Source organism: Zootoca vivipara, chromosome 3 (assembly GCF_963506605.1).
Source record: "Zootoca vivipara chromosome 3, rZooViv1.1, whole genome shotgun sequence".
NCBI classification, from domain to species: Eukaryota; Metazoa; Chordata; class Lepidosauria; order Squamata; family Lacertidae; genus Zootoca; species Zootoca vivipara.
Window position 1 is genome coordinate 119,427,529 of NC_083278.1, and position 109,640 is coordinate 119,537,168.

A 109,640-nucleotide genomic window follows, 5' to 3' on the forward strand; every position below is an offset into this window, starting at 1 on the left:
CAAAACAAAAACAGAGTCCTTTTTGTTGGGGGATAATTCAGAGGGAAATTCCCAGGTGACAAAAAAAGACTACGGTATTTATGTATGCTACTACTGCAGCCTGTGTCTTGTTAGCCCCAAAACGGAAAACGAGCAAGGTCCCAACCAAAGAAGAATGGCAACTTAAACGATGGAACAGGTACGTGCAACTTGCAGATTTAACATATGGAATAAGAGAACAAAAAGAATATACTTTTAAAGAAGACTGGGAAACGTTTACTGAATAGATGGGTGCAAATTGTGTTTATTTAAAAATGCTGGTAGCATTAAGATAAATCCAGCAGTGTAAATAAGTTTTGATGGATGCAACAATGGTTTCCTGAATGGTTTAGTTCATGTAAAATGGGCAGGGATGTGTGGTATGCAAAATGAACCACGGAAAGAGAAGGAGGGAAATCATTGACTTAAGGTTGTTTAAATGAATGTTTTTAAATGTAAATTAGAAAATGTAATAAAAGTTATATATATAGGGACCTGCCTTTCCTTTCCCCACACGGCTCTGCACTCCTTCACTACAGCTACTTCTAGCTCCTTTCTAGATGCGCAATTGCTGAAGCCCACCCACCCCCGCCATTCCTCCCCCCCCACAGCCCCCTCCAGATGTTCACTGCCTGTTTGGCCAGGTGTCTGTCCTAGTGCAGGGAGGGGGGGCAGGCTGGTGCAGAGAAGCCTGTGCTAAAATTAGGCCCTGTGCAGCGAAGATGCAGAGCCAGCCCAGCGCATCTGCTAAAAGCGTTACTGGAAGGAATCTATCCCTGGCGGGGAGCCACCCTGGGCAGGATGCAGAGAGCGGAGTCAGATAGTGTTGCTTCCGGGCGAGGGGGGCACACCAAGGCCCCCGGGGTCGGTTTACAAAAGGGCAGGCAGGCCGCTTTGCAGCACAGGGGGAAGAGCCACGAAGGGCAGCTGCCTTCAGAAAAACGTGAACCTCCAAAAACGCTGGCCTGGCCATGTGGGGATAATTCTTCTTCATCTGTTACATCTCCTGACTCCCCTCCACCCCTTCCCCCAAGCCTTGATCCTGGCCCCCCGTTTCCCAGGTGCAAATGAGAGCGCCGGAAGTCCTGCAGCAGCTGGATCCGAACAAAGGAGCCCTAGATGATCCTGGCAGCAGCTGACCAGATGAAATAAGCAACCCTAGAGTTCTGCTTGGCTATAGCTCAGAGGCAGAACCCCTGGCGCCACCCCCAGTCCAGCCCTTGGAGGTGCCAGGGTGTTCTGGCTCTGAGCTATAGCCCAGCAGAACTCTAGGGAGCAGGAAAAACGTTTCCTCCATTTTGTGTGTGTAAGGAAATGGCTTGTTGTTTTCGTCCATGGAGTTTTCTTGGCAGGGATACTGGAGTGGCTTGCCGGTTCCTTCTCCAGGTGCATCACATTTAGTCAAAACTCTCCCCTATGACCTGTCCATCTTGGGTGGCCCTGCATGGCATAGCTCATAGCTTCTTTGAGTTATTCAAGCCACTTCGCCACGACAAGGCATTGATCCATTGCAAGAAGATCAAACCTATCCATTCTGAAGGAGATCAGCCCTGAGCGCTCACTGGAAGGACAGATCGTGAAGCTGAGGCTCCAATACTTTGGCCACCTCATGAGAAGAGAAGACTCCCTGGAAAAGACCCTGATGTTGGGAAAGATGGAGGGCACTAGGAGAAGGGGACGACAGAGGACGAGATGGTTGGACAGTGTTCTCGAAGCTACGAACATGAGTTTGACCAAACTGCGGGAGGCAGTGCAAGACAGGAGTGCTTGGCGTGCTATGGTCCATGGGGTCACGAAGAGTCGGACACGAATAAATGACTCAACAACAACAACAAAGTAAATGGCTTGTATGTGGAATCAAACAGAATATTATAATCTCAGGGTCGTGGGTTTGACCCTCCATGTTGGGTGAAAGATTCCCAAATGGCAGGGGGTTGGACTAGATGACCCTCATGGTTCTTTCTGACTCTATGATTCTCTTAATCCTCACGGGTGCACAAAAACACCTCACACCAATTCAAAATTTCATCTTCATTATTGACATTTTTGGCTGCAGTGTAGCAGCCCCGGTGGCCTTTCAATCAGTTGCCTGGTAGCCAAGCAGGAGAGGTGGTATCTGTTCCTATACCCAGGACCCCTACATGTCAGGATGGGTGGGACAAAGAGGGAACCCCTAAGGGAATCCCCAGAGGAAGAAGGCCCAGAGCCAAGGGTGGGGGGTGGGACATCGAGGAGAGGTCAAAGGGAGAAGATTGGGAGGAGAGGAGGGGATGGGTGCCAATGGGGCAACGGGGTTTAGTGAGCAGGAAGAGCCGGCGATAGGGAGCAGTACAGACTGTAATAATAATAATAATAATAATAATAATAATAATAATAATAATAATAATTTATTATTTGTACCCCGCCCATCTGGCTGGGTTTTCCCAGACACTCTGGGCGGCTTACAACAAAAATACAAAATACACAAAAATGTCACACATTGAAAACTTCCCTGAACAGGGCTGCCTCCAGATATCTTCTAAATGTCAGGTAAAATAAAAAAAATTCCTTCAGTAGCACCTTAAAGACCAACTAAGTTTATATTTTGGTATGAGCTTTCATGTGCATGCACGCTTCTTCAGATACACAGGTAGTTATTTATCTCTTTGACATCTGATGGGAGGGCATTCCACCAAGAAGGCCCTCTGCCTGGTTCCCTGTAGCTTTGCTTCTCGCAGTGAGGGAACCACCAGAAGGCCCTTGGTACTGCATACTCCAAGGGTGAAAGGGGGGGGGGTCAAGAGGCTGATGGAGAATCCTGGGAGTCCTTGAACACCTCCTCCTGGCTGGTGGCACATGACTTTTTGCAAACACCTTTGAGGTGTGTGTGTGTGTGTGTGTGTGTGTGAAATTTTTATTTATTTATTCCACAGGGCAGGCGCCACCACCAAGAAGGCCCTCTGCCTGTTTCCCTGTAACCTCACTTCTCGCAGGCAGGGAACCGCCAGAAGGTCCTCAGTGCTCGATCTCAGTGTCCGGGCAGAACGATGGGGGTGGAGACGCTCCTTCAGGTATACAGGGCCAAGGCCAGGGGTCAGCAAACTTTTTCAGCAGGGGGCCAGTCCACTGTCCCTCAGACCTTGTGGGGGCCAGACTATATTTTGGGGGAAAATATGAACGAATTCCTATGCCCCACAAATAACCCAGAGATGCATTTTAAATAAAAGAAGATTCCACCTAAACATTAGGAAGAACTTCCTGACAGTAAGAGCTGTTCGGCAGTGGAATTTGCTGCCAAGGAGTGTGGTGGAGTCTCCTTCTTTGGAGGTCTTTAAGCAGAGGCTTGACAGCCATATGTCAAGAATGCTTTGATGGTGTTTCCTGCTTGGCAGGGGGTTGGACTGGATGGCCCTTGTGGTCTCTTCCAACTCTATGATTCTATGATTCTATAAAAGGACACATTCTACACATGTAAAAACATGCTGATTCCGGGACCATCTGTGGGACGGATTTAGAAGGCGATTGGGCCGCATCTGGCCCCCGGGCCTTAGTTTGGGAACCCCTGGCCAAGGCCGTTTAGGGCTAGTACCCACCCATAGCCCTTTCATCCTCCATGAATTTGTCCAATCCTTTTTTCAAGCCACCCACCTTGGGAGCCATCACTGCCTCCTCCTGTGGCAGGGAGTTCCACAGTCCTGCTTGCCGGTTTCTCACAGGCGTCTAAATTGGTTTCTGGGAGGGTCCATTAATGCTCTTCTTCCTTATGGCACCGGGACAAGCTGGCTTCATGCTCACTCCCATTCCAGCACATGGCAGGGGTGGCTGTGGGTAGCAGGAGCACGGAAGCTGCGCTGCTCCTGCCAGGTGATCTGGGCTTGGTCTTCCTGCCAGTCTGCGCTGGACCACCCACAGAGCCTCGCTGATCCCTCCCCCCCACCCCTGCCCTTCCCCTTTATAACTCCCACATTTGGCCCCAGTCCCAGAAGGCAGAGTCAACTGAGGACGCCATTCCCCCACCCCACCCTAGCCCTCCTGCTCCCCTCGTGGGCCCCTGGTCATGCCATCGGACTTTGCCCACAGCCCTCTGGGCATCATTGCGGCTCCCATCCAGGGCTCCGCTGAGCCATCCCCAGTTTACATTGCAGCACATTTCTGGAGGAATGCAGCGGTTAGCAAAATATACCTCTTCCCTCCCCCCCCCCCCACTTCCACTCCCCAAATAATTAATTAATTGATTAACGGAGAGGATAATCTCTTCTGAGGAAGCACACAGGGGGGTGACTGAGACTTGGCTAGGTTTAATCCCAACTGCAAGGCTGTTTGCCAAGCAACCCCGCCCCCACCCCCTTGGCAGCAGGGCCAGAGGCCATTCCCACCCTGGAGGAGAAGCCCCCTCCCCACCCAGGGCTGGAATGATGCTCAGCAAGGTCTGGTGCAGAGAGGCCTCCCCCTGGATGGACCAGGCGGGGAGAGGAGCGACTGAATGAATGAAGGCCCTAGCAGAACGACCAGCAGAAGGGCCCAGGTTTATTTCCTGGCATTTATTTCATGAAATTTATATACTACCTGATTATATATATAGCTGTGTATCAGCTCCATCTGGTACGCAGACTGAGACCCTCCCTGCCTGCAGACTGTCTCGCTAGAGTGGTGCATGCTCTGGTTATCTCCCGCTTGGACTACTGCAATGTTCTCTACGTGGGGCTACCTTTGAAGGTGACCCGGAAACTACAACTAATCCAGAATGCGGCAGCAAGAGTGGTGACTGGGAGCAGCCACCGAGACCACATAACACTGGTCCTGAAAGACCTACATTGGCTCCCAGTACGTTTCCGAGCACAATTCAAAGTGTTGGTGTTGACCTTTAAAGCCCTAAACGGCCTCGGATCAGTATACCTGAAGGAGCGTCTCCACCCCCATCGTTCTGCCCGGACACTGAGGTCCAGCGCCGAGGGCCTTCTGTCGGTTCCCTCGCTGCGAGAAGCCAAGTTACAAGGAACCAGGCAGAGGGGCCTTCTCGGTGGTGGCGCCCGCCGTGTGGAACACCCTCCCATCAGACGTCAAGGAAATAAACAACTATCTGACTTTTACAAGACATCTGAAGGCAGTCCCTGTTTAGGGAAGTTTTTAAATGTTTGATTCTATTTTTAATATCCTGTTGGGAGCCGACCAGAGTGGCTGGGGAAACCCAGCCAGATGGGAGGGGTATAAATAAATAAATAAATAAATAAATAAATAAATAAATTGTTGTTGTTGTTGCCGCCACATACCCTCCGAGTGCCCCTATTTTCCAGGGACAGTCCCGGAATTACAGAAGCCACCCCGGTTTCTCAGCTGATTCCAGAATGACCCCCCCCCTTTCCTTCGTTTCTCCCATCCATGTCTCGGAGAACATGGGTGGGTGGGTGAAAAAGGGGAGTCCTGTTTGTACTGAAAATAAAATCCCCGCACCCAGTGAAGGAGGTGGTGAAGCTGGCAGACAAAGACCTCCCTCTAATCTTGAAGGAAAAGGTCACCCATCGCCTGGCGATGGAAGCGGGAGGGACTGCCCCTTCCCCTCCCTTCCCAATGTGCTGACTTGGTAGCAGGAGGGGGGGCTGGGTGAGGGAGTGGGAACGCAGCCTCTCCCTGGCTTAACTGTGCCTGGCAAAGCTGCCAGGGCCTGGCGGGCGGAGGGGGTGGGGAGGTGGCCCCCTGACACTCTTCTCCTGGGATTCAGGCTTCCACAGGCCGGCTCCATCCCTCGCTCAGGTCTGCCCGCCGACACTTGCCTTTTTATGGGTGGCTGCAAATGTCTTGCTGGGGGCTGGCTCAGCAGCTCTCCCTGAAGCTGATGAAATTCTCTCTGAAAAGGCAGGATTTTTTGCTTTCCACAAACCCAAAGCGGAGAGTGTGCCAAACTCCAGTTTCCCAGAAGGCTCAGCAGCTGGCGCAGTGCGCTGGGTGTCTCAAGGGAGCTTTTTCTCCAAGGCTAGACCACTGGGCGACCATGGGGCTCTCACCTTTGCCGCTCGCCTCTCCTGTCTTTGACCTTTGAATGTACTGTGGGATTCTTGCAGTACCATTTTTTGGGGGGGCTGTTTTTAGGATGATTCTGTCCCCCTCCTGCTTTAGTTGATGTTGTTTGGCATGGGTAGGGCTGTAGCTCAGTGGGCAGGCAATCCACTCTTCATGAAGAGGGGCCTGGGTTCAAGTCCAGCTGGCATCTCCAGGTAGAGCCATTGCTGCCAGTCAGTGTAGGCAACACTGAACTACCGGTAGGTGGATTGGCAGTGCTCAATGTTCCTATGTTTGTTTTTATCAGTGATATATACAGTACAGTAAATGTGTGTGTGTGATATTTATTGTTCAAAGATATACAAAAGTTCATGCCCAATGCAAAGTATTTTTATAATACACTGAAATAAAAGAAATGTTTGAATCTAAAAGGGAATGGAGTTGGAAAGAAAAAATAAAAGGGGAAAGAAGAATCATTAATATAATATTATTATAACAGTGGTATATTATGACGATGACAATGATGGTATACTATAAACCACGCCGAACATTTCTGCTGAAGGATGGTGTGTTTGTGTGTGCTTAATAAACAAATAAATAAGAAAAGCTAGCTTTTCAAAAGCTCTGCAACCTCTGAGCATCTTCCCCCCATGTGCCTTGCCTCCGCTGCTACAGAGAAGGCCTGAGATATATGTGGATGAAACCTGCTGTGGGAAATGCAAAGGGCAAATCTTCTGGCATCTTCCTCCCGCCTTACTTAATGCTCCACTGGTAAACTTCACCTGCCCTTTGAACTTGTGCAGGAGAAATTCATGAGAACACAAGGGGAGCCTGGCGGCAGGATCCGACCCAAGGCCTTCCTGGTGGTTCATGCCTTGTGAGTGACATCTGCTTGTCCTTTCCTCTGCTGCAGCACCCAGATCAAGCCATCCCCTGTCCAGGCCATGCCTCATGATAAGGCTGCCAGCCTGAGCTCAGTGTTCACTTAGCCTGGAGAAGAGAAGGTTAAGGGGTGATATGATAGCCATGTTCAAATATATGAAAGGATGTCATATGGAGGAGGGAGAAAGATTGTTTTCTGCTGCTCCAGAGAAGCGGACACGGAGCAATGGATTCAAACTTCAAGAAAGAAGATTCCACCTAAACATTAGGAAGAACTTCCTGACAGTAAGAGCTGTTCGGCAGTGGAATTTGCTACCAAGGAGTGTGGTGGAGTCTCTTTCTTTGGAGGTCTTTAAGCAGAGGCTTGACAGGCATATGTCAAGAATGCTTTGATGGTGTTTCCTGCTTGGCAGGGGGTTGGACTGGATGGCCCTTGTGGTCTCTTCCAACTCTGTGATTCTATGATTCACAACCCCCAACTTGCCAGCCAAGCGAGACCCATAAATCATAGAATCATAGAATCGTAGAGTTGGAAGAGACCACAAGGGCCATCCAGTCCAACCCCCTGCCGAGCAGGAAACACCATCAAAGCATTCTTGACATATGCCTGTCAAGCCTCTGCTTAAAGACCTCCAAAGAAGGAGACTCCACTACACTCCTTGGTAGCAAATTCCACTGCCGAACAGCTCTTACTGATGGTAACAGCTCTTAATGATGATGGTGTTTTAAAGGGTCACCCAGAGGAGAGGCCGTATACACAGAATGTGCTCAAAATATGCCCAGAGACCATCATTCAGTCCCTCCAACAACCCTGCGAGGCAGATGAAGAACCTAAGCCCAGGTGGGAACTGGCCCCAGGTCACTCCCAGGTCACTTCATGGCCGAGGGACGGCATACGAAACCCGGTCTCTTCCAGGTCCAAGGAAGAGCACTCCAGCCAGCAGCACTCTAACCACTACACCCCGCTGCCGGCTCCCACTACCCTTCTCAGCCCCTGCTGCCTCGAGCAGCCGGGAGTCTTCCCGCTGCAGAGCGCTGCCCACCCTCGCCCTGGCAGCAGAAGCCAGCCTGCTTTGCTCTGCGGCAGCAGCGGCCTTGGGTACCAGCCGCCGCGCATCCCTCTCTCTCCGCCGCTGCATCCCTCCCTCCCGCGCGCAGCCTGCAACAAAGGCGGGACTCCAGCCCCCGGCGTGCTTTGCGAGGCATGGGTGGGGCCAAGGAAGGGAAGGAGGGGCTGCTGGTGGGCTGGGTCTGGGGACAAGAGGGAGCCCTCCCCCCCTCCCCCTCCCCCCCCCACCGCTCGGCAGCATCAGCATCTCGCCCCTCCCTCGCGCCCTCCCTCCTGTTTTGCTCCTTCATTCTCTCGCATCCGCGGAGGCAGCAGCTGCTTCTGCTGAGCTGCAATGAATGAGGCTCCCGCCCGGGGAGCCCGGAGCCTTGCCCGGCCGCGCCGCCGCCTGGAACCGCCGGTGGGTCCCCTCGGGAGGAGGCGCGGGCACTAGGCGGGCAGCCAGCTAGCCCCGCGCCGAGGTAGGAAGCGAGGCCAACCAGCCAGCCTGCTAGCCAGACCCCCCCCCAGCTCCAAAACAAGAGGGGAGGGCTGAAGACCTCTCCCTCCAGCCCAGCCCAGCCCTGCCTTGCCCAGCGGCGGGATGCGGCAGGATGCGTGGCCCGGGGCGCTCCAGGGCTGCGGCGGGATGCCCGGAGCGGGTGACGCCTAGCCGCATCCATTGTGCCCAGCGAGGGGACCGCTAGCCGCCAGCGCAGCCTCTTGCTGTCAGCAGCGGTGCCAGTGTCGCAGCAACAGCAGCCCGAGGGAGGAGACGCCCCCATGCCCAGCCGGCCCCCCTGACAGCCACAGGTCGAGGGGGAGCCCGCCAGGGGCAGGGGTGCCGCCATGGCCACCCGGCCGCCCAAGAGCAGCGAGGCCCTGAAGGTGGTGGTGCGCTGCCGGCCCATGCACCGGAAGGAGGAGGCGGCAGGCTACGAGCGGATCCTGGACCTGGACGTCAAGCTGGGGCAGGTGACCATCCGGAACCCCAAGGCCTCCCCGGGGGAGCTGGCCAAGACCTTCACCTTCGACGCCGTCTACGACGCCAGCTCCAAGCAGGCCGACCTGTACGACGAGACCGTGCGCCCGCTGATTGACTCGGTGCTGCAGGGCTTCAACGGGACCATCTTCGCCTACGGGCAGACGGGCACGGGCAAGACCTACACCATGCAAGGCGCCTGGGCCGAGCCGGAGAAGAGGGGCGTCATCCCCATCTCCTTCGAGCACATCTTCACCCACATCTCCCGCTCGCAGAACCAGCAGTACCTGGTGAGGGCCTCGTACCTGGAGATCTACCAGGAGGAGATCCGGGATCTGCTGGCAAAGGACCAGAGCAAGAAGCTGGAGCTGAAGGAGAACCCGGAGAGCGGCGTCTACATCAAGGACCTGTCCTCCTTCGTGACCAAGAATGTCAAGGAGATCGAGCACGTCATGAACCTGGGCAACCAGGCGCGCTCAGTCGGCAGCACCAACATGAACGAGTACAGCTCCCGCTCGCACGCCATCTTCGTCATCACGGTGGAGTGCAGCGAGGAGGGGCCCGACGGGGAGGACCACATCCGCGTGGGGAAGCTGAACCTGGTGGATCTGGCCGGGAGCGAGCGCCAGAGCAAGATGGGCACCCAGGGGGAGCGCCCCAAGGAGGCCTCCAAGATCAACCTGTCCCTCTCCGCCCTGGGCAACGTCATCTCGGCCCTGGTGGACGGCAAGAGCACCCACATCCCCTACCGGGACTCCAAGCTCACCCGGCTGCTGCAGGACTCCCTGGGCGGGAACGCCAAGACCATCATGGTGGCCACGCTGGGCCCGGCCTCGCACAGCTACGACGAGAGCCTGTCCACGCTGCGCTTCGCCAACAGGGCCAAGAACATCAAGAACAAGCCGCGGGTCAACGAGGACCCCAAGGACACTCTCCTGCGGGAGTTCCAGGAGGAGATCACCCGGCTGAAGGCTCAGCTGGAGAAGAGGGGGATGCTCAGCAAGAAGAGGAGGAGGAACAGCCGGAGGAAGAAGTCGGCCGGAGGGGAAGGGACCCCCGAGGCAGAGGACGGAGAGGAGGACGGGGGCCTAGAGAAGGACATGAAGAACTACTTGAAGGAGCAGGAGGAGAGGCTGGAGGAGGAGAAGGCAGCCATCCAGGACGACCACAGCCTGGTGAGCGAGGAGAAGCAGAAGCTGCTGCAGGAGAAGGAGAAGATGATCGAGGAGCTGCGGAAGGAGCAGGAGGCCACGCAACTCCTGGCCACAAAGTATAAGGTAAGGCTCGGCCGTTTCTAAGTGGCACTTTGCACATGCACATAGCATGGGCTGGGCCTTGTATTCATGGAATCGTAGAATGGTAGAGATGGAAGGGACCTTGAGGGTCCTCTTGTCCAACCCCCTGCAATGCAGGAACCATATCTAAAGAACCCCTGAGAGATGGCCATCCAACCTCTGTATAAGACCACCTTTCGAGGGAGACCGTTCTACTGCTGAACATCTCTTATTGTCAGAAGGTTCTTCCTCATGTTGAGTCGGAATCCCCTCCATTGTCCTTTGAACCCATTGGTTGGGGTCCTTCCCTCCAGGACAGGAGAAAACAAGCTTGCTCTGTCTTCCATGGGGGCAGCCCTTCAGATCTCTGAAGGTGGCTCTCATTTCATCTTTCAGCCTCCTCTTTTCCAGGCTAAACAGACACAGCTCCCTCAACTGTATCCAGGCCCATTACTCAGGGGAGCGAGCAGGGGGGTGGGGAGGGGGACAAAGACTCTGCAAAGGACACCCAGGCTGTCTTCAAGGCCACATGCACGATGGTTGAAGGCAGGCCTTTGGCAGCCCTGCCCACTTCCCCTCCCAGCTCTCTCCCTTCCATCGGAGGTGAAGCTGGCCTTCTGGTTCTCAGTGCTGACTGCCAGTGGTCCTGGGGATGTTAGCTATCTGAGGAATGGTGGGATCCTGCGAGCGGCGGCTCCAGGGATCCACAGCTCACATTCCGCCTGCTGGGCCGCGATGCATCTGGGCGCACCTGGGTGTCCGGCTTGCGCTGGCCGCAGTGGCGGCTGGGCCTGCTGCCTCGGTTTCTGCGCTGTCATGTCTCAGATTCCTTTGCAGGGGCTGTCAGAGGCCGCTCCATCTGGCCTCGCCATGGGAGTGGCTGAGCCGAGGGGGCAACAAAGCCCAGGAGGGGGTCCGGGGCTAATCAGCTCCCGCCACACAACAAAAGCAGCCGTGCAGAAACCGCCACATCCCTCCCAGTGCGGAGCTGACCTCCTGCACGCGCATTGGCCAGCCCGAGGCAGGGAGGGGGCTGGCTAAGAGGACCCTCCTGCCCCTCCAAGGGGGTCTCCTTTTGTCTCTCCAAGTGGCTGTTGACAGAAGCCGCTGCCGCTGCCTCCCTACCTATGGCATCTTCAGGGAAACCTTCCTTTCCCGCAGCATGGAAATGGGTCTGGGGGTGCAACTGAGGGCTTCTCTCCCCTGGCCCTGCCTTTGGCTGTGGACAAGCACAGTGTGTGCACCCTGGGGGGCGGGGAGGAGCACCCTGTGGACCAGGATGTGTCTCAGGACTCCCAGCGCCGCCCTCCCCCAGCCCAAGACTTGGCCTCCAGCCCACTCTGGGGAGAGATGCCTGCCATGGGGTGCTGGCCACTGTGAGTCAGGCTCCGTGCTGTCCTCTCTGGGGTGGCGCTGGGGGCACAAGCCCAAGTTTACAGGGAGGTCCAGGAGAGAAGGCCGGGGTCTTGGCGCCCAGACTCCACTCTCGGAGAGCCCTGCTCTGACCCACTGAGGTGCCCCCCCCCAGAGAATCCAAGGATCCAGTTCTGCAGAAACCCCACACAATTTCATGCTGATGGCAGCAGAGACGCGTCCCAGGCTGGCCTGCTCCCCCACCCAAAATAAACGCAGCATTTTAAAAGTTGCTCAATCAGGGAGACCCAGGCGGAGACACTTACCCTTAAGGAGGCTCACTACGTGACCTTGCGCCACTTGTTCTCGCTCAGGCTGGCCTACCTCAGGAGGCCGTTGTGAGGGTAAAGTGTGTGTGTGTGTGTGTGTGTGCGTGCGTGTGTGTGTGTGTGTGAGAGAGAGAGAGAGAGAGAGAGAGAGAGAGAGAGAGAGAGAGACCCTTCCAGCCTTCCCCCATGCCTCATTGGAGGGAGAGCAGCAATAAACGAAAGATGAAAGTAGATCGCATTCTCCTTAAAGAAATCGTATTCCACACACCCTGCTCTCTCTTTCTCTTCTCTCTCTTCTCTCTCTTCTCTCTCTTCTCTCTCTCTCTCTCTCTCTCTCTCTCTCTCTCTCTCTCTCTCATCTGTGGAGGCCAAGGCTTAATTGGATCACGTGAGGAGGGCCGTCTTTAGCCTATGTGCCGCCGGGGTGCAAAGATCCACCAAGCACCCCAAATTTAGTTAATTTTGCATGCACGGCGCTGTTGAGAATGACAAGCGCCGCTGCTGGCACAGCGCGTCTTTGGTAAATAAATGCACAAAGTCAAAAGTCCTTTAGTGAAACAGTAGGTATACATTTTGGTAATAACTAACAGGTGGATAGTTAAGAGCTTAGGAGGCTTCAGCAGCGGGCGCCTGGCGCTCCCCAGAATTCGGCCCCCGGGTGCCCTGCACCCCTTGCACCCCCAGGTAAAGACAGCCCTGCATGTGAGAGCCTCATAACAAAGAGGGTATCTCTGAGCATGGCCAGAGTGCTTCCCCCTGGACCCCCTTTGAGCTCTGTCTCTGCCAGGTGTGTCCTCCCCTGTCCCCCCCCCACGACTCCCAGGGGCTTGCCTGGGGGGCTCAGCCTGAACCAGAACAGAGCAGGAACTGCACCCTGTACTCAACCTGCACCCAGTATTCAAAGCGTATTTTATATATATATATATATATATATATATATATATAATAAACACAAAAGAGAAAAGAAAAAGCAGGAAAATCAACAACAACTTAAAGAACAATAAGACACATTAAAATACAATAACATAACAATAAAGAAAACAAACAAACATCTAAATCCAAATCCAAATTTCTTTAACATTGTATATAGGGACCTCCTCGAGTTCCCTCCATCTGCGCTTCATTTCATTTTTATCTTTTGGCAATTTCCAATGCATTTTCATATAAATTTCTTAGAATTTCAAATCTATCCTTTCTATATACTTCACTTAGACTCTAAATCCTCAGCTTCTATACAATTCTAAATCTAATCTGAATATACAATTTTTGCATATTTTTTCAAATAGGTTTTAAAACCTATTTCAAAGCGTATTCTCAGTCCCGGGGCCTAGGAGGCGAAATCATGCACCAACCACTGGCCCATCTTGGTCAAGGAACCACCACCACTGACCCAGGCACACTTCTCTCTTCACGCTCTCAGAAGCCCTACAGGATGAGGGTGAATTAAAGCATCTACCCATTGCCCACAGCCTTAGGCAGGGAGGGTCACAATCCTGCTTCTCTCTCCCCCCCTCCCCTGTTTCTGACTGTGCAAAAGGGTCTGTTGCATGACAGAAAAGAATCCCCTTGAATGTGTCGCTTTGACCAGAGAGGGCTGGAGAAACTTCCCTGAACTCTTGGTGGAGAGGGATTTCCTTTGACTCTGCTCACTGGTGTGGGAACAGTCCTCTCTGCACATGCCCAGAGGCACTCTCTTCTAGGTTCTCTGGGAGTCTTCTTGACACTGAAAGCTGAGCCGTGGAGATCCTTGAGACAGAATCCAGGGCCCCTCTGTGGATTTGCGAGGGGAGAAGGCAGTGTGGCATGTCTGGTGAGGTAGAGATCAGAGGACTCAGAGCATGTGCAGAGTGCAAAAACTGGCCCTTGAGTAGGTCTCCCCTTGGGACCTTGGAGGAGGGGCTAATGAGCCACAGCAAATTGGGGAGAGAGTGAGTTCCGTGGCCAGAGCATTTCTCAGGTAGTAGGGGGGTGGAAATTTTCATTGGGACTGCGGCATTTGCATATTTCCAATATGAGTTTGAAGAAGGATATTTAGCCTGCAGAGGAGGAGACTGAGAAGGGACCGGAGAGCCACCTTCAACTGTCTGAAGGGCTGCCCCATGGAAGAGGGAACAAGCTTGTTTCTGCCTGCTTCAGAGGGTAGGACTTGAACTCATGGCTTCAGGTTACAAGAAGGGAGATTCCTGCTGAACATCAGGGAGACCTTTCTGAGGGCAAGAGCTGTCCAGCAGTGGAACGCTCTCCCCTGGGAGGTGATGACCTCTCCTTCCTTGGAGGTTGGGTGGCCGCCTGTCAGGGATTCTTCGGCTGTGATTTCTGCATTTCATGGGGTTGGACTAGATGTCCCTTGGGGGTCCCTTGCAACGCCATGCTTCTGAGAGAGGCAGGGTTTGGGTGGGATACAGAGTGGGGCCTTCCTTGCCACCAGCATTTTACCTCGCAACATCCCCAGATCTCTTGCCCCACCCACCTCCTTCCACTATAATGATATCCTGGAACCCGTTCGCTGCCATCTCTAGATCCTGGCTGCAGTTGCTCAGTGGTGAGAGACACGCCCTCTGCGCATGCCCAGGGGCATTCTCTTGCTTGTTGTTTCTGGGCTCAGCCAGGCTCATCCTTGCTTGAGCTTCCAGAGGGTGCCTGCTGCATCCGGCCGACCCCTCGCAGCTGCACAGGAAAGGGGGCAGCGCCTGCATGAATGGCCCCCTCTGTCCGGCACGGTCGCTCCCCCCCCCCAGTGAACAAGGACAATGCCATTAGCGAGGGGCAGGCGTGGGCCGAGGGCAGCCTTGGGAATCAAGGGCCCCCTTGTCTTTGGATGGCGATTGAGGTGGCTTTGCCAAGAGAGGGGTGGGAAGGGGGTCACACAGGGAATCCCTCCCTTCCTGCCCCCCCAGGGGGGCTCCAGCAGCTGTCAAGCTTCCCAGTCCCCAATCTGGGCTGGTCGGGTGTGTCATCTCCACTCCCCCCTGCCATGGGAGTCCTGGGGAAGCTGCCCTCTCTCAGCCCCCACGGTGTGGGGAGAAGGAGAGCAAGTGTGGTCAGAGTGCTGGACATGAAGGACCAGGGTTCGAATCCCCACTCAGCCATGGAGTTTACTGGGCGTGACCTTGGGCTAGTCACTCGCTTTCGGCCTTGCCTACCTCGCAGGGTGGTTGTGGGGATTAGGTGAGGAAGGGGGGGACCAGGGGCTTCTTGGAGGAAAACGTGAGATAGAAACGCCCTGAATGAATTGAATTAGGGAACTGGGTATGTTTAGCCTGGAGAAGAGAGGTGATATGATAGCCATGTTCAAATATATAAAAGGATGTCATATAGAGGAGGGAGAAAGGTTGTTTTCTGCTGCTCCAGAGAAGCGGACACGGAGCAATGGATTCAAACTACAAGAAGGAAGATTCCACCTAAACATTAGGAAGAACTTCCTGACAGTAAGAGCTGTTCGGCAGTGGAATTTGCTGCCAAGGAGTGTGGTGGAGTCTCCTTCTTTGGAGGTCTTTAAGCAGAGGCTTGACAGGCATATGTCAAGAATGCTTTGATGGTGTTTCCTGCTTGGCAGGGGGTTGGACTGGATGGCCCTTGTGGTCTCTTCCAACTCTATGATTCTATGATTCTATGAATGAATACCTGGATACTCTGGGCTTTTCATGGCAGGGGGAGATGGGGAGGGCTCATCTGCCCCCGCCCTTTGAACAGGAGGGTGACGGGGCTGCCAGGAGCCCCGTGTGACCAGCTGCAAATATAGTTTATTGACTCACAGAATTGTAGAGTCAGAAGGGACCCATGGGGTCATCTAGTCCAGCCCCCCTGCAATGCATGTTTAGGAAGTCCAAGATCCAGTGTCAGAGTCAAGCCAATGCCCCAAGCATTTCCAAGTCAGGTGTGTGTCCCCCTCAAGAAAACGTGTGTTTCCTCCTCCTCCAACTTCCTTCCTCCAAATTGATAATCATAATCATTACTATTAATTGCCCCCCCTTCAAGCTAAGGACCTAGGCGAAGCCCCCAGGTCCAATGCTTGGCACAGCCAATCCAGAGGCTCCTTCGGGAGAAAGGGGGGGGTGTACATTTCACAAAGTAAAGAAAGGGAGAGCCGCCCCTGCCCAGAGGATGGGACTCAGAGTAGGGCCAGCCTGGGGAGGGGAGGGAGGGAGGACAGCAATCCTGGTGCCTGATAGCTTCTTGAAGGGGCTCCCTGGCTGGAGGGATGTGAATGGCAGGAGGAGGAGGGGGCAGGCTCCCCTGCTGCTCCCCTGGCGATGCTTGCTGCTCGCCTTAGGTGAGCCAATGAGAAGCCAGCGGGCAGCCTCTGCTGGTGGCCAAAGTGGCCTCTGCAAAAGGCCGCCTTTCACAGGGGGGGATCTTCAGGGGCAAAAGGGAGCAAGCACAATGCATTCCGCCAACCTCCATGGCGTTGAGGACTCTGAAGGGCCAAGCGGTCAGGCGCTTGGAGCGACGAAGGTCCTTGCTGGGCCAAAGCAGGCCAAAAATCCCATTAGCCTGTCTGTTGCCACCGGCGGCTGCGCTCCAGGGTTCTAGGCCAGTGGCTAAGTGGGATGGAGGCCAAAGGGAATGAACCCGGGTCCTTAGAATCATAGCGTTGGAAGGGACCCCCAGGGGTCATCTAGTCCAACCCCCTGCAATGCAGGAGCCTCGGCTACAGCATCCATGACAGATGGCCACCCAACCTCTGCTTCAAAACCTCCCCTCCACACAGAGCAGGTTCTCTACCACCGAACAACAACCTGGAATAGCAGGAGATGGTCAGCAAAGAGTTTGAAAAATCAACAAATACTTTCTCTTTCCCATAGCCCTCCCCCCCCCAATCTGTGGCTCAGGTATTAAAACACCTTTGCGTTTGGTTTCCATTTGCAGGATTTGTAGCACTGATAACAATGGTGTGCTTTTTATAAAATGTGTGTGTGTGTATTACTACCATGTTACGAAGAAATCATTTCTGAGCAGGGATCTTGAGAAGCGCAATTGTGAGAGGAGCCTGACCTAATTTTGACAGCAAATGGGGCGAGAGTCGTACTGAGTAACCAGGTTTCCTCCGGGAATGACTCTGTGTGCAGGCAGAGATGTGATTCTTCCTGGCAGAACAGTCTGGTGGAGGAGGCAGCGGCAGCATCCTGATAATGGGGGCGGCGGGGGGGGGGGAACAGTGCTGGGCAACAAAGCCCGGCTCCTCTCCCTCCCCCCTCCGTTTCGCTGGCATTCAAACGGAAGGCTGTTGCTGGACAGCTTTCAGCTCTGCTCATATTTTGCTCTCTCCTTCCTGCAAGGCCGTGCGGGAGCGTTGCAGTTGTGGAGGAGCAGGGCGGAAGCGCAGGAGGCTGTGGAGGGCATCTTCTCCCAGCCAGGCCTCTTGAGAAGGTCAGCTTCCCTTTGGTGGCCAAGTGGGCCTTGAGAGCCTAGAGCTGGTGTCAGGAAGCCAGAGGAGGGAGGGATCTCAGGTGGCAGAGGCCGTTCCCTGCCATCAGCAATGCTGGGATGCTGGGAAGGAATAAGATAAGAACTGCAGAGCAATTTTTTTTTTGCCCAAGTACTACACTTGGGCAAAAAAAATGAAAGGCACAAATACAGGATGGGGGACACCTGGCTTGAGAGCAGTACATGTGAAAAGGATCGAGGAGTCTTGGTAGACCACAAACTTGACATGAGTCAGCAGTGTGATGCAGCAGCTAAAAAAGCCAATGCAATTCTGGGCTGCATCAATAGGAGTATAGCATCTAGATCTAGGGAGGTAATAGTACCATTGTATTCTGCTCTGGTCAGACCTCACCTGGAGTACTGTGTCCAGTTCTGGGCACCACAGTTCAAGAAGGATACTGACAAGCTGGAACGTGTCCAGAAGAGGGCAACCAAAATGGTCAAAGGCCTGGAAACGATGCCTTATGAGGAACGGCTTAGGGAGCTGGGTATGTTTAGCCTGGAGAAGAGAAGGTTAAGGGGTGATATGATAGCCATGTTCAAATATATGAAAGGATGTCATATGGAGGAGGGAGAAAGATTGTTTTCTGCTACTCCAGAGAAGCGGACACGGAGCAATGGATTTAAGCTACAAGAAAGAAGATTCCACCTAAACATTAGGAAGAACTTCCTGACAGTAAGAGCTGTTTGGCAGTGGAATTTGCTGCCAAGGAGTGTGGTGGAGTCTCCTTCTTTGGAGGTCTATAAGCAGAGGCTTGACAGGCATATGTCAAGAATGCTTTGATGGTGTTTCCTGCTTGGCAGGGGGTTGGACTGGATGGCCCTTGTGGTCTCTTCCAACTCTACGATTCTATGAAATAGCGCAAGGTAGCAGGGGTGGTTCAGGTTGCAGAATTCACATTTCCCTTGCTCTGTTTTGTTTTGTACACGCAGCCCCATGCAAGGGGCATCCTGAGAGGCCCATCGGTCAGGCCCAAGATGCCTGGCCTGGCCAGCTGCTTCACGGAATCATAGAGTTGGAAGAGACCCCTGAGGGTCATCTAGTCCAACCCCGGCAATGCAGGAATCACAACTAAAGAATCCCCTGACAGATGGTCCTCCCACCTCCTCTCTCTCTCCCCTGAACCTTCCTCTCTGGCCCCCGGTGGCTGCTCTTACCCCAATTTGCTCTTTGAAAACACATTTGCAGGGCGGGGGTCCATCCCGTGGGTCTAAGATACACATCTGCTGCAGTGTGGGTACACGATGGGCAGGGAGTGGGGAAGGAGGACCTGTGCCCCTGCCTTGCAGTCCGTCCAGGCTGTTGGCACCATACGAGTACAGAGACCAACATCAATACAGGCAGATCTTGGAGGCTGGAGAGTAGGAAGAAGCATTTGCCAACACGAGAGATCTTTGAGCAGAGCATCTCCGGAGGGAAAAGGTGGGAGGAGAACCTGTTGCCTGGCAACCGACTCCGCTGAGCATCGTTGCAGGGAATTCTCTTCTCCAGAGCAAAGATCTGTAAGGCACCTCCTTTGGTGGCATTTAGGCAGGATCCGTTACCATAGCTCCCCATGTTCATCTTCGCCCCACAAAAGTCGAGCGGTGGTGGTTGCTTTTTTGGCTTAAAGGTAAAGGTAAAGGGACCCCTGACCATTAGGTCTAGTCGTGACCGACTCTGGGGTTGCGGTGCTCATCTCGCATTATTGGCCGAGGGAGCCGGCGTATAGCTTCCAGGTCATGTGGCCAGCAGGACTAAGCTGCTTCTGGCAAACCAGAGCAGCACATGGAAACACCGTTTACCTTCCCGCTGTAGTGGTACCTATTTATCTACTTGCACTTTGAGGTGCTTTCGAACTGCTAGGTTGGCAGGAGCTGGGACTGAGCAACGGGAGCTCACCCCATCATGGGGATTCGAACCGCCAACCTTCTGGTCGGCAAGCCCTAGGCTCTGTGGTTTAACCCACAGCGCCACCCACGCTGTCCTGGACTGGCTGGATGGTGAGGTGTGGTAGGAGATACCAGTTAGGGAACCCCCAAGAAAACCCTCAAAGGAAGAAGGCTCAGAGCCAGGGAATGGCGGTGGGATGATGATGCCTGGTCAGAGGGAGCAGACTGGGGGTAGGAGGTGCCGGAAGCAGAAGAGGCAACAGGGTTTAGTGAGCAGGAAGAGTCTGTGGCAGAGAGCAGTACAGATCCAGAGGCAGCAGTTAAAGCAGGAGGCCAAGAGGCAGGAATCAGTCAGGGGGTCTCCCCCTCCTGCTGCAACAAGCTCTCCTCCCAACTGGTCTCCCAAGACCAGGAGAGATATGAAGCAGGAGGAGCAAAGGCAGAGACACCGGCATAGTCTCAGATTGCTTGGGAAGGACTGGGGGGGGGGGAAGAGATTTAGGCAGCTGTGGGAAGGCAGGAAACCTCAGTCCCCACAGCTGCCCTATAGGGGGCAAGATCTCCTGGGATGAACTGCTGTGCTCACTAGCGGCAGGTAGACTGGTGACTGGGAGCGGCCCCCGAGACCACATAACACCAGTCTTGAAAGATCTACATTGGCTCCCAGTACGTTTCCGAGCACAATTCAAAGTGTTGGTGCTGACCTTTAAAGCCCTAAACGGCCTCGGTCCAATATACCTGAAGGAGCATCTCCTCCCCCCCCCATCGTTCTGCCCGGACACTGAGGTCCAGCGCCGAGGGCCTTCTGGCGGTTCCCTCGCTGCGAGAAGCCAAGCTGTAGGGAACCAGGCAGAGGGCCTTCTCGGTGGTGGCGCCCCCACTGTGGCACGCCCTCCCATCAGATGTCAAGGAAATAAACAACCATCTGATGTTTAGAAGACATCTGAAGGCAGCCCTGTTTAGGGAAGCTTTTAATGTTTAACAGACCATTGTATTTTAATATTTTGTTGGAAGCCACCCAGAGTGGCTGGGGAAACCCAGCCAGATGGGGCGGGGTATAAATAACAACAACAACAACAACAACAACAACAACAACAACAACAACAACAACTAGGCCTGGCCTCCTGAGTAGACCTTGTTTCCATTAATAAAGAGTTAACTGCACTTACACCGTGTGATTTATTGCTGACCTGCTCCTTGGCGTGGCTGTCCAGACTGATAGCTGCTTTGCATGCAGAAGGTCCTGGGCTCAGCCCCCACGGTGTCTCTGGGTAAGGCTGGCCACCACCACCCCCGCCCTGTCCAAAACCCTTGAGAGCTTCTGCCGACCAGCGTCCTAAGCGCTGCTGAGCCGGGTGCACCCAGAACGGTCTGACCTGGCGCCTAAGGCAGCTCCCTGCGTTGCGGTGCCGATCGCCTGCCCTGCACGGGTCTGGGGAGGTGATGCCAATCAAAGGAGCTCTCGGGCAGCCTCAGCTGCGAGGAAAAAAATGTTGCCAGCGCTTGTTTGCCTTGTCAGAGTAGCCGAGCTGATGTTGAGCTCAGACCCGGGGTCGTTTCTGCCTGAAAGCAGGGAGTGCCCTTTTAAAGGCCGGAAGTAATTTCCCACAATGTTATCAGCATGATATGAAGAGGAGCTGGCGGAATAGGCAGAGAGCGACACGAGGGCCTGTAATATCTGGGAAATTAATTCCATGCCGTCTCAGTTACGGCCGCGTCCTTTCGAGGGTGGGCTGCTTTGCAAGCATGCAGCCACTCTCCCCTTTTTGCACACGGGCAAACCGTGCGGCAAGCTCAGCCGTGTCGTAAGTTGCCGAAGGATGCTGCGAAATCTCAAGGAAGGGCTGGCTGGCAGGAGAGTCTTCTGCAGCTCTCCACCATCCTCCCTAATGATCCTAGTTTGCTTTAGGGAAGAGAAGTGTTCCCAAATGGCTTTAGGTCCCTCTCTTGGTTCCCTAAACTCATCCCCAGGGCCTGCCCTGCAGGAAGCATCACTCAGAATAGCAGCATGCACCAAGGCAGACAGCAACACCATAACATTCAGAACGATGAATTCCACATTGATTCAAAATCCTATCAAAACTATTTAGTTGAGTTAATTCAACAAAACTGATGAACTTGATCCCATGAAACCAGCTTTCCAAAGTCATTTCCCCCGTTGCCTCCTAGCACCCCCCGAGGTATTTCCATCACACATGCACCCCTAGATATTTGGAAGACCAGGTGACCTCAGAAGGTGGTGGACTCTCCTTCAGGGGAGGTTTTTAAACAGGTTGGATGGCTGTGATCCCTGCATTGCAGGGGGTTGGACTAGATGAGCCTTGGGGGTCCCTTCTAACTCTTAAAATTCTGTGATTCTATGGGTGGTCTGGCTGAGAAGGCTTCTTTCAAGGGTGCTTCCTCCAGCCAGTGGTGTCGCAACGGGGGCGGGGGGAGGCGGGGGGCCCTGGGTCCCATGAAAGCGGGGGTGACAAGAAGTCACCCCGCAGGGGCTTACGGTGGCACGAGCAGCCATCGCGCCACCACAGCCACATGTGGAGGATCCTCTGTTCACGGCTGCAGCCGCGAGCAGAGGATCACGGCACCGTCCATACGGGCACTGGAGCGCCGTCGCCGGCAAACCGCTATGTACAGCGCATGTGCGCCATCGCTATGTAAGGCGCATGCATCATACGTAGCGACTCCCACCCCGGGTGTCACAACGCCTTCCTTTGCCCCTGCCTCCAGCATATTCCAGGGAGAGAAGTGGGAATGGAAACAAAGCATGAGATAATGTTTAAAAAAGACAGAAAGGGGAGGGGGGCAATTTATTGGTCCCTGTTTGACGGATGAAAAGCTTTCTTGTGTAATGAAAGACAAAGATGAGTTCCTGGCGGGGGCTGTTCGTCATCCCTCCCAGATGATCCCCAGACTACCAACCACATGGCATCATTTAGCATTTAATATTGTCTGAGTCTCTCAATCTAGGAGGGAGGGGGGAAGGAAGAGAGATGAGGAGATGAGAAATAGTCAGCCCTCCGTTGAACTGAGAAGCATTTTTTTTAAAGCCCAGGATGCCCTGCCACATCACAGAGAATGCTGAAATATGACCCCTGGATTGCACAAGATGCCTCTCAGAGTGGGGAAGGGCCATGTGGTTCAGTGGGTGGAGCACACGCTTTGCATGCAGAGAGGTCCCAGGTTTAACCCCCCCCCACACACACACCCTGCCCCACACCCATCTCTCTAGGGAGGGCTGGGAAAAGACTCTTGCCGGAAATCCTGGAGAGCTCTTGAAATTCAGCGCAGACGGTCAGGGCAGGGAAGAAATCCTGTTCCATTTGCATTCCTGACTCCTTGGCAGCTGGCCTTTGAAATTCTCACTTCTCCAGATTCTGTGATGTGGCTCCCCGACCAGATAAGACAAAACCACACAGAAATGAGGCTGTGTAAAATGCACATGGTGGTGACAATAACTGTAGAAACATGGGTGGTATTAGCAGGCGTTGCTTGCGAAAGCAAAAATGTGTCTGTCAGGGAAAATAGCACACAAACTGTTGCAGAATGTGGAGGATTTAAGCTTGGAGAAATGAGAAATAGAGAGGAAAAGAAACGGAACCATCCACTTTGCTTTTGACTTGTTCTTAAATCTCCTTTTGAACTCTTTGAAGGATTGTTCTTCTCTGACCAATCCAAGAGAACCTTTTATTAAAAAAGAAGAAGAAGAAAGGAAATATAGATATCTCTCCCCATTGCAATAAGCCTCCCCACACCAGCGCTCATCCCAAACTGCTCTCTGGGCCTTGATAATAATCAGAAGCAGCTTCCCCCTCCCACAACTGCATCGCCCAAAGATCGCGTCTGTTCACTGGAAAAGAGGGATGCTCACATACAGAGACATCCCAGCTTGTTCCAATTATGACAGCAGCAGTTATCTTTTGTTCCAAAAGCACAACACAGTCGCTTCATGCAGCCTGGCAATGCCTGAACCTCCTGCCAGGGAGAGAGGGAAAGTGTTTGTGTGACTTTCACCATTAGACAAATTCATGGGGGAGGAGAGGGCTAGGATGGCTCTGCTCTGCCTCCACGGGAGGGGAGAGTCGCAGGGTTAGAAACTCAAATATATAACTGAATTGCCAAATGGCACCCTAAACTTAGGTTATGGTCGCCAAAATAGAATCAGAACCTCCAAGTGTCCCTATTTTCCAGGGACATCCCTGATTTAGAGAAGCCGTCCCAGTTTCTGATTTGATCCCGGAATGTCCCGCTTTTCCTTAGAACGTCCTTATTTTCATTGGAGAAATGTTGGAGGATATGGAGTTATCCGACCCCCGAGCCGTCTGAAGGCAGCTCGGTATGTTGTTGTTGTTGTTGTTTAGTCGTTTAGTCGTGTCCGACTCTTCGTGACCCCATGGACCAGAGCACGCCAGGCACTCCTGTTTTCCACTGCCTGCTGCTGTTTGGTTAGACTCATGTTCGTAGCTTCGAGAACACTGTCCAACCATCTTGTCCTCTGTCGTCCCCTTCTCCTAGTGCCCTCCATCTTTCCCAACATCAGGGTCTTTTCCAGGGAGTCTTCTCTTCTCGTGAGGTGGCCAAAGTACTGGAGCCTCAGCTTCAGGATCTGTCCTTCCAGTGAGCACTCAGGGCTGATTTCCTTCAGAATGGATAGGTTTGATCTTCTTGCAGTCCAGGGGACTCTCAAGAGTCTCCTCCAGCACCACAATTCAAAAGCATCAATTCTTCGGCGATCAGCCTTCTTGATGGTCCAGCTCTCACTTCCATACATCACTAGTGGGAAAACCATAGCTTTAACTATACGGACCTTTGTCGGCAAGGTGATGTCTCTGCTTTTTAAGACGTTGTCTAGGTTCGTCATTGCTTTTCTCCCAGCTCGGTATAGGGAAGTTTTTTTATGTTTCATAATTGTTACGTTTTTATATATTTTGAAAGCTGCCCAGAGTGGCTGGGGCAACCCAGTAAGATATGTGGGGTATAAATAGTAAAATTATCGTTGTGGAGTGGAACGTTCCTATTTTCAACAGGGAAACATTGGAGGGGATGTCGAATGCCTAGGTGCCTTTGTTTTTTGTTGCTGTTTTCATTTCTATACTGCATTATATTTTAAAGAACAAGTCTCAAGGCAGTTTACAAGCACATTAAAACATCAAATAAAACAATCCAGAATAAAACAAAATCAAGCTTCAAGGAAATTATTTCGGGTCCATCTCTGAGAGACTCTTTGCTTTCCCCAGTTGCCAACCTGGCACCCAGAGATCTCCGTGCGGTTGCCATTGGACCTGCGCCTGGCGCAAAAGGCGCCTGGCTGATTTCTAACATTGGAGAGATGGCATGGTGCTTGAATCCTCGCAGGTGTCCTCTCTGGAGCACCTTGTTGAACAGGATGCTGGACTCGATGGGCCCCTGGCCTGATGATGATGATGATGTTATTCTTCTCCTTGCAATGCATCCTTGTGAAACTGAAGAAGGTTGTCACGGAACGGTGTGTGACGTGTTAGCCCTCCGAGATGGATTCCTCTGGGTCTCCTCCAGAGCAGATGGCGCACGTGCTCGGTCTGTTAGTGCCAGGCTTCCTCCGAAGGCGCAGCGAGTGTGCCTCTTAAGTGCAAATAAGTGTGTCATTGGCAGAGGTGTGTTTACGGCGCCGGCGGTTTCCAGTTTCACTCTTTAATCTATTTCGTTAGCCTGCTCCTGACGCAAGGGCCTCCCCAGAGCCAGATGCGGGTGAAATTGCAACGCAGGCAAGGAGAAGAAGCAGGCAGAAACCCTTTCGAGCCACCCCCACAACACCCGCCTGCCCTGGGAAGCACCCCCTGGGAAGGAGGGAGGCTTCGAAGCATAGAATAGCTTGAGGGGGGGGGAGGAGAAATAGTTACAGCCATGCCAACGGAAGTGCATTGGCTGCTTGTAGTGACCTATATAAGCGTGCTAGAAGCAGGGTATGTGGAGCAGTAGACCCCCTGAGCTTGCAGCCAGTGAGCAGCGAAAGGTGGTCAGGAGGCCTCCTTGCTACCTTCCCCCCAGTGCCCCCCCCCGAGACCATCCCTTCCACGCCCCTTTGCCTTCACCCATCCATCCATCGCCTCCTTGCGCGTATCTTCCTTTACGCAAAAGAACGAGCCTCAAAAGACATAACAAAACGTGAATATAGGTAGAGAGCAGAAGAAAACCCCAAACCAGAAATCTTAGAAGGGAAAGATAAAAAGAGAGAGGAGAAAAAGAAATAAGGACTACCGATTGTCCATCGGCCGATGATGTATATAAAGATTATTCGAAATGTTCAATCCAGGATCATGTCCAGCTGTTCTTCAATCTGCCAGGCGGTGTTTCAAGTGAAACAGTTTTTTTAAAAAATAAGCAAGTAAATAAATACACCGATGAGTAGCACTCCAAACCCTCCCTCCCGGAATTTATCCCCAGAGACCAGTGGGACTTTTTGTTCTCTCCCTTCCTTGAGTGGCCGTGTCTGGAAGTGTCTGTCTTGCAAGGGCTGCACAAGCAGCTGTTTCATCCAAGGTGGGCAATTTCCAAAGAAAGCTTACCGGTATTTTGCTGGTGAGCTGAGTTGCAGCAATAATCCCACAGATTACAATATACAGAAATTGGCTTACCTCCAAGGGCTCAGTTTAATGGGATTGTGCATCAGTTGGATGGAAAGTTTGCCCTAATGGATCGCCAAAATCTACTGTACCTTGTTGCAATTTAAACTCACTGATGCACATCTTTTCTCCGGGAGAGGAGATGAACAGCAATTCCCTACTTCCTCATCCTTTTATTTGAAAATTGTCAGCATATCTGCACACAGACACTCCTTCTCTGAAGGCAAAACATTCTCCTGCTCCCTTGGTGCAAGAACTCGCTAGAGTCAGCAAATGAAACAGGGAGCTCCTCCGGACGACCTCCTTATTCAGCATTCATCCTGATTTGTTTGTGGAGTGGTTATATGAAATGAGCATCCCTTCTCATTTGGTTTGGGGATGTTATAAGAAAAAAATACTGCTCCTTTCCCCTTATGGGGTATTCCGGAGCCCATATCGAGCTCTTCCCCTATCGGTAGGAGAAAATAACAGAGGCCAAGCAGAGAATATTGAGAAGCAAAGCAGCTAGGAAGCCTGATCTTTATTCAACTGTTGCAACAGGGTCCTCACCCCATGCAGGAGGGAGGAGAGGAACCCAGAACAATGGTGTGCAAGCTCTTATATAGACTTTTGAAATTGTCCATTCTGTTGTCCAGGACCACTTCCAAAACCATCATACATACATCACAGAAGGAAGCGGTCTACAGCAGAAATCCTGCCTGCCAGGATACCTGATAATGGTCACTGATTGCATTACCTGGGCAGCCTGGCCATTCTTTTGCATAGCTGCCAAGTTTTCCCTTTTCTCACGAGGAAGCCTATTCAGCATAAGGGAATTTCCCTTGAAAAAAAGGGATAACTTGGCAGCTATGTTCTTTTGTGATGGTCAATACTTCAGTTCCTGAATCCAGGTCACAGCCTCACCCTATTCATACACAAATACTCCCTTAAGACAGTATTTGTAAGCAAAAAGACAATGAGAAGGCTTTCTCCATTTCCTCCCTCCTGGCAGAGAAATATATTGAGGTCAATTTGTGAGAGTCAAAATGGCTCCAGGATTGCTCTCCTGTACCATTTCAGACTATGGTTCATTCAGACTAAGCTATGGTTTTCCCAGTAGAGATGTATGGAAGTGAGAGCTGGACCATAAAGAAGGCTGATCGCCGAAGAATTGATGCTTTTGAATTATGGTGCTGGAGGAGACTCTTGAGAGTCCCATGGACTGCAAGAAGATCAAACCGATCCATTCTGAAGGAAATCAGCCCTGAGTGCTCCCTGGAAGGACAGATCCTGAAGCTGAGGCTCCAATACTTTGGCCACCTCATGAGAAGAGAAGAATCCTTGGAAAAGACCCTGATGTTGGGAAAGATTGAGGGCACTAGGAGAAGGGGACGACAGAGGACGAGATGGTTGGACAGTGTTCTCGAAGCTACGAACATGAGTTTGACCAAACTGCGGGAGGCAGTGCAAGACAGGAGTGCCTGGCGTGCTATGGTCCATGGGGTCACGAAGAGTCGGACACGACTAAACGACTAAACAACAACAACAACCATTTCAGACACGTGGTTTATAGATGTACAGTGGTGCCTCGGGTTACAAATGCTTCAGGTTACAAACTCCACTAACCCAGAAATAGTACCTCAGGTTAAGAACTTTGCTTCAGGATGAGAACAGAAATTGTGCTCCGGCGGCCCAGCGGCACCAGGAGGCCCCATTAGCTAAAGTGGTGCTTCAGGTTAAGAACAGTTTCAGGTTAAGAACGGACCTCCGGAACAAATTAAGTTCTTAACCAGAGGTGCCACTGTATGTGTTTGCCTTGTACATTCATGAACATTTATTTTATATTTGGGAATTTATAATAATTCTTATAAAAGAGGTGTTCTGATGTCTTCTCATTACTCGTTTGCTCATCCAACATTTTGCAGTGCATTCCCCCCTCATTTTCCAAACTGCAATCCTATTTGTTTCTTCTTTAAAGTGGATTTGTTAGGCTAAGGCAACAGAGTGCTTTTAATTCAATTGCACAAACCTGTCTTTCTCAGTATGGGCTTGGACCTCCGCCCCCTGTGAAATACTGACACTCTGCCAGTGTCCTGACTCTGTTCCTTCATACCAGTCTGAACTGGTGGTGACCAAGAATGAGACCTTGGGGTTGTAGCAGATTGCTCAGTGAAGCTGTTCCTAGTCTCTGCTTCATGTTTCTTAACCACTTACTGATGCACTAGACTAGAGGATCTCTCTTCTCCTATAGCTGTTGTTGTTGTTTAGTCGTTTAGTCTTGTCCGACTCTTCGTGACCCCATGGACCAGAGCACACCAGGCACTCCTGTCTTCTACTGCCTCCCGCAGTTTGGTCAAACTCATGTTCGTAGCTTCGAGAACACTGTCCAACCATCTCATCCTCTGTCGTCCCCTTCTCCTAGTGCCCTCCATCTTTCCCAACATCAGGGTCTTTTCCAAGGATTCTTCTCTTCTCATGAGGTGGCCAAAGTATTGGAGCCTCAGCTTCATGATCTGTCCTTCCAGGGAGCACTCAGGGCTGATTTCCTTCAGAATGGATAGGTTTGATCTTCTTGCAGTCCATGGTACTCTCAAGAGTCTCCTCCAGCACCATAATTCAAAAGCACAATTCTTCGGCGATCAGCCTTCTTTATGGTCCAGCTCTCACTTCCATACATCACTACTGGGAAAACCATAGCTTTAACTATGCAGACCTTTGTCGGCAAGGTGATGTCTCTGCTTTTTAAGATGCTGTCTAGGTTTGTCATTGCTTTTCTCCCAAGAAGCAGGCGTCTTTTAATTTCGTGACTGCTGTCCCCATCTGCAGTGATCAAGGAGCCCAAGAAAGTAAAATCTCTCACTGCCTCCATTTCTTCCCCTTCTATTTGCCAGGAGGTGATGGGACCAGTGGCCATGATCTTGGTTTTTTTGATGTTGAGCTTCAGACCATATTTTGCGCTCTCCTCTTTCACCCTCATTAAAAGGTTCTTTAATTCCTCCTCGCTTTCTGCCATCAAGGTTGTGTCATCTGCATATCGGAGGTTGTTGATATTTCTTCCGGCAATCTATAGCTGTTAAGCTTACTCAATCTTTGGTGAAGTACTTTGTCAAAAGCTTTTTGAAAGGCTAAGGCTAAGGCCAACTGCATCACCTTCCACCTATTTGCTTGTTGACGCTCTCAAAGACGCGGTTTACTTACCCTTGCAGAAGCCATGTTGGTTCTGCTTTGGCGAGCCTTGTTCTTCGATATGCTTCATAATTCTACCTTTAAGAAAGTCTTCCACCCTGGCTGGGGCTGCTGGGAGTTGGACTCCAACAACCTTATGGAATATAGGAAGCTGCTTAGACGAAGGGAGCCTCCAGATTGTCTGTCTTTTGTGGGAGGGATTCGGGAGCATCCCAGAACTTTACATGCATGCATTTACAGTGGAGTAAAAGCACTCTGTCTGGCAGTAAGAGCCGTTTGGCAACGGAAGGGACCTCCTGTCTTGGACTCTCCTTCCCTGGAGGTTTTTAAACAGAGGTTGGATGCCCACCTGCCAGGGCTTCTTCAGCTGAGATTCCAGCATTGCAGGAGGTTGGCCTAGATGACCCTCAGGGTCCCCTCGAGCTTTACAATCCTGTGATTCTGCGATCCCCAGCAACTGGGCTTCTGAGGCAGCCTGGCTCTAAATATAGCCACCCGTGTGGGAAGCAGCCGAGCCCGTTGACAAAGGCCAGGGTGAGGGGACCAAGAAGGGGGGGGCAGGCTTTGCCCTTCCTGTATGTGCCTGAAAGGGTGGGGGCGATGGTGGCCAGGCTTACCCTCTGCGGTGGCGGGGGGGGGCTTGTTGATGTGCATGGGGAGAGCATGTTTGCTTTCCCAAGGCCCCTGAGATGTTATGAGAGCTGACAGGGACCTCCTGTGGGAGAGGAGGGAGGGAGGCGGAGGTTTTGAGAGGAAGCTGGTGGCTGCATCCCCCTGGGAGCTTGGCAGTCTCCGACAAGGACTCTGTCCGATTGTGTGGGTGAGCTGCGGTGCCTTTGCCTTTTTTTGCTCCTCTTTTTTCCTCCATTTGGGGAAAATCCTGGAGTGGAATCCAATGGCGATGATTTTTCAGGATGCCAAATTATTTGGGGCCAGGCTATTTTGGCACCTGAAGAATTCATGGCCGTTACCTGTTCATTACACCTGTGCCCTGCCTTTTTCCTCAAAGAGTTCGAGGTGGCAAGGGCGTACCCACCATGCGGCAAGTTAGGGCAGCTGCCCTACTCTAGAAGCAGGGCTGGTGGGCAGAGGCGGAGCACAGCCCGGCGGAGCGCGAGTTCGCCATTCCCGCTGCACCGCGCCGCACCCTCCCTCCAGCTCCCCGGCGCGCCCTCAGGCAAGGCCAAGCGCGGCGGGGAACCAGGGAGCGCGGCGGGTGGGCGGGAACGCCAAACTCGCGCTCCGCTGGGCTGGGCTCCGCCTCCGCCCACCAGCCCTGCTGCTAGGGAGGGGCACAGCCCGGCAGAGCGCGAGTTCGCCGTTCCCGCCCGCCGCGCTGCGCCCTCCCTCCAGCTCCCCGTCGCGCCCTCTGGCAAGGCCAAGCGCGGCGGGGAACCAGAGAGCGCGGCGCGGCGGGCAGGAACGCTGAACTCGCGCTCCGCTGGGCTGGGCTCCGCCTCCGCCCACCAGCCCTGCTGCTAGGGAGGGGCACAGCCCGGTGGAGCGCGAGTTCGCTGTTCCCGCCCACTTTGTGGCCCCTCCCCTTCCGTGCCTTGGCCCCTCCCCTTGCCCCCCCCTAGTTTTGATCCTGGGTACGCCCATGCGAGGTGGCGTAACATAGCTGCCTCCCTTATTTTACCCCAACCACCCCAATGATTAAGTGGGCCCAAGATCTCGGATATAACATCAATACAGTATAGAACAATGGGAGAGATTGTGGGAGAAAGATCTAAAATTTACAGCATGTTATAACCTAAGAGAGAATTGTATGAAAATGATATACCGTTGGCATTTAACACCATGTAAACTGGCTAAAATGTATGGGGGTATAAATCCGAGGTGCTGGAGGTGCAAGAAAGAAGACGGCACGTACTACCACATGTGGTGGTCCTGCAAAAATATAAAAGAATATTGGAACAAGATATACGAAGAACTAAAGAAAATGTTTAAAATAATATTTAAAAAAATACCCGAAATGTTCCTTTTAAATATCTTACCACCAGAAATAAATAAGGAAATAAGATCTATATGTTTATACGGTGTGACCCCTGCTAGAATTTTGGTAGCTAAAAATTGGAAGAGCGAGACGCTGCCCACGGTAATAGACTGGCAAACACAAATGTTAAATTATATAAGGATGGCAAGGTTGACAGACTCAAGGAGAGATATACCCGTACAAAAGACAGCGAAAGAGTGGAGTGTGTATAAGAATTATCTCAAAACATGTTACCCAAACAGTCCTCTACTCACGGATATTGAATGATGCTTGAGAAAAATAGAAATGATTAAAATGATAATGAGGAGGAAAAAGGGATACCGTTAACATAAGCCTGTGAAACATAAGATATTGAAAAGTGTGAAACAAAAGGGACAGGAAGTATCTATATGTAGTGTATCTGTTTTGTATTTATATTTGTTTTGTAAATTTGTGAGGATAAGTTTCGATGAAATATTGTGAGACAAGGTTTTTTTTCTTTTTTTCTTTCTTTTTTTCTTTCTTCCTCTGTACTTTATTGTTGATTTACTGCTTTTTATCTTTATTTATTTTTTCTTACCCTATTATCCCTTTTTATGTATATGTGTATTTGTTGCTTCTGTGGTTTTTAAACAATAAAAATTATTTTAAAAATTTTAAAAAAAACCAACGACCACCCTGCGAGGTAGGTTATGCCGAGAGGCAGTGACTGGTTCCCGCCCCCCCGCCAGGTCAGCCGGTGAGCTTCATGGCCGAGTGGGGGATTTGAAACCAGGTCCTAGTCCAACACGGCCAGCTCCCCACATGGTTAGCATAGCAGGGGCACAGATTGGCTGGGGGTCCTCAGGGTCCTAGCCCCCTTCAGATGGGAAGGAGACGGGCATCGCTCGGTTCAAAAGGGCTTCCTGGAGGATTTTGCAACACGGATCAGGATCTCGGCAACCTTCAGTGAGGCCACAAGTCCATCCCCTGGGGCGGCTGCACAGGGAACCATTTATTATTATTATTCTTTTATTATTCTTTATTGAATTTATGTACAGTACCACCCTATACCTGGGGGTCTCAGGGCGGGTCACAGAATAAAATCAAGATATAAAACCACAAAATACATAGTAAAAATAAAAACAACAACCCACTCGCCCCTCACCCCACCAAAAAAACACATTTTAAAAAGGGCATAGGATGTCAGTCGAATGAACCAAAGGCCTGGTTAAAAAGGAACGTTTTTGCCTGGCACCTGAAGGTGTCTAATGAAGGCACCAGGCAAGCTTCCCTGGGGAGAGCATGGCATAGGCAGGGAGCCACTGCAGAGAAGGCCCCGTTCTCATGTTGCCAACCTTCCGAACCTCTCAAGGAGGAGGCACATGATGGAGGGCCTCAGGAAATGATCTCAGGGTCCGGGTAGGTTCATATGGAAAGAGGCGGTCCTTGAGGCATTGCGGTCCTGAGTTCATTTGCGGTCCTGAGTTCTTTGGTCTGGTACCTCCTCATTGGCGCTTCTTCCTCCCTGTTCCAAAACATCGCCCCTGATCTGCTTCCTTGGAGGTTTTTAGGCAGAAGTTGATGGCCATCTTTAATTGAGATTCCTGCGTTGTAGGGGGTTGGACTAGATGACCCTTGGTGTTCCTTCCAACTCTACAATGCTGTGATGCTGTGATCATCTCAATCAAAGTCCACATCTTCCCTAGTTCTCTGCCCATGGAATCCTGACACCCCCGAGTTGCCCCAACTCAGAACCCGAGCTTTCTTTTGCAAAGAAAACAACTTCTCTGCCCCTCATGAACGGACAGCGGGCGCCAGGGGGCGAGTTCACATGCCCTCATAGCTCCAGCCAGATCCCCTTCCGTGGGGGGGGGGCGGTGGCCCTCATTGGGGGCTGGTTTCTCCATGGAAAATCCCCAGTCCCTGACTGCCTTGAAAGCCCCTTGCCTGCCGGCCTTCCAGGTGGGGGCTTCCGCCGCTGGGGTTTGTGTGGGGAGGGGGCTGCTCTGGGCAAGAAGGGAAGGGTGCCTTGCAAGGTGGGGCTGCAGCTGTTTTGCAGGCGGCGGCAGCAGCTGTGGAGCCCGACAGCTGTGCGGAAGGGAGGGAGGAAGGAAGGGAGGGAGGGAGGAAAGACAGAGGGAGAGACGTGGTCCTGGCCGTGGGCCAGGCCAGCGTGGGATGTGTCACCACCAAGGCCTGGGAACAGGCGCCCAAGGGGGCACGGTGCCCACAGCTCCTTCCTCACCAGAGGTCGGCAGGCCCTACGTACGGCTGGGGGCATTCTTGAACTCTGCTAACTGAAGTCTTTGCCTTTGCATCTTGATTTTGTGTGTTTCTTATCAGGGGCCACCGCACAAGTGCTGCTGAGATGCCGGGATTCATCCCTATCCTACTTACTGTGCTGGGATCATAGAATCTTAGAGTTGGAAGGGACCCCCAAAGGTCATCTAGTCCAACCCCCTGCGATGCAGGGTTTCAAATCTTGCTTTGCTTTGGCGTCTCAACAGCCTTGTAAGACCGTGCTGCGCTCTCTTTTCCCTCTTGCATGTCCAAAAGGAGCCTGGGGCTCGACTGGGAGGCCCAGCAGCCGTGCCACACTGGTCCGTGGAAGCCACCTGCAAACCACGGCTTCGGGTCCTGTTGGCTTGCTTTGGGTGGTAAACAAACCATAGTTCAGCTGCTGTTTGTGCACAGCACTTCATACTAAGCCATGGCTTGATAACCCATCGTTTTCCTCCTTCCTCCCTTCCTTTCTCCAGGCGATGGAGAGCAAGTTGCTGATTGGCGGAAGGAACATCATGGACCACACCAACGAGCAGCAGAAGATGCTGGAACTGAAGAGGCAGGAGATTGCAGAGCAGGTAGAGAGGCGGGCGGGGGGTGAGCAGGGCCAGGAACAATCTCCCCACCTTTCCTCCCCTTTCCCCTCCCCAAGGCTGGCTGATGAATGTGACCCTCACCAGCTCACTGCAGCCCCAGCTGGCAGCGTTGTCCCCTTCGTTCCAGGGCTCTGCAGGAGAGAAGCCCTTGAGAAGTCCTCAAGCCCTTGACGGGGGCCATGGGGTCTCCAGTTTGCTCCCCTTCTTGTAGGCTGCAAATCTGGCGTCCCTCCCCCAGGAGCGACTCAGGACACCTCGGCGTAAAGGCGGCATGGGCTGATGTCAAGGAGCTGTCAAGTCAGCCCAGGTCATCTACAGGGCAGGGAAGAACGTGGCTAGCTTTTTATTAACAGAAAATAGCTGGTCTTAATCCAGCTGAGATGTGGCTGAAACAGACCACTGGCCCTGCCATCCCCCCACCTCTAGCCTCTCCCTCTGGACCCCTCCCAAGCAGACAAAAGTTGGGTCGAGAGGGCCAACTCTGGGCCTGTCTGGCCCTTTGCTCAGCAATGTGCAGGACTCTCCTCCATTGGGGTTTCAGGGGGGGGAAAGAGAGGCAGCGGGGCCGAGACTGCCCTCCTGCTGGGTAGCAAGGACAACCTTGGACACACGGCGACTCTCGGCCTCCAACCCTGTCCTGGAAAGTTCTCCTACTCCTGACCCCCCCACCCCTTGATCACCCCCCCCCCCGCTTCTAGAATCTCCCAGCCTGTCCTTTCCCCAGGCTGCTCCCCAGCGTCCCACCCCCAGGGTCCGCCGGTGGGAGACCCCTACCCCTCTTCCTCCCCCCCCCAGCCCTGACAGCAGGTGGAAGTTTGCAGGTGGAAGGGTGCTTCCCCCCCCCCCGGGTAGCGAAAAGGCACGGGCGAGGGGGTGTTAAGATTCTTCCCAATGAGTAATTTAGTTAGCTCATTAGGGGCTTTGCCAAAGATAAGATAAGATATCTTTATTGTCATTGTCCCCTTGCGGGAACAACGAAAATTACTCGGTTGCTACATCCACTCAGATAAAGCATTCCGCATAATCCAAAATCTATTTTGGCAGGACAAGAAAGCCAAATTCTGAGTTAGGGAGCAACCAGCCGCTGCGTCTCCATGCGCCGCCATTTTAGATCTGCTAAACTTCCCCTTAGCAGTCCAGCCCGCTTCCCTAGTAGCTGCGGACCTCGGCAAAGATAGCAAACTCCTCAAGGGGCCGCAGGTGGGGGTTGCAGCGGAGAAGCCCCCCGACCCACGCAGACTAAGGCTTTTTCTGGGCTCCACCCACAGAAGCGACGGGAGCGCGAAATGCAGCAGCAGGTGCTCTTGCGGGACGAGGAGACCATGGAGCTGCGGGAGACGTTCACCTCCTTGCAGCAGGAAGTGGAGATCAAGACCAAGAAGCTGAAGAAGGTGAGCAGCCGCCGAGGGTGGGAGCGTGGGCAGAGGGAGGGGGGTCCCGTCCTTCTCCGTAGCTGCAGTCCGAGGCACAGGGCGAGAGCCCAGGTCAAGGCCTCACTTGCCAGGGATCGGGACCCAAGCCAGAGACAAACTTTTTTTTTTTAAAAAAAAGTTTTTTTTGTTTATACTTTTCAAATTTATACATTTCATTAGCTTTACAATCCATTGAACATTTCAAAATTTGACTTCCTTCCCCCTCTTTCTGTGGTTCCTTAAATTTATTTTTTAATACCTACTGTAAACATATACTCTTATAAAACTGCAGGTTTGTTGCAATAATCCTGCCAATGTTTTTTATCTGCTTACAATTTATCTGTAAATATTGAATAAACCGTTTCCGTTCTTTTATAAAAAAAACTTTGTTATTTGTTTGTTATTTCTTATTCTTCTGGTAAGTTTCACCATTTCTGCATATTCCATAAGTTTCAGTATCCTTTCTTCCTTTGCTGGGACTTCTGCTTCTTTCCATTTTGGGGCAAGTGACATTCTTGCTGCTATAGTAGCATACATAAATAAAATTCTATACAATTTAGGTAGTTCTGTCCCCATAATTCCCAGAAGTAAAGCTTCTGGGGTTTTTTTTTTCAAAAAAGTTATTTTAAACATCCTTTTTGATTCATTATATATCATTTCCCAGTAAACTTTAACCTTACTACAAGACCACCACGTATGATAAAAAGAACATTCTTTCTCTTTACATTTCCAACACTTATTTGATTTAGATTTATACATTTTTGCCTATTCACTCGGTGTCAAAGACCATTGATATAATATCATATTCATATAATTTTCTCTTAGACCATAACATGCTGTAAATTTTACATCCATATTCCACAATCGTTCCCATGCTTACATGTCTATATTATGACCGATATGATTGAGGATTTTACTTGCTCATCCTTTGTCTCCCATTCCAATAATATTTTCTACATTTTAGACAGCACTTTTACATTACATTCCAACAGGTCTCTCTCCGGTTGTGATATTTGTTCCCCAAACCCTCGTATCCTCTCTTTCCCAAATACTTCCTTCAAATGATGATATTGTAACCATGTTGTTAATTTCCCAGATAATTCCTTAAATTTAATTTGTACTCTGCTCCCTCTTGTTTTAATAAATTTCTATAACTTGTCCGCCCTTCTGTCCATTTGGCCTTCCGTGCCCGTGGCAGCTTGTGGCGTGGGGAAGGGCCCATTGGACGGGCCATCGGCTGGCAGTGGCACAACGGCCGTTCCCCTAAACGGGCGATGCCCTTTTTCTCGCCCCGGCAGCTCTATGCAAAACTCCAGGCCGTGAAGGCCGAGATCCAGGACCAACACGACGAGTACATCCGTGTGCGGCAAGATCTGGAGGAGGCACAGAACGAGCAGACGAGGGAACTGAAGCTCAAGTGAGTGTCTGTCAGGGCTCAGCCGGCAGCAGCAACAGCAACAGCGGGGGGGGGAGCCCAGCCCAGGAGGAGCCCAAGCCACAGTTGCCCCCCCTGACCCTCCCCCTGCTGCCCCTGCCACTCTCAGGGGCTGGTGGTCTGGAGGCCTGAGGGGGTGGGCAAGCATGCCTCAGGTTGGCGGAACCAAGCAAGAACCAGCGGCTTTTTAAGAGCAGGTGGGACTCTACAGTGGTACCTTGGTTCTCAAACGCCTTGTGCTCTGGTGTTCCTGGCTGGTGTCCTTGTTTTTTGTCCAAGGGAGCCCTCAGATTTCTCTGTTAACAGGACTCAAACAAGTTGGAACCCAAATAAAAAAATTCCTTCAGTAGCACCTTAAAGACCAACTAAGTTTATATTTTGGTATGAGCTTTCGTGTGCATGCACACTTCTTCAGATACAGTTATACGAAAGCTCATACCAAAATATAAACTTAGTTGGTCTTTAAGGTGCTACTGAAGGAATTTTTTTATTTTGCTTCGACTCAGACCAACACGGCTACCTACCTGTAACTAGAAGTTGGAACCCAAACACTGCAAACCCGGAAGTAAGTGTTCCGGTTTGCGGACTTTTTTTTTGAAGCTGAACGTGCTCCGTTTTGAGTGCCACGCTTCCGTTTTGAGTGCTACGCTGAGGTCTGTTTTTGCAATTTACTTTGCATTTTTGTTTTTGCAGCTCTTTTTTGTTTCGTTTTTGCGACTGTGTGGAACCCAGTTCAGCTACTGACTGATTGATGGTGCGACTGCAGTACATTGTTTATTGCCTTCATTTTATGGATCAATGGTCTCGTTAGATAGTAAAAATCATGTTAAACTGCGGTTTTAGGCATTGTTTTTAAAAGTGTGGAACGGATTAATCCACTTTGCATTACTTTCTATGGGAAAGGGCGCCTTGGTTTTGGAACGCTTTGGTTTTGGAACGGACTTCTGGAACGGATCAAGTTTGAGACCCAAGGTACCACTGTATTGGCCCTTAGCGTTACCTGAGCCCCCTCCCTAAACTGGACGCTGCAGTATCTCGTTCTGGCCACCTATGGTGGGGGTGCTGGAGGGCAGCGGATGGCCGGCCAGCTGATCCCTCCCTGGCGCGAGGAGGAAGGTGAGGGGGTTGACCTGTCATCTCACCTTGCTGGGCCCTGGGATGAGATGTCAAGGGCTCTGAGAAGCAGCATTGGGATGGGTAGAGCCGGGTGTCCCTGGATGGGCAACGGAAAGAGGGCTCCTGAGGAGGGGGTTGGTAGGAAGGACTCGAAGGAAGGCGGAGGAGCCAGCAGGACCTGGGGGGGGGGAGAATGCTGCTGCTCTAGGAGTGAGGGTGGCAGGTGGACATCTCAGTGCAAATGGGGTCAAACTGGTTTTGCACAGCTCCTTCGAAGGGATGTCCTAAAATGTGAGAACACAAGGCGAGCCTGGCAGCTGGATCTGGCCCATCTAGTCCAGCATCCTGTTCTCACAGTGGCCAACCAGATTCCTACACTGGTATGACCAGTTGACACCTTTCAGAACAGGTGGTAAAATAAACCCACTGTCGCTCGCTCGCTCGCTCGCTCACCCACCCACCTGTTTTCATCTGCCCCCAAGCTGTCCCTGCCTTCTTTTTCCAGCCGTGGGGGAATAAATAAAAATCTGAAGTCCCCATGCGGGCAGACCCCCCGCTTCCTTCGGCAGCCTGCCTCCTGCTGACGCTGCCCGTTCCATCTTTGCTCAGGTATCTGATCATTGAAAACTTCATCCCCCCCGAAGAAAAGAACAAAATCATGAACCGCCTTTACTTTGACTGCGAGGAAGACCAGTGGAAATTCCAGCCCTTGGTGCTAACGCCAGGAAGGTGGGTTTCTGAGCCCTTCGGTGGGAGGAGGGTCTGCCGACAAGGGCAGATTATTGTGATTATTATATTTATTATTATTATTATTATTATTATTATTATTATTAATATTATTATTAATACCCCGCCCATCTGGCTGGGTTTCCCCAGCCACTCTGGGCGGCTTCCAACAGAAAAATAAAACACAAAACAATTAAACATTAAAAGCCTCCCTAAACAGGGCTGCCTTCAGATGTCTTCTAAAAGTCTGGTAGTTGTTTTCCTCTTTGACATCTGTTGGGTTGGAGTTCCACAGGGTAGGCGCCACCACCGAGAAGGCCCTCTGCCTAGTTCCCTGCAACTTGGCTTCTCGCAACGAGGGAACCGCCAGAAGACCCTCGGTGCTGGACCTCAGCGTCCGGGCAGAATGATATTCCACCTTTACCCCAGACTGGGACTCAGGGCAGCTTTCCTCTTTGGGCTCCGGCTCACGAGGAGACCTTCCCAGAGCCAAAGAGGATGTGGGGGGGGGTCGCAAGCCACGCACCACTTCTGGGTTCCCAGTGCCATGCAAGTGAGCGGTCGCATGCAAACAGATTGCATGCAAGTGTCTTTTTCTGTTGTGAGCTGCCTTGGGATCTTTGGATGAAGGGCGGTGCACAAATTTAATAAATAATAGCAAAATAATTAGATGGGGCAAGGCCATAGCTGCCAAGTTTTCCCTTTTCTCGCGAGGAAGCCTATTCAGCATAAGGGAAAATCCCTTAAAAAAGGGGATAACTTGGCAACTATGGGCAAGGCAGAAGGGGAATCCTTTGCCCACCAACTCAGTGGCAGAGATGTGCCATGCATGAATGAAGCTTTTTATCAACGCTGGTGACCCTGAGCCCAGCCTCCACCCATTCTCCATTCTTGAAAACCAATCTCTTTGCAGCAACACTGGGAGTGGAAGCAACAGCCCCGCCATGGCCACGGCCACGCAGATGAAGAAGCGGCCGATCTCCGCCGTGGGCTACAAGAGGCCCATCAGCCAGTACGCTCGCCTGGCCATGACAATGGGCTCCCATCCTCGGTACCGGGTGAGACGAGAGGACCTCAGAGGAGGGGGAGGGGAGGGAGAAATGGGGTCTGGGGGAGGGAAGGGGACCCTGAGATGACCGAACTTCCTGGTCGCAAAGGAAGCACCGTCCAGATGGACCGATGGAAAGTCTCGGGTCTGGAAAGAAACATCTACAAGGCAGCCGACAAGATTTTAAAATTCACAACACAAAAGTACCATATTTTCCCATGTATAAGACTAGGTTCCCCCCCCTAAAAATAATGTCAAAAATTAGGGGGCATCTTATACACTGATACATCTCCCCCCCCATTTTCTTAAATCTGAGTCCCCCAAAATAGGGGGCATCTTATAAATGGGGGCATCTTATAGACGGAAAAATACGGTAAATAGCGATCAAAGCCGAGAGAAGAATACAGTAAGTCTGAACAGTGGTGGCCAAACTTGGCCCTCCAGATGTTTTGGGACTACAGTTCCCATCATCCCTGACCACTGGTTCTGTTAGCTAGGGATGATGGGAGTTGTAGTCCCAAAACATCTGGAGGGCTGAGTTTGGCCACCACTGCGAGTAAGATAATAGCAGGAGGCAGCTGAGCACTTGTTTGGTTCATGGGCTTGGAGCCGCCCATGGGAAATGCAGACTCAGAAAGCCCCCCCTGAGAGAACATGGCCAGCCATGCTCAGTTTCTGAAGGTGAGCAAGGAGCAGGGGGTGCAACACACACACACACACACCGGGAGGGGATTCGGCAGCCCTGGTGCCAATGGCGAGGAGGTCTTCTCTCCCAGTGATGGAGGACCTCAAAAGAGGGAAGGCTCCGTATGGGAGGAGTGCAGGACCCCGAGGAAGCTCTCTTGCTCCCCGCGGCTGCCATTTCGAGGGCGCAAACCCGTCTCAGGGAAGTGTCCATCTCGGATTTGGAGGAAGGTTCATATAGATTTGTAGGGACACCATCTCCTAGGGCTGTGGCTACAGCAAATACTGTATGCTTTACACAATGGTCTTTGTTGCCACAATCTAGGCTAATTCATGGGGAATTAGCAGAAGGCAAAGGTTATCAGTATTTCTTTACCTTCAAGATGATTTGAGGAATCCTCTTTCTTTCTTTCTTTCTTTCTTTCTTTCTTTCTTTCTTTCTTTCTTTCTTTCTTTCTTTCTTTCCTTTTTTTAATTTTATAAAACTTTTTAAATTATCTGTCAAATGTTGTTGGGGGGGGTTGGACTAGATGACCTGGAGGTCCCTTCTAATTCTACCATTCTGTAAATCAACGAGAGGACAAATCCCTCTTCGTATTTTCTGTGTTGCGTTCTCCCTTCTCTGCTCCACCTCCTTGGCAAACTGGCCTCTCCTTTCTGAATGTCCTCCCTTCCCTAATTTCATCCCAGGCTGAGAATATCATGTTCCTGGAACTGGACGTCTCCCCGCCGGCCGTCTTTGAGTTCGAGATCACACGGGACCCGAATGAGCACGACCCGCGGGCCCTGCACCTGGAGAGGCTCATGCGCCTCGACAGCCTCCTGGAGCGACCGGCCGCGTCGCGAGTGCGGAAGTCGCGGTCTTGGTGAGTGGAGGTCTTTTCCCACATGGAGCCTAGAATCTGGGGCCGCCAGAGAGGTTCAAAGGGATGACATTAGCCAAGTAAGATGGTTAGGAATGGGCCGCAGAGGCTGAGGAGGGCTGTCAAGCAGAAGCAATGCAGTGATCACCCAGGACCAGAATTTGATCTGTTCAGCTACATGCCAGCCAATCAGAAGAGCAGGCTGGGAGTCAACCGGGCCCTGGGACGCCCTGCATAAACAACAGAGAACCGTGGGGGTGACTTCAGGCCATTTTCCAGATTTGGGGGATTAACAGCTGTGAGGGGGCATTTCCACTATGTCCCCCCCCTCTCCAAACTTCCCTCTGGCACCTGAGAAGTTCAGGCTGCTGAGTCTGGAGAGGCTGTTGGTCTGCCCTGAGTTCTTCTGCAATGGGAGGGGGAACTTGCTTGACGGACAGGGGGCATTTGGGCAGGCAGGGAAGAAGGAAGGCAACACGGCCCCTCACTTCCCCCAGGGCCGGCTCTAGGCCCGCCTCCGGTGGTGCAGGGTGCCAGGCCACCAGGGGCGCCGCTGCGCCCGCTGAGAGGCGCGGCTGAGGCTGCCCCAGGCGCGCCTCCGCTGTTCAGCGGCTTCAGGCCGCTCTCCGGAGGCGCATGGGCCTGGGGCCGCCTCCGTCGCGCGCAGGGGTGTCGCAACAGGGGGCGGGCAGCGCCCCTGGCCCAGGGCCGGCTGGGAAACGGGGCGGGGGGGGCGCCGGAGGGATCCGTCGCACCACGGAGCCAGGGCGCCGGGCATGCTTAAGACGGCCCTGACTTTCCCCCTCCTTCTCGCCTCTCTCCTGCAGGTGCCAGGCTCCTCGTTCCCTGCCGTCGTCGACGACGCATGTGTCCCTCGCCTCCAGCTCACAGAACGCTGCCACAGCACTGGCTCACGAGTAACAACGCCCCGTTGGCCCTTCCTTTCGCACATGGAGGCTGAGGCTCCCTTCTCCCGTCACCTGCTGCCTCGGAGGACACGTGGTCCAGGGAGGGGGGGGGGTCCCCTGCACTAACTCATCTTTGTCCGTAGCTACTTTGTGTGTGTGTGTGTGTGTGTGTGTGTGTGTGTGTGTGTGTCTGTGCATCCATACGGGAGGACGGCTCCGGGGGGCCCACCCCCCCTGCCCTCTCTGGACCTGTCGCTCTATTTATTTAACATATTTATTTATGATGTGTCTTTGTAAGGATGCGGGCTGGGGGTTCTCCTTTGGGGGCCGAGCCGCATCCTCCGTGCCAGCTGCTCCCCTGGCAATGTTGGGGCAGCCTGGCACCACGCACAACCTTCCTAGAAGGCGGACTCTTGCTTTTTCTTCACCCCGTCGATGTTCTGAGCACAGAACGGACACCTGTTTGGGGCAAGCGGAGCCCAAACCACCTGCGCTTGGCTCCCAGCCGCCTCTCTTCCCTCCAGCCTCGGAAGAAGTCACTGTCTCGTTGCGGTGTCGGCGCTGGCAGAGCTCGGAGGCAGGACTCGACCTCCCTGCCAGCCACGGAATTCTCTGTTCTCGCACCAAGACCAGCGGCTCCGCCTTGCCTTCTGTTCACCCCGCCAAAAAACGCACCAAGTGGCTCCGTGTTGCACAGCGAGAGCCTGTGGACTGATTATGCAAGCAGATCTGTGAGGGGGCTGTGACACTATGAGCAACCTTCTCACCAGAACCAGTTACAGGCCATGGCCCACCAAGTGACTGCAATGGCCGACGTGGTCGGGGATGCATATTCCCTCTCCAGGACAGGAATCATCCATATTCTGACTGGGAAGAGACGTCCTGAACTTAAGAACCAATCATGTGCATCACATGGGGAGAGAGGCAGAGGGTCCCGTTCCCCCGAGAGAGCAGAGGGAAGGGCGCCTCTTGAGTTTTACTTGAAATTCATGGCTCTCTTGCAGCAGCACCGATGGAGCGTCCAGCTGGTGGCAAGGACCTCCTGGGGCCATATTGAGGTCAGGAGGGGAAGGCAGAGAAATCAAAGAGAAAGGGAGAGGGCAAGGTGGAATAAACACCCCCACCACCAAACCCTCACGCCCCCTGCCTTTTCCTCATGTCTTCCTGACAGTAAGAGCTGTTCGGCAGTGGAAATTGCTACCAAGGAGTGTGGTGGAGTCTCCTTCTTTGGAGGTCTTTAAGCAGAGGCTTGACAGGCATATGTCAGGAATGCTTTGATGGTGTTTCCTGCTTGGCAGGGGGTTGGACTGGATGGCCCTTGTGGTCTCTTCCAACTCTACGATTCTATGATTCTATGTCCAGTGTCTATCTACATAAGTTGACCTTTGCCCTTTGGCTTCTAGTCAGTTAGCTTTGTGGCTGCTCCTAAAATTGGCCTGGGAGGGGGGGAATTTCCTAGAAATAAGCAAAACTCTGGGTTCATCCGCTTTCTCACGGGGAAAACCACTCTTTAGTGCTCATTCAGAGCCAATGGCAATCTTCTTATTCCGATTTAAGGCTACAGAGCGGGCTTTTTCCTGGGAAAGGAGAGGGGCAAGGGGGAAATGGCTCAGGCACAGGGCAAGCAGAAGTGTGGGTGAGCCGTCTCTCGGGGGGGGGGGGGAGTCCGCAGGCTGTATTTAGCTAGGGATGGTGGAGAGTGCTTGCTGCCTGGTGTGATAGCTGCCCCTACTCCGTTGCCACCAATCCTTGCGATGCTGCTCACAAACAGACCCCCGGGTGCCTGGGACTTGGCCACAAGCAGCCACCATGGGCAGCAAACAGAGAAAGGTGTGAGGGCAATGGGATGGCCAGGAGGTCGGCAGGAAAGATTTGGTGAGCCACCTTTCTTTGAGAGAGGGAAGCCGCAGAGTTTTGCAGTGCTCTGAACGATCTGCTCTGTGCCTTCTGCAGCTTTTGTAGCAGAAAGACTCTTCCGCTCTCCGCGGTCCAAGACCAGAAACCAGAGGAAGGAAAAAGGAGGAACTTGGTGAAAAGGCGGCTGTAGCACAGAGCTAGGGGCTGGGCCGTGGCTCAGTCGGCACAGACACCTGCTCTGCGTGCAAAAGGTCCTGGGTTCAGTCCTTGTCATCTCCAGGGGGGGCTGGGAAAGACCGCAGAGAAACTGTGGACAAGCAGGGATGCCAGTTGGTGCAGACCAGATTGATCTCGATGAAGCAGTGGTCTGATTCTGTCGATGGCAGCTTCTGATGTTCCTAGCTGGGCAATCCCACGAGGTCGGCCTGAGAGAGAGCACAGCCTGAAGCATTTGGGAGGGTGGTCCAGTTTGGGGTGTGGCTACAGATCCCCTTCGGTCAACCCAACTCCCCAAGTTTCCTTCTTGCCAGTCTAGTCCTGGCTTCTTGTTTACTCTGGTAAAAGGTAAAGGTACCCCTGAAAGTTAAGTCCAGCCACGAACGACTCTGGGGTTGTGGCACTCATTTCACTTTACTGGCCGAGGGAGCCGGCGTACAGCTTCCGGGTCATGACTAAGCCGCTTCTGGTGAAGCCAGAGCAGCGCACGGAAACGCCGTTTACCTTCCCGCTGTAGCGGTACCTATTTATCTACTTGCACTGCGTGCTTTCAAACTGTTGGTTGGCAGGAGCTGGGACCGGACAACGGGAGCTCACCCCGTTGCGGGGTCTCGAACCGCCAACCTTCCGATTGGCAAGTCCAACCAGCCACAGTGGTTTAACCCACAGCGCCACCCGCGTCCCTTGTTTACTCTGGAGTCAGCCCCAAATCGCCTTAAGTCCCTGTGACGGCTAAAGGAAAGGTTGCAGGACAAATTCTTGCCCCCTGTATGAGACTTCTCTTGAATGACGCAGGGATTCTGATCCATGCTGGGTGGTTGTGAGTATGGAATTTGGCTGAGGGTTGTTTGGGGGGGGGGGCGGACCAGCAGCAGCAACAGCTATAGCGGTGTGTGTGTGTGTCTTGAGTTTGTGGTCTCTGCTTCTGAAAGGCACAAACCGCCAGAAGGTGGGTGGAAAGGGGGGAACCCCTGGGGGCTGCTTTTGGGCAAGGGCATAGAAACAGCGTCTTTTCTATGCTATGGTTTCTTTATACAGTATACCGCTTTTTAACCCAAGGCTCCAAAAGCAGTGAACAACAATATATATTATTAATGTAGAAAAAATATACACCAAAAGTAGAATGTATCTAGCAAACACTCGATGCAGAAAAGGCTTTCCAGGGGTGGTCCTGCAGCAAGCATGCTGTCTTGCTATGCAGTTTAACAGTGTGTTATGCCCCTTGGTCCCCGACCAGCTGCTCCGGCTGCTCCCAGCCCATCCTGTACACTGTTGGCCCTCCAGAGATGCTGAGTTGCCATGATTCGTTGGGGTCCTGCACATGCTTGGGGAATTAATAGTGCCCAGGACAGGGACACCATCAGGCAGGACAAGCAGCCGAATAAAAGCTGTGCTATAGGAACAGAGGAAGCTGCCGTACACCAGGCCAAACCATTGGTCCATCTGCCTTCGTAGTGTCTTAATTTATGGGCTCTCCAGGCTTTCTGCCAGGGGGTCTTTACCTGCCCTCAATGCAGCTGGCGAGTGAACCTGAGACCTTCTGCATCCAAAGCAAGGAGGATTGTCTTTCCTGTTGGGCTGGAAGAAGTTGCTGGGCCAGCCAGAGAGGGTCAGGGAGGCTGAACGCTTACAAAAGAATGTGCATTTCTGTAGTCCAACAGCTGGAAGAAGGCCCCTCTCACTCCTTCACCTGTCTGAAAGTGGATTTGAATTAACTCAGCACTTCCTTGCCTTTGATTCCCATAAACTCAGAGATCTGTGCATGGCCCTGGAGCCAGGATCAAGCACACCCAGGGGAAGCTGCTGGGTTTACTTCACAGCACAACAGCCACACGCACTAAAGGGACAGCAGCGACTTTTGAAGGCCAGCCCCACGTCTAGAGGTGCACCTGAAGGCTCAACGGAGCTTTTTGTCCTTTGTTTACCGTGGGTTAGGAAAGTGTGTTTTCTGGAGATCTGCCAGAGGAGAGGAGATGCATCCTTCCCAGTTTCAAAGGCTAAAGACGTTACTTCTCCCCGAGGAATTGTTTTCTACAGCACCACAAAGATGAGAGCAGCCATCACAATGGGAAACTACACTAGAACAGAATTATTTCCATTCAGCCTGGACGGGAAATGGATGTCAGTGTCTTGAGGCCGAGCGACGCCTCCCGCGCTACAGATTTTGGCTATAGGGAGTTGGAAGCATCACTGGGAAGTTAACCTCACTCACCCAGCCCCCTCCCCACCCACCGGCGGTGGTGCAAACAAGGGGTCCAACAAGCTATACTTTTTACGCCAAAGCCTGCCATTTCCTCCTGCCATGTACTTTGTGTTGGAAGATCTCTCGCACTCTGCGTTTCTCAATCCACCACTGTGCTGCCAATAACCTCCAACGCAACGCCCTTCCTAGCACAAAACCCAAGGACAGCTGTAAAGAAACACTGTTATTTAAGACAGGAGCCAGTTCCCATTGGCGGAGGTGTCTCTGTACAAGGGGTTGGGTCACGACAACCTCACATGTAGATTTCTGACGTTCTTTGTTCTTTGTATGTTGGCGAGTCTGTATTTACATATGAATGTGTGTGTTGGGGGTGTGTATGTGTTGTGTGGCTGCTTGTGGGTGTCCCGCCCAGGGGAACTGGAATTTGCGCCTAATGTGGGGGGGGGGCTGGAGACTCGGGGGGGGGGAATTCCAGAGTGGGGTGGAAAGTGGGAGGGACTTGGTGGATCAGCAAGACAAGGGCCTAGACTGGGACCAAAATCGTCTGTGCCTGTTGCTGTGGTGGTGATTGACTTAGGGAGTCAAAAGTCGGTATACGGTGGTGGCCGATGCTTGTTGGCTCTATACATATGAATATACAGGACATATTAAGCATAGTTATATTATACATAATGTACTGGCAGAGGTTGTCGTCCCACACCCCCTCTGGTCCTGGGTGGAGAGCTCTTCAATACCCTTGTGACGTCGCTTTGATTTGGTGTGGGCCGGGACATTGTGGTGGCGGCAGCACCGTTCCAAAAAGCCCAGCCCTGACAATAAAGGAATGAGCATTGTTGAAAAAGGAGACCCGCTTTATTCATTGGCATCTCTCCCGACTTTTTTTTTGGGGGGGGCGGGACAGGACACTTGCCCTAAACTATCCCACCATGGTCAAATCCGACCTCCATAGTAGAGCCCCACATCACAAGCCGGAAAAGGTCCAGGCCAGCAGAGAAAGTAGATGCTCAGGACAAACAGCAGAATAGCGGGGTGGGGGGGGGGGAAGCATGATGAGAAAGCCCCAAAGTCTGCAGTTTATAACAATGAAAATAAAAGTATGTCAGCTAATTAAAGAGATTTCTGATTGTGTCTGGCTGTTTCTTCCTCACGGTGGCTGGCAGGGTCTTGTGAGTCTTTCCGTCGGGGAATCTTCTGCCACCCCCACCCCACCCCATTAGCTTCCCAGAACAGGGCATCACAGTGCTGAGCTCTGATGAATGCAGAGCAGAGTTTGGCAATCAGCAGGCAGCATGGGTGGAAGTCACGGGGGAACTCGCTGTGCCATCAGCCGGGCACGTTATTCCTAAATGTCCAGGAAATTGCGCGCAAAAAGCTGGCAGGCTTCTTCATGCATGGGGTTTGGCATGACGACATTTGGAGGGCCACAGCGGCGCCCCCCCCCCCGGCCAGAACTCCTCTTGGCCAGGTGTCATGTTTGTTTAGGCATCATGTTATCCTGCCTTTCCTCCAAAGTTCTCAGGTGAAATACAGTGGTACCTCTACTTACGAATTTAATGCGTTCCGAACGCACATTTGTAAGTCGGAAAAATTTGTAAGTCGAATCCCATAGGAATGCACTGGGAGAAAAAAATCGTAAGTCGAAGCAACCCTATCTAAAAATTAGTAAGTAGAAAAAATCCTATCTAAACCGCATCCAAGATGGCGGATGGAGCTCCATTCATAAGTAGAAACATTTGTAAGTAGAGTTATTCATAAGTAGAGGTACCACTGTACATGGCTTGCCCCCTATTTATTCTCAGAGCAAGCTGGTGAAGCAAGTTGGGTTAACAGACGATGCCTGACCCGGGGTCCATGAGTATTGTAGCTGAACAGGGATGCAAAAGCAAGTCTTCCTCATCCATGTCCACACCTCCCCCCCCCCGAGCTGGATGGATCCCTGGGTCTTACTCAGTATAAGGCAGCTTCCTGCGGCTCAGGACTCCCACCTGCGCATCAGCAATGCAGCACAGTCGCCACATCTAGCTGTGGCAGGGCTGGTTTCCTCGGCAGGGCTGATTCACCACCTGCCCCTACCTCTGTAAGGTAAAGGGACCCCTGACCATTAGGTCCAGTCGTGACCGACTCTGGGGTTGCGCGCTCATCTCGCATGATTGGCCGAGGGAGCCAGCGTACAATCCAGGTCATGTGGCCAGCATGACAAAGCCGCTTCTGGCAAACCAGAGCAAGCAGCACATGGAAACGCCGTTTACCTTCCCGCTGTAGCGGTTCCTATTTATCTACTTGCATTTTGACGTGCTTTCGAACTGCTAGGTTGGCAGGAGCTGGGACCAGTTGGCTCCAGCCCCCAAGAGGTTTCTGCTGGGTTTGATTTGCGACCTGGCAGCTGTCATCTTAGAAATGACACACCACTCGTGCCATTACTCAGCCAGTGCTACGCTTCTTCTTTTTCAAAGAGGTGTTAGGTCAGGCCCATCAGATTTGGAAGGTCTAACCTTTTATCTCCGCTGCAGGGAGGAGTTTCTTAGCATTCAAAACAAGTCCCATGTCTTGAGTTCACGGCTGCTATGCAGAGGGATCTCGGAATTACACGGCCAGCTATCATAGCTGCCAAGTTATCCCTTTTTTTAAGGGATTTTCCCTTATGCTGAATAGGCTTCCTCGCGAGAAAAGGGAAAACTTGGCAGCTATGCCAGCTATCCATCTCCTTTTGCTAGAGTTGTGAGAGCACCTAGTGGCCTTTCTCCCGCATTGCTTCTAGCATGCAAAACGGATGTACCGCTTAATTGCACACTGGGCTCCAAACAAGACTGTGACAGGCTACAGACCTACAGTATTGGGCTGCTGCTTGACCGCTGTTCCAAAAGCCTACGGTCAAGGTCCCTTAATTCCTTCCACCACAGTGATGTTACCCAAATCGTCTGGGTTGATGTGCTTCCTAGATTTCCTGTGATAATGGGAGAAGGGGATGGGGTGGGAGTTCCACCTGTTCCAGGGAACCCCAAAGTGGGCAGGTAAAGGTATCAGATCCCTGGGAAGACTCCGTGGAGGCTTTGGGTGAATGGCAGTGAAGTGCCAATTCAGGAACACCCAGAGAAAGGGCTGTGGAGGGACATGAACCCCCCCTCCAAGCCTCATGCCCACTCACTGTGGTTTGTCCCGTCCCCATCCCCCACCCCACAACTGAAATAAAAGGTCCACTTACTAGAACATATTCTTGGTTTTTAAATGTCTTTCCATACTGCAGAGGTGGCACTTCTCAGGTTAAAAAGTATCGTTTTTGAAAACATATTTAGCAGACAGTCAGTGTGGTTGTTGACTAGCCTTATGTTCTCTACCCATTCCTATTAAGATTGTTTTCTGCTGCTCCAGAGAAGCGGACACGGAGCAATGCATTAAAACTACAAGAAAGAAGATTCCACCTAAACATTAGGAAGAACTTCCTGACAGTGAGAGCTGTTCGGCAGTGGAATTTGCTCCCAAGGAGTGTGGTGGAGTCTCCTTCTTTGGAGGTCTTTAAGCAGAGGCTTGACAGACATATGTCAAGAATGCTTTGATGGTGTTTCCTGCTCGGCAGGGGGTTGGACTGGATGGCCCTTGTGGTCTCTTCCAACTCTATGATTCTTTGGTTAGGGTAACTTGGAGCCAAGCACGAAACGAAATGGGATTTCTCTTTATCAAACCTAGAGAAATCCCCAGCGGCCACTTGTCACTTAGCTCACATGTTGTGTGTGTGTGTGTGTGTTTTGCTTGCCTTGGCAGGACTGCAGTTTCATGCTCCAGTTACTACCAGGCAGGCAGGCAGGCAGGCAGTTTGCTAAAGGTCATGCCGACAAGGGCTGCAAGGAGAGTGCAGCCTCCTGCCACAAATGGCAGAATAGAGCCAGTGGGAACAGCTCCAGACTGATTTGCATGCAAGAAATATTGGAATGCTTTAATCATCCAGATCAACATCTGTATCACAAGGCATGCTACCTTTTAGCAGGTGCATATTATTGGCAAGCTTCTTTTTCTGTGTGATAGCTGCACATCCCTCAGCGGTGATAGCTGAGGCCACACTCTGTGGACAGATGGATCATGTGAAGTTAACTCTAATTTCCACCAGCAATTCCAACGCTACGGAGTCAGTCGTGCCATTCCTATATACTCAGGCGAAGATAACTAGGGAAGAATCCAGATGTGGAAAGAGAGAGCAGTCCTTTTTGTGGAAGAAGTGGGATTTAATCATGTGGTCAATTAATAGGAATGGGTAGAGAACATTTTTTTAATCCCTTTCAATTTTGCAGGCTAGATATCACCGATCCACTGATACTGAATGGCAACACCTTCAAAAGGCAGCACTTTTTAGTGTCTATTCATGGACTGTCAGCTTTCAGTTCCTCGGCAACTACTATATTGCTGGATACAGGTAGGTAGCCGTGTTGGTCTGCCATAGTCAAAACAAAATTTAAAAAAGCACAAATACAGGATGGGAGACACCTGGCTTGAGAGCAGTACATGTGAAAAGGATCTAGGAGTCTTGGTAGACCACAAACTTAACATGAGTCAACAGTGTGATGCAGCAGCTAGAAAAGCCAATGCAATTCTGGGCTGCATCAATAGGAGTATAGCATCTAGATCAAGGGAAGTAAGAGTACCACTGTATTCTGCACTGGTCAGACCTCACCTGGAGTACTGTGTCCAGTTCTGGGCACCACAGTTCAAGAAGGATACTGACAAGCTGGAGCGTGTCCAGAGGAGGGCAACCAAAATGGTCAAAGGCCTGGAAACGATGCCTTATGAGGAACGGCTTACGGAGCTGGGTATGTTTAGCCTGGAGAAGAGAAGGTTAAGGGGTGATATGATAGCCTTGTTCAAATATATAAAAGGATGTCACATAGAGGAGGGAGAAAGGTTGTTTTTTGCTGCTCCAGAGAAGCGGACACAGAGCAATGGATTCAAACTACAAGAAGGAAGATTCCACCTAAACATTAGGAAGAACTTCCTGACAGTAAGAGCTGTTCAGCAGTGGAATTTGCTGCCAAGGAGTGTGGTGGAGTCTCCTTCTTTGGAGGTCTTTAAGCAGAGGCTTGACAGGCATATGTCAAGAATGCTTTGATGGTGTTTCCTGCTTGGCAGGGGGTTGGACTGGATGGCCCTTGTGGTCTCTTCCAACTCTATGATTCTATGGTCTGCCTTTGTTCTCTGCCATCATTAGAGGCCAACCTGTTGTACCTGTTCCCAGGTTAGCTCTGCTATCAATGGGAAACAATATCAGTCCCAATGCTGAGCCTAAGGGTTGGTCTTACTTCTTATGGCAGCCATGAGACTAATAGTTGCTCCCAATTAGGGTGGAAGCACCCCACCCCCACCCCCACCGTGGGAACTTGGACCCAAGATATGTGGCATCTAGCACTTACAATGCTTAACTCATGAATAACAAAGAAAGAGAGTAAAAAAATTCCTCCAGTAGCACCTTAAAGACCAACTAAGTTTTTATTTTGGTATGAGCTTTCGTGTGCATGCACACTTCGTCAGATAAATAAAGCTGTGCTTGAAAAATGTAAGGATATATGATTTTGGACATGATTCAGAATCGCAGAGCCAGGGAAGGAGAACTTTAAAGTGATAAGATCGGAATGTGGGAAACACTGTTTGTATTGGATAACTAATTAAAATGATATTAGAAAAATAGAACAAATTTCTGTATGCTTTTTACAGCTGTAAGCCGCTGCCAGAGGCTTTGTGTATTTTTCATTATTATTTCTTGAATTTCTACACCACCTTCCCCCGAGGATCCCAGGGCAGTTTACGATAGAAGAACACAAAAAATCGCACCCTAGTTAGCAGCCACAAATGATCTATTTATTTGATGGGGGGAGCAACTCTTGGCCCCCCTTTCCCGACTCCCCTCGTCGCCTTCCGCCTTCTCCTTCTTCCCGCCTCTCTGCATTGCGCAGACGCTCTGCGGATTCCCCAGGTGGCGACAGCCCGCGAAGCAGCCCCCCCCGAACAGCGGCGGCGGCACATTGCGCATGCGCCTCCAGCCCTCGGCCGGGCCTAAGGAAATGCGGGCTTCGAAGAGGGCGGCGGTGGACCGCGCGTGCGCCGTGCTTCTTCGGCTCCTCTTCCTCCCCCTCCCTTTCAAAGGGCGGAGCCTCCTGCCCACACTCACCTTTTGACTCCGCCCCGACCGGGCACTTTTTCCTCCGGGCGGTGGGCGGGGCCTCGCGGGCGCTGGGCGGGCGGGGGGGCCGAGGCGCCGTCACGTGACTGCCGAAGGATTCCCAATATGGCGGCCGGGGGAGCCGCTGGCGTCGCTCGCCTCAGGGTGTAAGCGGCGGCCGCGCAGGCCGAGGCCTCCTCGCTTTGCCCTTCCTCGCCCTCGGCCTCCTCCTCCTCCTCGCCGCCCGCCCGCGACAGAGAGACCCCTCGCCCGCCTCGGACGCGCCCGCTCCCCTTGCTCGTCCCGCCGCCCGGCCGCCATGAGGGAAAAGGGCCGCAAGAAGAAGGGCCGGACCTGGGCAGAGGCCGCCCGGACGGTACGCGGGGCGGGGCCCGGGGAGGAAGCGGCGGAGGGGCGGGCCGGGGCGGCGGGAGGGGCAGCCCCTCTTCCCGCCGCCGCCGCCCTTACGGCGCCCGCCGGCGGGGCCGCGCTCTCCCGAGCTCCCCGCCAGGCGTGTGAACGAAGGGCTCGCCGGACACGTGTCTGCCCGCCCGGCCCTCCTGCTCGGGGACCGGGAGGAAGGGGAACCCCCGGGTCATCCAGCCCAACCCGCTGCAATCCCGGGATCCTTGGACCCCGCGTGGGCGCTTCCAAAGGAGCTGTCCGCTTCACTGCCATTGCAAGGGGGGGGAGGGAGAATATGTCGCCGGTGATGTTCTGCTTAGTGAGGGCTGTGGATCTGGCCCTCGGGGGGCTGATGGTTCCAGAACATCAGGAAATAGCTTTTCTCTCTCCCCCCCCCAGTATTTGGATTGTCATCCCTTGCAGGTTGAGTTGACAAGCGGGGAGCCCTAAAGCCGGCTTCTGAGGCAGCTGCCGTGGAATATCTCTCTGCCCTGTCAGTTGTGGCAATCCCTTAACTTTGCAGGGCTTTGCACTGTCTTTCATGGCACTGAGGTGATTCTGTATCTGAGCTGATTTGAGCTTTTCAGAGGCAGAGTGGCAAATTGCAAAAGTTTGCACCTGACGGTGGTTCTTTGTGGAAACGGCTCCTGGTGACCACAGCCTGTGTGTAAGGAAAGCTGACAGCTGAAATGACTGTGCGTTCTGGAACCCTTTACTCATCACACAGTGAAATGGACCAGCAAAAGAAAGCTGCTCCCCAAAACTTAAAAAATATGTATGTGATCAAATAAAACTTACTACTACTGTCTGTTTTAGTTAGACGCGGGTGGCGCTGTGGTCTAAACCACTGAGCCTAGGCCTTGCCGATTGGAAGGTCGGCGGTTCGAATCCCCACTCCCTGCTCCTGCCCACCTTGCAGTTGAAAAGCACGTCAAAGTGCTTCCGGCGGGAAGGTAAATGGCGTTTTCATGTGCTGCTCTGGTTTCACCAGAAGCGGCTTAGTCATGCTGGCCACATGACCTGGAAGCTGTATGCCGGCTCCCTCAGCCAGTAAAGCGAGATGAGCGCTGCAACCCGAAGTCGTCCGCGACTGGACCTAACGGTCAGGGGTCCCTTTACCTTTTTTACTGTCTGTTTTTACAGCTCTCATCTTTGCAGGCTATCCCAATTTTTGCTCTGAGTCTTGCACCCTATTGGGTATCTGTTCCCATGAATCATGTGAAAAGGAGGTTGTAGTTAACTGTGGGTGACATGTAATTCTGTGTTCCCACTCTTGGTGATGGGGTGCCATGAGATGCAATGTGACCCCCATTTCAAAACAGCAGTCCCTTGTGAGATGCTCTTAAAGGCCAAGCCCACATGTGTAGGCCTCTTTCTCCTCGTCTCAGTGATAAAGCACATGCTTAGCATGGAAAAGGTCCCAGACTTAAATGCTTGGCATTTCCTAGCTGGGCTGGGAAATGCTCCTGCCTGCCTGGAACCACAGAGAATTGCTGTCAGTCAGTACTGAGTTAGATGGACTGTTTGTCTTGACTAAATAGAAAAAGATTTCTATGTTTTATCCAAGCTGTCAGAACTGTAGTTTGCCTCTTCTTTCCTCTTCCTAGAACTTCAGTCTTAATGGTGGAACAGCCTGTTCAACCAAAAGCTATTTGCTACTCCGGAAAGCTCTGCTTATGGTAAACATACATGATGACTACAGTCTCTTAAGCTTCTAAGAGCCCCATCCTGTCTGGAGTTGAAGACTCCAACACTCACTGAGGAGTGAGCTCGCAGACTAACTTGCATTAATCCCTGCTGTGTTTGGAACAGTATTTAGCTAGATGCAAGCAAAGACTTAATAACAGCTTTCAGGTACCAGTTAACAAGAAAGTTCTCCAGCAGGCACCAAAATAACTCAAGCTGTTTCTGGGCAGGACTGCTCTTAATGTCATCAGTTTTTAAAATTCAGGGTAACCAAAAGAAAGAACTAATTAGCGGTAACTAAAAATGTTGAGTGGGCACAGACTCTTTGTCTGTCAGTGAAATGCCCATCTTTTCCAGCACCTTCATCTGAGTAAACAAAAACACAAGTTCAGTTTTAGAAAAATCAGGTCCAGGCAACATGCAGGATGTTTCTGTCTCCTGGGTGGGCCAGGGTGCGTCGCAGTGCAAATTAGTTCCTGGAATTGACAAACCTCTGTTCCCAGGAGGTTCATTATGGGTGTTTTAATAGTTCTGGAGGTCTGCTTGTGCACCTGAGTCATTGTAGAATTCAGTGGCATTAGTACGGTAGTAGAAAACGGAAAGGGAAATTGGTTCATTAAGTTGTTGGTATGTACTGTTTGTTGTCAATTGAATCATCTGCAGAAAATCACAACCCACATAATAAAACTGTTCCTGTGACTTTCATATATATAGAAAAGTAAAGGAGAACGTGATAGAGGTGTGTAAAATGATACATGATGTGGATTGAGAGTAGTTCTTATCTCTCAAAGTGCTAGAACCCTGGTCATGCAATGATTCAGGATGGACAAAAGGAAGCACGGCTTCACTCCGAGTGTAATTAAACAATGAGAGTCACTAATACAAGGTGTGTTGGTAGTGACCACCAATGTTAAAGGCTTAAAAAGGGTCTTGGACAAATTCATGGCTATTAGTCAAGATGGTTCTATCCTACCTCCAGAATCAAAGGCATCTCAGTCACAGAATCACAGCAGGAGAGGGCTTCTCATCTGGTTGGCCACTGACAGCAGAGTCAGAATAGAATGCTGGACTAAACAGGCCATCGGTTTCATCTGGTAGGCCTGTTACTTGGGTCTTATGAGGGGCAAAGCCTTTTATTATTATTATTACATATAGTGAAAAGGAGGGCATACATTTTAAAAATATCTCTCAAAGCGGCTTACACTTTTAACAGCATAATAATAATTTTATTATTTCTATACCCCACCCATCTGGCTGGGTTGCCCACATGTAAAAACATACAATATACTGTAAAATGTTTAAAATATAGATAAAATATAGTATAACATTGGAACTGCACATGGAAACCATGGAGGAAGAGGGAAGTTTAGACAGATAGATGAAGGTAAATAAAATTTGTATGTATTAAAATTTTGGAAATTAAAAATAAAATAAAATTGAACTGCATGTATGGTGCAAAGGCTTCCTGAAATAAAACCATTTTAATCTGAAATCTGAGACTCAGCAGAGATGTCGCCTGCCTGGTTTCTAATGGAACTTGTTTCTGAGTAAACCTGCAGGAGCTTCTGTCTGAAGAAGTGTCCATGCACACGAAAGCTTACTGGACAATTTTTAATTTTTTTATTTATTTCGACTGCGTCAGACCAACACGGCTACCTACCTGAATGCAGGAGCTTCAGTCATGGGAATAGACATCAGAGAACCACGCCCTTAAAAGGTTCCAGTGTGAAAGCAACAACTCCCAGTCTCACCTTCCTTGTGCTGTTGTTAGGAAGAAGTGGTAGGAAGGGATGCAAAAAGAGTTATTGTGATGTAACTGATTAAGCTGTTGATGCTGTGCTTAGGGTGTAAAAAAATGTTTTTATGTGCATGCGGATTATTTTTAAAGGTGACAAGAGCAGGCAGATGCTGAGGATTGTATCCAGCGAAGTCCTTCCATTCACACAAAGACTTGTGCAGTAGACGTTCCCTGCCCTGTGCACTCCCTCCAAATGTGTTCTGCCCCCATAACTCTGAAACAGATAGGAAGCGGAGGTTTCATGGGACTAGCAGATGTCCTTGCGTAAATGGGACGACTTTGTTGGATACAGCCCTGAATGTCACAATACTGAGCGCAGTTCAAGGTGTGAGTGGTGGAATACAAAACCCTAAACAGCTTAGGGCCCAAGTACTTAAAGGGGTGCCTCCACAATCCCTCCTTCCCTTTAGGGTTGGGGCAGACAGGGGAGGCCCTGCTCATGTTCCCATGGACAGGTATGGCCTATGGACTGGTGACTTGAGACAGGGACTTCTCTGTGGTGGCACCTTGATTATGGAACTCCCTCCCTCCCTGGGAAATGCAGCTGTTTCCCATGTTGTCAAATTTTAGATGTTGGCCACACTTGCTTGCCTGGGCTTTTGGGAGATGCTTTTGCTTTGAGTCTAGCATTGTGCTTTTTTCAGCTTTAATTATTGTGTGTAAATTGTTTGTTTTCCTTACACTGTACAGTGCCCTGTGCTCCTTCAGGAGGAAAGGGTTGTATGTAAATACAATAATATCAAACGAAACTGGCTTTTGTGTATGGTTGTTGTTGCTGCTGATGCTTTATGTGGTGATGTGTTGCCAGGCTGCCCCCTCGGCTGCTTGACAAGTTTTGCCATAGTTTTGTAGATTGCGCTATCCACCATGTTGGTTAAACAGCACTGCACGACACCCCTCCAGGGTTAGCTTGGCTTTTTAGATTGATATGCATTGTCAGCGGAGGCAGTCTTAAAAAGTTTACTGTGGGTGGAGAAAAGTGGCATTTAAGCTTCTGTTCCCTGACAGCGGCTGAACCCAGTTGCCTGTTCTTTCTCCTTTGCTGGAAATGAGTTTTGGCTAGAAGACAGACCTCCATCTCAAATGTTGCATCTGATGACTTCTAGGATTCCTCTTTTGTTGAACTCTGACTACTTCACCATCATCATCATTATCATCATATTTATGTGTGTGCATTTTCAGATTTAAAAAGAGCAAATCTTTTTCTCTAGTCTTTCTGTGGCATATACGGTACTGACAATATGCTTGGGTTCTGGAATGTTGCAGTAGGTTGGTGTGATGCCTTCCTTGAAATGAAACCCCGAAATGGTTCTGTGCAGACAGAGCTTTAAGCTCACATCCACCTGACATTGACAGTATCATGACACTTTATCATGACACAGTATCATGACACTCTGGGGGAATCTGCCATGTGTTGCATTTTTTCATGTGGGATATTGTGGTGTGTGGCATAGAGTGCCAGGCTGGGACTGAGGCTCTCTCCCTCCCCTGCTAAAACCTCTGAGAATACCATGTCAGGTCATGTAGAACCACCTTCATGAGGCAAACATGATGGCCTCATTGACAGTCCTCACTCCTGGACACTTTAGACCAGGCATCCCCAAACTGCGGCCCTCCAGATGTTTTGGCCTACAACTCCCATGATCCCTAGCTAACAGGACCAGTGGTCAGGGAAGATGGGAATTGTAGTCCAAAACATCTGGAGGGCCGAAGTTTGGGGATGCCTGCTTTAGACAGCTTTAGTGGGGTTGCTGCTTTTTCTTCCTTTTTAAAAAAACCAAAACAAAGCAAAAATGTGTTCAGTCTTTATTATTATGTTTGCATACTGCCCTTCCTCCAGAAAGAGCCCAAGGTCATGCACAACGCAACAACATATCAGTCTGTGTACAGCAAAAGATAAAACATCTAAAAAACCAGCAAAGCTAAAATAAACAATACAGCCCAATACTGGAACTGCTAGGCTCAGATCGGCTCCCATCTCCCCGCAGACTGAGTGAGCCAACATGTTTTGTCTTTGCATCTAAGAGGGAGCAAAATGAGGGGTAGCCTTACCTTCCCAGGAAGGGAATTCAACCCGGTCTAGGTTTGTGTGCCTCGTGCCTCTGAACATTTGCAGAGTTTCTTTTGCCAGCAGAAAAACCTTCATAAGAAAAGGTATGGGGACTATTCTTTGCCTCTGCCCCAGCCAGCCATCCTGGTATGCAGTGTCCCCAAGGACATAGGGGGCTTGCGTGGGATGGTAGCCCATAGAATGAGTGGGGAAATCCTAGCTAGCAGCCCCATAAGCTCTGCCAGCTTCATGCTTGGTGTGTCCAATAGGAGAAGTTAGGCCATGTGGGTTAATTAGGAGGGGGAAGGGGTGGGGCTGGGAACTCTCTGGAGCATCATGGGAGGGGGGGCTGGGGGGAAATAGCAGAAATCACCTGACTTTCCCAAATGAGAAACCCTGCTGTATCTCAATCCCTCTTCCACTTTCAGGAGGGCAACTCTGGATCCAACCCTTTGTGTTAGTTGTAGTGATTTTATGCTAAATCTTCATTACTGTACATATCTTTAGGCGCCAGGCAGAAACATTTCTCTTCAACCAGGCATTTGGCTGATTAACACTCTATGGCCTTTTCAATGTATCATATCTGAGGGAGGGGAGAGTGTTTTGTTTTTCTTTTATAATGTATTTGGTGTTTTCATAATTGTATTTTTATGTTGTGACCCGCCCTGTGATCTTCAGATGAAAGGCAGTATACAAATTCAATAAACAATAAACAACAAACCTTGTATGATGAAGAATGGTGAGAAATTTCCTGCACTGAGCAGGGGGTTGGATTAGATGCCCTTCAAAGCCCCCCTCAACCTCTATGAGTTTATGAAATAAATAATACTTGCTGATTGAGGATAGAAAAGGAGAACTTGGTGGCCAAAAATGGAAATACATTTTAAACTCACCTGATCTGAGCAAGTGTGCTTAAGCAAGTTTGCTTCCTCCCCCCTTCCCTCTTTTTCTTCTATTCCCCCCCCTTTCCTTTCTGGCTGTTTCCAGGGTGAAACAGGTACTGTTAACTTTGGAGCTGATTTTTCACACGTCTGTTGACAGTTCCAGTGTTCAGATCCTTAAATCTTCCTGCAGGCATAGATTGTCACTAGGTGGCTCTTAATTTGATGTTGCTTTGCTTCCTCTCCTGAGCAACTCAGTGGCTGCTGCTGCTGCTGCTGCTGCCTCCTCCCTTCTGCTTTCTTCAGGTTAGCTACCGTAGTTGAGTTAAATGGAACACTGACTGTGTGTTTGTATTTCCATAAAATAAAATAGACGGCAGGCAGAATGCAGACACACGTGATCTCTAATTACCTGGCTGCTTCTCCTTCCCTCATGACCCCAATTCTAATTAAAGCCTTGAACAGCATTTGGCTAATTGGATGAGTCAGAGGAGCAGTAATCTGGGTCAGGTCCTCCTCAAACCTGTCCCTCTTTACCCACCGCTGGCTTCCCCTTCTTGTTTTTTTTAGGCAGTGATGTGGAATTCCTGGAAAATTTTGAATGGTGGCCATTTTCCAGGGTAATTGGCAGCAGAAAATTTCTATGGAAACTTCTCTGGTGCCCTGAAAGTGATCTAAGTTAGCATATCTATTTTATTTGCATTTTGTAAACAAAGGCAAACACTTCAAAACATGCAAGCTTGATTAATACTATATTTGCAGTTCATTGCTTTTAATGCATTTAACTAAATGGTATAATTTCCATGGGTGGGGGGGAACGCTGGAAGAAATTTCCAACCCTTATCGCTGCTTCCAGGTGAAACCGACACTTACTTCTTGTCAACAACAGCTGCTGCTATTACAGAATCCTTTAGAAAAGTAGGAAGATGAGATCCACTGCAGCCATTAAGCAAATTCACACAATTCCTTTCAGGTGCAAGGCTCTCTGTGAGACACCCCTTCCCCTATTTGTTGGGCAAGATGGTCTTGCTAAAGGGGCCATACACCATCATTTTTTCCATGTCTTTTCAGCTATGATGTAAAGTGGAAGGACTAGTGGGTTTGGAAAACCTGGGTTGAAATCGCAGCTCCATTGACTGGAAAAAGTGAGAGTAGTAGCCCTGTTCCTGGTTGTGAGGGAAGGATGCTAGCAGAGTGTCCTTCTCAGGTGCTCTCTTTGTCACAGCCAATTTAGGGCGTGTAATTTGCAAGGCCAATTTCATATGTGTGTGTTTGCACATGTATGTTGGTAGAATGGCAATTGCAGCTGGTCATCTACTCTTCATGGATCAATGCCTTGTTGTGGCAAAGGGGCTTGAATAACTCAGAGAAGCTATGAGCTATGCCGTGCAGGGCCACCCAAGATGGACAGGTCACAGTGGAGAGTTTTGACTAAACGTGATCCACCTGGAGAAGGAATGCCGGAAGAAATATCAACAACCTCAGATATGCAGATGACACAACCTTGATGGCAGAAAGTGAGGAGGAATTAAAGAACCTTTTAATGAGGGTGAAAGAGGAGAGCGCAAAATATGGTCTGAAGCTCAACATCAAAAAAACCAAGATCATGGCCACTGGTCCCATCACCTCCTGGCAAATAGAAGGGGAAGAAATGGAGGCAGAGAGAGATTTTACTTTCTTGGGCTCCTTGATCACTGCAGATGGTGACAGCAGTCACGAAATTAAAAGACGCCTGCTTCTTGGGAGAAAAGCAATGACAAACCTAGACAGCATCTTAAAAAGCAGAGACATCACCTTGCCTACAAAGGTCCGTATAGTTAAAGCTATGGTTTTCCCAGTAGTGATGTATGGAAGTGAGAATTGGACCATAAAGAAGGCTGATCGCCAAAGAATTGATGCTTTTGAATTATGGTGCTGGAGGAGACTCTTGAGAGTCCCATGGACTGCAAGAAGATCAAACCTATCCATTCTGAAGGAAATCAGCCCTGAGTGCTCCCTGGAAGGACAGATCGTGAAGCTGAGGCTCCAATACTTTGGCCACCTCATGAGAAGAGAAGACTCCCTGGAAAAGACCCTGATGTTGGGAAAGATGGAGGGCACTAGGAGAAGGGGACGACGGAGGATGAGATGGTTGGACAGTGTTCTCGAAGCTACGAACATGAGTTTGACCAAACTGTGGGAGGCAGTGGAAGACAGGAGTGCCTGGTGTGCTATGGTCTATGGGGTCACGAAGAGTCGGACACGACTAAACGACTAAACAACAACAACATCTACTCTTACTGGCTTATCTGAAACAGAATAAGGATAATTCTGCATCTAAAACATCTCCAATGGATACCTGTCCTTAAATAAGTTTTCTGATTCCAACTACTAAGCTTAGGCACCATCTTTCTAATGTTTACCCTAGACTTTGCCTTTCAAGTTTAAAATCAGTTCTCAAGAGCTGTTCTTTCCTACAACATTCTGAGAACACTCCAGGGACTAGAAAGCTGAATATGGATTCAAAGAGATATTATCTTTTCTCTAGGCCAGATGCATTCTCGAAGGAGTCACTTTCCAGACCATTTGCCGTCAGCTTCGTTCTCCTCTGATTCCATCCATTAGGCTCTGTGTGTGCTGTAAACAGTATGTTGGCACCTGTCAATCTCAGGAGACAGTGGGAGAATGTGCCTTCAGGGGGTGAAGTCAAACCATTGGAGAATTGCAGCACTTACTGTGGTTGGTAAGACCAGTATGGGAGAGACATGTTTAATTGCAGCTGCAGCAGATGAAGGCGTCCAGTTTCACTGCTACAGATGCACCAGGCTGTTGCATCTTTTCTCTGCACTGCTCTCAGTGGTCATTCCTCCTCTGGTCACTGCTGTGGATGTACGATCTGTCTGTCTCCAGCCACTGGGGTCGTCTGCAAGGGGTTCCCAACCTTCATATCACGTTTGCAGACATCTATGTAAATGCAGACTTGGTCTGCCAACGGGTCTAGTGCCAGAGGCCAGCTCCCTGTAGAGCACGTCCTTGGGGATCCTGCCATCTTCCATTCTGCAGACGTGACCAAGCCAGTGTAAACGTTGCTGAGATGGAAGAGCAAACATGCTGAGAATGTGGGCTTGGGAGAGCGCATCTTAGTTTGACACTGTCCTGCCATGGGATGCCCAAAATCTTCCTGACAAAAGTGCATACGGAAGGCATTGTGGCGTCAGCATCCAGACTCTGCTTGTCTTGAAGAGCTGGACACCCCTCCCTCCCTTGAGGAGCTTAAGAACCCCATCAACTCTTAGGTATGAGGGAAAGACCCAGGAAATGATGGAATACCAACAGAAGTGCTGAAAGCGAGCTTCACTTCTTCATGGCCTCCTCTTGCAGAACTGGGAACAAGGATCCACGCCAAAAGACATAGGGGACTCCAGCATTGTGACCCTCTACAACAGGGATGTCCAACCACTCGACCGGTCAATCCCCTGGAACTAGCGCTCGATCGCGGGCTCTTCTTCCTTTGCTTCCTTTGCCGGGGAAAGAGGAACATCCGGCCCTGCCCTCTCACCCTATCCTTCACTTGTGCACGATTGCAAAAATGGAAGACGGAGTTATCGTTGTGAGGGTTTTTGTTTCCTGAGTGACCGTTTGGTGAGCGACCTTTGACTGGCCCCCTAAAAAAAGGTCAACAACTTCGACCTGCCTCCCTCAACAACTTGGAGTAAGGATAAATCACTGCCAGTTTTTTATTCTGGGAGTAGAACGCAGTCTCTTGGGAGTTGGACGTCCCTGCTCTACAAGAATAAAGGCAACTGCAATGATTGTCACAACTACTGTGGGATCTCCTTGCTGAGTGCCATGGGGAAAGCCTTCGTGGCTTCGCCCATGTCGTTCTCAACAGATTACAGTCACTTGCTGACAGAATCTATCCCAAATCACAATGCAGCTTTACAGCTCAGAGGTCAACCATTGACATGATTTTCTCACTGCTGCAGGAGAAATGCCGAGAGCAGAGGCGCCCCTTGTACATCGCCTTTGTAGAGCCAACAAAGGCCTTTGGCCTTGTCAGCCGACAAGGACTCTTCATACTGCTCAACAAGATCGGATGCCCACCTGAGCTTCACAAGATGATCATGTCATTCAATGAAAACGTGCAGAGCACCATCCAGTATGATGGCTCACCTTCAAGGCGCCTTCTCTATAAAGTTGGATGTGAACCGGCTGTGGTCTTGCCCCAACTCTCTGGCATATTCTCCCTGTTGCTCTCATATGCCTTCAGCTCAACTGAAGACAGTATGTACTTTCATTCAAGGAGTGGCACCTCTCCATGCCAAGACAAAGGTGAGGCAGGTTCTTACCCACGAGATGTTGTTTGCAGATGACGCAGTCTTGACAGCGCACTCTGAGGAAGCTCTACAGAGACTCATCAACTACGTATTTTCAGCAAGCCTGCACAGAGTAGTTTTAAACAGTGTACTTTATAATTTAGAATGGTGTCCCCCTCTATGTGGTTCAACTTTGGGCTTCAATATCTTTCAATGTATTGTGTGAGACTTAACAATATTACTGTTGCATTGCTATGAGCAGAGCTAGCAGTAATAACTTATTCTACTGCTTATAGGACTTAGTGTGCTGTTGGTGTTTATGCACAGAGCATAGAAATAGCATTCTCTGTTCAGAGTGTGTGAACTAGGGGTTGGGAATTGCCTGTCTCAAAATCTAATCTGTCACCTGCAAGGCAGAGGCAATGGGGTGGCAGCAGAGAGAACAGTAACTTGGGGAAGATTGACGTAGCCCATCACAGACTGACCACTGAATCCCAGATCTTAGAATCATAGAATCATAGAATCATAGTTGGAAGAGACCACAAGGGCCATCCAGTCCAACCCCCTGCCAAGCAGGAAACACCATCAAAGCATTCTTGACAGATGGCTGTCAAGCCTCTGCTTAAAGACCTCCAAAGAAGGAGACTCCACCACACTCCTTGGTAGCAAATTCCACTGCCGAACAGCTCTTACTGTCAGGAAGTTCTTCCTAATGTTGAGGTGGAATCTTCTTTCTTGAAGTTTGAATCCATTGCTCCATGTCCGCTTCTCTGGAGCAGCAGAAAACAACCTTTCTCCCTCCTCTATATGGCATCCTTTTATATATTTGAACATGGCTATCATATCACCCCTTAACCTTCTCTTCTCCAGGCTAAACATACCCAGCTCCCTAAGCCGTTCCTCATAAGGCATCGTTTCCAGGCCTTTGACCATTTTGGTCGCCCTCTTCTGGACCCATTCCAGCTTGTCAGTATCCTTCTTGAACTGTGGTGCTCAGAACTGGATACAGTACTCCAGGTGAGGTCTGAATCATAAAGTTGTAGAGTGGGAAGGGAAACGAAGGGTCATCTAGTCAGTCCATTCCCCTGAAGTGCATGAATCCCAGCTCAATAATCCCTGACAGATGGCCATCCAACCTTTGTTGTAAAGACCGCCAACAAAGGAGAGTCCACAACTTTCCAAGTGAGTCTGGTCCACTGTTGAACAGCTCTTACTGTTGGAAAGTTCTTTCTGATGTTTAGTTGAAATCTTTTTCTCTGGAGCAAGAGAAAAAAGCTTTCTCCATGTGACAGCCCTTGAGATATTTGAAGATGGCTCTCATATCGCCTCTCAGTCTCCTTTTTCTAGCAGAGCAAGAGAGGATTAAGCCCACCTGCTTTTCAAGCTGGCACATCAAATCCACGAGGGTCACAGTTCTACCACTCTGTGATGTATCTAACTTCAGGTGGAGAAAGACGCCTGGTTCTACCAGTCCAGGCTGCTCTCCAAAGTAAAGAGGCGTATCGAAAATCTGCGACAATTCAACTGTCACCTAGGCTTATAGCAGGAAATTGCTTGCCCGAGTGCTGCTCTCCATCTCACTTGGATGGCGTGTGCTGGCACCTCACGTTGCTAGGGTCCCTTAATTCGTTTCTGTTGCACAGACTAAATGGCTTTCCTGCTTAGTCTGTTTAGTTTGAAGAACTGACAAGAAAGCTCTCCTGCGCCTTCTCACAGAAGGCGGTAGATGGGAAGAGGAGAAAACAGATGTGTGTGAAACACTTGCAAGGTACGGACCCTATATATATACAGAGGGTGGTGGGGGTGGGTGGGAATGGGAGATGGGCTGATGGGAGTGGTAAACCTGTAGATGGGTGTTAATGGCTGATGATGGCTGCAATTAGTCCTGGGCTGAGGTGCTAAAGAAAGCTTGATCATGCATAATGAGATAAGAATCCGATATCTCTATTCATCCCAGGTGCTTCCATGGTTTTAAGCTTGGTAATGATTTCCAATTCAGCAACTTCCCTTTCCAGTCTGTTCCTGAAATTTCTCTGTAATAAAACAGCTGCTTTGAGATCTTGTATAGAATGTCCTGGGAGATTGAAGTGTTCTCCTACTGGTTTTTCAGTCTTATGGTTCCTGATGTCAGATTTATGTCCATTTATCCTTTGGCGTAGGGTTTGGCCTGTTTGTCCAATATAGAGAGCTGAAGGGCACCGTTGGCATTTGATGGCATACACAATGTTAGAAGATGAGCAATTAAATAGTCCTGAGATGGTATGTTGGATGTTGTTGGGGCCAGTAATGATGTTGTCCGGGTGTATGTGGCAGCAAAGTTGGCATCTGGGTTTATTGCTTGCAGCCATCATCAGCCATTAACACCCATCTACAGGTGCATGATCAAGCTTTCTTTAGCACCTCAGCCCAGGACTAATTGCAGCCATCATCAGCCATTAACACCCATCTACAGGTTTACCACTCCCATCAGCCCATCTCCCATTCCCACCCACCCCCACCACCCTCTGTATATATATAGGGTCTGACACTTCTGTTTCTAGTGTATCTGAAGAAGTGTGCATGCACACGAAAGCTCATACCAAAATATAAACTTAGTTGGTCTTTAAGGTGCTACTGAAGGAATTTTTTTATTTTGCTTCGACTCAGACCAACACGGCTACCTACCTGTAACTTGCAAGGTGTTCTGTTGAATGAATCCCCCATTGTCTTGATGAGAGGGGCATAAGGAATCATAACCCTAGAGAAGAATGATGAGCTCTTGGTGGGGCGTGCAGTTTTTCCCAAGAACACATTCCCCAAATGTCCAAACCATGGAATTGAAAGCAGGGCTTTTAAAAGGGTAGCAGTGTGAGTGTGAGTGTGAGTGTGTTGGCAGGTTACATTGAGGTGAATCCGTCCGAGCGACTTCCTTGTGGTTTTTGGTGTTCAGGAAGGCGACTTCTGTCATCCTGGTGGTAGAGCTGCATCATCACTAGGATGACACATTCCAGTCGCCTTCCTGAATTAAAGATGAGAGAAGAGCAGGTGCTTAAGAAATGGAAAGCAGTTAACCAAGTGCCAGGGCAGGTTGAAGGATGAGGCTGGCTCAGAGGTTGGATTGCAGGAGGCTGAGAGCAAAGCAATGCAGCTGTGATAGGATCAACAGAAGGTTTTTGAAAGACCCACCAGCACCCCTGGAGATTGCAGGTGCAGGATGCTGCAGCCCTTGGTTAAGGCTGTACGGCTCTTTGGAGAGATACTTATGCAAATACTTCCAGTCCAGAAGTCATTGCATCTTTGTGGGAAATGACTATTTTTCTTTTGTCCACTGTGCCTGCCATTTAAAAACATAACATGTACAATCCAATCGATCGCATCTGATTTTGGCAAAACAGCTCCAGACCTATACGGCACAACAAGAAAACAAGTTGTTAAGTGGGGCAGGGAGACAAGCTGCTGACCATTTGGCGTGAAACCAAAGAGTTCATTGACTTTACCTAGGCATTATTTGTTTATTTCTACCGAGGAGTCTTTTCCCATGAAATATCTCAAAGCAATTTCACAGTAAAAACAGGTTACAGGTATAAAAACTTAGTTGGTCTTTAAGGTGCTACTGAAGGAATTTTTTTATTTTACAGTAAAAACAGCTGCACAATTTCATAGGTAAAAAGTATCAGAATGTCTAAAACAAAATACAGACGCTTCAATGCGTAACAGAACAATTTTGTATGTAAAACAGTTTCAGGTCTAACACAACCACAGATTGGGATAAAGATCTCAGCTTCAAAGGCTTGTTGAAAAGGGAAATTCTTCAGTAGGTGCTGAAAAGTCCATTTGGATGGTGCTTGCCTGATGTGTACTGGGGAAGGCATTCCAGAGGGCAGCTGCCACCGCGCTAAAGGCCCAGTTCAGGCACCTCACTAGAACAGACCTCCTGATGTTGAAATGGTACCTGCAAGATGGATGGGACAATCTTTTAAGTATCCCGATCCCAATCGATAGAGGGCTTTGTAAACTAGTTCCAATATCTTAATCTTAGCCAAGTAGGTGATTGGCAGCCAGTGCAATTTTTCCAGACATGGCATAATATGGTGGAAACAGTCTGCTCCATTTTTACCTGCCGCAAGCTGTGGGCCAACCTTGTGGGCGGCACCACCATGTGTGATGAGGCTCCTGCTTCGAGTGGGCAGTTTCCAGTTGGGGGCAGAGTTCTGCAGCCTGGCTCCAGGTTTCTCCTAAGAGCCTTGCAGCATTCAGAAAGGGAAATTCCCAGAAAGAGTTAGCGATATCATGGCAGATGAAGCCAGCTGGTCAAGTCGGGTTTTTTGGATCTTTCTTTGTTTGCCGTGACCGTTCGCAATAACGCTCCCTTGGTTGTTCTTCATGCCAGAGGGGCTGTGCCCGCGCTAGGCAGGTTCCGCTGGGGCAGTTTTGTATTTCAACATCAACGTGGCGGCAATAGGGAGTCCAAAAATTGCCTGCAGGTGGCTGCACAGAGAATTTGAGGCAGGCGGGAAAATGGGCTGAAACAAGTGGGTCTGTCATCTGGGGGGGGGGAGCCCTCTCCGCTCCCTGCATAGAAACACAGCAGGCTGTGTGTGAGAGGAGAGAAAGTGGCAGAGCCCTCTGGCCCTTTGCAAGCCAATTGGGTCCATCCCCCCCGCCTTGTTTACTTGTTTACAAGGCCAATCTAGGGCGCTGTTTTTAATTGAGAAAATAACATGCTGAGTGGGATATTCTCCATTCTGGGCATTGCAACAAGGTTAATTAAAGGTGCTGGTGGTCCAGGTAGGCCTCGGATCTCAACCCCTTTAGTGGGGAAGTTGCTGACACGTAGATATGTGTGGCATCTGTGTGTTGGCATCTGCCTTACCCATCCCTCCCCCTTGAACTCTCTTCTTGGCACCAGCCCTGTTCCCCTAAATTGCTTTGCATCTAGTGGTTTTGATACCATGCCCAGTGTCCTGTCCATTCAGGACTGCTGGCACCAGTTTCCCATCACTCTGCGGAGTCCACGCAGCTGGAATTTGAGAAGCCATTGTATGCAAAGAATGTGCTTCCTTAGTCATCCAGGCCTTTGCGTTTGCGGCTACGAGGTGGGTCATGAGGTGGAAACACAGCAACGCTGTGCAAGGGGATAGGGCAGGCAACTGAACCCCCACAGTGCCTTTCGGCATCTGCTCAAACTGTACTTCCGAGAAGCCCCACCTCTCTTGGTCTTGAAAGAAGCAAAGTTACCAGGCACAAGCTTTCCCTTTTATTAGAACATTCATACGCAGACTCCTTGGGGAGATGTTGGACGAGAAGCTATCATTGAGCATGTTTTTTAAAAAATTGTTTATGGTCTTGGTTAGAGAGGGCCTTACATGTGCTGACTTTGCATCCTGCATCAGGGAAAAGGCTCTGCGGCTCATATCTGCTACGTTCTTGGGAAACGGCGTCTCCCTGGGAGCACTTGCCCTACCCCTTAACCAACAGATCTACCAGCTCCTGGGCCAGGTGGGCCAGGCTGTTCCTGCTGCCTAGTTTTTCTCTCTCGCAGGGCAGAGCTTTCCTTCGTTGTGTCGGTGGCAGTTTGGGTTGCCTTGTTCTTGGTAGCGTTGCAAAGAGCGTTCCCGTGCCCCCCACCAGTTTGATCTGGGACCACTTGGTCACTGTGCGTCTCTAAGGAGGGTGGGTCTTGGTCATGGTCAGGTCACGAATGTGAGAGAGCAAATAAAAAGAGACAGCTGTGGTGATTCATTCTCTCCTCTGGGCTGATTCAGTGATCTTGCAAACATAGAAGATGGATAGGAGAAATGGAAGGGGGGTGGGGGGAGAGAGAGTTAAGTCTAGAGCTAGATTAAATTTATGACCTGGCAGCCGTAGGAGGGGGGGGGCAAGGTTCTTTAAAGTCTCATCCATCATCACTGACATAGCCAGAGCTTGTATTAACTTCCTTTTTCCTTTACAAACACCCGTCCGTAAAAATGGATACAAACGATGGCGTCCACAAAGGAGGGGCAGCAATTACTCATTATATCGAAGTCTGCATCTGAAACGCTGCAGCTGTGACTCCCATGCATTTCAAATACTTGCTTGCCACGTGGCTTACGTGGGCTGCGGAAGAGGGCCGGTCACAACAGTCATCTTTTAAAGGGGATCTCGCCCAGGTGGGCCTTCTCAGCTCCCAGTTTGGCGTGTGAGGCCGCTCCCCACAAGCCACAACCACCAGTCACATCAGGGATGGGGCAGGTATGGGCACAGCTACAGGGGAAGAGTGATCTCCCAATGGTTCCTTTGCCAGCTGGGCCCCCTGATGGGTGCTGGCAGGGAGCCTCACCGGGATGGGCTTCCCTAGGATCTTCCTAGTGCAGCCAAGGGCCTTGCATTCTCCTTTCTGCAGATGAAGAAGCACACACACCCCTTCTGCAACATCCTCTGAAGTTGGGCGGGTGATTGAGTTGACCTGGGCTGGGGAGATGGAATTGGGGATCTTTGTTCACTGACCAGATCCATTCCGCCACCCCTGCTGTGCAACAGGAGCAAACATGAACACAGGAGTTCTCTGCCCCAAGAAGCTTGCAGTTTAAAGTTGGGCCTTGTAAAGTGAGCAGAAGGAATGAAAAGCAGAGATCAAATGGAATCCATGGGGAAAGTGAAACTGGGTTCCCATGTCTGTATTGCAAAGTTCCTGCTGTGAAGGAGATTGCCTGGGGGGTGAACAAGTTTGTTAGAATTTCATATTTCATATGCCACTTAATATTCATAATCTCTGAGCAGCGCACTTAAGATCTTTGAAGAAACACATACAAACCTTTGAGCCCCTCACCTGCTTTTGCAGTACCTGTTTGGAATGTCGTGCACCTGGAGATGTTCCAGCTGCAAATCCCTGTGGTGCTGTGAGTGCAGAAGGGACTGGCAAGAGCATTCTCTCTTGCTCCCTTATCAGTGGTGTCTTGTATGGAAAGCAACTTTATCTTTTTGACTCCCTCACAAATACTAGATGTCTGCAGGACTTGGCTTCGTTTCTTTCAAAGCTTGGGCTTCTCTTTGCTTTGAAAGCAGGATCCTTGCAGTTTTAACATTGCAAAAGATTTTTGGGGGGTGTTTAGTTTCAGAGGCAGATTTTGGGGAGTGTGGCCGGTTTGGGTGCACTGGGTGTGGAGCCTTGGGGTGCCACAGGGGACACCACAACTATTATTTAGAATGGACCACGAGAGATGTGGGGGCGCCGACTTTTGGCATTGCACAGAGCGCCACTGAAATTTGGGACTCCGAGGTCCCCCACTGTTAGCTTGCTGCAGTCTGTAAGCTTTGGTCATTGTTTTGGGGTCCCATGATGATTCTGGTGATGTGTGGTTTGGGGCAGCTTGAGTTTCTTTACATTAGGTGCAAACTCAACTAATTGGTTATTTAAAAGAGAGAGAAAAACCTTACTGAATGGACACTATTACATATAGCAACATAAATGCTCTGCAGCATTTGAATATATTTTTGTTGAGGGTATTTTTGTTCTGGGGAGCTTTCCCAGTGGGATAAATGAATCCTTGCCATGTGTATCTATATTGTGTTTTTTTTATAAATATATCTGATAATGTGTTTTTATTTAATTTTGCACATCACCTTGAGACATGTGTGGAAGATGATAAATGAATGATGAAGATCATCATAAATAAGAAATTTTTGCCCTGGTTTTCTCCATATGTCTCAAAGCAGCTTACGAAAAAAAACTTAGTGAAGCCTTCACACCAGTTTAAAACATGAACTAAAACATCTGAGAGTACAATGTTCGAACTGCATTTCATGGTCATAGAATCATAGAATCATAGAGTTGGAAGAGACCACAAGGGCCATCCAGTCCAACCCCCTGCAAATGAGCCTACTTCTGAGTAAACCTACAAGAGCCTTGGCCATGGATACAAGCATTGCAGCATGCTACATTGCTATCTTATATTCATTGCTAGGTGGAAGCACTGTTTTAATTCCATTTCCAAATGGCATCAGAAGACCAGGGCCTTAAAGTGTTCCAGTGTGGAATCAGCTGGATTCCTAACCTTCCTTGTTCTGTTGTTTGGAACAAGTGGTAGGATAGGAGGCACAGTGAGTTTGTGTAATGCAACTGGCTTAAGCAGTTGATTCTGTATTTGGAGTTTTTTTTAAATAAATAAATAAATAAATAAATTTTGCATTCAGATTATTGAGCAGGCAGATGCTGATCGTTGTATCCAGCAGAGTTTTCCATTCACACAAGGACTTGTGCAGTAGACGTTCCCTGCCATCTCCTGTCCAATGCACTCCCTCCAAATGTGCTCTGCCCCCCACAACTCCCCGAAATAGATAGGGAGCAGAGGTTTCGTTGGACAAACGGAAGTCCTTGTGCAAATGGGACGACTTTGTTGGGTACAGCCCTGAATGTCATAATACTGAGCCCAGTTCAAGGTGTTAGTGGTGGAATACAAAGCCCTAAACAGCTTAGGGCCTAAGTACTTAAATGTCTCCACAATCCCTCCCTCCCTTTAGGGTTGGGGCAGACAGGGGAGGCCCTGCTCATGTTCCCATGGACAGGTATGGCCTATGGACTGGTGACGAGACAGGGACTTCTCTGTGGTGGCACCTTGATTGTGGAACTCCCTCCCTCCCTGGGAAATGCAGCTGTTTCCCATGTTGTCAAATTTTAGATGTTAGCCACACTTCCTGGGCTTTTGGGAAACGCTTTTGCTTTGAGTCTAGCATTGTGCTTTTTTCAGCTTTAATTATTGTGTGTAAATTTTATGTCAGCTGACAAATGAATCGATCTGCTTCATTACAAATTAACGGGTAATTAAAACCTTGTGGCTTCCCAGGCTTCAAGCAAGATGTTGTCTCTTGCTGCCACCTCAGTGTTCAAAGGGAAGAGAGCCGGGTTCAAGTGGCCTCTTGCTGTGTGTTGCCTAGTTCCCATGGCTGCCAGCCAGTTGCCTTGGGTGGGGCAGAGCGCAGTCAGGCAATTCTGCATCATGCGTTGTGTTTGCCTGCAATGCTGGCAGCAGGAGTGCTTTGCTGCACGTGGCACCTGCCAGGCTGCATTTGATTTAAATCAAATCGATTTAAATCACTAGTCAGTAAGACTTGATTTAGATCATTTTTTGTACAGAAAGACTCATTCTTCTCGTATAATCTTAATATTTACAACCAGATGAAGGTTTCATTTTTGGAATAATAAATTTTCAGAGTAGTTTTTACAGTTATATCAAAAATTACTGATTTGGTTATACCAGGCATCCCCAAACTTCGGCCCTCCAGATGTTTTGGACTACAATTCCCATCTTCCCCAACCACTGGTCCTGTCAGCTAGGGATCATGGGAGTTGTAGGCCAAAACATCTGGAGGGCCGCAGTTTGGGGATGCCTGGGTTATACTATTAGAAATACATAGACAGGGGGCTTCCTGTTTCCGGCGGTGAGAAATGGCTGACTCCCATACGATCGGAACCCAGCCGTGCTAGTAATTCAGGGTTGATATAGAGGTAATTAGCCCTGGCAGACTCCCCAGGGTGGGGGAGGACTGTCTCGTAGACCCGCAGATTGTCCCAGATTGTCAGCTTGCATCAAGGTGCAAGCGGCAGGACACTGGGTCCCAGAGCACAACATGGCTGGCACTCTCCGAAGCCACTCCCATAGCCAGAAATATCTGTTTGATAAAATAATTAGATTTGGACAATAAGCCGACATAGTCTGGACCAAAGAAGACTGAGAAAAAACCTGTAGAATGGCACAGTCCCTGGTGTTTAAGCTCAGATTTCAAAGAGATTCTCATCATGGTGTTTGGATTACGGAGGTGATTGGTACGTTCTTTTTTTCCTTCTCAATATCTACAATTGGTTTTCGATGCCAAGCCTCCTTAAGAAACCTTTTTTTAAAAAATAAAATAAAATACAGATGGACCTCTATTCATAATTAAGTATTCAATTGCGCAGCTTTACTAAGACTTGAAAGACTTGATAAGGATAAAAGAAGAAACAAGATGGCACTTGTTAATATGATGCAGTACAGAAAAATGAGAGTCCCTCCCTTTTTCGAGGGAAGTGGGAGATGCTTGTATTTGAACATGGCTATCATATCACCCCTTAACCTTCTCTTCTCCAGGCTAAACATACCCAGCTCCCTAAGCCGTTCCTCATAAGGCATCGTTTCCAGGCCTTTGACCATTTTGGTTGCCCTCCTCTGGACACGTTCCAGCTTGTCAGTATCCTTCTTGAACTGTGGTGCCCAGAACTGGACACAGTACTCCAGGTGACGTCTGACCAGAGCAGAATACAGTGGTACTATTACTTCCCTTGATCTAGATGCTATACTCCTATTGATGCAGCCCAGAATTGCATTGGCTTTTTTAGCTGCTGCATCACACTGTTGACTCATGTCAAGTTTGTGGTCTACCAGGACTCCTAGATCCTTTTCACATGTACTGCTCTCAAGCCAGGTGTCTCCCATCCTGTATTTGTGCCTTTCATTTTTTTTGCCCAAGTGTAGTACTTTACATTTCTCCCTGTTCAAATTCATCTTGTTTGCTTTGGCCCAGTTGTCTAATCTGTTAAGGTCATTTTGAAGTGTGATCCTGTCCTCTGGGGTGTTAGCCACCCCTCCCAATTTGGTGTCATCTGCAAACTTGCTCAGGATGCCCTCAAGCCCATCATCCAAGTCATTGATAAAGATGTTGAACAAGACTGGGCCCAAGACAGAACCCTGTGGCACCCCACTAGTCACTACTCTCCAGGATGAAGAGGAGCCATCGATGAGCACCCTTTGGGTTCGGTCAGCCAGCCAGTTATAAATCCACTGAATGGTAGCATTGTCTAGCCCGCATTTTACCAGCTTCTTTACAAGAATATCATGGGGCACCTTGTCAAAGGCCTTGCTGAAATCAAGATAGGCTATATCCACAGCATTCCCTTCATCTACCAGGCTTGTAATTCTGTCAAAAAATGAGATCAGATTAGTCTGACATGACCTATTTTTCAGAAACCCATGCTGACTTTTAGTGATCACAGCGTTCCTTTCTAGGTGCTCACAGACAGTTTGCTTAATGATCTGCTCTAGAATCTTTCCTGGTATTGATGTCAGGCTGACTGGGCGGTAATTGTTTGGGTCCTCTCTTTCCCCCTTTTTGAAAATAGGGACAACATTTGCCCTCCTCCAGTCTGCTGGAACTTCGCCTGTTCTCCAGGAATTATCAAAGATTATTGCCAGTGGTTCTGAAATCACCTCTGCCAGTTCTTTTAATACTCTTGGATGTAGTTCATCTGGCCCTGGAGACTTGAATACATCTAAACTAGCCAAGTATTCTTGTACTACCTCCTTACTTATTCTGGGCTGTGTTTCCCTTGCTGAATCATCTGCTCCATATTCTTCAGGTCGGGCATTGTTTTCTTTTTTGGAGAAGACTGAGGCAAAGAAGGCATTGAGGAGTTCTGCCCTTTCAATTTAGTTGCTTCAACTTCCTGCCGAGAGCCTCATAATCACTTTTGATCTTCTGAAGGCTATGGCTTGCAGTGTCATTGGTTCCCACATGGACCAAAAGGAAGGGGTATTTGTCAGTGGGTGTTATGATTCCTTGAAGCCGTTCTGTTACATCTTGGATCTTGGCCCCAGGGAGACAGCACACCTCTTGAGACGTCTTTTCAGGCCCACAGATCACTGCTTCTGCACCCCTCTTTACAAATAAAGCTGTATTCGATGGATGAAAGAATACATGATTTCTGACATGATTGAGAGTCGCATAGCCAGGGACGGAGAACTTTAAAGCGTTAAGATTGAATGTGGAAAATATGAGAACAACAAGAAGAAGGCAGGAACGAAGATATTGCAGATTTACTTCAAGAGGTCCAGACGATAGGGAGCCCGGAAAAATTAATAATTAATAATTTGGACTGTAATTTGGTTTTTTATTTTAGTTCATTGTTTTTTATTGGATTATGATTAGGGGTATGTTAATTGGCTGTTTTTATTGGAAAATTAATAAAAATTATTTAAACAAAAAGAAATACAGAGACAGGTAATTATGAAATTATTGTGAGGTTTAATAAGTTAACTGTTTATATTTGGACAACTTTTCTGCTGTACTTTATCGGAAAGAGAAAAATAATCATTTCCTCAATAACAATTTAAACGATTTATTTAACTAAAACAATTACATTATAGCATATGTATCCATGTTAACTGATGAGGTTAAATGATTTTTTTTAAAAAAACCTAGACTGAGTTTTAGCACACATGAAAAACTTAAAACAAATCCTTATTTCCTGATGAATAGCCTTTGGACTGTAATGTAACTTAAATAGAAAACTATATTTAGAAAGATGTTTTTCTCCAAAAGCATTTTATTTTAAAAATCCAATTTAAATTTTAAAATCCAATTTAATTTTTTTTTAATTTTCTATTTTTTTAAAAAATCTGTTGTGTGTTTTTTAAAAAAATCATTGATTTTTATCCACCCTGGCATCTGATCACTGAGTTGAAGTTTCAGGGCTTTTTAGCTCAAAGATGGGAAAGCGATGAAATACCAACAAAAGAACAATGGCAAGAAAAGTTGATAGAATACACTGAAATGGCAAAGCAAACTGAGGGACTGAAAGGACAACGATGACTTCAAAAAAGATTGGGAACCTTTTATGATGTATTTACAGAAACAATGCATTGAAATGAACTCACTTGCAGGATTCGAGTAATACACTTACAATGGACAAATATAAATATGAAATATGAAAATGACATTAAAATGTTAAGAATAGATTGACAAAGTACAACTTTAATTTTAGTACACAAGGCATATAAAATTAAAAGCAGAAGAAATTAACATGCTATAAACCAGAATGGGAAGTTTGGGGTGGGGGTGTAACTGAAAATGTAAAATGTAATTTGAATTTTTGATTATGCTAAAACTTCTTGTAAAATGTTAATAAAAATAATTTTTTTAAAAAAAGTTTTGAAGCTTTTTAGTCAGAGAAAATATGATACATGAATGGAGATTATAAAACTATGCATGTTCTGGAGAAAGTGGATAGATAAAGACATTATTTTCCCCCTGTCTCTTTTTAAAAAAATAATAAAAAAAATATTAAGAAGAAATGAAGGATCCATAAAAAGTAGCATCCGAAACAATAATAGAGAGCAGAGCAGTTATGCATTATGATAATAAAATAAGGCATACATCATGTAGCAAGGTCTTCAAAATAACCACATTTCACAACATGAGGGAGATCAGGAATTCAGTACCTTGCAATCTTTTCCCTCTCGTAGCCATCAGGTGAAGCTTAATGTTGGAAGGTTCAGGACCAACAAAGAGGAGGGACTTCTCCCCCCAGTGCAGAATGAAGCTCTGCAATCTGCTCCCATGAGAGGCCGTGGTGTCCGCCCACTTGGATGGCTTTAAAGGAGGGTTGGACCAATTCATGGAGGGAGCAAAGGCAGGGTTCATGGCTTCGAGCCTTGATGGACATGTTGACATCCACTGTCAGAGGCAGCCTGTTTCTGAGTGCCAGTTTCTGGGGAGCACAAGGGGAGAGAGGTGCTGCCCTCGTGTCATATTTTTGGGCATCTGGTTAGCCCCTGTGCGACCAGGATCCTGGACTAGACGGACCGTCATTCTGTTCCAGCAGGCTCTTAAAAGGTAAAGGTAAAGGGACCCCTGACCATTAGGTCCAGTCGTGACCGTCTCTGGGGTTGCACGCTCATCTCGCATTATTGGCCGAGGGAGCCAGCGTATAGCTTCCAGGTCATGTGGCCAGCATGACAAAGCCGCTTCTGGCAAACCAGAGCAGCACATGGAAACGCCGTTTACCTTCCCGCTGTAGCGGTTCCTATTTATCTACTTGCATTTTGATGTGCTTTCGAACTGCTAGGTTGGCAGGAGCTGGGACGGAGCAACGGGAGCTCACCCCGCCACAGGGATTCGAACCGCCATCCTTCTGATCAGCAAGCCCCAGGCTCAGTGGGTTAACCACAGCGCCACCTGGGTCCCATATAAGCAGGCTCTTATATAGTCTTAAATGCTGAGATGGTATCGAGGATAAATGCCCCTTGTAAAAGGAGTTTTGGTGAGTGGCTTTCTGTGCTGATTCTGGAGCTCATAAGTGATGCCTCTGCTGCTACATTTTTTAAATCTTGGTCTCATCAGTTAGGTGTGCGGTACTAAGTGTGTGTGGCTATCATGTACCCTGAACAGAAGTTTACCTGCCACAATAGCTTCAAGGGGAGAGTGAAGATGGGATTCCTATAAAAACAGAAAGCCTGAAAGTCCCCCACCCCTCTGCCCAAGGCTTGTGCCTGGTTCCTGTTCATCAGCTTGTGCCCGGGGAAATGAACCGTTGGCAGAATTGGGTCCGAATCATCCAGCATACAGCTGGAGGCCAGGTAGGCAGACATCAGCTGGCAGAACCAAATGGTCTGTTTTTTAACCTTCCCTCTAAATCTGTTTCTTGCCAGGTCCTAGAAAAAAATCCCAACACTCCCATGAGCCATAAAGAAATCCTTCAAGTTATCCAGAAAGAAGGATTGAAAGAGATCAGGTGAGTGTTGATTGAGTCACATGGTTACAACTGCTTTGGGAGGTTTTAAGCACCATCATTGACCTGCTACGCTTTCCAGTTGTATTGTGAGCGGAGTGCCATTCAGCTAACACAGTTCCCTTTTGGGGTCATATTAAGTGTTTCACATCTCCACCTCCCAAATAAGTGCACATTCAAGCATGATGCTTCCACTTCTCCTCTCAGGGTGTTGAGGACAATCCACAGTTCAGCCTGCCATTAGGCATGCAGCTTTATCCTGCTTAGCATTTTCTGTACATTTCATTTTGTGTGTGGACACTCACACATGCCAGTTAAACCCATCAGACACAACGCACTACAAAACCACACACACACAGGAATGCAGTTGAAAGAAAGAGGATAAGTCTCATCTGTTTAATGGAAACACCACTGTTTTAAATTATAACAAGCTGTAAATTATGACAAAGCAATTACAGTGGATTACGCATGCGGCAAACCTGGAAGTATTTTTCCGGGTTTCACCACATGCGCAGAAGTGTTCTGTCATGCGCAGAAGCGGCAACTCCAGTTGCGAATTCCTCGGGATCCGACCAGCGCTCCGGAACAGATCCTGTGCGCAACCAGAGGTGCCACTGTATGGTTCCTATTGTACCTTGTCTTGCAAAATTCTGTAAAAGGTTACAGCTGCACTATAAATTTCACTTCCTGCTGTGTCTCAATCTAAAAACACATAATTAAGTTAACTACACTGTCTGCCAAACATTATTTATCCTCTCTCTCTATGTTGGGCCACCTGAAATATATTTATTTCTTAGCAGTAGTAATTTTAGCAGCTATTGGTAGGGTTGGGATTATTATCCAACGAGTTCTCTATGTATTCACATTATTAATTTCTAAAAGCATTGGTTTTTGTTTCATTGGTAATGCCTATCCAGCCATCTTCTGTAGGTCTCTTCTAGGTCAAATCTAATTTGTATACAAGGACAGGAACAATAAATGTGTCAGTGACCTGCTGCAGCTAACCCACATTTCCAACAAGCTGTATCTGTAGTAGATTTATCTCAGGTTCACACACATAACCTCACTTGCACCTTCTATGAGAGATGTTTCATATTTTGTAATAGCTGTAATTACCCCAGCTTGACGATATTGTACAAGATCTGGGCAAGTCATTCTGTCAAAATAGGTTGGCCTAGCTAATTACACTCTGGTTTTGTTCTTCTGGCTTCTGGTTTCTGTTCTTTCTGGCTTGGAAATGATGGAAAATGTTGCTTTGCTAAATATTTAAAGAATTCTCTCTCTTTCTTCTTTTCTCTCCCCCTCCCCCCACTCTTTTTGGATTTCAATCAATTCCAGAAGGTAAGAACTACTGTTGATGTACAAATGCCATTGAATGCAGCTAGCGAACATCACTGTTGATTAACTTTAAGCAGCAAGCTTGTTTTGCCCTGAGGCTTAGAAGCGGTGTGTGTGTGTGTGTGTGTGTGTGTGTGTGTGTGTGTGAATGAATACTATTTAGGTTAAAGGGTTGTTTTCCTGCCTGCCTGGAGCTGGAGCTTGTGGGGCGCAGCGGCAGCTGAATGGTGTGGGAAGGGCTGGTGCGCTCCTGATTAGCACAAGGAACTGCCTTTTGTCCTCCTTGACCTGAGCAGCCCTCTTGGCTTGGGCTGTGGCTTTGCTGAGCAAAAGGAGCTTAGTGCAGCTCTTCAGTCTGGATGATTTCATCTCTGATTAACATGCCAAGCTTCTCTGAGCCATCTTGTGGCTCACGCCAGAAACTCCTGAATGCTGCATTGGACCACAGGCATGCCTGCATGGGAACCACCAGCTGGGCTGCACTAGTGCCAAACGCAAGATGCATCTGTGGCGGAGAGCAAGTGCCTTACACCCCTGGGCTCTCTCCACTGCGGTGGGGCCAGCTACGTAAACTACGGCAAGGCCCATGCAGGTGGAAGCCCCTTTGGACACACTCGCAGGACTGGAGGCATCTCTGGAGTGCATCTTCAGTCCCCCAAATAAGCAACGTTGCGAACTTGCCTGGCATGTGATTGCCAAAAGGTTTATGCACAGGGTTGTGTTCTTTGGTTTCGGGTGCAAGGATTGGAAAGGACACAAGCTAAGCTGCCAAAATGAGTCGACCAAAGCAAATCTTTCACCGATATTGTGGCCTAATGTAAACCAACCCAACTGTATTGTGGGGGTCGAATTATTCTTAAACCTACAACACTCTAGCCAGTGTTTTTGTTGTTTGATTAAGTGCCTGCTCAACCTTTAGCAGATCCTAAACAATAAAATGTTGCCGTTGCGTTTGTGTCTCCAATGGACTTCTGTCCAATGAAGGCTTAAAGCATTGCGTAGAATCAGATCTCCTTTAATTGTGGATGCTTGTATTAGTTGCCTGTTATCTGTTTACTAAAAACGATAAGAAAGAAAGAGCCAGTATTTTAAAACCATATAAAGAAACGCATAAAAACAGCAGCAGAAAGAAGCTGATTTATTTTAATGGAGATTTGATAAACTGCATTAGAATCCGCTTGCAGTCGTCTAAAAGTGAACCTTGGAGCCTTTCTTCTCCGACTGATTGTGGACATAAAGCAGCTGATCCAGAAGCCCTGTACCTCGGTCCCAGCCCAGCACACTTATCCTTGGCTCCTGCTTGTGGGCTTCTTCCCTTTGGGGCATCCAGTGGGCCACTGAGAACAGGATGCTGAACTCGATGGGCTCCTACTGGCCTGACCCCAGCAGATTCCTCTTACGTTCTTAGGACTGGAAGGGAAACGATGGAGAAAGGAAATTCCGCCCCGTGCTCTGGGGACGCTATTCTCCCTCCTGACCTCAAGAAGAAATGGGCAGGACAGGAATGCATTGCGTGTGAGCCCTCCAGGCAGTATAAGCTGCAATAGACTCCCTTTGGGGGTCCTCTTCGTTCAGCTGTTGGTTGTCTCCCAAGCTCCCCTCGAGTACCACTGCCTTGTGAGCTCCGTGCTAGTCAGCCTGGCCTGGCTCGGCTCCTGGAGAGACTGGCTTCCGTTTGAAGTCATTAGCAGCTGAGCAAGGCCTCTGACAGGGCTGGGCAAATATGAAGTCTGGCAGCATTCTTCTTGTGTGTGCCAGGGGGGGACTAACCCTGCACTTCTCTTTTCAGTGGTACTTCTCCTCTTGCATGCCTGAATGCTATGCTGCATACAAACTCCCGCGGGGATGAGGGCATTTTCTACAAGGTCCCAGGGAGAATGGGCGTTTACACCCTGAAGGTAAGTGAATCTCCTGCTAGGAATCCTATGGACTGTCAGGATACGACAGTCCCTCTAAGCATGGGGGTACTGTTGTGTTGTTTTTGTTTTTATTGTTTACTTGTGTTTTTAATTAGTGCTTTATTCCGTGAACCGTCCTGAGAGCTTGTGATCAAGGGTAATATATAAATTCAATAATAATAATAATAATAATAATAATAATTATTATTTTGCATCTTTGTTCCTGGTGTGGTCTTTAATCATCTGGATCATAATCCTGGTATTGGCTGGCAGAAATGAATTTCTGAGCCCAGGGTTTCCCCCCTCTGTTGTCCTTACGCCAGTTATGCTGCTTAAAGCCACTTGCTTCGCTTGCAGTGAAAGTCACAGTTAAATGAAAATGGGCCTTCAGTGGACACGTGTCTGGGATGGGCCTATTGGGGTAGTGCTGTAGTTAGATTTTGATCAGGAAGGCGGCGATGGAAGAGCTTGCTAGGCTCACTTGGCTAAGCAACCTTCGCCAACACACATGGAAAGTCCCCCCCCCATCCCACCTAGTGAGGCTGCCTAAGGGGGTTTGTGACGGGGCAGCAGCATGGAGAATGGCAGGAGAAAGAGAGCAAGGAAGAGCATGGCAGGGGGGGGCTCTGTAATACCTGCCAATGGGGGCAGTTCAGTATAGTATAGGTGGATTTGAGGTGGGCTCTTTGGGGGGGGGGCTGCTTCTTTTTAAAAGTCTGCTCCAGGTCCTCTTACACAGCTGAGGAGGTGCCCGGGATTGCTTTATTTTACCTGAGATCTTCCTAATTAACCAGAATACCCCGCCAGATGGGAGGGGTATAAATAATAAATTATTATTATAATATATTGTTCTCGTGTCCCCTTTAAGCTTAAAAGAATGGCATGGCTTTGGGGAAGCACCTGCAGTGCCAGAGGTTGAATCTAGGGCTCTTTTTTCCTCTGTTGCTCTGACGAGGTTTGTGCCATTGGGGGGGGGGTGATGGACAGCTTGGCTTGACTTCTGCTGCGAATCATTCCAGGAGCAAACTCGGTAACAACCTGGTTGTGACCTGCCTGAAAATTGGAAACAGATTTCTCTTTTTTGTTTAAAACCCAGTTTGGCTTTGTTAGCCACAGGAGCTGTTGGGCCTGAGATGGCCCAACGTCCAAGTGGCTTCTTGATGAGTTGCTTGGGCCCAAAGGTGCTCAGGGCAATGCGGCCTTGATGAGTTGTGCCAAGATACTGGAATGGACCCTGGCAAGAGGTCATAGAGCACAACCTTTGCCTGCTGCCCCTTCCAGACTTGAATCACTCTCCTGTCCATCTGAAGGGTCTTGGGAGAAGCTGCCTTCTGTGCCCGAGGCCCTGGAAGGGCTGCTGCTGGTGAGGGTTGGCAGCATTCAGGTGCACAAGAAGGCAATATATATATTTATGCTCTCGGGTTGGAAAGAATTAATCCGTAGGAGATCCTCGAAGAGAAATGCTGTGCAAACAGGCCATGAGAACTGGGTAGAGAAAAGGAGATTGGACAGGATGGACTACACATAATGGGCTGACAGCCAGGTTTTTAAAAAGAGCATAAAAAAGTGGAGAATGGTTTCATCTGTGTGGGCTGTGGAATCCCATTCCTTGGAAGGAGGCTGGGCGGGTTGGGAATGCTTTGGGGCAAAAGGGAGCCTTGTTGTGGAGTGGAGGAGAGTCCCCTGGCCCTCGGGACCATAGTCGAGACACAAAGCCAGCCTGCAAAAAGTCTTACACAGTTGCCACTAATTTAAAATGCAGCTATGGACAGGAGGAACCTCCAGGTGGGTTATTCTGCCCCCTGACTTTTGAGCCAGAGGATGGCGCTTGCGATATTCTTGTCCTCAGTTCTCTCTTTCTCTCCCCGCCCACCCACCCCCCAACCCCATGGCCCAGTCTTAGTGATTGTTGAACTGGCGTAGAGATAAAGGCACCAAGGTCTGCCTGCTTGTGTTTTGTCTGCAGAAGGATGTTCCAGATGGGCTGAAGGAACTCTCCGAAGGCTCGGAAGAGAGCAGTGACGTGCAGTCAGACTCCCCCAGCTCAGAGAACAACAGCAGCAGCGGCAGCAGCAGCGACAGGAGCAGCAACAAAGGAGGAAGGAAAAGCCGGTGGCGAAGGAAAGGTAGCTATTCCTGAAGAAACTCACTGGGTGCCATCTGAATATCATCCTGAATAGAGAGAGCTTTTGTCCCTGTCCCTCACAGTCGGGAAATGGCCAAGCTCTCCCTTGCTTTGAATGTATCTTTCTGGAGGTGGGTAGACGCTAGAGTTCACCTTTGGGATAGGAATTCCAACAACCCCCCCTCCCCTCAGTTGAATGTAGCTTTGGGGCGCTTGGGGAAGTGGAAAAGGTTGTTTGCTGTTTGTTTGGAATTCAGAATTGCCTGCAAGGCTTCTGATTCAGGGGGCACTTCGGATTTCTGGATGTGCACGGACCCTTAGGCAGGGCAGTGGAACTTTCAATCCCAGCGCAACCCATTGATGGCGTAATAATAATAATAATAATAATTTATTATTTATACCCCGCCCATCTAGCTGGGTTTCCCAAGCCACTCTGGGCGGAAATATTAAAATACAATAGTCTATTAAACATTAAAAGCTTCCCTAAACAGGGCTGCCTTCAGATGTCTTCTAAAAGTCTGGTAGTTGTTTTTCTCTTTAACATCTGGTGGAGTTGTTTTTCTCTTTGACATCTGGTGGGAGGGTGTTCCGCAGGGCGGGCGCCACCACCGAGAAGGCCCTCTGCCTGGTTCCCTGCAACTTGGCTTTTCACAGCGAGGGAACCGCCACCTTGTTGCCCACCTTCAGTGAATAAATGGGGGCTGGGGAGACCTGCTATGTCCCTGGAGTGCCACAGTCCATGGGCCGGCTGGGTTGCCCTCATTGTAGTGCGACTCCTGCTAGAAATCCTGGACACGGAAAGAGCAGGCTGCAAGGTGAAAGGCTTTGGTGGGGCAGTGGGGTGATGTTCAGTTTACTGGACAAGGAGTTGGAGGAGCCAGTGACCACCACGACGAGTGACTGCATTGTTGTTCTTCATGAGAAACATTTGCAAAACGCTCTTGCTAGTGAAGAGCACCACTTAGCAGTGGAGTAAATGATTTGTGAGCAGCGAATCATATAGCGCTATCTGCATGTGTTCAGCACTCTGATTCAGCCAGGAAAGTTCGCTCAGTGACTTAGGGCAAGTACCCATCTCTTGCTCTCTGGTGTAGGAGACGGGACTTCTCACACTTGGTAGACCTCCCCAGGTCAGAAAAACAGCGTTGTAAGACCTCCCCATGTAGGAGAGGCAGCAAAAGGCTGCAGCAGAAGCTCCGTCGCAGCAAGGGGGGAGGCATGCAACAAGTTGCCAAATGAGAATTGGCTGGTACTTGCTGCTTTGATGAGGGGCAGTTCAGAGTTGTACTAGATGTGTTATCAGGGGGAAAGTTGAATAGTGCACACTTCTAGGAGATGTGGAGAGTCTTCCATGCTGAACTGTGAATCATTTCTGTAAAATCTGATGTGGCTAATCCCTGTTGGGAATGTAACATGAGCAAACTGAGACGTGAAAAGCTTGGGAGAGCCAGATTGCAGCTGAGTCATCATCCCTCTTGGATTTTGAAATTCTGTTGAGATTAGATTCTTATCAAGTCCGTCATCCTCATGGTTAACTGGTGACTGTCTGTCTGAGTTTGCTAGAAAAGATAGGAGCTTGTGAAGGTCAAGTATCGTCTGGGATCACAAGAATGAATCTGTGCTGAGCTGGTGTATCGATAGCAGTTGAGGCCTTGAAATGTGAGGCAGCAAGTCTCTGGCCCAGGCTTTGTTCAAGCAATGGCAGGGGCTTCGGCAAGCCAATAATGGGCTAAATAATGAGATAAATTTAATAATCTCCCCTCAATAATGTAATACAGAGATTACGGCACTGGTCTACCTTGCAGAGTTGTTGTAAAGATGACTGAGACCGTGCATGAAGAACATGGATCACTTTTTGGAGAAACTGTGCTTTGCAACTCCAAGGCAATCCGTGACCACGTGCTGCTGCGGTAAAAAATAAAAATGCAGCCCTGACTTCCTGTAGCCAAAAGCAGCAGTTGGAAGAGGTTAGGTACCTGCAGCTCTTGGAGGTGTCTGTTTCTACCTCGTTGTAATGCATGGTGACGATCCAGAGGAGGTCGACTGCAAAGGTGCCTGCTCAGGGCCGTGAGAACTGGCCTAACCCTGTTCCATGGGCTCTGTGTTTTCAGCAATGCTGCTTTTCGTCCATATGAAACGGCTCGTCAAGATGGCCCAGTGCCCTTTTGCTCACTAAGCCTCTGGGAGCAGCCAGCTTGCTTGCAAACCAGTATCTGAAGCCAGTGGGTAAGCAAAAGGAAGCTGAATCCTGGCAAGGCAGAGGCAGCGCTGATCTGTTTGTGCTTTGGAGAGCAGATGATTGCTCCATCTTGGCAATTGCGGAACCCGGGGCTGCTTCTGGGTGAACAGAAAGCAGTTGTGATCAGGGCCCCCTCTTCCCAGCTGAGGTCATACTGTCCTCATTCTCTTCCTCTTATTGCTGAGAGAGCTTCCCCTGCTTATCCTATCCCCACTTCCATAGGCTTCAGGATGCACTGCTATCTTAAGCTTGCTGTGAGGTTGGTGTTGAAGACAGCTTTCAAGCTATCCTGGTGCAATGGCATCCCAGGAGGTGAGAGCTTGTTTAGCCAGCTCTGCAGCTGCTGCTTGGGCTGGATCCCAGGAGCTTCTTTCTCCAAATCAGGCACCTTGTTAATACTCAGGATCATAGCTGCCAAGTTATCCCTTTTTTACAGGGATTTTCCCTTATGCTGAATAGGCTTCCTCGTGAGAAAAGTGAAAACTTGGCAGCTATGCTCAGGATGCCAGGATACCTCAGAGGTGGCCTCCCTTGTAGAAGCCATTTCTGCTCTTCTGCACGGCAGAAGCGTTAACTTTCAGGAGCAAGGCTTCTGCTGCCCCAATTCCCCCAGGCACTGGAGGGGCCTCCCTGGGGAGGAGTTTTCCTTTGCAGAAGTGCTGCAAAATCCTCTTAACTCTGGGTGGCCTCTTGGTGGAAGGCCTCTCCTAATTTTGTATGTTCTCCGTTGGGTTTTTAATCTGTTTGTGATGCTTAATCCGAGTTGCAAATCATTTTTGTATTTGGCACTTTTTCAACGAAAGGCGAGGGAGAGGCAATTGATAGAAGTTTATGAAACTACGCCTGGCATGAAGAAAGCGGGTAGAGAGTGTTCCTCCCTCTCTCATGAGACTCGAACTCGGACCAGTGATGCTGAATGCTGGGAAGTTGAGGACAAATAAAGCAAACCTTCACACCGTGCATAGTAAAGCCGTGGAACTCTTTCCCACAGGAGGCAGCGATGGCCACCAACTTGGATGCCTTTAAAAGAGGATTGGACCAACTCATGGAGGTGGCGAGGGCTATCGGTGGCTACTAGCCAGGACGGCTCTGCTCTGCCTCCACAGTGAACAGAGGCTGAATAGTTCTGAACACCAGTTGCTCGAAACCCCAGGAGGGGAGTTGGCTCTTGTACTCAATTCCCGCCTGCATGTTTCCCTTTGGGGGTTCTGGTTGGCCACTGTGAGAACAGGATGCTGGACTACCTGTGCTGGTGGTCTGATCCTGCAAACTCTTCTTCTGTTTTTATATGTTTCTGGTGTTCCAAAAGCTGTGCCATCCCTTTGCACAGGCAGCAACTGGGCAGGAGAAAGGCTTCCCTGTTCCTTCCTAGCAGAGAGGCAGCAGGGGATGGGGGTGGGCACCCTGCACGGAGAGAGAGCCTCTGGGGTCACAGCTTGGGCTTTCCCAACTGTCAGGCAAATGGTCCACCGAATGATCACATTGGTTGCTAGTTAATCTCTGTCTTGAATTTTAGCTACTTGGTTTTTTTATTTAAAAAAACATAGAATCGTAGAGTTGGAAGAGACCACAAGGGCCATCCATTCCTGCCAAGCAGGAAACGCCATCAAAGCATTCTTGACATATGCCTGTCAAGCCTCTGCTTAAAGACCTCCAAAGAAGGAGACTCCACCACACTCCTTGGGAGCAAATTCCACTGCCGAACAGCTCTTACTGTCAGGAAGTTCTTCCTAATGTTTACTTGTATCCTGCTCTTCATCTTATGACCTTTTAAAGGACCTAGATCAGTGGGTTTGTGTGCTAACCTCCAGCAGCACAATCTAAGCATACTGGTTAGCACAAAGTTAGGAAATGGGTCGCAGAGAAAAGGAGGAAGATTGATGTCCCTGGTAAGTAATTGTGTCCAACTTCATATTAAAAAACACACATATTAAAAAACACACGCACTGGGTGCTCATCAAGCAATATACAAAGGGTATGTTATACAGTCATACCAGTCCTTAGTTTGGTGTTTATATCTTGGTGAGATCCTTGGTAGAGGCTTTAGCACCATTAACTGGGCAGTTTCCCCACCTGTGAAGCTCCAGTCTTCCTGCTTAGTGGTCCTCCGGTCTTCCTCCTTTCCTCCTTTACACGCCAGGCAAACTCTTGAGTCCAGGGTTCGGTGTTTCCCTGCAAAAACAGACGGGATCCCAGGTTCCTGGAGCAAAGGAGGAAACAGCAGCTTCTCTTCTTTGTTATTTGTAGGTATTTGGTGCCGTCAGCCGATGCTGAGGAAACACAGGCTTCTGAATTTGGGCCTTGCCAGGTGAGTAAAGGAGGAACTGGCACTTTCAGTGGAAAGGGAGGCTGCGTTCGGAACACTTGCAGTGCTGCTGCTGCTGCTGTGTTTTGGCATTCACCTGCAAGTTTATAACAGTGTTGAAATATCCAGAACTAGCAGGAAAGGCCTGTCCGCTGAGAACAAGGGTCCACCTGCCTCCAGACTTTAAAACTGACTATTTTACTATGTAAACCACACTGAAAGCGCTTGAAGCTCTTGGGGGTTTGCGTCAGAGTGGCGTGTTAGGCAGGGCTTTCCTAAGTGTGTCTGAGCCAAGGGTTGGGAGAGTCTGTTCTTACCTGTTCCAGTAGAACACCCAGAACATAATGAACAGGTGAGTCCCTCCCGTTTGCACAGCTGAGGATGGTGAAAGGTGCTTTAAGCAGCCAGCTCCTTTGTCTGCCTCTCAGCCCCACTCTGGTGCTGTAACTAAATGGAAGGTCACTGGGAGTTGCAACGGACTTTGGTGCAGATCTGATGTTCAGGGAGGGTGTTGCCCGCTGCTTAAATGAGTGGCAGGCACAACAGAGCAGATGATTGGCTCAGGAGACAGCTGTTTCATAGTGCCAGTCCTTTGGTGGTAGATTGCCTTGATAAATCTAATGAAGAACAGGGCTTGCGCCTTGCAACCCAGCTTGTGGGAGCACGTGTATGTTCCTACTTGCTTTGGATAGTGAATAAACGGAAGTCTCCATAAGACAGGTTTCCCCTAACGTCCTGCACTGAAGGGGCCAAGTGCAGGTGACTGTGGGGGCCTCCACTGAAAAGGCCCTGTATCTCTCGCATGTCAACCTGGCTGGCGCCACTGCATAGCAGCAGCTGAACACACTGGCTGTATCGTGAGCTGACAGAGAACCCCGAGCTCTTCTTAGGAGAACACCTGTTTTCTTTGCAGGGGGGGTGAGTGGAAGGACGTAGCAGCTGAGCCGTGTATTTTGTGCCTTGCGGGGAGGAAGGGCTGGCCATGGTTAGCTTAGCAGTTCGCCATAATGTGGTTCCACCATCGTTATTCATATACATACAAAACAGGAAGCACTTTCAGATCATATCAACAACCGACTTCCTTATATGTACAAAAATAAAGCTTTGTGACAGCAATGAGACTGACACTTAAAGCGGAGACCAGCTTCGCGTTTGTGGGTCCAGCCAATCCGGAGCCCCTATGAGGCGTGTGGGGTGCTGAAAGCCAGCCCTGGCCGGAGCTCTTTTTCTGTGAGAACGAAGAGAAGGCGTCTGTTTTCTCTGTATGCAACAGCCATGTCCCGAGAGAAGCTTTCTGAAATCCCGTTGCGAGGTAAGGCTGAGTGGCCCTGCCTTGCAGGGAAGCCTGGTGACAGCTTCCACTGCGTGTGACCAGCTGCTTACGTGGCTGTCCAGGGAGGGAGGGAGGAGGGAAGGAAGGACAGGGAGCCTCCCTGTGTGTGCTGCTTCCTCCAAGCAGAACAGCTTCAAGGCTTAAGGCTCAGCAAAACTCGTGGCTGCCGACTATCACTGCCCTGCTTTCTGTGCAGCTTCACCCTAACTCAGCCAAGCATAGGGGGCATTCTGTGGGGCAGGGAATCATCATAATGTCAGAAGAGTCCTGCTGGATCTGACCTAGGGGCCTGTCTGGTCCAGCATCCTGTTCTCACAGTGGCCAACCAGAAGTCTCTAGGAATCCCCGCAAGAGGCCTGGAGTGCGGCAGCAGCAGCAACACTCTTGTGGTCTCCAGCACCACTTCCGACTGGAAGTGAATCGCTGGCATGGACCCAGGTGCGCCTGCAGTTGGGCTGACTTTGAGGAAGCCACCCAGCCACCCTTGTGTCATGAAGAATGAATTCTGCTTGGGAAATGTGACTTTCCTAACTCTGGAACTCGGGGGTTTGACTCTGAAGCAAGTTGGCGTTTTATAAGTTGCGCCAACAGAAACGCTTCCTGTTCGCTCTGTCGGCTGTAGGGGGTTTGAGCGCTGCTGTGTCCTGTTTCAGTGGCCGCAGCTGCAGAACCACCAAGAGTCGGCAGCCGTGGGCTTGCAAAACGCTGCAGCCGGAATGGCTCTGAGTCACCAGCAGGCTTTGTAGGGTTAGGACCCCATAGGAGAATAAAGTTTATGAGAATTGAGAATCCCTTTAGCTGCGAGTTGGAGGATTGTGGTGTCCAAGCCTGAAAACCTGTTCAGAGTTAGTCGTGGAATGAAAATTATGGAAGCTGTACTGTACGGAGTGGCTGGCTGCAGTCTAACATGGAGTTGAGGCATTGGGCCTTCTGAGGCCCTTCTTGGTGTGCCTCCTCCTTGAGAGGTCCAGAGGGTGGCAACACGAGAGCAGGGTCTTCTCTGCAATGGCTCCCCATCTGTGGAATGCTCTCCCCAGGGAAGTTCGCCTGGCGCCTTCATTATACACCTTCAGGTGCCAGGCAAGAACGTTTCTTTTCTTTTTGAACCAGGTCTTTTGTTGATCTGATTGACATTCTATGGTCTTTTGTTGATTGACATCCTATGCCCTTTTAAAATTTGGCTCTTTTTTGGGGGGTGTTATTGGGTTGTTGTTTTTATTCTGATTATATATATTGTGGTTTTTATGTTGATCTTTTCTGTGAACCGCCCTGAGACCTCTGAGTATAGGGCGGTATATAAATTCAAATAATAATAATAATAATAATAATAATAATAATAATAATTGCCTGGGCTTCTGAGCAAGGGCAAATTATACTATAAGCTACTATTAATGGTGGGCAAAGGCCAATGAGAATAAAGGTCTTAGCAATAAAGGCCTTCTTTCATAGGGGAAACATAATAAACATGCAGCAGTATGATACAAAATTAATAGCAAATGTCTTACATGGAAGAAGACTGGACTTCTTGAAAGGGCACCCAGCCTTGGCTTGGGCAACTCTGCTCTTGTGGCCGGACTTCACAGAGGATCAGAGTGGGCACGTCAAGCATGGGTCATTCAGCCCCAGACGCTGGCCCCCTTAAGCGTCTCTCTTTGGCGTCTTCCTGGGCAAGCATATCTCGCCGATATATTAACAGAATATTACAGCGTGGGTGGCACCGTGAGTTAAACCACGGAGCCTAGGGCTTGCCGATCAGAAGGTTGGCAGTTCGAATCCCTGCGACGGGGTGAGCCAACCTAGCCGTTCGAAAGCACGTCAAAGTGCAAGTAGATAAATACCGTAGGTAAACAGCGTTTCCGTGCGCTGCACTGGATCACCAGAAGCAGCTTAGTCATGCTGGCCACATGACCCGGAAGCTGTACGCCGGCTGCCTCTGCCAATAAAGCGAGATGAGCGCCGCAACCCCAGAGTCGGTCATGACTGGACCTAATGATCAGGGTCCCTTTACCTTTACCTTTACCTTTACAGCACACATATATATTCACCTTTCTGAATTTTCATCATATATTAAAGACCAGAGGGTTGTGATAAAATTAAAAACCATGTTGTTGAATGTAATTGCACTTAGACAGATAGAATAAATATATTTAAGGAATCTAATAATGAGGTTTGGCAGAACTATTCAAAAGTACAGTCATACCTCGGGCTACAGGCGCTTCAGGTTACGCATTTCCAGGTTGCTCACCGCGCCGAACCCAGAAGTACCGGAACGGGTTACTTCCGGGTTTTGGCACTCGCGCATGCGCTGAAACACTAAATTGCAACCCGCGCGTGCGCAGACGTGGCGCTGCGGGTTGCGAACGCTGTGGGTTGTGAACATGCCTCCCACACGGATCACGTTCGCAGCCTGAGTGTCCACTGTACTCCACTTGACATTACAAAGAAGAAGAAGAGTTTGGATTTGATATCCCGCTTTATCACTACCCGAAGGAATCTCAAAGCGGCTAACATTCTCCTTTCCCCTCCTCCCCCACAACAAACACTCTGTGAGGTGAGTGAGGCTGAGAGACTTCAAAGAAGTGTAACTAGCCCCAGGTCACCCAGCAGCTGCATGTGGAGGAGCGGGGAAGCGAACCCGGTTCACCAGATTACGAGTCTACCGCTCTTAACCACTAAACCACACTGGCTCTCCTCATTGCAGAGAAGAGAGAGTGCTGCCTTTAATGCTTTCCTGTGTTTATCCCAGACTTTGTAGTGCCAGGAGTGCAGTGCAAAAACACATCCCCGCTAGATTCCCCCGGCATGTTGCTGGTGGGAGCCTGTATGGGTATGGGAGCTGGCAGACCCCCTGGGATCCTCGCTGCCAGACACTCCAAATGAAGCCGGTCAAGCTGCCTGTGAGCAGTCAGAGAAACTGAAACATATCTTCCCAAATAATATTTTCCTCTGCTAAACCAATTCTGTCACTTACTGTGACAGGCATCACTCGTGGCTTTGTTGACAGCCCCCCCCCTAATGTCAGCACCAACCCTTTAAGCCAGCTGCCTCTTCACAAAGTTGTTCTTCCAGGATGCTTCTGGTTCATGTTTACATCTCCAAATCTTGCTCAGCAAAGATTTTGGGAAGATAGGTTTGATGAATAAGTTCCTTAGGCCTTCTGTCACCCAGATGCAACTGTGCAGTGTCTATTTTTTATTATATTGAGTCATTGGGGGGGGGGTCCCATTGGCTTCAGAGTCTGACTTTCCCAGATGAGCTTGTTTAAAACAACAGGACTCCTGAAAAGACCATTTCCGACTCATAGGTACGTTTTTAAACCCACTATTGAAGTGTGCATGCACACAAAAGCTCATACCAGTGACAAACTTAGTTGGTCTCTTAAGGTGCTACTGAATTAGTCCCTGAGTTTGCTTTTTTCCTCTTCCTTATCTCCTCTTCCTATGGTGTTACCTGTTTTAGGCAGGTAAGCCTGCAGGCAGAAGCTGTCTTCTTTTTTCCGGTTTTTGTAAGCCACTTTGGGGTCTTTGGGCGTTGAAAAATGGGTACAGATGCTCCAGATAAATATAAGCAGCAGAATGAGTGATAGGTTATTTTCCTAAAACAAACAAACAAAAACTTCAGCCATTGATGGGCGTGTCAATTTATTTCAGCCACTGGGGAATTTTCCAAGCAAAGGGTGGGCATTTTAGCTTAGGAGACCTCTGACAACACACCAGCTTGAATTCATAACTGAAAACGGTCAGCTCAAAGCTCAGCTTCCCAGCAGTGGTTTACAAATTGGTCACAAGGGTTGTTGCTGCCTTTGTTCCCCATTGGGGAATTTATCATCACGGCGGTTGCCATGTGTGCCACAGGTTAAGACAGCTTTCTTCTATCCTATGGCATCAGCAGGGCTCCAGCAAAGTATGAACCGCTAATGCAAACATACAGAAACAGAAGCACTCTCCGTTTAGAAAGTCTTCGGCAGCCTCTCTTGTGCTCATCCTTGCCAAAAGTGTGCGGAAGGGGAGCCTGTTGGGACAAGGATGTGGTCTGAAGGCCGCCCTGCCAGGTCCAAGCCCAGCTCTGTCTGCTGGGGGCACAGTGGGCTCCAGGAAGACGGGCGGGGGCATGATCTTGTGGGGCAAAGGGCAAGCGCTTCCACCAAATCCTCTGAGCTCTCACCGCTCTCGGCCACCACTGTTGCTCTTTGCTCTGGTACACGTGAGGCAAAGCACATGTATCACATGCTCTGCGCCAGAGTTAGGCAGCCTTACATCCTCCAGGGGTTGCGGAACTGTGTCTCCCATCATCCTTGACCCTTGGCCTTGCTGGCTGGGGCCGGTGAGAGTTGGGAGTCGAAAGCCTTGGGAGGGCAGCGCCTTGGCCATCCCTGTTCTTTATGCTGAAATTCGGCACATGAGATTACCTGGGAGAAACTCTGGGGGGCACAACATGAGACCTCCGGGTATAGGGCGGTATATAAATTCAATAAGTAATAATAATAACTTCTCAGTAAATATCCACCTGTCTGTGTTGTTAAGGTCCAGCTCTGTTCGTTTACATTACAGGGAAATTCTCCATTTAGATTACAGGAATTTTATACTTTTTTAGGTATGGTCTTCTGTAGATGTTATTCTTACTCTTATGCTATTTATTTCCTGACCTTAGGCTCTTGTGCTAGTGGACAGATGATTTGCGATGTTGCGCAGCAGAGGAGTCCAGCCCAACGGCTGCGCTAGCAGAAACTTGCCACGCAGCAGGTCACACGTTCCATCATGCCGCAAAGTGAACTCGCAACCTGCTTGTGCGTTCTCTTGCGCAGGGGAGTGTTCTGCTCTCAGAAAACATTTCCCCAGTGGAACGAGTGGACCGCCAAGTGACTTAGCACTACATTGGAGACACAACCTATTTTGATGGTTTCATGAATAGCTACACCTACTGTTCACTTGCTATCCTGTGATCCATTTCGGGAAAGGGTCATATAAAAAGATGGCAATAATTCTTGTGATTCTCTGGGGCAGGGTGGGGCCTATTATTGGCCATGTACCTGTGGGGTGGGCAGAGCAGAGGGCCTTTTCCTCGCCTTTTGCAGAAGGTAACTTCAGCGTTCGAGACTCCCATTGTTCTAGGCGCATTTTCAACAGGGAATTTTATTAATGCGAGCCGTTTCTGAGCTCTGGGCATAGTGCTGCGCCTAAGATTTAAGATTCAAACTGCCCCTGCTGGAAGAAATGGAGGAGCCTTTTCTGCCTCCCCACTGGAGAAGGGACCCTCATAAGAATATTAAGGAGGGTGGGCAGGGGAAATGTGGCTTTGTTTTTTGCAGTCTTCAGATGAGGACTAGACCATGTGAAAAGTGAACATAAGATTTTAGCTGCAGTTCATTCCTTTTCAGCTTTGTATTCTTGTTATGGAAAAGCAGGCCCAGACACTCGGTGCCCTTTAGCTCCTAGCTTTCCTATCTCAGTTTCTAACACTGGGTGCCTTGTACCTGGCCTGGGATGCTGGCTTAACTTCCCTGCACTGTTTTTCTCTTCCTTTCTCTAGCGTCAGCCAGGCTCCTGCAAGTGGCCTCTCCCCAGCCAGGCTGCCCATCTCCTTCCATTCCACCAGGTAAAGTCATCTCCTCATCTCAGAAGCTCAGCAAAAAGGCGCTCAAGCAGGTGAGTGGAGAAGCGAGGGGCAGGGTTCTGCGTTTCAGGGGCACGCAGGCCCAAAAGCCTGGCGGGCATTCCCTCTGCGGCTCCTTGTGCTTGCTCTGAGTCAGGGAGCCAAAGCCCTTTGGTATGGGGCGAGTAGAGAGAGAAAAGTTTTTCTCTGTCTCTCATAACGCTAGAAGTCATGGACACCCAGAGAAGCTGAGTGTCAGAAGACTAAGGGCAGATAAGTGGAAGTACTTCTGCAGACCCAGGTGGCTCTGTGGGTTAAACCACTGAGCCTAGGGCTTGCTGATCAGAAGGTCGGCGGTTCGAATCCCTGTGACGGGGTGAGCTCCCGTTGCTTGGTCCCAGCTCCTGCCAACCTAGCAGTTCGAAAGCATGTAAAAATGCAAGTAGATAAATAGGAACCGCTGCAGCAGGAAGGTAAACGGCGTTTCCATGTGCTGCTCTGGTTTGCCAGAAGCGGCTTTGTCATGCTGGCCACATGACCTGGAAGCTATACGCCGGCTCCCTCGGCCAATAATGCGAGATGAGCACGCAACCCCAGAGTCGGTCACGACTGGACCTAATGGTCAGGGGTCCCTTTACCTTCTGCAGATCAAGCATAGTTAAACTATGGGACTCGATCCCATGGGAGGCAGTGATGAGCCCCAGCCTGGGTGATTTTGACAGTGGATTAGCCAAATTCATGAAGGAGGGCTGCCAGTCATAATGGCTACGTTAATGTAAAACAGTTGTTAGAGAATTGGGGGGCACCCCCCCCCCAGCAAAACAGCAGACAAACCACAGCCTCTTCAGGCTCCCCCAGAGGCCTCCATGGAAAGCCTGGGTGCAATGCTGGAATGAACTTAGAGATGGGGCCAGTCAGGCTTCATTGGGGAGGGTGTTCCCACATCGGTGTGCCACAGCTAAGAAGGCCCTGTTGCCTCCTCTTTCTTTCTCTCTGTCTCCTCCCTCTCTTCGTAGGCTCTGAAGCAGAAGCAGCGGAAGCAGCAGCAATGCCGAGGGGCCAGCGTGCAGCAGCCCGTCTCCTCCAACCACCACCACCTCCAGCAACACACCAAGGCCGCCAGCCCCTCCGTCCCTGCCAAGCCTGGTATGAGACCCCCAACGCCTCGCTTGCCCCCTTGCCTCTTACAGGCACAACGGCCGGCCTGAAGCGGCACCCAGCAGTCCGTTGTTGTTTCTTACTGCTGTCAGAGCTGTTGGCCAGAAGTGGCCCTCGGCAGAGAAAGGTCATTCCAAGCCCCTCCGATTGAAATGCTCTTTTTAGCTGCCCAGGCCATTCCCTGTTTGCATGGGGGTTATGTGCCGGGTCAGCCTGTTCCGCCTTGGTCACACACAAAAGGGTCATTCCCTGCAGATGCCAGCGGCTGGAGCCTGTCACTTCCCGGCTGCTGCCCAGCAGGGGCTCTTTTTGCTCCCCAGGAGAAACCCCTTTTGGGATGGTTCCCACTGGGATATCCATAATAATAATAATAATAATAATAATAATAATAATAATAATAATAATAATAATAATTTATTATTTATACCCCACCCATCTGGCCGGGTTCCCCCAGCCACTCTGGGCGGCTTCCAACAAAATATTAAAATACAGAAATCCAGCAAACATTAAAAGCTTCCCTAAACAGGGCTGCCTTGAGATGCCTTCTAAAGGTCTGGTAATTGTTGTTTTCTTTGACCTCTGGTGGGAGGGCATTCCACAGGGTGGGTGCCACTACCGAGAAGGCCCTCTGCCTGCTTCCCTGTAACTTGGCTTCTCGTAGCGAGGGAACCGTCAGAAGGCCCTCGGCGCTGGATCTCAGTGTCAAGGCAGAACGATGGGGGAGGAGATGCTCCTTCAGGTATACTGGAGCGAGGCCATGCAGGGAAGTTGTTAGCTCAGGGGGTGGGGGTTGTGTGTGTAAACTGCTTAGAGGTTTTACTGCAATCAAGCAGTATATAGATTTTGTTAAATAAGTAAGTTTGGCTGTGTAGCCCATGGCTAGATCTCCAGCTCCACCTTCCCCAAGGTGGGCAACCTGGGGTTGCGTTCAGTCTGCTGTATCTGCCGCTGGTCCTGCTTCTTTGCTGTATCACTCAGGATTAGGCCCCCATTAGGAGAGTTCAGGCGGATGCCCCGCAGAGACAGGAGGCTTTCAGGAATTAGGAAGGTGTGGTGTTGGTTAAGGTATTTTAATAGTTAAGGCCAGTTTGCAATGCTTTTTGTAGTTGATTTTGGATCAGTTTGCGAAACCTGGATTGGAGAAGGTTGACAGTTTGAAAACTGAAACTAAGATCACTTGATCCTGATCTTAATTCTCTCTTTTTTAAAAACCACAACAACAGTTTTTATCAAATATTTTATTGGTTTACGAAAGTACGTGCATTGTCCTTTTTTTTAGGTTGTAAAGACTTTTCTACAGATCAAGTTACAAATGATATGAGACATTAATGTTGCATTCAGTATAAGGTTGGGGGAGAAGAGAGGAGGGGTGCTGTGGTGAAACGTACATTCTTTTCTATAATGTCCACGTGGGGTTTTGTGTCAGCATCAACTGGGTAGTTTCTCTTTCTATTCACTAATTAGATTTCCCTGGTAGTGGGAGGGCATGATTGATTGTCTGTAGTGCCTGCATCTGTGAGGGAGGGGGGTTGTTGGGTCAAGGGTGCTCTCGGTGGTTTCTTCTTGTTGCCTTGTTGGGCTGCGTATGGGATCAAGGGGAGCCACACCGGGTTGGAGGCATCCTCTTAGTCCTTGGGTCAGTTTCAGTCTGTTGGTCAACTTTTCTAGTAAGCCTGATTCCAATACGGTCCAGTTTCACTCCTGACAGGTCTCGCCAAGGTGTGGCTTACTTCTGATGCCTTTTCCCTTCCCCCTTGCAGCTTGGGAAGGAAAGCAATCTGATGGACACTCGAGCAGCTCTCAGAACTCCACGTCCAGCTCGTCTCCCTCCGTTAAAACAGAGCCTTCCTTGCCAGTTCTGGGGAAGAAGCCCTTCCAGAGATCGGAGAGGCTTCATGCAAGTAAGACAACAGGCCACTGTTGCTGCTTCCTTTCTTTTTTTCAAAAAAAGGCCTTGCCTTGCCAGAGGCCAGTGATGAGGTTGTGGGGAGGGGGGCATCAGGGGGCTCCTAGATTTGAGAACAAAGGCTTGATATACCTGAAGGAGCGTCTCCACCCCCATCGTTCTGCCCGGACACTGAGGTCCAGCTCCGAGGGCCTTCTGGCGGTTCCCTCATTACGAGAAGCCAAGTTACAGGGAACCAGGCAGAGGGCCTTCTCGGTAGTGGCACCCACCCTGTGGAATGCCCTCCCACTAGAGGTCAAAGAGAACAATTACCAGACCTTTAGAAGGCATCTCAAGGCAGCCCTGTTTAGGGAAGCTTTTAATGTTTGATGGATTTCTGTATTTTAGAATTTCTGTTTTTTTGGAAGCCGCCCAGAGTGGCTGGGGGAACCCGGCCAGATGGGCGGGGTATAAATAATAAATTATTATTATTATTATTGATGAGCGGGAGGTCTGGGGGGGGGGGAAGCAGGTTGACCAGTGTGTCTCCCCACCAAATATCTTCTGCCTGTCCCCCTCTGGAGCACACCCCACATTCTCAGAGGCGCAGGGGCAGATACCACAGTCATTCCATTTTTGTGCTGGGCAGGCTCCTAAGGGTATTTCACGTGCTCTGAAGGTGCAGAGTCCGCTCCACTGAAGGTGGAGAACAGACCCAGGTTAGCTCCTGAGTGTAGGGCAAGGAAGAGGAGAGAACCCTCCTACCTCCTGGTGGTGACAGCCTGGCATTGCCTTAGGGAGGTGGAAGAGGTCCTGCCGGAGGACACGGAGCCTTGGGGGGGGTGGGGTCCTCCAAGCCCAGGTTTTGTGGTGCTGCTCTGCCCCCCCCCCTGTGCTGTGGGGCAGGCTTTCCCCTTCCTCGCAGATGACCAGGGCCCTCTGTGCCTCTTTGCCCAGGGCAGCTGAAGAGGACGAAATGTGCCGAAATTGACGTGGAGACTCCCGACTCCATCCTGGTGAACACCAACCTGAGGGCCCTGATCAATAAGCACACCTTCTCCGTGCTGCCGGCCGACTGTCAGCAGAGACTGCTGCTGCTGCTCCCCGAGGTGGACAGGCAGGTAGGTCTTGTGGACTCCTACGAGTTGGGAGGGTCCCCCAGTGCCCATCTAGTCCAGCCCCCCTGCAAGCATCCCCAACGGATGGCATCCCTGTGGAGCTTTGGTGGTGGGGCAGGAGGGCAGCAGGGCATTGGGCAGGGTGCGTGGTCTGCTTGGCTCAAGTGGTTGAGTTACCCGGGACAGACTTGTGGTCCCGAACCTTGTTCTGTTTCCTTGGAACATCAGCAGAAGCAGCTCCAAGCTGAGCAAACAGCCGGTTGGTTTGCACAAGCTGCAGCTCGTGTTCTGGGACATCAGCCGGAGTTGAGCTGTTCTGCGGCTTCTCTGCTCATTCAGAGCTGCGTGCAGAAAAACGGGAACCCCAAAAGGACCCAGACCCCACCCCCTGCAGCTCCTGCTGCTGCAGCACTGATATTTTTGGAAAGGAGAATTAAAGACGCCGGTATTTCCACATGCTGACCTGCCTGTCTGGTGCTATGTGCCCCTCCCCCCGGTGTTTTTCATTCTCGTGTGTGTGTGTGTGTGTGTGTCTCGTATTTTTCCATGTATAAGACTAGGTTCCCACCCCCAAAAAAAGAATGTCAAAAATTAGGGAGCGTCTTATACCGTACACAGATTCCCCCCATCTTTCTTAAATCTGAGTCCTCCAAAACAGGGGGTGTCTTATCCATGGGGGCGTCTTATAGACGAAAAAATACGGTGTGTGGGTTGTATATATATGTTTTACTAAATTTTCTGTTTTACAATTTAGAATGCTCATTTAAACATCCTTAAAATACCAATGAGATCCCTTCTTCTCTTTCCATGGTTCATTTTGCGTATCATAAATCCTTGCATATTTTACAAAAACTAAACCATTCAGTATTCCATTATTACATCCATAAAAACTTACTTACACTGTTGAATTTATCTTAGTGCTGCCAACATTTTCAGGTGCACACAATTTCCCCCCCATATATTCAATAAACATTTTCCAATCTTCTCTAAATATATGTTCTTCTTATTCTATATGTTAAGTGTGCAAGCTGTGCATATTCCGTCAACTTAAGTTGCCATTCTTCTTTAGTTGGGACCTCGCTCATTCTCCATTTTTGGGCTAACAAAACATGGGCCGCAGTAGTGGCATACATAAATAACCTTTTTTGAAAGATCCCCAACAAAAAGGACTCTGGTTTGTTTTGGGTTTTTTTAAAAAAGTACTTTAAAATATTTTTTGAAATTTATTCTGGTTTATTTCCCAATACAGTGGACCCTCGAGTTACGTACCTCTCTGGCTACGTAATCTTCGGGTTGTGAAAGCGGCAAACCCAGAAATAATTTTGCCACATGCGCAGAAGCGCTCTATCGCGCCATGTGCAGAAGCGGTGCCTCTGGTTACAGATTTTTCGGGGTGTGCATGGACCCCCGGAATGAATTAAATCCGTATCCTGAGGGTCCACTGTACTCTCTTACCCTTTTACAGGTCCACTTCCCCTGGTGTTTTCCAAGGACCTTTAGAGAGAGCGGCGCCTGCCACCCAGGGCAGGGCATGGGCTGAATTTCTTAGTTCTAACCTTCCAATTCTGCCTGAAAAACACAGTGCTCCCTTCTTCCCTTCAGGAAAAGCACCTCTGCATTTATGTGGCATTCCTAAAGTCTCTTCCTAAATGAGCAGGTCCCAAGCAGGGGGGAGGGGGCTGCAGGGGAATTTGTGGACAGGCAGGGAAGAAGTGTGCCTGGAGCTTCCCAGACCCAGACTCCCTGCTCTCTAATCCTGAGGCTAATTCTTTTTTTAAATAAACATTGTAATTAGATTTTCCCATTTAAATACCCAATCCATCTTCCAATTATACAAATTATAAAAATATCAATTAAACATTTTCCCAAATCTTCTGCCGAATTATACAAATGTATCGACTTCCCATGCTCCAGACTCAGAAGGCCTCTGGCCCTCTTTTTACGCTGCAATTCTTTCCCGTTGTCCAGATCTTATTCCATAAAATCTTCTTCTTTTTTCCAAGTCACTAAGTCCCTTCCAGCAAGCAAATTGTAATCAAATCATATCTAACTCCATATGAATTTATATTATAGTAATAGAATCATAGAATCATAGAGTTGGAAGAGCCCACAAGGGCCATCCAGTCCAACCCCCTGCCAAGCAGGAAACACCATCAAAGCATTCCTGACATATGGCTGTCAAGCCTCTGCTTAAAGACCTCCAAAGAAGGAGACTCCACCACACTCCTTGGTAGCAAATTCCACTGTCGAACAACTCTTACTGTCAGGAAGTTCTTCCTAATGTTTAGGCGGAATCCTCTTTCTAGTCCCCTTTTATGGTTTTAGCATAGTCTCCTCGCACGCTGGCACCCTGCCAAATCCTGAGGCTGATTCTAATTCTCTGCTGGGAGACCTGGCAGAGGTGGCGTCGGGTCCTTTGCACCCCATTATTATTCTTCCTTCTCTCTTCCTCAGGTTGGACTGGATGGCTTGCTGAAGCTCAGCAGCTCTGCCCTCAACAACGAGTTCTTCACCTCCGCTGCCCAAGGATGGAAGGAGCGGCTATCGGAAGGTGAGGCCACTGAGCCGCAAGTGAATCAGGACAGCAGCCCCTCACCGCCAAGGGGAAGCATTTTGGGGTGCAGAGAGGTTGCAGTGGCTGCTTTGGAGACGGCTGCTTCGGACCCCTGAGCTCCTGCGCTTGGCTCAGCAGCTGCTGGGTTTGCTTTGGCTGGGCAGGGGAGTGGAGTGGGGCTCCTTCTGCAGGTGCTGGGGGGGACGGGACTGCCTCTCCCCTCCTGACCCCTTCCTCCCCTTGCGTTGCGTGTGCGGCAGGAGAATTCACTCCGGAGATCCAGCTGAGGCTTCGCCAGGAGCTGGAGAAAGAGAAGAAAGTGGAGTTGTGGAAGGAGCACTTCTTTGAGAGCTACTACGGCCAGAGGTGAGGAGGGCAATAGCCCTGCGCTGCGCTCCCTCTTCCATAATAATAATAATAATAATAATAATAATAATAATAATAATTTATTATTTATACCCCGTCCATCTGGCCAGGTTCCCCCAGCCACTCTGGGCGGCTTCCAACAAAATATTAAAATACAGAAATCCATCAGACATTAAAAGCTTCCCTGAACAAGGCTGCCTTGAGATGCCTTCTAAAGGTCAGGTAGTTGTTCTCTTTGACCTCTGGTGGGAGGGCATTCCACAGGGCGGGTGCCACTACCGAGAAGGCCCTCTGCCTGGTTCCCTGTAACTTGGCTTCTCATAGCGAAGGAACCGCCAGAAGGCCCTCGGCGCTGGACCTCAGTGTCCGGGCAGAACGATGGGGGAGGAGAGCTCATGCTTAGCTCTTCAGGGGTTCTAGGCTTCCAAGCACACCATCACATAACAGGATTCTCTCTCTCTCTCTCTCTCTCTCTCTCTCTCATCTCTGTGTGTGTGTGTGTGTGTGTGTGTGTGTGAGAGAGAGAGAGAGAGAGAGAGAGAGAGAGAGAGAGAGAGAGAGAGAGAGACAGCATGCTGTGCCCAGCACTCAGGAGGAAAGCATCTTCCTCTCCCTCCATCCCAATGTCTGAAAGGGCAGCAGAAAGAGAGAGAGAGAGAGAAGCAAGAAGCTTTTCTCTTTTTTTCTTCTGAAAACAGTGCCCATTTATTTATATTTATTTATTTATTTACTTACACTTTTAACATTTGTCATCATACATAAGTCGTAATCATTTTACAAATAGGATTCTCAGAATCCTCGAACTTCCCTCCACCCCACCCCCCATGGTTTCCCCAGATATTATTTTCAAACTGCATTGTATCATATTTTCCCTATTTTCTTAAATCTCAATTTTTTATCATAGTTCTCCCTTCATTGCAAGTGTTTTTTTTAAATCCTGCCAATGTTTTCAGTTGTTTACAGTGTTCTTTCAGGTAACTTTAAAAAATCCCCCATTCTTTATTAAATTGATTGTCCTCTCGATCTCTGATTTTCCCGGTCGTTTTCGGCAGCTCAGCACAGTCCATCCTCTTTATCAGCCCAGAAGCCAGGAGTTTCTCCTTTGACGCTTCTGGTCAAGCGTGGGGCAGGCCAGGCCAGGCCTCTCCTGTCATGGGCAGCTGGCTGGCTACCAGGCCTGGGCAATGTATCGCTCTTCCAAATGCCGGTGGTGGTGTGAGATTCTACTCCCCCATCGCTCGGTCAGAGTAACTGGGATTCAGGTTGTTCCTTGTCCTCCTCCTCCCAGCCAGCTAGCCACCTTATGTTTGCCTCCCAAAACTGGGCGCCTCTGGGGCTGTGTGGTTTTGAGTGCAAGGGGGAGCTGACCTCTGCTCCATGGTGCTGTGGAGAGGGAGCCCCCCAGGGCGTCTCACTGGTGTCTCTCCTTTCTTTCTCTCCCTGCCTCTCCTTCCAGCTCCGGGCTGAGTCTCGAAGAGTCGGTGCAGCTGACCTCCAGTGCCCCACCTGCTGCTCAGGACCAGCCGCAGGCCGAGAGCCCAGCCACGCAGCTGCCCAAATCCACGCCTTGCAAAGACGAGGCTGCTCCTGCGGCAACTCCAAAGGCACAGGATGCCCCGGCGGCGCCACCGCTGCCAGTAGCAGCCAGCAAAGAGACGGCGGAGGAGGAGGAGGAGAAGCAGCAGCCCCAGGCTTCCATGCCACCGGAGGAGCTTGTGACGGCGTCATCGTCCTCCTCCTCCTCCTCCAGCAGCACCCCTTCCAAGCCCATCAGCCAGGCTCCCCGCAGGCCTTCCAGGGGGCTGGAGGAAGAGGCTCTGGCAGGGCAAGAAGAGGAGGCAGGAGAAGCCAAGAGGCCCCACCCGGCCTGCCCAGAGTCCCTTCCTGGGAAGGGAAGCGCAAGCCAACCAAAGATCCCCACCAGCTCCGCCACGGCTGCCACTTCCGCCGCCACCAGCACCGGCCCGGAAGGAGAGTCTCGGGCCACGCCTGCCAAGGATGCCCTCCCTGCCAGCGTGGAGCAGATGGACACTGGAGCGCAGACTCTCAAGAGGAAGCCCGGGCCCCCTGAGGAGGCGGCCTTGTCTACACCGGAGAAGCGGGCCCACGTTGAGGAGAAGTGCCCCCCCAGGCCGCCCTTTCAGAGCCCTCCGCCGCAGCCCTTTCCCATCGCTCCTGTGCCGAAGGTCCCCCCACTCCGGGTAAGAGAGCTCTCTGCCTCACGTTGGTTATGTCTGGGGGCAAGGGGCTCTTGGGGGGGATGGAGGGGTGCCCTGCGTCTGCCTGAGAGAACTGCACGCCATCTTGAGCTCCCAGGATGCAAATGCAGGAAACCAACAAGCATCCCTCACAACAGGGGGGGTGGAGGCACCGTGAGGGGTGGGGGGCGGCCGCAGGCTGGGCACGTCTCACCTCTTGGGAAGTTGGCTGCAGGGTCTGCTTGCATGTCACCCCAAGCTTAACCTTTGGCAAATCCATTTAAGAAAGACTTGTGAGGCCACGGAGAGTGTGGAACCCGCCTGGTTGCCAGCACTGGCTTCAGGGGGCCAGCAGACTTTTGTACCAGGCACCCCAGAGGGGGAGGGACCTGCTACCCATCATGACAGTGTAACCCAGTGGTAGGGAAACCTTTTTGGCTTTAGGGCCAGGTCTTTATAAGGATCTGCCTCATGTCCCCAAGTGGGCAGGTGGGTGGGACATCCACCTGTCATTCACCTGACAGGGTTTTTTTTTTTTTGGTCCTTTGACGTCCCAAAGTTGGGACTTCAAAGCACATAGAAGCCATAGAATTGGAAGGAACCCTGAGGATCATCTAATCCTAGATAGCGAGCTGCTGCTATGAACAAGCATTTCCCCCCTTCTTTCAGCAGCTGCTTTGCTGCAGGACCCCCCCCCCCCGAGTAGTGCCTGGCTCTCTGCTGCAAAGCTGAGCAGGTTTGGTGTGCGAGAGCTTTCTTCAGGGCGATCTCTTGCACACCCAGAACAAGCAGGGCTGCCCTCCCTTATCAGTTGGTTGTTGGATGCTGTGACCAAGGCCTGCCCTTTCTTGTGGATATCAGATGGGGGGGGAGGGGGGAGTTGCCCAAAAAAGTGGCCAAATGCGGATGTTGAGCAGCCCACGATCGGCCCATGAGCTGGAGTTTGAAGTCTCCTGTGGGATTTTGCCTGATGGAGCTTGTTGACAGCGATGCTCTCACTTCTGGGGAAACAAATCCTTTCTTGGCATGGGGACTGGCCAGCTCAGAGGTGCCCCATTGCCAGGGGTCCCCCTCCCCTCCCCTCCCCTCCTGCCAGCTCACCTGCTTTCCTTCTCTCTTCCAGATTCCCGTCTCCAGGATCCAGGGTTCTCCCTCGCCATTTCCTACCAGCCAGGTCTCTCCCAGGCCCGGCTTTCCAGTCGCCATCACCAGTCCCAGGAGGACAGGGGCCAGGACTCTGGCGGATATCAAAGCCCGCGCCAGGATGGCCAGGGCCCAGCGGGCAGCAGCAGCCGCGGCCGCGGCCGCCTCCGGCACTGCTCCTTCTGCGTCCTTTGTGGGGGCCATCCCCGGCCCCGGCCCCGGCGGGGGGAGAGGAGAGGAGCCGAGCAGCGTCGCACCAGGGAGGCCTCATGGAGCTGCGCTGGACCTGGCAGGCCCTGGAGGCGGGGGAGGTCCACGGAGGGCCCCTGCTCCAGGAGCCGCCTCCGCCTGCCCCCCAGCAGCACCCCCCGCCGCGCCCCAGCCAGCGCCCTCTGGCGGTGCTGCAAGAGCACAGCTACAGCCGGCTCCCCCTGGGCACCCCCCAGGAGCGGGCCCCAGGGGGGCGGAGACCCCGCCAGCCGCCCAGGCCGAGATAGGCTTCGCCAGCCACTCACACTTGGCCACCTCTGCCGGTCGAGGGGTCCCTGCAGGGATGGTGGGTGGGCCTGGGAAAGCCTCTCCCGCAGTCTCCAGAGAAAGTGGGGCTGAAGCAGCTCCGGCTGCCAGTGTCACAGTTCCAGGGGGGGAATCCCTTTCTTCAGCTCAGGCACCCCCTGGGCTCTTCCGGGCGCCCGCTTCCCCCGCCTCTCCGGCCGGCCCACTGCCACCGCCGGCTGCGACATCCATTCCCTCCTGCGGCGTTTCCCCTGCTGTCGCCTACAGCCTTAAAGCCCCCCCTGGCCCCTCGAGCGGAAGCACCGTTGCCGCCCCCCTCCTCAAGGCCAGCTCCAGCATCCCAGCCAACAACCCCCTGGTGGCCCAGCTGCTGCAAGGGAAATCGGTGCCCATGGAGCAGATCCTCCCCAAGCCCCTGACCCGGGCCGGGGAGGTGAAGACCCTCCCTCTCCCCGCAAAGGAAGGCAGAGAGCCCACAGCTCCTCCGCAGGGGGAAGCTGGCGAGAGGCAGCCACCTCCCCCAGCCGCCTCGCAGCTGAGCGGGAAGCCAGACTCCAGCCAGGGCAGCCAGCTGCTGCTGCCGCCCCTCCACGGCCCCACTCCCTGCTCCTCCTTCCCAGGGCGGGACTTGTGGGGCGTCAGTGCCGCCCCCTTCTCCAGCCAGGAAGCCCAGGAACACCACCTCCAGCTCCAGGCCCTGATCCAGGCAGCACCCAGGCAGGGCCACCTTCCCCCTGGTGCTGCCGCCCCTTCCTCGCCCCCTCCTCAGCTCCCCCCCTTCCCTGCAGACTTCTCTGTGGAGAGCAACAGCTCCCCCAGCCAGAGTTTTGTCCTGGGATTCGCCGGGAGGAGGACGTCCAAGCCTGCCATGTCTGGACATTATCTCCTGAACATTTCCACCTATGGGCGCTGCCCTGAGAACCTCCGGAGGAGCTTGGCCGTGCCCCCGGAGAGCCGCCTGTGCCCCGAGGGGCCCAGAATGGAGTTCAAGGGAGGAGAGGCGGCTGCCGTAAGTGGCGGTGGCAGCAGCGGCGGGGAAGACGGACGAGAGACGGACGACGCGGAGGACGAAGAGGCGTTTGTTGCGATGGAGGAGGAGCCCCTGCCTCACAAGGGGGCAGGAGGGGGGGCAGAGCAGGCGAGCACCCCCAGATGGAGCACCAAGAAGGGGGAGCTGGCCGAAGGCAATTCGGCAGAAGCAACCACCCGCACGCTCTCTGCAGGCCAAGAGTTTGCCAGGAGTGCCCTGGCGAGGGATTTCCTGCGGGCAGCCCAGGAGCAAGTGGCTCAGGCGGTGAGGGGGGAGAGGAAGGCCTGCAGCCTGGAGCTGCCTCCCTCGGTCGCTCAGCCGGAGCCCCTCCCGCCCCGGCCCCCGCTGCTGCTCTCCCCCTCGCAGCCCCCCCGCCTCTTCGGGGGTCCCGTCGGGGCACAGCTCCTCGGCTCAGGCTACAGCGGCACCATCAATGTCTCTGCGTCTCCTGACCTGCGCCAGGAGGCCCTCTTGACGGGGCTCTCGGACCCCGGGCCCATGGGGGACGTGGTCTCCTTCTCGGTGACGGTGACGACCATCCCCGCTGGGCAGCAGGGGGCCACGGGCCGCGGGCCCCCTCTCCCGGGCCAGGCCTTCTCGGAGGACGGCGGCTTGGACCTGCCCTCCAAGTGCTACTGCCGCTTGAAAGCCATGATCGTGTGCAAGGGGTGCGGGGCCTTCTGCCACGACGACTGCATCGGCCCCTCCAAACTCTGCGTCTCCTGCCTGGTGGTGCGGTAGCAGCTGCAGACGGGCTGCTGGGGGGTGGCGTCCTGTTTGGGGAGCAGGAGGGGCACGCTGCCGAACTGTGGGAGCCCTTTCCCCTGCACCCCCACCCTTCCAGCCATCAGCTCTGTTTCCTCCAGAGCATTGGAAGCACCTTGGACAGACGGACGGACGGCAGGAGCTCTTGGGACAAGTGTTTGCACTTCAGGAATCATGTAAATACGTTGCGTTGTGTGGTTTTCTTTTTTTTCTTTTTTTCTTAAAAGAGAAATGTTTCAAATTGCTTAAGATCAATCTGATTGAGTTGAACTCTCATGTTCATCGAGCGTCTTGCCCCACGCCAGAAAAGTGTGGCTCTGGCCAGGCCCCTCCCATGGCTGAACTGGGCTTTCCAGTGTGGCAGCCAGCCAGCCCCCTGGCATGCCATTCTTCTCATTGGTGGTAGAGGTTGGCACACAGTTCTGGCTGGCTGCCCTCTTTCCTTATGGCGCTGTGTGCGCACTCATGAACCCAGCAGTTGTGGGTCTTGTGCACCAGCAGCCATAAGCAGCAGGAGGAGCGTCAAGCAGACAGGTGCGGGCCCGGCTTCCCTGCAGGGTTTGGTAGCTCTGGATATTGTGATATTGTGGAAAGAGGACTCGAGTCCCCTTGGGGGCCCACCCAGCTTAGCACTCTCTTCTCACAGTCCCCAACCAGAGACCCATGAGATGGGAAGCTGCCTGCCATGCGTTGTCTCTTCACACACCCCCTCCCTCCACGGGCCCCACACATGCAGGGTTTTGCATCTGAAGCAGAGTTCAGGGTTCTTCGGAAGGAAAGCTTCCTCTCTCTTTTCTCAAAGGCAAGAATACTTGTGTTAGCATAGGAGACTGGCTTGAGCTGAATCAAGCCCCACTGGGCCAGCCGCCCACGTGTTTCCCCACCATATTATGCCTCGGCAGCGTTCTCACTCGGGGCCCAGTCAGTTGCCATGTCCTGGCTTCAGGTGTTTTGCATGGAAGTGGAGCGCAGATCTGAGTTGTGGGGCTAGCGGGGGGATCCAGCTGGCAGCAGAGGTGGGTTGCAACCTGGCCCCACCTCTGCCCTTCCTCAGAATTGCTCTTGGAGACCACTTCGGAAGCTGCAGGTGGGAGACGGGGAGAAACTGTGTCCCCTGCCAGGAGGGCTGGGGAGCAGAGCCCAGCCTGGGCTTCCTCCTCCTCCTCCTCCTCCTCCTCCTCCTCCTCCTCCTCCTCCTCCTCCTCCTCCTCCTGCTGCAGGGCTTGCAAGCTCACAGGGCCACTGGGGCCACGGCAGGGAGCTCCCTCTCTTATCCTTCCTTTTCGTTTTCTGCCCCAATGCAATATATTTGATATGACTGAAAATCGAATTAAGAGAGTATAATTAATATATTTTAAGTAATATATATTTTAGTACCTCCGTATTATGGAAAGAGAATGGCAAAGGACTTGTGAAGCAGATACGCAAGGTATTTGTGTGTGCCCGGTTTTGGACATCTCTCCCCCCCCCTCAAAATCCTCCCCCAGAGGAACTGAAAGTGCTTGTGTTGATTGCAATAAAGAGGGTGGTCAGAGAGAAATGCAACACGGCTCATCAGAAGGCCTTTCGCTTCCCATAGAGCAGGAGACGCGTTGAGATACCTGAGGGAGTGCAAAACTTTCATCTGCTGTTGCCTTTTAAAAAGAGACTTAAAATTGGAACTGAGAATATGTATAGAGACGTCAGGTTGACACCATTTAAAAAAGTCATATTTTTTCACAAATAATATAGAAAGAAAAGAATATTTTACTTAAGAGTTTTAAGTATTTGAAATAAATATAGGTATGTAAATATGCTGTATGTACTTCATATATTCTTTTATTTTACATTTTATTGTAAACAAATGGATATTAAAATCTTGGAACTGGTTTGATGGTTGCCTCCGACTTCTGGAAAGCGAAGGGTGAATCCTGAGGAGGAAGAAGCGGGGAGCCTGCCCCCCCTCTGCTTTGCTTTGGGTTCTCTTTCCCCATTTCTCCTTTCATTCTTGGGGCGGTAGGTGGTGGGTGTTTAGAGCATCCTTGAAGTTCACAGCAACCCTGTGGGGGAGGATAATCGGAGGAAGAGTGGCGTTCCCAAAGGCCCACCAGA

The 109,640-nt window shown here is 50.4% G+C and overlaps 2 protein-coding genes across 6 annotated transcripts; both read left to right on the forward strand.

Moving 5' to 3' along the window:
- The first annotated feature begins 8,548 nt into the window (after nucleotides 1–8,548).
- Nucleotides 8,549–43,609, forward strand: KIF3C (kinesin family member 3C). Its single transcript, XM_035111072.2, has 8 exons — nucleotides 8,549–10,183; nucleotides 33,642–33,743; nucleotides 35,030–35,152; nucleotides 36,472–36,590; nucleotides 38,334–38,453; nucleotides 39,364–39,508; nucleotides 40,873–41,048; nucleotides 41,873–43,609. Exons 1-8 carry the CDS (start codon nucleotides 8,774–8,776, stop codon nucleotides 41,964–41,966), a joined length of 2,289 nt encoding a protein of 762 aa, XP_034966963.1. The 5' UTR covers nucleotides 8,549–8,773; the 3' UTR covers nucleotides 41,967–43,609.
- Nucleotides 43,610–52,477: 8,868 nt separating this feature from the next.
- ASXL2 (ASXL transcriptional regulator 2) lies at nucleotides 52,478–109,417 on the forward strand. 5 transcript variants are annotated; one of them, XM_060273221.1, is made up of 12 exons: nucleotides 52,478–52,747; nucleotides 77,907–81,222; nucleotides 83,189–83,348; nucleotides 87,834–89,203; nucleotides 94,754–94,869; nucleotides 95,833–95,962; nucleotides 97,735–97,875; nucleotides 98,817–98,980; nucleotides 101,432–101,528; nucleotides 101,792–101,897; nucleotides 103,354–104,098; nucleotides 105,219–109,417. In XM_060273221.1, the coding sequence occupies exons 4-12, from the start codon at nucleotides 89,167–89,169 to the stop codon at nucleotides 107,523–107,525; spliced, it is 3,843 nt and encodes a 1,280-aa protein (XP_060129204.1). In that variant the 5' UTR covers nucleotides 52,478–52,747; nucleotides 77,907–81,222; nucleotides 83,189–83,348; nucleotides 87,834–89,166; the 3' UTR covers nucleotides 107,526–109,417. The 5 variants fall into 5 exon arrangements, with proteins under 5 accessions (XP_060129204.1, XP_060129200.1, XP_060129203.1 ...); XM_060273217.1 differs by lacking the exon at nucleotides 87,834–89,203 and having other exon boundaries at nucleotides 77,907–77,989; nucleotides 79,325–81,222; XM_060273220.1 differs by having other exon boundaries at nucleotides 83,189–89,203.
- The last annotated feature ends 223 nt before the right edge of the window (nucleotides 109,418–109,640 follow it).

What these genes read in the sequence shown, in the direction of transcription:
- KIF3C (XM_035111072.2), top strand. Translation starts at nt 8,774, where the DNA reads ATGGCCACCCGGCCGCCCAAGAGCAGCGAGGCCCTGAAGGTGGTGGTG. An exon ending in GGCAGGAGATTGCAGAGCAG is followed by an intron (nt 33,744 to 35,029) that starts GTAGAGAGGCGG and finishes CTCCACCCACAG; the next exon opens with AAGCGACGGGAGCGCGAAAT. An exon ending in GCTCCCATCCTCGGTACCGG is followed by an intron (nt 39,509 to 40,872) that starts GTGAGACGAGAG and finishes ATTTCATCCCAG; the next exon opens with GCTGAGAATATCATGTTCCT.
- ASXL2 (XM_060273217.1), top strand. Translation starts at nt 81,145, where the DNA reads ATGCTGCATACAAACTCCCGCGGGGATGAGGGCATTTTCTACAAGGTC. An exon ending in TGGGCGTTTACACCCTGAAG is followed by an intron (nt 81,223 to 83,188) that starts GTAAGTGAATCT and finishes TTTTGTCTGCAG; the next exon opens with AAGGATGTTCCAGATGGGCT. An exon ending in GAAGGAGCGGCTATCGGAAG is followed by an intron (nt 101,529 to 101,791) that starts GTGAGGCCACTG and finishes CGTGTGCGGCAG; the next exon opens with GAGAATTCACTCCGGAGATC.